This window comes from Astyanax mexicanus, chromosome 11 (assembly GCF_023375975.1).
Source record: "Astyanax mexicanus isolate ESR-SI-001 chromosome 11, AstMex3_surface, whole genome shotgun sequence".
Taxonomy (NCBI): Eukaryota; Metazoa; Chordata; class Actinopteri; order Characiformes; family Acestrorhamphidae; genus Astyanax; species Astyanax mexicanus.
This window is the reverse complement of record NC_064418.1, coordinates 1,943,372-2,065,267: the sequence shown is the minus strand read 5'-3', so window position 1 is coordinate 2,065,267 and position 121,896 is coordinate 1,943,372. Positions and strand designations below refer to the sequence as shown.

The window sequence follows — 121,896 nt, the reverse complement described above, 5'->3', positions numbered from 1 at the left end:
CGTCGATAGGTAGCTTTAAGTTATTACTGATCCTTGTGAAAGAAAGTGGTCTTTAGTGTGCTAAAGCTTCCTCCTGCCCCGCCCCTAAACCCATACATCACCCAGTGCCCCTCCCTAACTACCTCCACTTTTTAAAATGTGAGCCGAGGGTGGAGTCAACTAATTTAACTAGTGAAATCTGGGGTACAGCTTGTATTACTTGTGTGATTTTGAGCTGAACGGTTTGGCAAACTTTTCTTCATATCTACTGGCTGGTCTGAGCTGGGCTCTCGTGTTTCTGAGGAAGAGGAGGAGGAGGAGGGCGGGCTCTGCTGGAGCAGGAATGCGCCCTGGGGTCTCCCTCACTCCGGCAGCTCTGTGTGAGATGGACCGCTGGTTCTGTGTGTGTGTTCTGCTGCTCGGGCTGCAGCTCGGATCTTCTCGCGCTTACGACGGTAAGTCCAGTCCGCCGGTTCCTGCACTTTAATCCGGGTTTAGAACCTTTAGTTTAGACCCGAATCCGGATCAGAGTCTTATAGAGTTCACACACAGACCCATAGAAAGAGAGAAAGAGAGAAGCTCGTTTAAAGAGGTGTTACACTGAGAGATACAGACAGATACAAATGGATACTCTTCTCTGAGCTCAGGGCTTTTATTATATGTATATATTGTTTGAGTGTGTGTACACGTGGCCAGTTTTGGGGGCTGGAGGGGAAGAGGGGGGGTTTACACTGCACCCCTGTTCAACCACAGCTAATATCAGGAAGTGGAAAAAGGTTTTTTATTTTTTTTCTAATTGCTAAATATTTTTTTCACAGTGTTTTACAGCTTTTATTTTATTTTATGTATTAATTCTAACAAATTTTTATTTAGTTTAATTTTATTTTAGCTTGGAAATATTTAATTTACTTGTTTTACAGCTATGCAAAGCCTGCAAAGTAACCAGCCAATACCAAAAAGCAGAGCATGTGTTTTAACAGAGCATAACATAACATCTTGGAATCAAATACATCTTGGAATTTTTGCACAAAAAAAAAACATAAAACATACTTGCTCTTTATACATTAACAAAACAAACAAACTAACAAAAAATTTAAGACACAAACAGGGCTGTATTTGATTAGAAATAAGTATATTTTTATTCATTTCCAAAAACACCATAATGACAGCACATCTCATTCATTAACCAGCTTCTTAATAAATTTAGTAACTCTAGGAAGTGAAAAAAATACACTGTACACATTCATCATTCAGCTGTTCTGTGAATAATTCCCCTGTTCACTGTACTACACTCTAAATACTGCAGGACTAAACCCAGCAGCCAACAGAGCACAGCTATATAGATCCAGAGGTGGGATGTGAAACTGAATATCAACACCTTCCTAAAATAGTCCTAAAATCATTTTTAACTCAAGTTTTTTCTGGTAATACAAAAAAAAAATAAAACTTGAAGTACATTTGAGCAGTACAAACAACCAGAGACGTTAATCCTATTTCATTAAAATTTAAATTAAAAGAAAACAATTATTAAAAACTTAACATTTTACCAGCCACAAATTGTAGTGCATTTCTAGCTTGCGTTTTGACTTTTTCCTGAATAATAAAATCCAACACTAAGGGTGTTTTCACACAAGCACTATTTGAACCGGTTAAAACAGACTCTGGTTCATTTGTACTCTGGTTCATTAGTGTGGTTCGATTAATTAGGTGTGAAAACAGTAATCGCACTTGGTGCAAATCAAAACAACCGGACCAAGATCCAACCCAGTTATCAAATATATTCCTTTTATTTGAGCTAAACTGCTGATAAGGTTCAATCAAGGTTAAATCTGATTTATTAGCCAGATAACACTAATTACCACAGCTATGAACAAATGCTATCTCTGCTGCTCCATGCTGTTTACACATTGAGTACGGTATGTGCAGCGCTCACTGCTCATAGCCATTAAAACACCCTGTGCTTCTGCATTCTGTGTTAAATCAGCTTGTTTTTGATGGTTATGTTGGTCATTCTGGTTGACCGGCTTGGTCTTGTTGGTTATGCTGCTCAGTCAGCATTGGGTACACACATATAATTTCTTTCAAAATGCCAGATTTACTGATGTGGACTTATTACAAACTCTTAAACTAAAGCATATTTGAGTTTTTGTGATTTTTTTGGTGCAGGGACAGAGTTAAATTCTATGATGGTTTCTCTGAGGAACCATTGTTTTCTCAATTGAAGTTGACCATACATATAATTTGCGTTTTTTTACTAAATATTCGTTTGCTTTATGCTTTTGATGTCTGATTTATTTATTCAATTATTTTGTTTGTAAAAATTTTAATCCACAGTTAACAAGGAATTGTATGAGGCTCTAATTTTCAGTAATCTCGATATCAGCTTGCTGATAAATGCTATTTGTTATTTCTGCAGTTATTCCTGCACCTTCAACAGTAGCAGGCTTTTTTTATTTGTTTGAGAACCACACAGATTGGTTCATGTGCTGAAAATGATACTCGTGTTATGCTGTGTGCACAATCACGGTCAACATTTTCTGTTTTTGTTGTTATTGTAGGTTTGCTGTAAATGTACTGCGGTTACTTTGGGTAACCACCAACTTTTAGTCTCTACTTAACATATGTGTACAGTGGTTTTTAGACAAAACCAACACACATATAAAAGCGTTTTAAAATCATTGTAAATTATAATTTTACGGCATGTTGCAGCATGTAGTTTTACAGGCTACTATTATACATGTGAAACCACTCAGGATCTTTTTTTGCAAGCTCCTACAACAGCCATACAGACACAGCTTTGCAGAAAAAGTACTTGTTCTTACATCACGTTCTGTTCTAATTTTTTAACTAAACCCAGAAAATATTACCAGTACATTTGTTAGAGAATATTAGTATTTTTCTTTTTAAAAATATAAAACACAAAAAGTTTCTCACTGTTACCAACAGGCCTCGATTGCTTGCTTGAAATGGCCATGCTCTTTTTTTATAGTAGTGCATTTACATAAGTCTAGTAACATTTACAGTTTAGATGGCTAAAATCCTCTCTTCACACTAATACAAAAGTAATGATAAATGATTTCTCTCCAGAATTTACTTCTATAAATGGTTTCTTACACCTCTTACTCTTAATATTTACACTTACTCAAGATTTACACTTGGACAGGACTTTGGGCCACTCTACTGTCCTCCGATGTTAACAGGCAGATGATGTAAACAGTTGGAAATGGGTGCAGATTTAGTTGGAAGCTCTAATATGAAGGGCTTGAGAGCAGACTGAAAGTTTCTGCATGCTTATGCTTTGGAGTACAAGTGACCTATTTTTATTTCTGAGACGATTGTGAGGTATTAGTGAGCCTAATCTGTTTATACCCTGTTGAAAAATCCAGCTCAAGACCAGCTTTTTCTGCTAGTTGGTTGGTTGATTTGTCTAAAGCTAATCATGCACTAGACGACTTCGAAAAGACTCTTGAATAAAATACTTTTAATAGATAAGTTAGGCTACGTTCACATTACCAGGCTAAAGTGACTTAATCAGATTTTTTGCTTAATGTGGCTCAGATCTGCTTTTTTCATTGCAGTGTGAATGTGCCAAATGCGACGTGAACGGTCAAATCATGCAGAACTCATACATCTTTTTGCTTTTATACGTTAGCATTAGCGCTATGTGCTTCTCTCTCGTACCTACACTCTATCTTTTGTTGCAGCTGTGCAGCTATAGCTGCTAAAAAAAAAACAGCAAAAGCAAACCACCTGGCCTTTTTTCACCTCCTGGAGCTGAGCATGAACTTCAGAGCAGCTGTTTACTCTCCACTCCAGCAAAAGATGCTCCACATATGAGCTGCTAACTCATCCATTTCCCTTTATAAAGCTACGAGTCTCTCCTCTTTCTAATATGAGGGTTTTTGTTGTTGGTGAAGAAGGAGACGTTTATACAGGTATCAATGTGCAGGATTTTAGCAAAGCTCACAGCAATGCTCCAAAATAAAAAAGGTAAAAAAACAGCAAGACCAGGTGTCCCAATATTTTTGTCCAGAGCGTACGTGAACGTACTCGCGTGTGCTGCTATAAGCCAATATGCATATTATGGATCTCATACAGGTTGCAACAAGAACACCACCTGTTTTAAGAGTCAGAGTCAGATTTACACTGACAGCACAAACACAACCTGTTGAGTCCTGGCTTTTAAGTGTGTGTGTGTGTGTGTGTGTGTGTGTGTGTGTGTGTGTGTGTATTTTACTAAAAGCAAAGGAAATGTACATGCAAAGGCCAGCTTGGATCGGTCCTGTTTCTGCTGTCTTCTCCAATAGTTTCCACCATATAAAATGTTTTCACACCAGCACTATTTGGTCTGAATCGGAATCAGTTTCTCTGATTTTGCTATTTATAGGTTTATGTTTGAGTTAAATTAACATTGTTTTTTTAATTCTATAAACTACAGACAACATTTCTCCCAAATTACAAATAAAAATATTGTCATTTAGAGCATTTATTTACAAAACATTAGAAATGTCTGAAATAACAAAAAAAGATGCAGAGCTTTCAGACCTCAAATAATGCAAAGAAAACAAGTTCATATTCATAAAGTTTTAAGAGCTCAGAAATAATCAATATTTGGTGGAATAACCCTGTTTTTTAATCATGTTCTCCTCCACCAGTCTAACACACTGCTTTTGGATAACTTTATGCTGCTTTACTCCTGGTCCAAAAATTCAAGCAGTTCAGTTTGGTGGTTTGATGGTTTGTGATCATCCATCTTCCTCTTGATTATATTCCAGAGGTTTTCAATCTGGTAAAATCAAGAAAAAACATCATCATTAAGTAGGCCTTTCACAATAATTACGTTATCGACTTATCAAATGGACACTACCTCAATAATATTTGATAATCGTGATATCGTCAATTGTGTTTATTTGTATGTTTGTTCAATATATATATATATATATATATATATATATATATATATATATATATATATATATATATATATATATATATATATATATTAGCCAGCCATGCTGTAAAAAAAACTTCAATAACTGCAACTCCATACACACAGTGTTGACTGCAGCAGGTAAAGAAAAGAGTATACATTTCCCAAACTATGATTATTTAAAAATGTGTTGTATTTAAAAAAGGTTAAAAATGCTTTGTTATGCTATACTATTATCATTAAATCAGTGACATTTAAATTTAAATTGTCTTGAAATTACAATAATATCGTATCTCACAATCATTTCTGAGATGATATATCGTCCGGAGAAAAATACTATCGTGACAGGCCTATTATTAAGTGGTCTCTTATTTTTCATTTTGTAATGTATTTCAGTATTGTATGGCTGACAGAAAGCTTTGGGACGTTTCTTGTGAAAAAAGTTAGTCTGGAGCTCGCTCTGATGAAACAGCAAAGCAAGTGTTTTATGCGCTTTATATGTTTGTCTAACAACAAGCTTTAGAAATGTTTGTTAGTGTGATGGACCCAATTCAAATCACAGTGCTTTTTTATGCTAAAATAAATGCAGTAGAAAACACACACACAAACATTTCACTACTGCTGAGTCCAACACAGTCTGCTGTGAGTGGAAAACACATGTATAAAACACAGAGAGAGAGTTTTTCAGTTTTCTGCTGAGCTTGACAAAATGGAACATAGGAAAACTCTTCTGCCAAGAGAACCATGGAACACACTTAAGCATGTACAGTACTGTAAACTATCATTAGGGGATTTGTTTTCACATACCACATGTGGAAATGTGGTAGCAGAAGTAGGGCAAGGAGTAAAATAATAATATTAAAAAATATATATAATAATAATATTACGCAACATAATAATTATGTTGCGTAATATTACAATATTAAACTTTTAGCTATAAGGAACAGCTAAACACCGTAAGCTTTAATGAGGCCACGATTAAATCATTAAATTATAGCCTAGTCTAGCCTGCACTGTGACACAAATACAATAACTATTTTATTTAGATTAGATTGATCCAGATATATAGATTTAGGTTGTTTTCACACCTGTAGCTGTGAAAGTTTATATGGTCCGGATCAGTTGATCAGTTTGTTTATTTAGAGCGTTTCTCCCTCTGTTTGGTTTTGTTCGGTTTCACACAGGTATAAACCTAAATGCTAATGCTGCTCCAGCAGTGCTAGCTGGGGTTAGCAGCAGGCTACAGGCTGATAATACGCATCTCTGAACAGCGAAAGAGCCAATGCTAATACTGCCCCAGCCTTAGTGCTGGGGAAACTTTACTAAATCTCCTGTATAACTCTGTACTTCAGCAGAGTGTCTTTACTGCTCCTTAATACCTGACTAATAGAATTTATACATAAGAAGCACCGGATTATAATGTGCACTGTCAATTTTTGGGAAAATTAAAGGATTTTAAGTGCACCTTATAGTGCAAAAAATACAGTTCCATCCCGTTAACTGTAATCATCCTTTAAAAACACATGCTGAAATGAAAGACTTTCATATATAATCCATAAAATTTGACGAGTGCTTATTTAATCCATGATTAATTACTGGCTCACAGTTCAAGGGAAGGGAAATTTTTGCCCTAAGCGATACAGGTCTGCTCAGAGATTACACTGTGGTGATGCCAATAATGTGCAGATGTTTAAGACAAGAAGCCTCAGGGTCAAACATTTATAAGCTGTGTGTGAGAGAAAGAGAGAAAGAAAGAGGGAGAAAGAGAGAGAGGGGTGGAAAACTGGGACAGACTCAATATATCAACTGCAATGTACAGGTAATGTAAACAGGAAAAGATATATCATATATTGTATTATTTCAGTTTTCTAATGATTATCTTTTCCATAATCCTCCCTTGCTGGTCTTCAAATTAACAAGAAAATTGCATAACTTCCCATGTTCTAGTGATTTCCCTGCAGAAACTAATCTCTTGTGCAGTGTAGGATACGATTTGTTTGAGTTTATAGGGTTTAGTTGGTATACAAGCATGATCTACCTGAGCAGGTAAAATACCTGCATGACCAACATGACCACACTGATCAACTACCATGAGCAGAAATACCAAGCTGGTTGCCCCTTTGTAAAAGAAAAGTGCATTTAAGTATTTTTTTAAGTTTACTTGGGGAAATAAACATGGAAAAGTGCATACGTTTAACATATTTTTTTTTATATGTGCTTAAATACATACTAAATGTACTATTTTGGAACAACTTATGGCAACTTAAGTAGGCTATATTTCAATTGTAATTAAGCTATATTGAAATACAACATAAAAGCACTAGTTTGTACTTTTTAAGTGGATTTTTACTATCTACTCAATGTAGATTTAAATATGTGTGTATTTTTTAAACATAATATTTAATACTCTTAACATATATTATAAATGTACTATTTTGCATATTAATGCACATATTGTATTTGCGTATTGCTTAAAAATACATTTTATGGAAATACATAGAGTATAATGTGTATTTTCATAAACTGTATTAAACTGAAAATGTACTTTTAGTATTTGACTGACATGTAATGTTTTTAAACGTATACTTCCTTTTTTACAAGGGGCAGCCTGACCATTATGACCAAGCATGACCAAAATGTAATTCTTTAATAATTGGTTAATCAGCTAGTTTACCAGCATATTATATGTTTTCTTACATGGACAACCAACCTGGATCCAGATAAACCAGATACCAGCAACAGTTGGTACTGATCTGGATTTTTCAGCAGGGATTAAAATATTATTTTTGGATAATCCGTGTATTTTTTTATGTGCTCCTGCCAGAACCACAACATATCAAAACAAATACTGAAAATAGTATTGAAATACTATGTGGTGCTGTGGTTCCATTGAGCATCATTTCCTGCAGGGGTCATTTTACTGTCCAATGTAAACTTATTTATGTTTAATTTCTTTAGTTTATTGTTGCTTCAAAGCCAACATTAGGAACTGCTGCAACTGAATCATCCTGAACTGATTAACTGATTAAATGCAGTATTTCAATGCTTTTCCCCTGATTATTAATCATTACTACAACTTCAAAACCGATCCTACAGTTGCAGTAATTCCTAATTGAGGCTTTTAAAGAAATTGTCCACACTGCTAGAATCAGAGATCCAGTTTCTGTGCTGATCTTTAGGATCTCTATGATTCTGTGGCAATTTTTACAGCTCCCGGCTCTCTACTGCTCCTCTGTTTTTCCAGGATCAGGATACTGGCCCTATACTGACGATGAGGACATACGATACACAGGTAAACACACAAAAACAACCCTATTCCCTGCTACTGCTTTAACTTGCTTTAATAAAGGAATAGGTTATTGTTGTTTTTTGTTTTTTAAAACATTTGTTTCCCAATTCTGGCCCTGGAATCTATCTCTGGCCTGCACATTTAGTGTTTTTCCTGCCCTAAAGGAGAACTCTGGTGTAAAATGGACTTTTGTTGTAGTAAAACATGATAAAGAGTACTTACCTTTGTTGAATAGCCCACCTCTGCCCTCCCGCAGCTTTCCGAGAGTCAGTAATTTTGTGCTTTTTGCCCAGCACTCTTCAGTGTGTGTTTACAAGCACGTGCCCAACCATGTGGATGAAGGCCATGCTGTTACCTCGTGTTTACTCCTGAAACCCCTCCCCCTCGTGCTTCTCAGGCAGCAGCAGCCTGTCACTCACACAGACACAGAGACAGCGCTGTGTATCTGCTTCTCTTGTCAAGAATCAAAACATTGCAACATGACGTCTTTGATTTAAGTGATTATTGCACATGCACACATCGTGATGATGATGCTTAAACGATATATCGTTAAGTCCTAGTTAATATTTAACGTTTTTTTTTATCACTAATCACTATCTGGCTCAGTTAGAACCGAAAGCAAGTAGCTGCTAAAAAAAGTACCCATTTATACTTTTAGATAAGTAAGAAATGTGTATAATGGAAAAACAACAGAGCAGAATCAGGTAGAGTATTGATCTTGCAGTGGAAAAGAGACATAAGTCACTCATTTGAAGCTTATTTTTCACTTTCAAGCTTTTTCTTCTTCATGCTCTGATTTTGTCCATGGTTTAAGTGTTTATGAATCTATGTTTTCTCGATGCAGACCTTTTGGTTGGTGTTTTTGGTTCTTTTTTCCATTTTAAATGGGTGTCATCTTTAGTGTATGTTTACGTGTATCTTTATTTTGTGCAGGTGTACCGTGGTGTGCTCCGGTTAAGGTAAAGCACGGGCAAGCGAGGTGCCAGACACCACACAGGGAGCGCTATGAGAACGTCCTGGGAACCCGATGCAAGATCCAGTGCAAGAGAGGCTACGAGCTGCAGGGCAGCAGTGAGATTCTGTGTATGGCCACTAAACTGTGGTCGGGAAAATTTACCTGCAGAGGTCAGCCTCGCTCTAAGTGTAACCAATATACAGGGTTATGGAAAAGTATTTTTTTTCTGATTAACACATGCAAAGATAACATGAGATATACATTTAAAAATTAAGGGTAAAAACTATCTAAACCAATCTAGCCCTGTGTAAAATAGTATTTGCCCCTAAATCTAATAACTTGGTTGTTCCACTATTGGCAGCATAAACTGCAATTAAGCTTTGGTTATACCTGGCATTAAGTCTTTCTCATCTCTGTAGAGGAATTTTGGCTTCACTCTTCTTTACAGAATTGTTTTAATTCAGCCTTATTAAAGGGTTTTCAAGCATGAAAGGTCTATTTAAGGTCATGCTTTCACTAGGCCACTCCAAAACAACACACACACCCTATTTTCCCAAAGTCCTGGAGATCATCTGGATGTTTTTTTTTTTTTTGGGAAATGTGAGACAGGCCATTGTGTTTTTATTGGTCAGTAGTGGGTTTTGGAGGCCTTTTTCGCCTCTTCTTCAGTCTCTTTCTTTCTATTATTGAATGATTAACACTGACCTTAACTGAGAAAAGTGAGACTTACAGACTGGCATTTACTTCTTCACATTGGTTGGTTTGGATTGCTTTTGTCCCTTAATAAATAAAATCATCATTTAACATAATTTAAAAACTGCTTTTTTTGAGTATGATAAAAAAAAAAAGCTAAAATCTGTAAGGAGGCAAATACCTTTTACAAAGCACTGTATCATTAAAATGTATATTTATCAATATATATGTAAAAAAATAGTATGAATATACTATTAACATATCTGATTCTTAACATCTTATTACAAAAAAAAAGTAGAAATGGGAAATGAACAAAAGCAAGAAGGAGAAAATGGACTAAAATTTATATATTTTTATTTTTATCCCGTTTTTCCCCCAATTTACAAGGCCAATTACCCATCCCACTCATTAGGATTGTGCTGATTCACATCACTCTAGTGAGGAGTGATGAGGGGAAAGCGCGCCATCAACTGTACCCACCCAGAGAGAGCAAGAACAACTGTGCTCTCTCGGGTCTCCGGCAGCTGATGGCAAGCTGCATGACTGGGATTCGAACCAGCGCTTTCCATAACATAGTGGCAGCGCCTTAGTCTGCTGGACCACTCTGAGCCATAAAATGGATTTTTGACTAAACTACATTTATTGACATCGATGCCACAGATTATATTTATAGTAAATAAATGATGTGAACTTTTTTGGAAATTTCTGAGCTTATATGTTTGCATTTTGTTTGCAGAGATCCGCTGTCCCAAACTGCCGATGCCATCAAACGGTGGATATAAGTGTACAGACGGCTCTTACTACAACTCCCGCTGCCAGTTCTTCTGCTCACCGGGTTACACTCTGCGTGGAGATCGCAGTGCCACTTGTCAATACAGCAAGACTTGGAGCGGCGGGCGGAGTACATGTCTTGGTAAGTGAGACCGTCATTTCACCCAGAGTACGCATTATATTTATTTTACATACACTTTCCTTTAAAGGGGACATGAAACACTTCAAGTATTTCGCTTAATTCACAAGATGTATTTTCACTCTAACAGATTTTATAAGTTTAACAGTTGTCAGTGAAGCGGAATTAAAATAATAAGCAATCTAAATGTCATTTTTTTAAGTAAGGGCAGCGCCATCTTGTCCCAGCGCTGAAAGTGACGTCACGAGGTTGGTTCTCGCACGCCTCACTACTATAATCTATGAGAATACCGTAATTTAGCTCCTCAATAAATAATAAAATCCAAACCAAAACTCAATGCAGAGCGGGGGGGCACTTTTGTATTGCCCCTGTGTGTAGTAATACTGGGAGTAGTGAATTTTAATAGCGTGAGGAATGAGAAATATTCACTTTCACTTTCATACCTTCAGCGGGGCTCAGCGCTGAAGCGTGAGAATCCTCCAGTTAGCTGCAACGCTAGGGGTTAGTGGCGAGCACTTTCTAGACCAGGACTATGTGAAGGAGAGGGGTTTGAGTCAGGAGCATTAGCGCCGGATAAATAAGCTGAAGTCCGAGGCTTTTTTCCTCCGTTTTTTATTTTTCCTCTGATCAGCTGGAATGTACAGACCGTCCGACTGATGGTAACGTTACTATGAGAGCAGCAGCTGTGAGCCGCACCAGCCAAACAACACGCCCACCCAGCAGAGCAGCGAGAGGTACCGTTACCGAAAATCTAGATAAAATGACAATTTAAAGATAACATAGCTAGCGTTAGCTACTTAGCTAGCTATCTTATTCTAGCTAGCCAACGCTAGCTAACTAGCTAACACTAACCAGATGAAGCTAAGTACCCTGTAAGCATTCTAACTTCTAAACTGAACGGTTTATCAACCAAACAGCGCCTGGATGTTTCAATATCCACTTAAATCATGTTCGTTTCATTCAGTCTTAATGAACTCTGGAATTTGCATGTTAAATAGCTAAATGTATATAAAATAGCTGGTTAACTGGATGGTAACTAGTACCTGCTGTGGACGCGCTGCAGGGTTCTGCACGGCTCCACGTAGAGAGAGAATAAACACTCCCAAAACCCCTTGCTCTCAGAAAAGCATCTGAAAAGTTCTGCTCAGGTTTATACAGGAAAGATCTCTGAGCAAATGCTCCATGTTAGCCTAGTTCAGCTTCGTCTTCATCCATAATCTCCACAAACAATACGCTCTTTTCCTCTAGCTATATGCCTGGGATCTTAAACCAACCAACCTCGTGACGTCACCAGTGCTGCACGGGCAACATGGCGGCGCCCTAGCTCAAACGTAACAAACATAAATATATTATAATTTAGTGTGTAAACATTTTATATAAAAAAATCCCCCCCAAATAAATTCCATTATATTTAATACTTTAGAAAACTTGTACAAACTGAAATGTTTCATGTCCCCTTTAAAATGAATGAATTCAAGCTATTTTAGATTTATCTTTTATTTTTAAAAGTTATACCGGGGTGTCTCTCTCTCCAAAACCAAACTAGTTTAAAAATAAAAAATGTAATTATTTAAATTAATTAGCTTTCTTTGCACCCAAAGATCGCATTAATAAGGACATATTTTTGTATTTGTTACAGACGTAGATCCTCCAACTATTAAGTGTCCAAGTGTGAAGGAGAAAACTGCAGAACCTGGAAAACTAACAGCAAAAGTGACCTGGGATACACCAGAGGGCAAAGATACAGCGGATGGCATACTCACCGAGTCAGTATCTCTCTCTCTCACACACACACACACACACACACACACACACACACACACACACACACACACACACACACACACAAAAATAAATGCTAAAGATATAATAGTTTAATCCTAATTACTTAGAAAAACTAGAAACAAAGATTAACCAACACGAAAAACCAACAGATCTGACAAGACCCCAAAGCATACAAAAATACAAAAGACTCATCAAGAAACACTGAAACAAAGGTGCTTATAAACACAATGAGGGTGAGGAACACCTGGGATGGGTAACAAGGGGCGGGGTAACAAACAAGAGAGGTGGGGCCAATATCAGATGTAAAGTAAATTTCCTACTCAAACTACAAACCCAAAGCAACAGCGTCACATGTATCATTGTACAATTACATGTATATTGCTGTGTTTATAAGAGTATTGTATGTATCCTGTGTGCTATTATTGTTTGTGTTTTATTATTATGTTTACAGTGTGGATCTAAAGGGGAAGCCTCCAGGCACACACTTTCCAGAAGGAAACCATAAACAGTCTTACACTGTTTATGACCGGGCCGGAAATAAAGCTTCCTGTAGATTCAACGTCAGAGTGATAGGTAAATACCAAGAAGGGTGAACAAAAAAGTGAACAAAACTGTAATTCTTAAAAAAGTCAAACGAGCGTTGAATGTTAATCTACACAAATTTTTCTCTTGAAAACTGTTTATTTGGATGAGTAAAGTGCTTCAGTGTATTTACTGTAAGTTTAGATTTCCAGATTTCTACTAAGGCTGGGTGCAGCAGCATTAGCATTAGCAGCTAACCCCTAAAAGGACGCTAATGCCACCCGACAGTGCAACACTGAGGAGCCCTGAGTGTTTTGGTAACCCAGGGCAATATTAGCTAGCAGTTTGTGCCATGTAGCTTGTTTTAACACTGTAAACACGCAGACTACAGTCCAATAAACTCACCTCTGAACGGTGAAAGAGCTATTAGTGGCTAATGCTAAAACTGCTCCAGACTTGGTGCTGGAGAAACTTTACTGAAACTCCTGTATAACTCTGTACTACAGTGTAGTGGCTTCACTGCTCCTTAATACCTGACTGGTAGAATTCATACATAAGGAGCACCGGATTATAAGATGCACCGTCGATTGTTGGGAAAATTAAAGGATTTTAAGTGCACCTTACAGTGCCAAAAATACAGCAATTGCACCAAATTATAAAGTGCAGACATGAAAATGTTCTAAATTAAGTTTTAATATATGCATTTGATATCAGGATGAGGGATATTTTTGTCTTCTATTTCGTTTGTATAAGTTGTTAAGATTTGTGGTAGTTAAAATACTGTAAAATATTTATAAACACATTTACATTTATTTAAAATGTTGTATATTTTGATGGATATGTAATAAAAAATTGCACAGTGCATTTCCTCAAACCTCAGGGTGTGTGTGTGTTCCAGTACGCCGCTGCACCCCACTCTCAGTCCCTGAAAACGGCTGGATGAAGTGTGACGCTGCTGGTGATAACTATGGTGCTACGTGTCAGTTCCGCTGTCTGGGAGGTCACGAGCTGAGGGGCAGTGCTGCTCGAGTTTGCCAGTTTAATATGGAATGGTCTGGTATTGAGACGAGCTGTGCACGTACGTACTCATTAACATAAAAACACCGATGTGAAAAATCATTACTCACATAAACCTGTAATCCTTCACACCACATCAGACACCTTCACAACTTTATTATATTAATGCATTAAGTGCTTTACTGAACTTATTAAGATTAAATCAGACTAAAAGCAGTTCTAATCAGCGCATTAGTTCTAATCGAGATCATTAGTAAAATTCCTGTCTTTTCTGTTTCTGTTCTCTACAGCTCTGAATATTAATGTGGGAGTAAGATCTGCAGCTGCATTACTGGATCAGTTTTATGAGAAACGGCGCCTCCTGATAATCTCCGCCCCCACAGCCGCCAATCATTACTACAGATTTCAGATGACTAATTTACAGGTAATTGCACATGAAACATCCATCATTAAATATGTAGGAATTAATAATAATAATAATAATAATAATGATGTGGGATGATATTTCAGAAATTCTCTTTTCTTATACAAAAAGAGATTCTTTGATTAGCTTCATGGATTAATAGGGAATTTCACCCATTCCAGCAAATTGGGTTAAAAATGACTTAAAAATGTAAATTTAACATAAACTGATTGATCATATCAGTGTGTACTAGATAAGAAAATGATACTTAACTCTCTTTTTATCATACTGTAGAGCAGCTGTAAGTGACTGTAAGTGTGTGTTAACTCACAATAATAGAGAGAATCAGCTATATGTATAAAAAATGCAAATTAGGCAAAAAGATGAGCTAAGTGTGTCACATCATGGCCTTGCTAATCACAGATCTTGTACTGCCAGTAAATGTACAGAATATGCTCTTACCTATAGTGGATTTAGTTTACTTTACTCTTTTGTTCTATATCTTTTCTACTTTTCATTATAATTCCACTGTTATATTATACAAGTGCATCTTAAAAAAATTGGTTATTTATTGTATATAAATATATAATTGTATATAATAAATGGAATGGCTTGCGACTGTAAGCATTTCTGACTCTAAGCTTCTCTATAACAGAGCTTTTCATATCAAACCATCATTCTCTTTACCGTGGGCTGTGGGTCAGATCAGTATACGGGGTCAGTTTGCTAAAAAAAAAAATCATTGACTTGAGTCTGAATCATTGACTCGCTACACATCTAAATGGCTTATATGTTAACTGTGTACGTGTGTGTGTGTGTGTGTGTGTGTGTGTGTGTTTCAGCATGCACAGTGTGGTCTGGACCTAAGACACGTGACTGTGATTGAGATCGTGGGGACGTATCCATCTCAGATCGGACGCATCAGACACCGACTCATTCCTCCAGGACTGGCCCTACAACTCAGGTACTCAATGACACACAACGTCTCAACACCGTGTGACCAGCAGATGAAATGTCTCTCTAAACCATCACTGATTGGTGGAAACTTCACACTAGACCTCGAGCAGTTTGGACTGTGTGTCTCTCCACTCTTCCTCCAGACTCTGATCCCTTGATTTACTTTAAATGAAATGTAAAATTTACTGATGATCAGTGATGGTTTGGAGAGACATGTCTGTCATCTGCTGGTGTTGATCCACTGTGTTTTATTATCAAGTCTAAAGTCAGTGCAGTTTTGTTTTCCCACAAAATCTTACAGAACTTCATGCTTCCCTCTGCTACTGACAACTGCTACACTTTTATACAGATACAGATTTCATTTTCCAACAAAAGTACCACTTGGTCTTATATAATATTTAAATTTTCTGAGACACTTATTTTTTTTTTATTGGCTGTAAGCCATAATCATCAATCATCAAAGTTTTTGATTTTACCAAACTGAAAACCTCTGGAATATAATCAAGAGGAAGATGGATGATCACAAACCATCAAACCACCAAACTGAACTGCTTGAATTTTTGCACCAGGAGTAAAGCAGCATAAAGTTATCCAAAAGCAGCGTGTAAGACTGGTGGAGGAGAACATGATGCCAAGATGCATGACAACTGTGATTAAAAAAAGAGGGTTATACCAACAAATATTTATTTCTGAACTCAATATTTTTATTTGAAATTTGGGAGAAATGTTGTCTGTACTTTATAGAATAAAACAACAATGTTTATTTTACTCAAACATAAACCTATAAATAGCAAAATCAGAGAAACTGCCTTAAAAGTCCTGAATGGAGGTGTAGGTTGAGGTATAGTGAGATATAATGCTGTGAGGAGTGTTTGTTGTCACAAATTCTAATGAAACATTGCTTGTTTATGGGAACAATTTACTTTGCTTCTTTTGTCTTCAGTGCCTTTAATAATTCACCATGCCCCAAAGCATTATTTAAGTTATATTAAACTGCTTTCATGAACAGGACAGTAAGCTCAGTGTTCCTCAGAGCTTTTCCAGTTACAGACTGTTCAGTATCTGCTGTAATACTGACTGGTATATTATGTGTGTGTGTGTTTTTAACAGATTGCTGCTGCAGCTGTCCCAGAATTCATTTAACCTGTTGCTGTTGGATAAGCAGGGAGTGGACAAGCATCGTTACACTTATCCAATCACATCAGCCGAAATTTTCAGCCTTATTGATGTGTTTCCCTTACGCACTGAAGAAGCCATCCTTCAGAAAGAAGCAGGACACAGCTGCTAGAGACACACACACACACCAACACACACACCAATATATACACCAACACACTCCAACACACACCTCCATACACCCCCATCCTTCATCTGTTCCTACTTGGATTAAAGCTAACCAAACCATAGAGAGAGAGAGAGACAGGATTCAGCTGCTTCACACACACACACACACACACACACACACACACACACACACACACACACACACACACACACACACACACCAGATTATTTTGTATTTGTCTTTTTTTTTTTTTTTTTTAGTCATATTTAATCTGTCAGAATGGATCGACAATCAAATCTTAATTGGTTTATTTGGGTCTTTATTAAAAAAAAAAATCTCAAATACTATGTGTACTTTATGTGATGTTACTGAACCTTTATATGAATTTTATATTAATGGTTATGGTAAACAAATGTACAGCCAGAATATTTTGAATTAATTATATTGAAAGGCAACACATTTTATTATGAATATGTTTTTTTTAAGTCATCTATAGTCATGTGTATATGCACTAATTTATACTGCTATAAACACACTGACCTGATTTCTTTTATGTCAGTGAAGTACAACCTAATAAAATGCACTTTCAACATTATAATCGTGACATTATGCGTCTATTTATTGCACGTAAAGTTCCCTGGAGTGTGCTGCTGGAATCGTAGGTCTCTCAAGAGGCTTTGATGCTTATATAATTGATCAGTTCACAGAAATACGTACAATAGAACAATAGATAGATGATCATGATGACATCAGGCTTTTAGTGATTTAGCAGAAATGTCTATTTTTCTAGGGCAAAAAAAGGTAAAAATATAAAAAACAACTGACATATTATTCCCATCATATTATCATTAGTGGAAAACAACAAAAATAGATTGTATCTATCAATATATAATATAGAAATATTACGATTTTTGATTGAGAGCTACACCATACAATTAAGTGAATGAATTTTGTGCCAAAATCAAACAAACAAAACAAAAAGGAATTAAAAGGAAAATGTATGTGTTGCAAATTCAAAAGGGAAAAAGAATATAGCAAAAATATATATTTAAAATATAATTGGTTACCTTAAGACTCAAGGGAAACACCTTTTTGAAGCCCCACCCACCTGTAAAATCTGAATTGCCAAAATTTAGAAGCAAAAGAGATTTTTCACTTGTTCCAAGTTTTTATCAGCAAAATCCACAGAAAATCCACAAAAACACACAAATAAAAGCAAAGACTGGCAAAATCCAAACTGAAATAATTTCCAAAATAACTGTAATTAATAATATGGTAATCAAGTATAGAATTTAGTATTCTAGAATTTCCCCTCGGGGATCAATAAAGTATCTATCTATCTATCTACCTATCTATCTACCTATCTATCTATCTATCTATCTATCTATCTATCTATCTATATTTAAACATATTTTTGTCTCTTTTGAATTTGAAACTCACACTTTTTCCTTGTGATTGTTTCAATTTTGATTGCGGATTTTATTTTTGTGCGTAACACTTTTGACACAAAATTCACTCCATAAATATTGCACAAAATTAAAATGTATTTATTTATTAATTTATTCTAGATTCTATTCCAGCTATACACATGACAATTTACATTATTTGGAATCTCTGGCTTCACGAGTCACATAAAGCAGGCCGTGATCCCCGTATGAGTCGTAGCTGCTAAACGCTGTATTCTCGAGCCAGTCAGGCTCGTAGGTGGTGGTACTGTACACAAAAGCCTCGGTAGTGCTTCCCAATTCAGGCCTTTCCTCTCCACCTTCACCACACTGCTGCTCCACCTTCAGCAGGACACGTGTTCTCTGGTACATGTGTGGACAGCTCTCAAACCAGTCCAAGAACTTCAGCATCTTTTCATCCACGCTGTAGATTTCTCCGTGGACATGCTGTCCTTTCCCAGGGATGTTCAGGAGGAAGGGGACGTTGTATTTTCCTGCTATGATCAGAGGGTATTTCTCTACAGTACTCGCACTGCAGAGGAACTCAGATTTACCATTAGAGACGTCCAGCATCCTGTCGTGGTTGGGCTGGCCTTTTTTCAGAGTTCCGTACACAAAAACATGCGTCATCTGAACCACAGAGGGACAGCTAAAAAAATAACACAAGAAAAACACATTATAGATCAGACCAGCAGCAAAAGCAAGATGAATTTGTATTATTATTAAGAAAGATATCAAAGAATATCAAAATAATCTGCTTACCAACGTTTAGCTAATAATCTTCTAATATCAGACTGAAGTCCTGGAATACATAGTGAAAGGTCAGACCATAGACGGCATCTAAGACTCATATATATAGTTGCATATAATATTAACATTTAGTGAATTAACTGAGCTGTACAGCACTTTACTACACATATATAGAGATAACAGAAAGAATAATTATAGAACTATAAAATAAATAAAACGTTTCAGATGCATAGAAATGTGTGCTTAGAATAGCAGACTTTACCTGTACTGCAATCGATACAATCGATACAATGATCACTGACCACTTTTGGCAGTGTGGGCAGTGTGCCTCTGAAAGTCCTGCTGGAAAATGAAATCCTCATCTCCATAAAAGTTGTCAGTAGCAGAGAGAAACTGTAAGATATGAAGTGCTGTAAGATTTTGTGGGAAAACAAAACTGCACTGAATTTAGACTTGATAATAAAACACAGTGGATCAACACCAGCAGATGACAGACATGTCTTTCCAAACCATCACTGATTGGTGGAAACTTCACACTAGACTCTGGTCCCTTGATTTCTAAATGAAATGTAAAATGTACTGATGGTTTTGAAAGACATGTCATCTACTGGTGTTGATCCACTGTGTTTTATCAGGTCCAAAGTCAAAATCTTACAGCACTATATGCTTCCCTCTGCCGACAACTTTTATGGAGACGCGGATTTCATTTTCTAGCAGGACTTGACACACTGCCAGAAGTGCCAATTGGTGTTATATAATATTCTAATTTTCAGAGATACTGATTTTTGGCTTTTCATTAGCTGTAAGCCATAATAAATCATCAACAATAAAAGAAAATAAACGCATTTTCACGTTTTGAACTGAACTACTGAAATAAAGTAACTTTTCAATTATATTTATTTTTTTTAAAATACACTATTATATTAAATAAATGACTATTCAGTTTATTTTAAAAGCTCAACATCTTAAACAATCAATCAGACCACTATATTCTACTAAAATGAGCTATGTATTCTCCATGCACTGACATCTTTTGGCAAAAGCATATATTGAAAGATATATATATATATATATTGAAATCAGTCCATAACAAAGGTAATGTTCTATAAGGTATCAGACTCAGGAGAGGATTGAACTGAAATACGGCTGACTGTAGAACAGCACTGATCACAGAACACCTTCAGCATGGAGCTCAAAACAAACACATACCTCATAATTACTTTACCTGTTCTCCTGTTCACCTGTCCTTTAACTAAAATTTTAAATACACAAAACTTCTCACACTCACCCACTGACTCCCAGCTCAGCTTTCTGATCAATAGAGAAGAGACACTCTTACTCACACAGAAGATTATCATCAAAACTAATCGCCTACAGAACAATAATTTACAATACTTATAATTATGCTATTAAATCAATGGAAAATCTATGCAGGAAGCCTACAAAACCTCCTTTTCCTGAATGCACCTGTAACCCTGTGATGCGCGTCCGCCGGAAAGAGGTGTTGTGCCGAATCCAGCACCTCTGCCAGGAAATGCACCCCCTCTCAGAACACGCTGTGAAGCTGTGTGCTCGCTCCCGAGAGCAGGTTCATTTTCTGGCAGAGATGCTGGATTCGGCACAACACAAAACCGGCATGCCCTGCTCCGCGCATGCGCACACGGTGCACTGCGATTTATACAAGCGATATATTTATATATTAACCACAGTAAATAAATAATTATACAGAGGCCAGTGTTCACCAACAATTATTACTTATTAAATTATAACGTATTAAAAATACGCTGTAAATAATACACTTCTGTGCTAACCTTTAAGCCCTTAAATAATAACTATAACGCTATTTTTTAAGACGCAGCTACGATTATTAAAAAAAAATAGCGCAGCATGTTGGAAAAATGTTTTTTTTTTTTTTTTTTTTTTACCGTCAAAATGTAAAAACACCCAGTTTTAGTTTATTTTACGCCGCGTCATCTGCGATTTAAAGGTGATCAGCTCCACCTGTTGGGCAGTAAACTGGTAGGAAAAAGCAAAAAGAGATATATCAGATCTGTATAGGGAGAACTGCCCTCACTCACCCTTTGTGTTTTTATAAAGAAATTGTCTTTATATGTCCTCTCTTTAAAGAGAATTAAACAGAAAAATGCTGAAAAAGTTTTATTTTGGTTTTAACATTTTTTTTATATACTTGGTTAATAATATTTACTTGTCTGTGCTTGGTGCCACTATTATTATGTCAACATGTGAATTGTGCATATATATAGTTATTTAAAAAAATCAGTTATTTTGAAAATGATTTTAGTTTAGATTTTGCCAGTCTTTGCTTTTCATTTTTTCTTTGCATTTTATTTTTGCTTTCAAAAACGAGCAAAAATCTTTAGTAGCAAAATCCACAAAAACAAAAATAAAAGACTGACAAAATCTAAACTAAAATTATTTTTTAAATAACTACAAAGAACCTTTTTTCCTCCTTACAATTTGCAACATATACTTTTTCTTTTTGATTCTTCAATTTTTGATTGCAGATTTTTTTGGGGGGCTAAAACCTTTAATAATATTTACACTATTAGAACTTATTTTGTAATGCAAGTCATCAGATAGACCTGAGTAAACAGTTTTAGGTGAAGTGTAAATGTTAATCTCTTACAGAAATCCTCACAGGTACAGAAATAAATTCTCCAGAATCGAGTTTATACAGAATTTATTATTTCCAGTCTAGAGCTGAAGATGTTTATGAGTCTCATTGCTTATAGAAAACACATACATACTCTAAAATATACACAAACATACTTTAAACATGCTGTGAGTTTAACTGCTTTACAGTCAGGCAACAAAACACACATTGTTGTTTAACATACATTTAACATACAACAGTTATATTTTCCCTGCAGAAAGCCTTTTATACACAGTCCAGTCAGAACATTATGACCATGTTAAAGTCAGAGACTGAAGATCTGAATCTGTTGATGCACTGTTTTAGTTGGTCATCCTCTAGTTCTTCATCGGTGCCCACAGGACGCTGCCCACAGGACGCTGCCCACAGGACGCTGCACACAGGACGCTGCCCACAGGACGCTGCACACATAATGCTTTTCTACAAGATGCTGCCAACAGGATTCTGCCAACAGGACGCTTTCCAGAGGACGCTACCAAAGGGACGCTGCCCACACTGCCAACAGGATGCTTCCCTACATGACACTGGCAACAGGACACTGCCAACAGGACACTAACCACAGGTTGCTGCCCACAGGTAATTTCCAACATGATGGTGCCAACAGGACACTGCCTACATTACACTTTCCTACATGATGCTGCCCACAGCATGTTTTTCTACATGACCCTACCAACAGGACACTGCCCACAGGACGCTTTCCTGTACGATGCGACCAACAGTATGCTGCCCACAGGACACTTTCCTACATGACACTGCCAAAAGGACACTGCCAACAGAACGCTGCCCACAGGACGCTTCTCTATATGACTGTGCCCAGAGGACGCTGCCTACAGGACGCTTCCCTACATGATGCTGCCCACAGTATGTTTTCCTACAGGATGCTACCAACAGGACACTGCCCACTGGACACTTTTCTATATGACACTGCCAAAAGGACACTGCCAACAGGATGCTTCCCACAAGACGCTTCCCTACATGATGCTGCCCACAGCATGTTTTCCTACAGGACGCTGCTAACAGGTCACTTCCCTACATGACGCTGCCAGCAGGATACCGCCCACAGGATGCTTTCCTACATAATGCTGCCCACAGAAGAACCATTGAAGAACAGGATGAAAGGAAGATAATAAAATATGCAGAGAAACAGATACAGAACTACAGTCTGTAATTATTACAGAACTACAAAGTTCTCCTATATGATCAGTGAAGCTGAAATATGGAAAAGGTGAGCTGAAAAAAAGGGGAGGTGGTTATATACGACTGGACTGCGTAAAAAACTGCACATGTGATCATATCACCTGTTATTCTTTAAAAGTGACACCATGCGCTTTTTTAAGGCTTTCTGTAAGGAACAGGATTATCAGCTATAAAAGAGGAACACTCTAGTTTATGGAATCCTCATTTACCTCACAGTGACGTCATGACCGGAGCTACAGGAATATTCTAGAAAAGGGCTTTTTGAATTGCTTGTGCATTGTGCAAGAATATTCTAATATTATTATTTTTTCACTAAAGTATCCACATAAATGTCTTATTCTATCCTCTCAGAGGCTCAGAGCTCTGTGAAAATGAAACACCCCGGACGAGACTCGTTCCGTCTCACTGCTTCTGAACACGAGAACAGTCTGATCGGCTCATAATCGCTCCCTCAGGCAGACGGGGCTGGGAGTGGAGGAGCTCAGTGAAGTGTGCTTGATTTTAGTCTTATCACATGTAAACAGTACATGAAATAAACTCACTTAATCTGCAGAGATTCCCCTTTAAGATAATAGAGATTTACTCATTAAAGCACAACTGGATTCTTCTGTGTTTTTAGGTAGGGAAGTGGTAGGGATGCACCAAATATTTGGCAACCGAAAAAAAATAAAAAAATAAAAAAATAAAACAATAAAATAAAGCACTTTTAGTGTATGGGTGAATAAATCAATTAATCAATAATCAAAATAATTTTGGACAACACAATCAGAATGCAACCAGCTGGGATGCAAAAAATCTTTAGTCTATAATACATTATTTTAAACTTTTAATTGGAACCATGTAAATATATGTATGCTATGTAATTTAGAAAAAAAGTTTAAAATAAAAACCTGTAAAAAAATAAAAATAAAATCAAATGTGTTCAGTATTTAGCCAAACATTTTGTTTGGTTCTGGTTTCAACACAAAGTTTGCAAAAGTGGTGCATCCCTAGAAAGTAGTAATGAAAGTACATGTGCATTTCAATAAATTAGAATATCTTTGAAAAGGTCATATATATATATATATATATATATATATATATATATATATATATATTAAGTGTTTATTTATTTTATTATTGATGATAATGGCTTACAGCCAATGAAAACCCCCAAATCAGTGTCTCAGAAAATTTGAATATTATATAAGACCAATCGGCACTTTTTGCAATGTGGGCAGTGTACCAAATCCTGCTGGAAAATGAAATCTGCATTTCCATAAAGCTGCTCGTCAGAAGAGGGAAGCAAGAAGTGCTCTAAATTGTCTGGTAGACGCTGTGCTTACAAGCTTTATAGAGATGCAGATTTCATTTTCCAGCAGGATTTGGCACACTGCCCACACAGCCAAAAGTATCAATTGGTCTTATAACATAATATTCTAATTTTCTGTTACTGGTGGTTTTCATGAGCTGTGTGCCATAATCATCAACAATAAAATAAATAAACACTTAAAATACATGTGTGTAATTACTCTATGTAATTTGAGTTCACTGAAATAAATGAACTTTTTATGATATTCTAGTTTATTGATATGCACCTGTACCTTGTTGTGTATACCAGTACTTTACTCAGTAACTCTGTGTGCTTTTAATGGGATTCTTTGTGCATGGTACAGTATTCTTTTTATTATTCTATCAACGTTTATTTTTGGCCTTTAGACTATGTGCTTATTTTTAAGTTTACATTTGTGTTGTCTACAGCCATGGCACTGATGTGTGACATATTTCTATTTTGGCTGCTTGGTGTACATTTTATACCTTAAATCAAGTTGCGCAGTGTTTCTAACATTTACATGAACCTTTATTTGATTGCAGACAGTATAATCCCAAAATAATTCATTTTATCTGGTCAACATTTTTATTTATTTATTAATATACTTGGACTGGCTTGCCTGTAGATCTGAATCTTTTACTTTAGAAAATTTGTGGAGAATTATTAAATAAAAAAGTGACAATGATGACCCTGATGATGTACTGTTGCTTAAGGCGTGTTTGCAAGGAAGAATAGGACAAAATAAAAGCAGGAATTGCTTAATTATATGGTATCCTCAGTGCTAAAACTTGTAGATCTTGTAGTGCAGGCTTTAAATGCAAGCATGGATGTTCATATTAATAAATGATATAAAGTCAAACAGACAAATGAAGAAATATTTTTGGATCATACTGTCTGCAATCAAATCTATAATTATTTTTTAAATAAAATTTAGTAGCATTTTTTATATACGTGTATTTTTCTTACTGTCCCAGTCTGTTCTGTATGGGGTGTATACTGGATGTTGAGTAAAGATGCAGGTCTGTGATTCAGTAGACGATGACAGTGTGTGGTCATGCGTATAAATATCAGTCAGTCTATGCAGTGGTTGGTCTAGAGGACTAATACAGTCTACTGTGTGCTTGTGTGTGTGTATATTTGTGATCATGTTGATTGTGTGTGTGTGTGTGTGTGTGTCCGAGTGTGTGAGTGTGTATGCGAAGGGCACTTTTCTCTTTAAGGTGTTTCAGGGTAGTAAGTTTAACAGGTACTGCAGGATCTCTCCACCCTGATCCGTCTCTACGCCTTTCTCTTGGCCATGCTGGACCTCAGCATCAGCGTGCACTCCTGAGGTACCTCCGGGTTGTCAATCATGCGCTGCCATAATCGCTGCTCCTCCCCGTATGAATCGTTCCAGTCTACCTCCTTCCCGTAGCTCAGACCTGCGGGTCAGAGTCAGTCAACAACGAGCATAAAAAAAAAGTTTTTTTTCAGACTCACAAGCAGTATCATGGACAAGAACACAAGTTTATTTAATAAGCTACTCAGAATTCTATTCCATTTGGAGAAGGGTGTGTTGTACCTGGGGAGGTGGGTAATAAAATTATTACTAGAGTTTCTCTGTGATTTTAGGATTTGATTTTCCATGGAAAGGAAAATATAGTTTACGACTAGCCTTAATCCCGGTCCAGAAAACTGCTTTAGACAAGCTAACGGATTAATCAGCATGACCTTTATGATTATATATTAAAAATATGATTTTTATTATAAGTTAAGTTGTAGTTTGTAATAAATGTAAAAGAGAATTAAAGTAACAACTAGAAAAGTGCATTTCATGAAGAAAACACAGCAGAAACTGCTTCCACCGTTCGCTATGATGGTTTCAATGATGTTGATAAGGTGTTGCTATGATGTCTGTGGTGGTTGTTAAGGTGTTGCTAAGCAGTTGCCAGGTGGTTGCGAAGGTGTTGCTAAGCAGTTTCTTTGGTAGTTGTTAAGGTGTTTTGGTGGTTGCTAAGGTGTTACTATGGTATCTGTGGTGGTTGCTAAGCAGTTGCTAGGTGGTTGCTAAGGTGTTACTATGGTATCCTTGGTTGTTGCTAAGGTGTTGCTAAGCGGTTGCTAAGATGTTGCTATGGTGTCTGTGTTGGTTGCTATGTAGTTTATAAGTGGTTACTAAGGTGTTGCTAAGTGGGTGCTTAGGTTTTGCTAAGCGGTTGCTAGGTGGTTGCTAAGGTGGTGCTACGGTGTACATGGTGGTTGCTACAGTGTTGCTAAGCATTTTCTAGGCAGTTGCTAAGGTGTTGCTATGATATCCGTGGCGGTTGCTAAATTGTTGCTAAGTGGATACTAAGGTGTTGCTAAGTGGTTACTAAGGTGTTGCTAAGGTTTTGCTACGGTATTTGTGGTGTTGCTAGGTGGTTGCCATGGTATCCGTGGTGGTTACTTTGTTGTGAGAGACTCACCAGTTCCAGCTCCTAGACGGACTCCTCCCAGGAAGACGTTGCTGGCGAGCGGCTCCTTGTCCCAGACGGTGAGCTCCAGACAGACGCTGTCCAGGTCGGTGTGCTGGAGGCCGCAGTAGGTAAAGGTGTGATTCCAGCGCGGGTTCACCGAGCGCTTCACTACTGCTGTTTTGTGCTTTGTACTCTTCTTATCATCAGGCAGAAGATACCTAGTCATACATGAGAATATACCTTTACAAACATGATCTGCAGATACAAAAATAAAGAGAGCACTTCAGTTTCTGAATCAGTTTCTCTGATTTTGCTATTTATAGGTTTATGTTTGAGTAAAATGAACATTGTTGTTTTATTCTATAAACTACAGACAACATTTCTCCCAAATTACAAATAAAACTATTCTCATTTAGAGCATTTATTTACAGAAAATGAAAAATAGCTGCAATAAAAAAGATGCACCAAATCAATATTTGGTGGAATAACCCTGGTTTTTAATCACAGTTTTTTTTTTCATGCATCTTGGCATCATGTTCTCCTCCACCAGTCTTACACACTGCTTTTGGATAACTTTATGCTGCTTTACTCCTGGTGCAAAAATTTAAGCAGTTCAGTTTGGTGGTTTGATGGTTTGTGATCATCCATCTTCCTCTTGATTATATTCCAGAGGTTTTCAATTTGGTAAAATTGAAAGAAACTAATCATTTATAAGTGCTCTCTTAAATTTGTCTTTTGACACTGGAAAAGCTTTAAAAAACAGACAGAACTTTAATTAGCTAAATAAGCAAAAATTGGTGTATTTTTCTTTATTGTTTCTTTCAAAAATTAAGGATATTTGTTGGAGTAACTGCTTCATTGTGCCAATAGGTATGAGTTTATCTGCTTAAGAGAGCTGTATTTCTTATGGACTAGACAAGCAGCTTAAAGTAGCCGAATGTAATAATTAGAAGCAGTGTCCAGTGTATAAGATCTAATTAGGGAGTATATTTGTGTGTGTGGGTGGGGGGGGTACATTATAAGTTTGAAAGCTTGTGTGTGTGTGTGTGTCGTGTGCATGTGTGTGTTTGTACTTGACAGGTCTTACCCTTTAACAAAAGGATCAGAGGACCCTGATTTGACAGCTGTCAAGTTCTTGGCTTCTTTAACCAGCAGCTCTACCATCCCTCCTTTTGGCAGAGTGATGCTCTTCTTCCCTTTCAGAAATCCCTTCTTCACTGAGAGAGGACACATCATCATTAGCTCTGACAGCGCTGAAGCACTAAAGCACTTTCACCAACAAAACAACAGATCCAATCTGTATTCACACACACCACAACTATATAAATACATATATAGAATAATTGATTATTATAAACTTGCTGGCAACAAATGTGATTAAACCCCTAAGTGAAAATGGCCCAATTTTTTGGCCATTTTCCCTCCTCAATATCATGTGACATGTTAGTATTAGAAGATCAAAAGTGTAAAAAGTGTGTTAAATTTGATGTTATCTCTCTATCTCTCTCTTTCATACTGGTCACTGGATGTTCAACATGGCAACTCACGGCAAAGAAGTCTCTGAGGATGTGAAAAATAAACGGGCCCATTTAAAGCAACTGAGCAAAATCATGAGTTATATTGAAATATGTACTTATGCCCTATATCAAATGTTTCAGAACTGCAGACATGTTTTTTTTTATCGTTTTGAACTTTAGGCATAAGACTTTTAAACACGCTCTTTCTGTATCTCCAGAATCAGCTCGCCCACCAATCAGCTCAGAGTAGCAGTAATGCTAGTGCTTTACAGGGTAAAACCTGCAAGGCTTATACGCTTTAGTTTCTTTTTTTAGTACATTTCATTATTCTACTTTCTAAACTTTATACACTTAGAACAATTACTAGTAGTTTATTATTACCGTAGTTTATTATATTTTTTAATATTTTACGTTTTTAGCTTTTAGTTCCATTCACCCCCCTATTAATAGAGGACTCACTCACAAGCTCCCTCTAGAGTTTAAAAGTAATTTACTGATATAACAGGGGGGCAGAAGTGGTCAGACTCTATATTAATGACTCTGGTGATGCAGAAGATGTGTTTTGGACCCGTGGTTCTCTCCTCAGTCTGAGATCCCATTGGCAGTATGTACCTACTGCCATTGACTCCCAGTCACTGACTGAGTCAGATATCTAGCATGCCAAATATTTTCCTTTGAGCATTTTGTCGATCAACTCAAAAAGCCCTTGGCGAATGAATAACTGGGCTACAATTGTGTAGTGTGAACCTGAAATTGGGGATAAATTCACTTTTGTTGCCAGTGGTTTTGTGTTATAGAATGTGCTTTTTCAAGTCTTGTCATCTTCTCATCTTCTTGTCATCAGGCAGAAGTTACCTACAGTCATGCATGAGAATACGCCTTCATAATTCATATAATCTGCATATACATCTGTTATTTTATAGCAATTTGTGTGACACTGGAAAAGCTTTAATGAACACAGAGATATTAAAAATAAGCTAAATAAGCATCGATTCAGAAATCAAATTTTACTCCTCTGCTGCAGATCAACAATGAAGCCATTCAGGAACCTCTAATGATCTAATTAGACGTATGTAGCCACTAATCCCGATTCCCAGTCACTGACTGAGTCAGATATCTAGCATACCAAATAATTAAGTTTTCTCCCCTAATTATGAACAATCCTACTGAAGAAAACACTGAGTAAACCAGTAAACAGTTTATGTTCTGTACCTTGTATCTGGTCAAGTGGCAGTGAGAGATTCCTCTCAGCAGGAATGTACTTCAGAACCACGGTCAGCTCTCCTTTATACTGAATCATCGAGTCTACAGAGCCCTCGGCCTGAAGGAGACACGACATCAGAGAACACATCAGATTACTGATGCACCATTAGTCACACACTCGTTTAGTACTGTGTGTGTGTGTGTGTGTGTGTGTATGTGTGTGTGTGTCTCACCCTGGGCTGGAGGGCAAACCACTCCTCTATCTGAGTATCAAACTCCCAGGAGTCAAAGGTCAGCTCGGTCTCCCCGAGGAAGCTGTTGTGTCCGAATCGGTCATGATGCCACACAGACACCTGCAGAGTGCGCGTCTCCAGCTGAGAGTGACTCACTACGTACTACACAACAAAAAGAGTGACACAAAGAGAGAGCTTGTTGGAATAGATTATGATGATATATTTTTATATCCTGATAAAGAAATACAGGAGTTGGACAATGAAACTGAAACACCTGGTTTTAGAGCACAATAATTGATTGTGGTGACGGACAGTTCTGGTGGAAACAGGAGAGTTGAGGTGCACATTGAATTCTGCGTGATTTGATCAGCCGTGGTTTTATGTTTTTTGGATACAATCCGGGTTAGCACCCGAACATCCCTTTCAGACAGCTTCCTCTTACAGCGTCCACAGTTAATCCTGTTGGATGTGGTCTGTTCTTCTTGGTGGTATGCTGACACTACCCTGGATACCGTGGCTCTTGATGCATCACAAAGACTTGCTGTCTTGGTCACAGATGCTCCAGCAAGACGTGCACCAACAATTTGTCCTCTTTTGAACTCTGGTATGTCTCCCATAATGTTGTGTTCATTGTAATATTTAGAGCAGAACTGTGCTCTTACCCTGCTAATTGAACCTTCACACTCTGCTCTTACTGGTGCAATGTGCAATTAATGAAGATTGGCCACCAGGCTGCTCCAATTTAGCCATGAAACCTAAAATCCCACACTAAAATGACGACAGGTGTTTCAGTTTCATTGTTTTATTGTTTATTGTAGGTCTGCAAAAAAAATTCTAATTAACATGATTTATCACTGACCCAGGACTCGTTGGTCAATAAGCCAATCAGATGTATTTGGTGTGTAACAGATGCTTCTTTAGTTTACAGCAGGATGTGCTACAATTATCTCTTATCACTTATTGATTAGGAGACACACTCTACACCTTATGGAGCAAATCTATCACCATCAGTTTGCTCATTAGGAGCCCAGGCCTGGATTCCAATTATTCACAAGAGAACAGCACAATGAACTGATAAACCAATCAATAGAATTGTTTACAACCATCTTACCAATCAAAATTCAATACTTTCAATTAAGCAATAATACACAAAAGGGAGTGCTATAACCTCGAGTGTATTAATGTGATTATGCCACAGTTCCATTATCACAGTTTTTATTGAAAGATTTTAAAGAGTTAAAGAGGAGGAGAAAATAGGTCCTGTTTGGTTATAAACACTCCGCCAGTTAAAATAGTTCTATTGCTGCTCTGTTTGTAGCTATACGCTGTTTGGCTTGTAAGCGCTGCATCTGCTTGCTAGGTTACCTGTATGCGGTGGAGTAATACATGGAGAGCCTTGGTTTCAGTGCATTACCGGCTGATAACGGCACTCATAGAACATAGCCTCTCAGCCAATCACATTGCAGGGTAAGAATTAACTGTGTTTAAATTGCAAATAATCTAAGCTTTTCACACTGTATTGGAAAATAAAATGATTTGTTTGTGCAAATCAAATTAATATCTTTTTGATATTAATTTAAAAAATGCCCAAATTTGAAAAATGCAAAAAATGAGAGGGCTAGTTTGGTAGGGGCACTGGGTGATGTATGGGTTTAGATTGGCTAAGCTGCAGCAACAGCAGTGTGCCTCTGATAGCGGTGAAGATTTTGTAGCAGGTTAAGCTATTATTTCCATATTTATGCATCTAAAACGACAACCCAGTGTTTGTTATCTCACATTTAAAATTAAATAAGCAGATTACATAGCAAACATCTTATGTCTTAAGCTTTGGGTCGACTACATAACTTTAAAAAACATCGCAGATTTTGTACAGACTGGGTATCTTACACTTACTGACTGAGTTTCCTGATTTTGAAGGAAAATATATAAATCGAGTCGCAGAGAATTCTGTGGAGGATACTCAACATGCAGAGGCAGAGGATGGCTTATTATTATTTATGTTCCACCTTAAAAGTGCAACAGTGCAGGAACTGTATAAAAGTGTAGCTGTTGCACTATTTAAAGGTGCATCATCAAATTTTAAATTAAGACATTAAGTATTGCCCCAAATACCATAATACTTTATTCTCTCTCCATCTGAAGAAAAGTCTGCAGACTACAGTCAACCAGCACAGACTTATTTAAACTGTTAAAATTCAGGTTTTGAGCTGACTGACTGCATCAGAAATGAGTGGTAAATCAACTTCTACCTTTAAATAATGTCTCCAATCTTTCTGAACTTAAGCTATTGCTGAATTAACTTTGATAAACCAACTGAATACATCAGATGCTGAATAAGAAACAGAAGAAAAGGTAAGTAAACGCTAAGCAAACCCCTCTATTACCTTGATTAAATCATTACTATTGAAATGTAGTCTGTCCAAAAAAATGGGCACTAGTTGAAAAGCATAGGACAGATTATTCAAAAGTAGAACTTTTTAATACAAATGCAAAAACACGCCAAAACTTCATCCCAACTGGTGATTAATATCGAAAGCACCGGCCGAAATGTCTCAGTACTAATGAGTACCGAAAAGTCAAAAAGATTTGGTGCTCTACTCTGCCTAACCCTGTTTTAAAAAGAAATGTATAAATCAATACGCGTAGTGAAAATATTTGTAGTTTCAGCACAAGCAATGATTTTTGTTCTTAATAAAGTGCTACAAACATGCTTACTGTTGGTTCCAATAAGATCCAGAAAGATGGATTCTCTCATGGTGACAGTATGAGAATAAGATTACTCATGTTGGCTGTTAAATAAATACGTTGTGTGAGAATAACTATCGCTTTTTTGTATTTTTTGGTTACAGTTTAGAAAAAGGTATTAAAAAAAGGACTGTTTGGGTATCGGTACTAAATTCAAGTACCCATTCAAGTATGGTATATGTATCGAAAATTTTACAACAATACCTGGCACTAATCCCAACTGTGAAGCATGGTGAAGGAAGCCTTGTGCAACACAACCTCAAGCTAAAGAGATACTGAGTAATGCAACAAGAAAATGACCTAAAGCAAACAAGTAAATCAGCTGAACTAAAGCATGGTTGAACTTGCCTATTTGAGTCCTGAGCTTAAGAATATCAGGATGTTGTGGCGTGACCAGAAGCTGGTAGCACATCTCACACCTCTTTAAAGTCTCACATGGTGTAAATGATACTTGTGGGCTACAGGAAACGTTTGATGAAGGTGATTGCTTCTAAAAAAAGATTTACAGGAAGTTCGATAGTGATCAGAGAATAGTTTTTACAGCAGCAGGCTGGGTCTCCAGTCCAGGTCTGATGAAAACACACATTGCTTTGCTAGTTAGCAGTGCAGAACCAGGCACTGTAAAAGACTGTAAACTGTAAAATAATAAATAATTAAATAATAATAAAGCTTTTTTTTCTCACCCTTAAGTTGTCATTGAAGACTGGATTGGTCGTGTTGTTTTTAATGCTGGTTTTCCTTTTGCTCTGGCGGGATTTGTCTGGTAAAAGATACGTTTTGACATATCTGCAAAACATAAACACACAGACATACACCAAAATATGAATTATTACACATATAGTGATCTGATTTTAGCACAGGTAAACCTAAAATTCTTTGTTTTAAGAATTTTGTTCGTTTTTTAGACCCAGAACTGTATGCACCAGGTTTGGTTGAGTAAATTTAATAATTAATTAGTAATCATTAATTATTAATTAGTAATGTAATTGAAATGCTTTAGTTACTTTTTGATACTTTATCTATACTATATTTTTAAGTTATATATTGCAATTCAGAAACATATAGAAACATATAGTTAAATTTACATCCCAGTCTACACCACGCAATTTAATTTCTACATGAATCAATTTTGTGTCCTTTCAGAGTTTGATTGACTGTTGCCCTGCCCCAGCTGAAATAAGAGATTCTGATTGGTTATATTTCTGAGTTTGACTCTTTGTTGTTCTGTCTACAGCTCAAACAGAGACTCTGATGCTGATCATTTTAACTTTTAGTTACAGACAGCCTGTAACTGTTTTAGTTTATCCTTTTACCTTTGATCTATTTTGTCTTTTTATTTATTGAATTTTCTGTTTTACTTTTTAGCCTTTTATTTTATTTTATTTATTGTTTTCCTTGTTTACTTTTGGCCTATTTTATCCTTTTATTTATTTTTTATTGTATATATTTATTTATATTTATTATTCTAATTATTTATCTCTTTATTTTATTGCTTTACATTTTATCCTTTTATTCTGAATTATTTATTGATTTCTTCTTAATTAAATCTTACGTTACATTAAATCTTGCTTGTTTTTACAATGCTTTTACTACTATTTAATTTTGATCGTTTTCTTTTATGAAGTTCCTTATTTTAGCTTTTACCTGATTAAATATTTGATTTTAATTTTCATTTTAATTTATTATTTTTTTCAGTTCCTTTAATTTTGTAAATGCTCGGCTGAATTGAAAACGAGGGCTACCCTCAATTTCACAAATTTATTGATTGATTAATTAATGAACTGTGTATACATCACTTGTGTGTTGGTTTATGTACAGTATAGGGACATATATATGGGTGTATATATACGTGTGTGTGTAAGTGGATGGGTGTACACATGCAGGCTCTTACGGGTCAGTGCGCTGCTTCCTCTCATCCCCAGTTGCTAGGCAGCGGCACTCTCGCACCAGAACATTGAGTGCTCCTGTTTTATAGCTGTAGGAGATGTTCAGCAGGATCTCTCCAGAAACACGTGCGTTTCCATAGTCACCTGTCTCACTGTACACACTCATCATACTGTTCAGGCTGCTCTGTAGAGAGAGGACACAACACCTTTAACAGGCTGTGTGTGTGTGTGTGTGTTTGACTATTAACACTGATTAAAAACTGCATTAAATGTGAATATAATGTGATTTCTACCTGATTCAGATACCTATTTACTCTAACAATTCCAGCCAGACGTTGATCATCACGATCATTACCACCCACTGCACTGTCTACTTTGGGTGGTAATGCCCTTTATAATTTATTAATCCCATCAATCTGGTACCTACTATCAGGCCTCATTCAAACTACAGACTAGTAGCTCTCCAGCCCAGAGGGTTGTTGAACCCAATTGCAGAACAGTTGATCTCAAAGCAGGTAAATTCAAGAAGAAATGAAAAAAAAAAAAACTCAGACAGGATCGAACCTGTATCTTTAGGGTTGTGGTACAATACACTACCACTATCCCGGCTAGTGAATTGGGACACAGCCGGGCAAAAATGTCCTCATAAGGAGATAGAGAGCCCAAGAATGGGTGGAAAAACGAGAATGGGTGGCCGAGCGCGACAGAGAGAGAGAAGGGAGGATTGTAAACAAAAGCTCACCAGAGAGTCATTTTATTTATTATTTTTGTAATTATTGTTCATTCAACCTATAGTTCAAACAACCTCATGGGCCAGATGTTTCATGCTTCTTAAATCTTCTTAAATTCAGTTGCTAAATAAGACACAGTGATAACCTCTGTACTATGATTCCAAACTGGAATAATTTAATGATATATTTGTATATTAGCATGAATATGAAGGAGGTACAGCAGGCAGTATTATAGCAGTGTTATAGACAGACACAGAAAAAAAGGACATATATATACAGTACATATATAAAGCAAGCAAACACAGACACACATAAAGAAGGCACTCACAGTCTCTGCATCGGAGTCAGGTACATTAAGGAAGCTCCACTTTCGCTCTGAGCGTGGAGTGGAAGACTGGAAGGGGTTAAGGGGCGAAAGAAATGGAAAAGGGACAGATTGAAAGCAGAAAGAATAAAGGACAGTATAAAAAAGGGCAAGAAAGAGTGAATGTCTAAGACTATAGTGACAGAGAATAGAAGAGTATGTTCCTTTGGCCACTGAATTTTCATTTCGTTTCATTTTTTGGTTTTGTTGGAGTCTGTTAACGGTTTAATTGATGCTTTAAAAGTCTATAAACATAATATAACATAATAGCTGATGCCATACTGAGAGTTAAGAAAAGTCCCAGTCATATTTTAACCACAAATCTAACCTTAAAATATGCATATATATTAATCTGATAAATCAAAAATTTTATATTGATTTTATAAATTATAAAAAAATGTACTTAGCCAGACATAATTTCTACTGAATGAGACAGGGAACGCAAGTTCTGCTTCATAGACCATTACACACTACTGGGATAAAGTGCAATTGGGAGCAGCATTATCTAGGTATTATTTAAGATAGAACTGACACGATAATGTATATTTAAAAAATAAAATAAAATAAAACATAACTGCTACTGATTTGGTTTCAAGGTCATTTTTTTTTATTATTACATAATCAGACTGATACGGAGCCTCTGAAGGGACATGGTGTATTTTTATTTTTTTGTGGTGAGCACCAAAGAGTAAGTGGTGAGCACCACTTACTAAGTAGTGCTCACCACTAAGTATGTATTTTACATAAAAAAATACACCACATTCCTTAAAGGGCTCGGTAGACTGATTCTAATTTTTAGACAAAAAAAAAATGTGAACGAACAGAATCAAAAATCAGAATTGACCCAATTTTCCATTGTGTTCAATCACCATTTTTGAAATGATTAATTTAGATTTTTTTTGTCATTTAGATAATTACAATTTAGATGCCATCAACTCAAAACCTGAACATTGTAATATTGTTGACAGTTTGTTACACTGATTCATCAGCGTTTTTGATCATTTTATCTATTTTTATATATTAATATTTTAATTTCCTGGTCTGTAAAGCACTTTGTGAGTTCTTTTAGGAAAAGTGCTATATAAATAAAGATTAATTACTTCCTTAGTTACTTCCTTACCTACTTAAAAAAGCAAGGGCACTGAAAAAGCAGCATGATACAGGATTTAAGTCAGTGATCCTCATATAATATATAATATTACAGCATCTTAACCCACTAGAGCTCATGTAGACTATACTATCCACTATACACTTTTTAAATAATATAATATAAATCACATTATCAAATGCACATGGACCAATTAGCAAGTCCAATTTTACATATTTCCTTTTTTCTCCTGAATGAGTTTCTCAAACCTTTCCTTATGTAAGAGTGTGACATTTCTCTTCTTACAGTAAAAGCTTTCCTTATAATTCTACCTCTGTCTACTTCATCTCCTCCCATTAGAGTTGAATACGGCTCAGTGCCTGGAGCAAAATGACTCACTTAACATTTACAGACTACAGAGAGCACTACAGATTTCACTTCAGGAGCTCTTTATCAGCTCAGCAGTCTGCAGCAGTATCTTATCCCTCAATTTTAAATAATAATTCATATTTTACGAGTGTGTGAGTGTACGTTAGGATTGTATTTGCAGGGTTGTGTGTGTGTGTGTGTCTCTGTCTGTTAAAGGAAATTGAAGTGCCTGTGCTTGTATCAGGAAGGAGCGAACAAATATACGGGTTAATGTAAACACACACATATATGTTACAGACTACAGACACACCTACACGCTGTAAGCATACAGACAGTACATACAATAGTGCATATAATAGTCTACAAACTGTGTGTGAGTGTGTGTGTGTGTGTGTGTGTGAGGGAGTGAACATATAGTGAGAGTTATATGTGTGTATGTATGTCTAAATGTGTGTATTTTTTTTAAATTGTGGTTGGTGTGTTGCAGTGGATAACACCACCCTCTGCTAGTGAGCTAACTACCACTTAATGCCATAAATGTAAATATACTATATATATATAGTATATATATAGCTCTGGAAAAAATGAAGAGAGCACTTCAGTTTCTGAATCAGTTTTTCTGATTTTGCTATTTATAGGTTTATGTTTGAGTAAAATGAACATTGTTGTTTTATTCTATAAACTACAGACAACATTTCTCCCAAATTCCAAATAAAAATATTCTCATTTAGAGCATTTATTTACAGAAAATGAGAAAAATTACGTAGAGCTTTCAGACCTCAAATAATGCAAGAAAACAAGTTCATATTCATAAAGTTTTAAGAGTTCGGAAATCAATATTTGGTGGAATAACCCTGTTTTTTAATCACAGTTTTTTCTTGGCATCACGTTCTCCTCCACCAGTCTTACACACTGCTTTTGGATTCAAGCAGTTCAGCTTGCTTGGATGGCTTGTGATCATACATCTTCCTCTTGATTATATTCCAGAGATATTAAATTTGGTAAAAACAAAGAAACTCATAAATTTTAAGTGCTCTCTTATTTTTTTCCAGAGCTGTATTTGTATATATATATATATATATTTGTATTTGTATTTGTGTAATAGTTGTAGTACCACAGACTGAGCGCTGCCGACGCTGCGGCTGGTTTTGTAGTGGGCAGACAGCAGGGCATCAATGTCCTCATCTGATTCCTACAACACAAAGATCAGCAAAACACTCTGAGTCAGGGCCTCAGCCAATCACATTAGCCTTTCAAATGTTATTACTCACTGATGTGATTATCATACTCTCTGCAACCAGATCACTTACAAGAAATCAGGCAGGTCTAGTCAGTTAAACACGGTTTAGATTTGTTTTAAGGGTATTTTAGCAAAGATTAGCCTGGAATTATCAGTTTTTGTTTAAGAGGTGTGTGTGTGTGTGTGTGTGTGTGTGTATGAATACATACTGCATCATTGAGTCCAGGAACTGAGTGGCAGCGACTGGGCAGAGAGTCATTAGCAAACCCCTCCCCTGGATTACTGAGGTCAAGCTCAGAGCGACTGCGGTCTACAGCAGATAAAGAGAGAGAGAAAAAAGAGAGAGAGAGAGAGAGAGAAAGAATTTCTTTAATCATCTGTCACTTTTTTTTATATTCATACATTATTTGGCTTAGTTCTGGGTGATTATGGCCTAAAAAAATCTTTGACTTTTTCACAAAAAAATCTGATTTTTGATAATAATCTAAATAATTATCGATTATTTTTAGAAATGTTAGGATTTATTTCTAGCTAAATATATGCTTTATCCCTCCAGGTGTTTGGAATGTTTAGAAAATATGCACGCGTTGGTCTGTGGGAGGCGCTAGTTACCAAGGTAAGATGGATAAACACTTCAGAAATTAGATAAAATGTCTTTGTAAAATCGCAATTACTCTATTTTGAAACTTACATAAAACTGTAATTCTAATTAACCTAATTAATTGAAAAATCGCTCAGCACAAATTTGGCACTAATTTAATAGAACTCTTCAAAATTAACCTTCAAAAAAAAAGATTTTACATTGACTTTCATTGAAGATGTTTTCTCTCTCCTGTAAAGTTGCCGAGTAGCATCACAGCGCTAACGCTCGGAGGAAAGCGCAGCGACTCGGTTCTGATACATCAGCTCACAGATGCAGCCTTGTGCTGATCCACATCACCCTAGGAGTGATGAGGGGAAAGAAAGAGCGACATCTACTGTACCCACCCAGAGAGAGCAAGGGCAATTGTGATCATAGTGGCAGCAATTTAAAGCCTTATTCACTTTAATCTGTTTTAAGTTGATCTGTTCCAGTACTTTTTCTCACAAGGAAATTGGGTGGGCTCCGATAAAATGTGGTATCTTCTGAATTCAGATATGTTAAATCAGTTAAAAAAGTAATATGATTTAATGTTAAAAAAAAACCTTTTCCTTATAGATAAAACTTTAAACTTTCACTTTAGTTATGACTGTTGTCACAGACAGAAATAGAAAGTCTTCTGTCTCAGTCAATAAAAAAGTTCTCTATATAAAAAAAGAAAAGGCTGGATGATGGATTGAGATCTTTCTTAAATCACAACATAGATATGCTGTCATATATTGACAAATATACTGCTGAAAACTGAAAAATAGAGTGGGATGGTGTTGCTATGGTGATACCTGATGAGAGGGAGGCTCTGGATACAGCGATGGAGGGCGTGGCTGAGTCTTTTCGGTTCTGCCCACCGCAGACCTTATCAGCAATACTGTCACTGCTGTGAAAACTGTACACACTCTCAGCCCCATCAGGCTGCACACACACACACACACACACACACACACACAGTAAATGTCTTTTGTGCTGTAGAAACAATGATTAGTTTGTGTGTTAAGCTCTAACAGACACATAATTACCCTTTTCCGTCCCTCGGCCTGAGCTGACAGTCGGTCTGGTTGTGGGCGCATGTTGTTGGGTGTTGTTGGACGTCCTGATGATTCTACAGCTAGTGATTTTATTCTAAGAAACACAGATTAAAATACAATTAATTAAAATTGACACCATTTTAATAGTCAAAAACAGACAAGACATATAGATGTGGTTCCCAGTTCAGGTACTAGCTCAATGTTCAGAGCCATATTGCTTTAAATACAGTTATTATTATCATTAGTAGTAGTTGTTATTGTGTGTGTGTGTGTGTGTGTGTGTGTGTTTTGCTTAATGCTTCAAGTTAATTTTCAAATTTCTTTAGATTTTTATAAAAAAATAAAGTAGTTTATTTTTTTACGTCAAAAGTACAAAATGTGTATTTGATCACTAACTTTATGTTAGATAATGTTTATTGGAAGAAATTAGGGTTATTTCTTTTATGATGTCACTTCCTGTTTTGGGTCACTTCCTGGGGGTTTTGGGAGCTGTTGTTCTGTTTGTCAGGAAGCTAGTCAAGCACATCCACCTCCATCTTTGTCAAACATTGTTAAGGCAATGACGTAGGTTCATCCAACAAAATGGTTTGTTAAGTTGGTTAAAAATGTATTGTGATTGAGTTGCGTAGGAAGCTAACGGCATGCTAACTTTTAGTCTCTGCTAACTGCTAGCTCTGTGTGTGCTAATGTTTCCAACTATGTACAATGTAATGTGTAATTAAGACAGAAAATGTCTTTTTGTGTCTTTTATTTACAGTTTTCACCTCAATGTTAATGAGGAAGAGTGTTAGTAAATGGTCACTCTACTGTTTAACTTGGTGTTTAGTCAGAGTTTCAACACACTGTATGAGAACATTACAGTGTGTGTTCTGTCTCTGACTTTATTTTATCTACGAGGTGGAGCAGCTACGTAGGTAGGAGTGTGTAATAGAGTGAAGGACAGTGAGAGATTAAACACAGTGTTTAAAAACTCCAGCAGCACTGCTGTATCTAATCCACTCACTGTACCAGCTCAACACACACTAACACCTCGTACACCACCACCATGTTAGTGTCACTTATTCACTTATCCTACTCACACAGACAAATCTAGCAATCATTTTCACCCAATGAGCTGTCTACTGTGGGTGGTAATGCCTTTTCAGGTGTATTCTATGTACACAAGTGACACTGTGGATGAAGGAGCATGTTTTGTATGTATTTTATTGTATGCATATTCCAGTATAAAGCCTGGGAAACACTTGAGTGGGCAAGACACCTAAAAAAAAATCATACTTACATTTTTTTCTTGCCTAAGCTCCGCCCCCCCACACTCTTCTCAGACTGGGGAGTGGGTGATCGCTCGGGCTGGGGTGTGCCAGTCTGGTTCGTACGAGACTGGTAAACCTTCCTTTGGGCAGATTCTCCAACAAGAACAGATAAATATAATGCAATTTAAATAGAATTGCCAATTTCTGACAGTTCTGACTATACTGATATTAAATAGACATATTGAATATGCAAAAAAATAAGTTCATACTGTAATAAAACCATTAAATATACACTGCCTGGCCAAAAAAAAAGGTCACACACTCTTATATTTTGTTGGATCGTCTTTAGCTTTGATCAAATTTTATTTACTTTTATTTTGGTCAGGCAGTGTATATGTGCCCTTCCACTCAGCAGAGCTGAGGGAGTGGTTAAATGTGGGGCAGGTGACTCACCTGGTGGACTGTTAAGTATGGACTGTTTGATTACGTCGCTGCTTGGAAGGGTCACGCGGTCAAAACGTTTCGCTCTTTCTTCCAGGAACCACTCCCCTGTGACCACCTTCAGCTCCCTAAAGAAAACACACACAGGTTAAATACCTAATAAAGCAATAAAGTCAGAATTATTATGGACTGTTATGTGTAAAATTCCCTAATTTCTTTCATTTAAAAATCTAAATCACAAAAAAGTTGTCAGCTGACACAGAATTTTAGGTATGTTTTCATACTTACTTCTATAAACCAGGGCAAAATCCCTGCATAGTTTTATTGACCTGTTTTTCATGTTTCAAATAATAAGTTTCCCACCCTCGCTGGAGATGAACCCTCCTATTGAATGAAGTCCTATTGGATGAAGTACTTGATCAAAATTGATCAATTGATTAACCTTTATTTTTACTCAGGAATACATTAAGGATGACCTAAGATGAGATAATAAATTAGAAATAGGGAGGAAAGAAATAATAATAATAAAAAATTAATCACCAAATTTATTTTGAATAAATAAATAAAAAAAAAAATTATAGTAAAAGTAAATTATAACATAAATGTAGCTGAGCCGAGAAAATAAATTAGAAATAGGACAAAAAATAAATAAATAATGAATAAATCAAATAAATCAAAAAATATATATATAAAAAATATAATTTTTATGGTGATTTTATTTAGATTTTCAAAAAAAAAAAAAAGAAAAAATGAAAAGAAAAAAAAAATCTAGATAAAATGACCATAAAACTTTAACACGTAAAGAATTTATAAAATATAAAAAAAAGAATAAAAATGATAAAATAATAATAATAATAATAATAATAATAATAATAATAATAATAATAATAATAAAAAACTAAGATCATAAGAATCAAAATAAAAAAAATATATCAAAATTAAGATTATAATAATAAGAGAAAGGATAAACTCTAAAAGCTAAACCAGTCCCAGGCTTTCTGATAGTGACCTGTATATTATTATAATTTAGTAAATCTATAAAAAAAACGTCTCACCCTTGCTGTTATGTGAGGTATTAAAGTTGCCAGAGACCCGTAGTGATCTATAATTATCCTGAGTTAACTGAGGGTCAGATGTGTGGTGTTATTTGACCGTGCTGTAGGGTGACTCACGCGGTCTTGGCGCAGACGGTGCACTTGCTGTGGCTGCTGTTCGGGGACACGGCGACGCAGAAGCTGCAGACCCGGCGTTTACAGTCGTCACACACACTCCCCCTCTGCAGGATGAGCCCCAGCGCTCTGAGACACACCCCGCACTCGCGCTGCTCTGAGTTACTGCGCCGGCTGCCCCGCTTCAGCTCCAGCAGCTCATTCTTCAATTTCCTGAAGAGACACAATTTTAATAAAACAGACCCACCGGATATCTCTACCATCTGTTCCAGCCATAACCCAGCATCATACATCTCACTGAGAGCAGCAGAGGCAGCTTTACACCACTTTAATAACAAACAAAAAGCACAAAAACTGCAACCTGGGGACTCTAAAACCCATAACTACAAAAAAAAAAACAAACATAACTAAAAAGCATCCTTATACAGCACTGAAAAAGGGTCTTTATATTCTAAAATGTAGTGATCTTTTTTGGTTATATGCACAAACACTTGTTAAATTTAATTAACAATTAAATTCACATTAATTTGAGTAAAATTAACATTATTGTTTTATTCTATAAACTACAGACAACATTTCCCTCAAATTCCCAATAAAATACTGTAATTTAAAGCATTTATTTGCAGAAAATGAGAAATGGCTGAGCTTTCAGATAATCTCAAATAATGCAAAGAAAACAAGTTCATATTCATAACATTTTAAGAGTTCAGAAATATTTTAATATTTGGTGGAATAACCCTGTTTTTTATGCAGTTTTAAACATGCATCTTGGCATCATGTTCTCCTCCTCCACCAGTCTTACACACTGCTTTTGGATAACTTTATGCTGCTTTACTCCTGGTGCACAAATTCAAGCAGTTCAGCTTCAGTTGAGGTTTGATGGCTTGTGATCATCAATCTTCCTCCTGATTATACTCTAAAGCTGTACACTGGCATGCCAAAAGTCATGGGACAGCAGTATATATATTTGGGAATAACAAACCAAAAATTGTTGAGGTGTTATCTTGTGAGTGTGGTGGAACACTGGTGTTATGCAGGTTCCTGTGCAGTTCCTGTTTTATAATGTTTGGGATGTCAGTGTAAGATGAATTTTGTGCTTAATGAGGCAGAACGATTAATTACACAGAGTTGTGACACAGCAGGAACACAGTTTGACAGCTCTGCTTAAAGGACTTTGCACGCGTCAATTCATCAATTGCTATGACGTGCTGTTTTGACACATTAAAGAAGCATTTTTTTTTATCCAGCTACACACTACATTCATTATTCTGCTAAATGTATGTGTACAATATGAACAGTGTGCACTGTTATACTGTTATTTATTTCTATATATGTTATATATGTACGTCACATTTTTATATTGTCATTATGCCATACGATAATAACATTACTGTATTTTTCGCACTATAAGGCACACTTAAAATACTTTAATTTTCCCATAAATCGTAATTTTAACATTTAGCTATTAAGGAGCAGTAAAGCCATTCTGCTGAAGTACAGAGTTATACAGGAGACTCAGTGAAGTTTCTCCAGCACCAAGACTGGAGCAGCATTAGCATTATGCGCGAACCACTATTTCACTGTTTAGAGGTGAGTATTATCTTACTGTAGCCTGCTACTAACCTCAGCTAACACTGCTGGGGCATCATTAGCATTAGCCGCTAACCGTGCTAAGTACTAGCTATTTCGCTTTTCAGAGGTCAGTATATTTTACTTTACTCTGTGTTTAAAACAAACTACGTGTGACGAAGCGCTAGCTAATATCACCCTGGCTTACCAGAACACTCTTACCAGAATTCCTCAGTATAGCATTGTTGAGCAGCTATTTACTGTTAGCCGCTAATGCTAATGCTGCTGCACCCAGCCTTAGTGGAAATCTGGAAATCTGGAAAGCCGAAGCGCTTTACTCATCCAAATAAACTGTTTTCAGGAGAGAAATCTGTGTAGATTAACATCTAGTGCTTGTTTGACTTTTTTAAAAAATGTTGTTTTTTAAGAATTACAGTTTTGTTTACTTAACTTTAGTTAACTACGCCCCACCACCATTCAGCGGCGAGACCTGCTGAATTATAAGAGAAACATGGCGACACCCCTGTTCCTTACTAGTGTTGCATAATACAATTTATAATCCAGTGCGCCTTATAGTCCAAAAAATACAATTTACAGTTTCTAATCATGTTCCAGTCACTTTCTCAAAATTAAATCAGATAGCACTAAACTTAAAATTACCGTATTCTCTTTTCTTCTCGTTTGCGGAGTTTCTCGTCTTTCTGCAGGACGCTGAGGATCATCTCCCGCTCATGCTCCAGGAGGAAGGACAGGTTGAGAGCCTCTTTTTTCTTCGCCATGACAGATCAGATCTTCAGTCACTGTGTTTAAATCTCCCAGATTTGCTGAATCATGTAGCTAATGAGCGCTAATATATATGTCACTTTCCATTGGAGTCTTCAGTGTTCGGTCACTCAAAAGCCAGGCGCTCAGGTCATGTGACTCATCTTGAAGCTTCTGTAAGAGGTTGAGCGTTGCTGGAAAATTCGTCTCTCTTCTTTCCTCTTGTCATCTGTGGCTTTTCCTGTAAGATCAGAAACATCATCAGTTCGTACAGCATCACAGGTTACATTTATTTTTGTCATTTATTAAGTCATAACTAATTAATATTCCATATTCAGTAGTTATAACTTATTAATAATACACAATTCCTGTCCCATGACTTTTGGCGTGTCAGTTTACCAGTGCTCCTGGTAATATAACCAGTCAAGATGTCTTTTTTAGATCTGTAGATCTGATACTGTTACTAGTATAAATTCCTGAAATTAGAGTTTCTAGTAAAAACTGGATTAACAGCTTGTATCACTGGACAATTTAGGCTAAAAATAAAAAAATAAGAATAAGAGAGCACATAAAAATGATGAGTTTCTTTGATTTTATCAAATTGAAAACCTCTGGAATATAATCAAGAGGAAGATGGATGATCACAAGCCATCAAACCACCAAACTGAACTGCTTGAATTTTTGCACCAGGAGTAAAGCAGCATAAAGTTATCCAAAAGCAGTGTGTAAGACTGGTGGAGGAGAACATGATGCCAAGATGCATGAAAAAAAAAACTGTGATTAAAAACCACCAGGGTTATTCCACCAAATATTGATTATTTCTGAACTCTTAAAACTTTATGAATATGAACTTGTTTTCTTTGCATTATTTGAGGTCTGAAAGCTCTGCATCTTTTTTGTTATTTCAGTCATTTCTCATTTCTGTAAATAAATGCTCTAAATGAGAATATTTTTATTTGGAATTTGGGAGAAATGTTGTCTGTATAAACATATAAATAAACCTATAAATAGCAAAATCAGAGAAACTGATTCAGAAACTGAAGGGGTCTCTTAAAATTTTCTAGAATATATATATATATACATATATATATATATGTATATATATATATATATAGGCAGCTTCATTGAGATACCATAATTATACACCAAGTATATAACTTAACCCTACGTAACCTTATTTATCTTAAGAAATCAACCATGTATTATTATTCTAAGACAGATGTAAAAAATACAAGCAAATATAAAGTATTTTTTAAAATCTTTCAGTCTTATGCAATACACTCCTAGCTTGTTAAACTCAGATTTATATCCTGTTTATGAGTTACAGTTTGATTGGTTGTCAATAACAGACTGAGGGAGAACTAGCAGTGTGTGTAAAGTGAAAGAGTGTGGTGTTTATTTGCAAACTGAATATGAGCAGAGAGATTCATCAAGCTGTTTATTTTCCTGTTTTACACACAGAGTCGGGCTGTCTTGCCAAATCAGAGAAGCCTGGCTCATTTGGAGGTCTGTGTGTGTGTGTTGATGTGTGTGTGTTTATGCTTTGTCAAGTGTAGTTTAGTGGTTTTGTGAGTCGTGTTGTTAATACAGGTTGATGCTCTTTCGCAAGAGTCACTTACTATAATCAGGACATTCTAGTTCTGCAGTTCACATCCATTTTCACGCTGTGCAGCACTTGTGCACATGCAATTAGATAAAGTCTCACCCACACACCCTCCCTAACACTCTGACATTAAAGCGAAAGAGCAGCAATGTGAAGGTTAGGTTAGCTGCTTTGTGTCTGTTTTGTTTGTATGCATGACGTGTTTTGCGATGGCTGTGGAAAACGTGAACGCTGTGGTAACCTTTTACTTTTTCTCTGCAGAAATGAATTGTTTGCCATGTTGTCAAATTGAAGTCTTAAATTGTGCAGTTCACAACAGAGGCGGAGCCTAACCGTTACACTGAGGCGGAGCCAGAAAGTAAATACAGGAAGATTCCTGTGTGTGTTTGACTGATGTATATTTCTGTGCAGTTTTATATATGTAGTAACTGGAAACAAACCATGTTAAACGTTCACATTACAAGCCACATTGCTCAAATTGGATTGGTCTATCTTGCCTGTTCACATTCACTGGAAATGTAAGTGATCTGTATCAGTGTGTAATGTGAACAAATCTGTTTCTGAAATGTCTCACATGCTGCACATTGATACCTGTATAATTTCGCATGATTTGACCGTTCACATCCATGCTGCATGTCCATGGATCATATACGTATCTGATTTAGGACCACATATGAAAGAGACTTAAAGCAGCACTAGGTAGGATTTCCTTGATTTTTTCATCTTTTTAAAGAAGTAAAATTACAGCTTGAAACTCACTGCAGCGCTGCATTGAGGTGTAATAGGAGGAATAGCGGTGCTCTCGTGTCTGTGCCGGAGCTCCTCTGAGCTCAAACCAGACTCTGTAAGTTTTCCGAGGCGGCCGCGACCAACGCTCGCGAGAACTGCGACCTGCTTTCCGACCTTTAGTTCTAACAGTTCTACAAGGACTACTGGTTCATTCTTTACAAACTAACATACAGACACTCTGGCAGAAGCTGGAAAGAGACCGAATATGTCTGTGAAAGCCAGAAAACCAGTAAAAGAAACTAATCCGCCTGAAATATTTATACACTCTGCAACTGTAGGGGGAGCCAACGAGCACAAAATCTCAATCCTACCTAGTGTACCTTTAAATCGGATTTCTAAAAACGGATTTGGCACGTTTACACAGTCATGAAAAAATCAGATCTGAGTCACATTGAGTCATTTCAGCCTGGTAATGTGAACACAGAACTTACACTAGAGCATATGAAGTACACTACCAGAGGGTCAACTAAGAGGTACTATAAATGCTGGTAATTGCAACTCAACCTAAATCTAGCAGCCATTCTTTATTTTATTTGTTTATTTATTACTATTATTATTATTTTAAATACATATATGTGTTTTTTTCATTCTCCCTTCAGAAGAAGGAGAAGAAAAGACAGTTTAGATGAGAAAAATGAGCTGAAAATTGTCTGTTTTTATCATTAAAAGTTATGGGAATGAGCAGAGCGCTAGACCAGTGGTGGCTTCACTTTTAAGAGACGTTGCAGTGGCCATGTTTTCCACACAGCTACTGGATTCATGTTGAACATAAGAATACACCCTGATGATGCAGATCTTAAGAGCAGTGTATCTGACTGCACTAATTACAGAATCTCTGTTCCTGTTTCAGTATAATCCACAGTCCAGCCAGCTGTAAAGTGTGCGTGTGTGCGCCTGTGTGTGTGTGTGTGTATGTAGGTGTTCAAGCGACCACTTTATCCAATACAGAGAAATAAACAGTTATTGTCGGTGTGACGTGACTATTGTGCAACAGTAGTGAACAATCTCCACAGTGAAACAAGGTGCGCTCTCTCACCGGATCCCACCTTGTGTACACACACACACACACCTGTAGGTGTACACAGTGCCCTGGGCAAACACACACACTCACATCAGACACACACACACACACACTACCCTCTTTACTCTGAAATGGAAGCTGCCTGGTTTCAGATGATCTAAGCTGGTCTTTGATGGTGAAGCAGCTGAACAGCTGATTATCCTGAGAAAACATACCTGTACCCTCTACATAAAAAACAGAAACTTCCAGAAACCATGTCAAAAAAAAAAAAAAGGAACTGAAAAAAAAAATCATTCAATTAAAATTAAAATCAAGTATTTAGAAAGGTAAGCTAAAAAAATGAACTTTACAAACAATCACTAACAATTAAATAGCAAACGCACTTGAAAAACAAAACAAAAATTATGATTTAAGTAAGAAGAACTAAAATAATTCAGAATAAAAGTGGACAAATGAAGAAATTATAAAATAAAGAGACAAACAATTAGAATAATAAAAAATAACAAACACAAACAATAACAGAAGACAAAAAAATAAGTAGCTACAATTATTTATAAAGAAAGTAAAGTAAATGAATAAAATGACAAAATAGATAAGGGTAAAACAAAAAAAAAGGTAAAAGAAAAAAGAAAAGTTATTATTAAAATATTATTATTAGTCTTATTGTTTCCTGTAGAGAATTTCAGCTTGCTGGTGCACTGTAGCTAATAGCAGATTTTATAAAAATCGTTATTATATTTTAAAAGTTCAAATGTCTAAATATTCTCAGGAATTAAAAGTTTATTACTCTCTAAAACGTATTATATTATTATGCTATTATATTATCATAGCAGCAGCTTAAAATGGGCTTAAAATAACAATATTATTATTTTTATTTTTTTCTGGGACAATATATCGTCTACACAAAAATACTTATCGTGACAAGCCTATAGTCATGATATACATGAAAAGAGAGAAAGCAGAAAAGTGGCTAGCTCTGTAAAGCAGACACACATATATACACACACACACACACAGTACATATTCAAATACAGCTCTGGGAGAAAAATATAAAATCACTTAAAAATGATGAGTTTCTTTGATTTTACCAAATTATTATTTTTTTAATCTCTGGAATAAAATCAAGAGGAAGATGGATGATCACAAGCCATCAAACCACCAAACTGAACTGCTTGAATTTTTGCACCAGGAGTAAAGCAGCATAAAGTTATCCAAAAGCAGTGTGTAAGACTGGTGGAGGAGAACATGATGCCAATAAGCATGTTTAAAACTGTGATTAAAAACCAGGGTTATTCCACCAAATATTAATTTCTGAGCTCTTAATAAATGCTCTAAATGAGAATATTTTTATTTGGAATTTGGGAGAAATGTTGTCTGTAGTTTATAGAATAAAAAAACAATGTTCATTTTACTCAAGAGCTGTATACTTCAGAGCTGTATACACACACACACACACACACACACACACACAGAAAGATGGATGCATCCCCTGTTGCTAATGCACGTAAGTGTCTCTCCTTTCTAATTGCACTCACGTTAATACTTAATGCAAGACTCTGACACACACAGACACAGATCGATAGTAAATGTCAGTAAGAACAGTTTGAGGAGAATGGGTAGGAATGATGCAGAAGCTTAATGTGTCCTCTGGGAGCATGAAAGCCACAGCAGTTTCTCTATTTCCAAGCCGACCACTATCAGGTAAACACACCACAGAGTGAAGCAGAGAGGTAACAAAATGAAAGAGGGTACAGAGCCAGATCTGAGAATTCTTACAGCTCAGATGGGTCAGAACTACTTAAAAATCATATATCTATCCTATTACTAACTTAATTAACAGCATAGACAAACAGTCGAATGGTTATCATCATCCTATAATACTGTATAAGTGGCCACAGGATGCTGTTGAGGCTGTTTTTAGGGGCGACAGCAGTGCATAAATCAAGTAGCTACTCCCATCTAAATCAATTAGTGTTAGTAAGATTTCCTATAATTATTGCGTTCACATTTCTGTAAAGATGTTTTGCAACAACAACGGAATCGTATTGTTGGTATCGGGTACTCGTTTGTGATTACGAGTACGAATAAATTAGCATAGTATCGGGAAGATATCCAATAGAAGTATTGATATTGATGCATCTCTAATAAAATTACATTGATCTACGTCCCAATGTAAAACTAAATTTATCCGAATAGGCTGTTGAAAATGAACTAAAAATATTTTTTTCAAAAACACTACACTTTTCTCGACCTTTTAAATTAAGAACTTTATTTCACCATATTTTATTATTTTCCTTTATTGTGTATTAATTTTCTTAAATCTTTGTTAATTTTAACAGTTTTAAAGCTTTTATTTCTCATGTAAAGTTCTATGTAAATTAACTTGCCTTTCCTTCTCCTGCCTTAAAATGCTTCTTCTTAGGTGGTTGTAAACTAAAATAAAATATTCATCCAGCAATAAAAGGAATTGGGATACTTTTCATGGATTTAGCCAAATCCTGAGTGCTTTTTTGTACCATTTTTAGCTAAATGATAGACCAAAGATTTGGTGCATTAGAGTATTTCTGTAGGAACAGTATAAAAAAGCATTTTTTAATGAATGAATTGGTTTACAAAGTATCTGAAGGTCAAAATTTTAAATTTTTAATTCTTTAAAAGGTAAATGCAAAGCTCTGAATATTCTGAATATATCCTTTCTGTGTTGTTTGGCTGCTGAGTCATACTCATACTCCACACTTCTGAAGTAGCTGTCTCTATTAGCAGCAGATCACAGGTGGATGTGATTTTCAGAGGGAGTATAATTGGCCCTGCTGTCTGTGGGTGATTTGAGTGTGACGTGAACCAGCTGTTAGCACTCAGTTAGCGCTGGGGTTCACGTGACCCTGAAGAAAAGCTTGTGGCACAGTGTGATGGGGTCTTAGCTAGTGTTCGGGAAAAAACATTAAAAAAATGTATTAGTTAAAATTGCCATGTGAATAGAAAAACTTCTAATGTGGCCAAAATAAATCTCCACTCTTCCTCCAGACTCTGCTCCATTGATTTCAAATAAAAATGTAAAATTTACTGATGATCCGTGATGGTTTGGAGAGTTAAGTCATCTGCTGGTGTTGGTCCACTATGTTGCAAATTCAAAAGAGAAAAAAATATAGCAAATATAGCAAATATACATATATATTAAAATATACTTAGTTACTTTATTGTTCTTTACAGTTATTTTAGCTTTTAGTTTTGGCACAGTTTTTCTCTGTTTCTTTTCTCTCTGTCGAATTTGCTAACATACACTTTTTCCTTTTGATGTTTTGATGGAGGATTTTTTTTATTTTTGTGTGAAAAAAATTGGCACAAAATTAACTCCATTACCGTGCAACATCACAGCAACCACCTGGGATATTAAACTCCCCAATCCCCACCTAAGAACAACAAACACCATAGGAACCACCTGAGATTAGTGACCACCTAGGAACACCAAAGCAACATCATAGCAACTACTTGGAGGAAAAAACACCATGTCAACTACCTGGGATACTGATGGACTGTTCTGTGTTTTCCTTCAGAAAATGCAGCTTTCCAGTTTATTTAGGAAGTGTATATTGGTGACCACCTAGGAACACCAAAGCAACAACATAGCAACCACCTGGGATATTAGTGACCACCAAGGAACACCAAAGCAGCATCATAGCAACTACTTGGGGGAAAAACACCATATCAACCACTTGTAATACTGATAGACTGTTCTGTGTTTTCCTTCAGAAAATGCAATTTTCTCTTTTATTTAGGAAGTGTATATTAGTGACCACCTAGGAACACCAAAGCAGCATCATAGCAACCACTGAAGAATTAAAACACCATAACAACCACCTGAGATACCCCAGTAACCAGTGGAAACCTTATTTTTTCTTCTGCAAATGCAGTTTTCTGGTTTATTTAGGATGTGTAAGTAACAGGGGGGTTGTCTGGGATCACTAGTGTCCTCGGTCGGTGTGTCCGCAGTGAGGACAGTGTTAAATAAAAGGGAAAATCAGGGGGAAACAGAGAGGAAGACTGTGAGGTCTGCTGCATTGCACCTGTTTAAACAGCAGCTGGAACAGAGGAAATTGGAGGAAAGAGCCGGAAAACTGTGTGATTTAACCGGATCCGGGAAATAAAAGCTTTATTAATAAGAGGAATGAGAAACACTCCGCGTCGCAGTTTCTCCCTCCTCCAGAAACGAGGACAGCGTCGTGTGGATTTCCAGATCACTACACACACACACACACACACACAGAGAGAAACAGAGAGAGCATTCAGAAGGATAAACCCGAGAAAACACACCGACTCCTACCTCTATGGCGGTCCTGCAGCGCGCGGACACAGCGGCGGAGAGCGGCGGCGGCGCGCGCGCTGAGTCTGCGGAGGGGAAGTCCTGTCGGTGTTTAACAGCAGAAGGATGGTGAAGGTAAACGCGGGGGCGGGGCCTGGGCAGCCCGGGGGGCGTGGTCTGTGTTACGTGATGGCTGTGGTGACAGCTGGAATTCCTCACACATCTGGATTAAAGGGGTAAATCCTATATAGCACTTTTTTAAACAAAGTGCAACCAAACAGACATATATCGTGCAATATAGTAATGCTAATCTTAAATGTGTTATAAAAATATAAAATCAAATTTTATATTTGTAAAAAAAAAAAAATAATAATAATAATATTTAATATTTAATATTTAATATATATATATACACTTTTTGTTCCTACATCAAATGATTATCTAAATGTATGTTTTCATTTTTAATTTTTAATTTTATTTTTATTACAAAAAAGATGCATCAGTTTTTTGTTTTTTTTTTGTTTACCTTGAACTTCTTTTACTCTATGTACATCATTATTGTAAGTCACTTTGGACAAAAGCTCATTTGGTCTGCCAAATGTAATGTAATGTGATATAATGTAATGTAATGTTTCTATGCACCCTGAATTTTGTGTGACCATGTCATGTCAGGAACATATGAAGTTAATTTTGTGGCAAAAGTTTTACGCGAAATAATTAAGCATGCAATCAATATTTTAAGAATCACAAAAAAGTGTATGTTGCAAATTTAAAAAATAATTTCTTGGTTACCTTATTATTCTTCGCAGTTATTTGAAAATATTATATTTCAGTTTGCTCGTTTGCCTCTGTTTCTGAGTTTTTTAGGTCAATTTTAGAAGAGTTTGAGAAACGCAAGGCTCCAGGTGGTCCAGTGCTCTAAAGCTCTGCCACTATGCTCGAGAGATTGCTGGTTCAAATCCCGGTCATGCAGCTTGTCATCAGCTGACAGAGCCCTGAGAGAGCACAGTTGGTCTTGCTCTCTCTGGGTGGGTACAGTACAGTAGATGGCGCTCTCTCTCTTTCCCCTCATCACTCCTAGGGTGATGTGGATCAGCACAAGGCTGCGTCTGTGAGCTGATGTATCAGAACCCAGGCGCTGTGCTTTCCTCCGAGTGCGCTGTGATGCTACTGTGGATATGATATGTGTGTGAGACAATTGGCCAGAAAAAATACAAGATATTTCTAGGACAGCTTTTCCTTATCTTTGAAACACTGCAAAGTTCAGAAATGCCTTAACCCTGTATGAGGCACAAAAATGAGTACATGCCTTTATTACATCAAGGATAGACTATTGAACTGCGCTACTGTCAAAATGTTCCAGCAAAAAAACACCCCTGCACTTTTTCTTTTATTAACTTAGGATTTTATTGGATTTTAAAGACAATATGAACACAAGATATGAATTGTTTTGTTCATGCCTGCAACACATTAAAAAGTAGATGGGATAGGGGAAATTTGGTCTGGTAATGAGGTGCAAAATTATATTAAATGTAATGTAATTTCAAACAAGTCATGTCAACAGGTAATAATAAAATAATTTTATTTGATTGAATGCAAAAGTACCGCCTTTGAGGAGCAGAAGATGTTCAGTTTGTAACAAACGCATTATAAAAGTGTTGTGAATACTTTACTTTACTATCTCAACATTTTTTGTTGATTAAATGTGTTGCAGGCTTGAAATACAGAAATATAATAATGGTATTGTATACAATTTTATTTTAACTGCATTTAAATAGAAGCTATTTGGTTTTGAACATTATGAGAGCTAAAATTAAAAATTAATTACAATATTTATTTATGTTCTATGTGCTGTAATAATTAAATTATCTATTACTATATGTATTATATTTGGTCAAATATAGAGTTGGGGTCAGAAGTTAAGGCTACATGAGCTCCTCATGGACAAGAACATTTTTTAACATTTAGCTTTCAGTAAATTTCTTTACATTTCTGTACTTTTCTGAGGAAAGAAGAATAAACAATACACATGACATTTTAAATTTAAACATTTTATTTTTAGACATTTTCCTGAAATAAACACAGGATAAAAAATATTTATGTTGGGTTTTATACATGTAGTTGTAGGTTTTAGTATAACACCCTTCCATAATATAACAGTCCAACAATAAAAAAAGAGAGTACTGCATTTTTGATTATTAGAATATTCATAAAAAAAAAATAATGTCATCTTTTCTGCTTTAAAAATGAACAAACAAAAAATATGTAATTGAAAAGCCCCCATCCATAACATTAACAGTCATGGAAAAGCTTCTTCACCATTTTCACCAGAACTGTCTGGTGTGTTTGTACTCCCAGATGTAAGATGCACGTTGCTATGGTGGCACGAGGTTCTCTTTCAATTTTAACAAAATAGATGTACTACCAAAGTTCTGGCATGTTACTGATACAGAAGATAACTGTGTAAGATGTGCGGTAAATGGAGAACTTTTGCTTTATTCAGTCTTTTTTGTCCCAGAGTTTGACGAATGCACAACCGGCTCAACTGTGAAAGAGATCGAGTTCCTGCAACACAAAAATCAACAAATGGGTTAAAATGGCTTATAATTTAAAGCTTTGGTTCATTCAGTATTTAGACTACTTCAACAAATATCTCTGGAAAAAATAAGAGACCACTTAAAAATGATGAAAATATGAATATAATCAAGAGGAAGATGGATGATCACAAACCATCAAACCACCAAACTGAACTGCTTGAATTTTTGCACAAGGAGTAAAGCAGCATAAAGTTATCCAAAAGCAGTGTGTAAGACTGGTGGAGGAGAACATGATGCCAAGATGCATGAAAAAAAACTGTGATTAAAAACTGTGATTGGGTTATTCCTACAAATATTGATTTCTGAACTCTTAAAACTTTATGAATATGAACTTGTTTTCTTTGCATTATTTGAGGTCTGAAAGCTCTGCATCTTTTTTTTATTTCAGTCATTTCTCATTTTCTGCAAATAAATGCTCTAAATGACAATATTTTGATTTGGAATTTGGGAGAAATGTTGTCTGTAGTTTATAGAATAAAACAACAATGTTCATTTTACTCAAACATAAACCTATAAATAGCAAAATTAGAGAAACTGAATATCCTCTTACCTGCTGTCTGCAGTAGATGTTTGATATGGTTGTCTGTAGTCAGGTCCAGAGGTGTCCGGCCCTCAGAATTCCTACATTTCCGATCAGCCCCATGCTCCAATAACAGCTCCACCTCTTTAGCTCCGCCCACTCTGACAGCAGCATGCAGAGGTGTGTCACAGCCACGCCCACAATGCACATCAGCGCCTAAACACATATACAACACTAGTTAATACATGCAGAATACATATAGTACACTCTAAACCTATACACATAGTTACATTATTTTACAAGCCATTAGATCACTTTTTACACTATTATTCTTACACTTAAACTCATTCGGGCTGTTTGTTCACATTATCAGGCTGAATTGACTGAAATCAGATTTTTTGCTTAATGTAGCTCAGATCTGATTTTTTTCATAGCTGTGTGAACGTGCCAAATTTTTTCAAATCAGATTTGAGTCACTTTCATATGTAGTCCTAAATTGGATACGTATCCAATCCATTGACATGTGACATGAATGTAAACGAACAAATCAATCAGAATTCATGCGTCTTTATGGTTTTACGCATTAGCATTAGTGCTACGTGCTTCTCTCTCGTACCCACACTGCATCTCTTGGTGCAGCTGTGCAGCTATAGCTGCTAAAGAAACAGCAAAAGCAAACCGCCTGTCCTTTTTTCAGCTCCTGGACCTGAGCATGAACTTCAGAGCAGCTGTTTACTCTCCACTCCAGCAAAAGATGCTCCACATATGAGCTGCTAACTCATCCAGTTCCCTTTATAAAGCTACGAGTCTCTCCTCTCTCTAATATGAGGGTTTTAGTTGTTGGTGAAGAAGGAGGCGTTTACACAGGTATCAATGTGCAGCATGTGAGACGTTTCAGGGACCTGTATATATGTGTGTGTGTGTGTGTGTGTGTGTGTGTACTGACCTAATAGGAGAAGTCTCTGGACAGACTCGGTGCTCCGGGCCTCACAAGCACAGTACAGGGGTGTTCCGTCTCCAGCCACCACCATATTAGCATTCACTCCATGAGACAGCAGCAGCTCCACACACTCTGTGTGATCTGAAATTCACGAGCACACTGTTATATAAGCCTGCAGAACATTTTCACATCATCTGTGTCAGTGATCACTAACTGTGCTTTGATTTTAAACCATATTCACCACTATATTCACTGAGCTAGTGAACATTCACAAGCTGTAAAAACAAAATGAACTGCTTGAATTTTTTTTTGAAGCATAAAGTTTTCCAAAAGCAGTGTGTAAGACTGGTGGAGGAGAACATGATGCCAAGATGCATGAAAAATGTGATTAAAAACAGTGTTATTACACCAAATACTGATTTCTGAACTCTTAAAACTTGTTTGTTTTCTTTGCATTATTTGAGGCCTATTTTCTGCAAATAATAATAAATGCTCTAAATTACCATATTTTTATTTGGAATTTGGAAGAAATGTTGTCTGTAGCTAATTATTGCAGTCAACTCCCAAAATTGAGGAAATTGAGTGTTTTATGTGAATATTTGCATTATATATTTTTAAAGGCATTACAGACCTTTGACTAGTAGCGTGCATGGGGTTAATAAATAAAGAATACCGGTATATAAACCTACTTCTCTTTGCTGCTGCATGGATAGGTGAGTTGAGCAGGTGGGCTGGGTGGTGGGCGGAGCTGTGCTTCAGTAGGACTCTGAGGAGAGCTGGGTTCCCACTGTAGCATGCATTAAGAAGGGGCGTGGCTCCATCAGCTGATACAGCACTGGCCTGAGAAAGTATATACAGTATATATAGACTTAAATAAGAACTGATTCACATATAAATAAAGATGTTACACTATCAGAACATACATTAGCTCCATGATCCAGCAGAAGTTTGGCACAGGCCAGATGTCCACCTAGACACGCCTCATGCAGCGGAGTGACTCCATTCAGTGTGACCATATCTGCATGCAGCCCCTGTATAAACACAATATATAATAAATACACAACTACTCAGATATACACCAAACATGCATATATGTATATATTCCTGACACAACGAGATACGACATGCCCTCCATCACTGTGTGACTGAACTGAATAAGAATAGAATTGAAGATCTGACTGGTTCTACAGAGGGATGCTGCCAGATTTATCATTTAAAATATAAGTTGGATGATTTTGTTGATGTTCTTCACATGCCTGGTCCTTAAAATCAACATGAAATGTAAAAATAATATAGTATAAAAAAAATGAAATAGCTGAAAATGGCAATTCTGGGGTCCTAGCAGTTCAATGGCACAATGGCATCTAATACACATGAATAAATGAATGAATACATGAACGCCTTTATTGTCACACAGTCACACGTACTTGCAAAATTAATATTAATTAAGTAAATACTAATCAAGTGCCCTTTTTTGACACTTTACATGTAGGTTTAAGCTCTGATTTAAGCATTTAAGCTCTGATTTAAAATAATTTTATGTTTTTTAGATTTGATTAATCTATCTTCTGTTGACAAAGTAGTCATTCTCAAAAAGATGAATTATTTAAGCCTCACAGCATGTGTTGGATGTTGGGAGTGTCTTTAGAATGATAATGCTGTTGATACCCTTCATAATTCAGTGTGTATTAAACTTCTGTGGGAATTAGCTAATTATAAGGCTAATCAAAGCTGAATTATGATTGGTTGTTGTATTTTAAAACGTGACATCATCATTAAACCTTACATTTTTTGTGGTGTAAAATATTTAGAATGCTGTAGCACCATCTAGTGGTGCAGTTACACAACAAGCTTAACACCATTGTTAATTTGATCACTTTAAAATTATTAGACTCTTGATTTAAATTTTAGGCAAGATTCTACTGTGTAACCCACATGTTTAAAATGTGTGTAATTTGGAATTTAATTCAACATATAAAGCAGGAATTAGCGGTATAGACCAAAATGTGGATTTTTTTTTTTTTTTGCTGACCTCACTTTCATGGGTATCTTGTATAGTATGAGTTATGGTTTGGGCTTCACAATTAGTTTTAGCAGTGCACATTAATATTCACTTTTTTTTGGAGAATAACCCTTAAAAGTAGTTTAAAGTCTATAAAATAATGTGCCTCTTTTAGTACCTGAGAGAGGAGTCTCCTCAGTGGGAGCAGACGACCTTGCAGAGCTGCATCGTGCAGAGGAGTTCTGTCTGCCCATAGACCTGAAACACACACACACACACACACACACACACACACACACACACACACACACACACACACACACACACACACACACACACACTTTATCACAAACTGAGGCCATGAGCAGCACATCCCCCAGCTCTTATAAATGGTGCCATTATTATTGACCCCTATAAACACTAATTCTAAAATCCTTTAAAAACGTTCAAAGATCCAAAAATGCTAAAATAACTTTTCAGGAACATTAACCAGAGCGACATCATTCATTCAGTGAATTACATAAATAAAATAAGTCATATATTCACAGCAACAAGACCAGGCAATTCAACCAGCATGACACTCTAAATGCTAAAAATGTACTAAAGTATGTTTGAAAAAAATATATATTTTAGAAGTATATTGAATTACATTAAACTAAAAGTGTAGTTTTTTCCCAAATACACTATATTGTACTTAAAAAAAGTATGATCAAAGATTACTTTTAAACATTTGATGAAAGCATAATATTAATGCACTTTTTAATATATTTTAAGTAAGTACATAAATCTCCTAGTATATTTACAGCATACTGAGCTGGATTAACAAAACTCTCTCCTAGATGACCTGAAAGTGTATGTCAGAAGAAATACATTGATATGATTGAGTTAAGTTAGATAAGAATCTATTTACTGCACAATTAATTTAAAATATCCTATTTTTATTGTAAAATCTTCTATATTTTTGCCTCCTTTTTAAAAAAAAAACAAATTTAGGCCTATATTTAGACTAGATTTCTCTATCAATGGAAAATCTATATTAGTAAAAATGTAATATATTGTGTAGTTCAAGACTAGGACTAGGAATATTTCCCTTAGGTTAAGACAGGTAGTAGATAGGTTTAATAAAAGCTGAACTCACCAGCCATGAGTGTGTTGCACACCTGACCTCCATACAGCCGAAGATCTCGCTTCCACATCTGATCCCACACACACACCTCAGCACACACACCGCTCATCCTCCAGCTCCTCAGATTCTCACTCTGATTAAAATAAAGACTGAACTGTGCAGAGCAGCCTGTAGAAAATATATGGCCTTCACACACACACACACACACTCACACCTCAACAGTACACACACAACTGTACCGCCCACTACTTATCATGCAGATACAACCCCCCCCCAACTAGGAGTGAAGATCTTCTGCATGACAATGGGCCATAAGCATGTGTGAGACAGACACACAGTTTCTGCACTTAAACACACCCTTAAAAACTACATGCAACATTCTGTACAACCTTAAAATTAAAATAAAAGTTATTTTAACACACCCTAAAACTACCTAAAACATTCTGTACAATGCTAAAATCTCCTTTAACACACCCTAAACACTATATGAAACATTCTGTTCAATGTTAAAATGTTTAAATTAAAATTATTTAACACACACTAAACACTACCTAAAACATTCTGTACAATGTTAAAATGTTAAAATTAAAATAAAAGTTATTTTAACACACCCTGAACACTATATAAAACATTTAGTACAATGTTAAAGTTAAAAGCTCTTTTAACACACCCTAAACACTACCTAAAACATTCTATACAATGTTAAAATTAAAATAAAAGTTATTTTAACACACCCTAAACACTACCTAAAACATTCTGTACAATGTTAAAATGTTAAAATTAAAATAAAAGTTATTTTAACACACCCTAAACACTACCTAAAACATTCTGTACAATGTTAAAATGTTAAAATTAAAATAAAAGTTATTTTAACACACCCTAAACACTACCTAAAACATTCTGTACAATGTTAAAATGTTAAAATTAAAATAAAAGTTATTTTAACACACCCTAAACACTACCTAAAACATTCTGTACAATGTTAAAATGTTAAAATTCAAATGAAAGTTATTTTAACACACCCTGAACACTATATAAAACATTTAGTACAATGTTAAAGTTAAAAGCTCTTTTAACACACCCTAAACACTACCTAAAACATTCTGTACAATGTTAAAAAGGTAAAATAAAATAATAGTCATTTAACACACCCCAAACACTACATAAAACATTTAGTACAATGTTACAATTAAAATAAAAGTTATTTTAACACACCCTAACTAACTTTTAAGGGTTCTTCAATGTAAAACTGTAAGAAGAACCAGTAACACTTTACAACCCTTACAACAGAATCTCAATGAATTATTTATTAACTCTCAATTCATCATTATTTACATTCCTAAACATGCTATTAAAATGTAGTAATATTTAATAATAAAAATAGTACCTTAATTATTACTATTACTAATTATAATTAAGTACTGTTAATTGTAACCCTTATTGTAAAGTTTTACAGAGGAACCCTTTAAAACCAAAAATTCCAAAGAAAAGGTGGGACGCTGTGCAAAATGTGAATAAATGTGAACAGAAATAGAATTCAATGATTTGCAAACATTAATGGCCCATATTTCATTAAATATACACTGTCTGGCCAAAACAAAGTCGCCACTAATTATTATCACATCAGGGTTCTACTTTTTTACTGTTTTTATTAAAAGAAAAATTCACACTGTTCTCATTTCCCATTAAATACTTACTAGAGACAGATTATATCTGTCCAGTATCATTTATTTTACTTTAATCCTGGATATATGGAGATAAGACATTCTGGATCATTGACTTCTGTTACAAATATGATAAAATACATAAAAAACATATCATATCATATCGTATGCAATAATACATTTTTACATTTAAATTTTCATTTTGTTGCAGTTACAGTGTATTATTGATATATATATATATATATATATATATTTAATTCAGTGTTTTTTTATATTGCCAAGAGTATCACTATCACAACAAAAAAATACCATGAAATATTGTGATATTACTATAGGGCCATATCGCCCACACCTAGTTTTATTTATTACATTTTATATTTATATATAAAAAAAAGAATAATTTGTGGTTGACCACATCAGAGCATTTACATTTTTTTTCTTGCATTTTTAAATATAAATCTAAAAGCAGGAGGGAACAGAAAAGCTTATAGTGATTCAGTGCTGGCAGTATGCAGGAATGGGAAAGGTCCAGTCTTACAGAAAGTGTAAAGCATGTGTGAAAACAGTTGAGTAAACGTGAGAACAGGCCGTTAACAAGAGCTCCTGTGTGTTTAGCCTTGACTGAAGGAATGTCTGTGTTATCTGTGCTGTTTTGGCTCCAGCAGAAACCTCAGATAACAAACATTACATTACACCATAAACAAAGTCCTACTTTAATATAATTCTCTACTGTATAGATGTATATACAGCTCGTTAAAAATCAAAAGATCAATTCAGTTTCTGAATCAGTTTCTCTGATTTTGTTATTTATAGGTTTATGTTTGAGTAAAATGAACATTGTTGTTTTATTCTATAAACTACAGACAACATTTCTCCCAAATTCCAAATAAAAATATTCTCATTTAGAGCATTTATTTACAGAAAATAAGGATAAAAAAACACAAAAAAAGATGCAGAGCTTTCAGACCTCAAATAATGCAAAGAAAACAAGTTCATATTCATAAAGTTTTAAGAGCTCAGAAATAATTTGTAATAACAGTTTTTTCATGCATCTTGGCATCATGTTCTCCTCCACCAGTCTTACACACTGCTTTTGGATAACTTTATGCTGCTTTACTCCTGGTGCAAAAATTCAAGCAGTTCAGTTTGATTTAACACTTGTGTGTTATTTGTAATTATTTAAGCAAAAATATAAAACATTACAAAATTAAACAAAATAAACACGACACTTCAATACAGATAAACATTTTTGCTCAATATCATTTAAATTCCTTTAAGAAAGAATGAGCATGTTTCAGGTATTAAAATATTACAAACTATACAGTTAATAAATGCAAAATAGTACCAGCAGCAATGCAAACGTATAAAAGAGATCCCGGGTACTTTCTATTTAAATAAATAGATTAAAAAAGAAGCCCTTCTCACAAAAAGGTTTTTATCTGATAACAGTGAAAAGCTTAAAAAAATGTAAAAAAAAAAAAAAAAAAACAACAAATACCCAAAAAAAAAATCCAACAGCTTTACAGTGTACAGTGTTTAATTCTCCACCAGCAGAGGGCAGAATTCTCAAGCTCACAGAAGTTTCACAGGAGTTTAATTCACTGGAATGTAAACTTTTATTATATTATTTCTTTAAAATCTGTAAAACAAAAAAAAAAGTTAAAAAAATTATAATAATAACCATATAATAATAATCTCTTTAATATATATTAGCAAATATAAAATAAGCAGCAGTGCCAGAATCTCATAATTAGTCTTAAATTATAGTTATTCTGGCAACTGCATGTTAATCAGGATGTGGATCTTTAGATTTCCCCTTTTTAAAGCTCTTCCTCCAGCAGCTGTCTGGACCCGACGCATCTATCGCAGCGTCCATGAGGTGAACGGGGTGGAGCCACTGCAGAAACAGCAGGAAAAGGAAGTTGATGACGGCCATAAAGGAGAAGATGGACCCGGCAACTGCACCACAGTGGCTGCGCAGCCTCTGCAGACGGGCAGGCAACGTCAAGACGGGCTGCTGGCACGCCTGATCATAAACCTACAGAAACAAACAAAATTCAACTTTAATAACTTTATATAACATTAACATCATTAAAACAACATTAAAATAATTTATAATGACACAGGTGGGCTGTTTCTTCCCCATACTCCCTATACTCCCCATGCAGACATATTCGCTTTCTTACACCCTGCAAACAGTCTATTTTTATTTATTGCACCTGCACACCTTCACATCGTAAATGCACAAGTTAGTTTTCTCTGTTGAGAAGCGCAGAAGCACTGCACCATTAAAATAGCAATCCGCCAAAGTCAGAGCTCACCTGGCTCTTAAAGGGAATAAAGAGCAAGTGATATGCTGATATCTTTATTTAACTTTAACGTAACTTTATTTAAAAAATGATTTTAGTTTGGATTTTGTCAGTCTTTGCTTTTATTTTTGTGTTTTTGTGGATTTTCTGTGGAATTTGCTGATAAATCCTTCTTGAATCTCTCGTTTGCTCCTGCTTCATTTTTTTTGCATTGGGTTTTGGCACAGTTTTTAAAGGTGGGCGGGGCTTAAACGTCTTAAATCTCCATTATTCACCTGAATCCTTGTTTGAGACCAACCAAAAAATAAAAGCAAAGACATGCAAAATCCAAACTGAAATATATATATATTTTTTTATTATAAAGCAACGTAAAATAAAGTAAAAAAATCAATCCCTTTAAGAGGCAGGTGAGCTCTGACTTTGGGGGATTGTTATTTTAATGGTGCAGTGTTTCTGCGCTTCTTAACACAGGAAACTGGCCTGTGCGTTTACAATGTGGTACAAGGTATGCAGGTGCAATTAATGAAAAAAGAATTTGCAACGTATATTCTTTCCTATTGATTCTTAAAAATTTGATTGCAGATTTTATTTTTTTTGCTTTAAACTCTGGCACAAAATTCACTTCACAGAAACGAACATTACTGTAGTGAAATGATCTGCTGATCTTTACGCTCCGCAAAGTTTTTTCAAAACTCTCCCACCTTCTCTGTGCGTTCAGCGATGTTCCTCCAGGTGTAGAGGTTCTGAACTTGGCGGTGGATGGCTGCTGGAGGCGGTACGCTGCCCGAGCGCTGCCTGGAGATTACTGACTCCAGTCCTGCACAGAGAGAGCTCACCGTGGGCTCACACAGAGTCACCAGCTCATCCGGAAGAACCTCAGGTATACCTCCCACACGAGTGCTCACTACCTACACACACACACACACACACACAGATCTACAGGTCTTAGCACCACAAACACACAACGTGTAGTGTTTAAATGTACTATAATATATTTACTACTGTCAACATGATGATGACACTTTATTTTTAACATTTAACAGTAACACAACCCCACACACACACACACAGTCACCAACACACACCTGAAGACCACAGCAGGCTCCCTCCACTATGGCCATGCAGAAAGCTTCAGTCAGTGAAGTGTTGAGGAAGATGTGACCCTGAACGAGAACGTCTCTCACGTCCTTATGATCGAGAGCCCCCAGCAGACGCACCCTACAGACATTTAACATCAGATCCAGAATCAGTAACATCACAGCAGCAGATACTTCTAAACTATTACCTCTTATCTGTCTCAGAAATGAGAATATCAACTTATAACACAACATTTAAAGTTAATCAATAACTTTCATATTGCCTATTATATTTTTCTTAACCTGTATGCTGACTTTGTTTTAAAACACTATAATATATATTTTTTATGTTTTATTTATGTAGAACATAAAATAAAAAATAATTCCAGTTCCAATATCTAAATATTCCTAATATTTGCCAGTTAAAAGGGTCTAGCATACAAAAGTCTTAAAGTAGGCACTGGAATAAGTAAAATATTAGCCCGGAATAAGTGAAAAGAAATTTATACTAAATGATGATTAATTTGTTTTAGGACTTTGTTTCCTCTAACGTTAGGATTTTTTTTTTTAAAGAAGTGGCAGAAATTTACCTTTTCTATTTAAACTCATGAGACTTGAGTAGCACTGCTGAGGTAAATGTATGACTGAAGTTGCTATGCTTAAGTAAATTTATGGGCAAAACTGCACTGCTGAGGTAAATGTATAACTAAAATTGCATTGCCGATAAAAGTTATGACTAAAATTGCAAAAATGTGTTCATTATTGTTTTAAAATTATGTGATTTTTTTTTTAACAAGACAACCTTTTTGGCAGCTTCATTTATTCATTAGTTAATATTGTATCCGAGTTATTTTTGAGATAATTTGAACAAAATGAGTTATCGAAACAGATCTATTCTTACCGGTCATGTAGCTGATACTTCTCTCTAACCTCCTCCAGAACGATTCTCTTCGGACCTTCTCCGCCAATCAGAAAGCAAAGATCCGGATGTTTGGCACACAACTCTGGGATGATTCCACCAAGCAGATCTATTCCTGAAAATAAGAGAAATGCTAATTATTCTAAACAATCTGAATGAATAAACTTAGAGTTCTGATTAAACATTCACACTCCGTCCTACCTTTCCTGTACACCAGGCGGCTCACTACAACGATGGTGATCTTGCTGTCGTCACGGGAACCGGGGTCGGGGGTGAAGTCGGTGGGGTCCACAGCGTTGGGGATCACAGAGACGATGTCGGGGTTTAGAGCAGCTCTCAGAACAGTGTTCTCTTTACTGGTGTACGACACACACACGATGTGATTGGTGTCACACAGCGTTACAGTCAGCAGTTTGTTGGTTAGCACTGAGCTCAGATCAGCGAACCCGAAGAGCGAGTGATCAGTGAACACCGTGTTGAGGCCCATGGTCTTGGCGTGGAACAAAGCATCATGGGCCATGGCCGAGAAGGAGCTGTGGGCGTGTACCACAGTGATGTGCTCGCGTACGAACACACACCTGAGCAGAGGTAAGCTGTGGAAGCAGGAGGTGGCTGTGGACTGGTTATACATCACCTACAGAAAAGAGAGAAACAGAGGACAGTCACTTTCATTTTAGGGTTTTTTTTTATCCTTAAAAGAAAATAAATTCACCTTAACATATTCACACACATTTCTTACACACACTATATATGGCCAAAAGACAAAAAAAAAAAAACAACAACTATGGAGTGAATTTAGTGTCAAACGTTTTACGCAAAAAATTAAATTCGCAATAAAAATTTGAGAATCAAAAGAAAAAAGAAAAAAAAGTGTATGTTGCAAATTCAAAAAATAAAAAAAATTAGCAAATATATATTTTTTTAAATATACTTGGTTACTTAATTATTCTTTGCACTTATTTTCACTTATATTTAAGTTTGGATTTTGCCAGTCTTTGCTCTTATTTTTTATGTTTTTGTGGATTTTCTGCGGATTTTACCCTTGAATCTCCATTGGTTGGTCTCAGACTAGGGTATAGAGTCCAAAATCAGATGACCAATGGAGATTCAAGGGTAACGCCTTCTTCTAAGCCCCGCCCACCCGTGAAAACTGTGCCTAATCTAAAAAAAAGAAATGCAGAAAATGAAGCAGAAGCAAAAGAGAGATTCCAGGATAAAAAGTCTTTAGCAGCAGTATATTTTAGCAGCAACTATATTTAAAAATATATATTTGCTATATTCTTTTTTTTTGCATTAAACTTTTGGCACAAAATTCACTTCATTAAATACCTGCTTATTCATTTCTCCTTTCAAAAAATCAAATTAATATGGGAGGTTTTATACCCCTCTACCCCTTACCTGAAATAAGGAATAGTGATAATAGCATTATATTTGTCTAGAAGAGTCGTATTTAATTGGCAATGCTTCACTACTAAAGGGATTAGATAAACTGTGAGTTTGTACATCTCTGTCAAAAATAGGTGCAATTTAAAGTATCAGGATGCATTCTTTAGAGTGGGTGACATATATTATATATATATATTGTACAATATAAATACTAATATGTCCTCAGCTTCACTGAAGCTCAGCCACACACCTGCAGTGGGAGGTAATAGACCTTCAGGCCGTTGGTGAGGTAGCGAACTCCACGCCGGTCTCCGTACGCATGCGTAGCGATCACCACCTTGTGCCCCCTCTCTAAGAGACACTGTGAGAGCTGGTAGATGTGGCTCTCGACTCCGCCCATGTTGGGGTAGAAGAAGTCAGACACCATACAGATACTGTGCTTCTTCTGGGAGGAACGTCTGGCCGTGCCGGAGGGCAGCAGACTGGCAGGACTGTGTGGGGCGGGAGGATGAGCGTCAGGCTGGCAGGAAGCAGCCGCCTGTTTATCTCCTCTTCTTCTTCTTGACTTCATGTTCACATCCAGTTTAGACCTACAAAAAAAAAAAAATGGCGATAATTTAAGCAAGGCGATACACTGTGATTGATTAAATACATTTATTTAATGCATCGTAGTTCAAAAAACGACCTATTATATTTATAAAATCTAAAAAAAAAAAAAAGTTTATTTTTTTAGTCCAATAAAAACAGTGGGATCTAATGAGTAAAAAAAATCTCAATATTTCAATATATCAATTGTTTTATACACCTCTAATAATTAAATATTAAAATATGTACTGTCATTTACTCATTTAATTTTCTCTACTCAATCTGTAGTTCAGAACACTGGATATTAATTGGATAGTAATTGAGAGTAATTGATACTCATGATATCCTTTGCAAAAATATATACATAGTAAATCTGACTTTAATCCGGTAGCAATGTCAAACGTGGCTTTTGTGTGACAGTGAAAAATATAGTATTACAAATTGCAATACTTTGAAAAATTGGAAATATTTGCATTTAAGAATACATAACTATATACTTTAACATGCTTAAATGTCATTTAAAAAAGCACAGTTGTGTTGACTACATTTCTTGAATGTTTTAAAAATATATACTAATTGCATCCTGTTACTACACTACTAAACTAGATACACCGATCAAATATAACATTATGGCCATCTCTTTGTTTCTACACCTATGATATTTATATTTTTTTTTATATATTATTCACCAATACCAGAATGATAAGATTTTTTAACATAATATAAAAGTTTACTTAAAAAACGCTATAGGCTGTAAATATTGCATAGTCGTTTAGACTTATTCATTTAACTTTAGCTTTTTAGCATATTCTCCTCCACCAGTCTTACACACTGCTTTTGGAGAACTTTATGTCACTTGTGCAAAAAATCAGTTTGTAATATATTATATCATTTATATAACAGTAATTTTGAATCAGAAGATGAAATACCTGTTTATTGTAAATCCATATAGAGTTAATCCTGTCAGTCAGATTTCCTGTTTCTGTAATATAGCTTTACTTAACCCCCCAAATCAAACAGGAATAACTATTATATTCATATTCATACAACTGAACTCCGGGTGAAAAGAATATTATAAATTAAAATGTATGTAAAGAGTGAGTTTTATAGTTTAATCAATAGGTTAATATTAAGATTTACAGAGTAAGTTAGAGTTAGCTGTGTTGAGCTAACAGCTCGATGGCTATGATATGTATAATATAAATACCTGCAGTCAGACTCCGGCAGCTAAACAGTTGATATCACAGCCTCTGTGTGAAAGTTTAATAAAGTACAGCTTCATATCTACCTGTTTTATTAAGAGACAGACTGAAATAACTACATATTTCTGTTATAAATCACAGAACTCTTGAGTTAGCACATCTGCTACTGAGCCAGTACACAGTCTTCTTCGACTGCTGCCGGTCTCCAGCAGCACAAAACTGCACACCGCCACCTACCGACCGCACTGAGCTACCACTGCCCATAGACATCATATACAAAGACCACGCGTTGATTGGCCGCCATATTGGATGGGTCATTCATGCGCCCCAGAAAAATAATTTTCTCACTAAGGAAAGTGTTTTTCCCGATTTCCACACGGTTTGATTTGTTACAAACAGCAGAGATGTAGCAATGATACAGGACGCTGTATAAACGAATTCATTTAATATTTTAATGAAGAAACACGTTTTATATAGTTAATGTGTGTATATACGTATATATAAATATAAAATTAATTATTTATACACTTGTTAATATGCCATATCACATGTATACAGAGTTGCGATTATTATAGTTGTATTAAACACCTTCCTCAGTGTAAATTAATGCACTGGGTCGCGTGGTTGACTCCTCCAATATGGCGGCCACGCTACACGCCAGGAGGAGGGTACGGCGCGAGACCGGGCTCCAGCTCTCGTATGTCATAATAAAGGTCCTCCGTAATTAAAAGGCTCGTGGATGTCATAAAATTTAAATTATAATAAAATGTCATCTTAAAAATGAAGAAAGTTACCTACCGACTTGTTTAGTATATTCCTTTAATAGAATATATGAGGTATTTCCCTAAAAACGCAAAGAAAACTTACCTGTATGTCTTCAGTAAATGAGTTAGCTAGGTAGTAAAATAAAATCTAAAATTTAAAAAAAGTAGGAGACATTTGAGAGTTCAGCATTGGTAAACATTTTATTGCACAAAGTTTACAATTCCCCTTTACAGTATATTTAAACTCTGTAAACAGTGTTGAGCAGTGTCTCGCCAGCATATAAAGGGTGAAAACAAGCCTCGATTAAAACCTGTACGCCTTTAAACAGAATATCAGATGAGTTTCTACTTCAGCAGTTTGTGCACGGTTAGTGTTCATATAAAACTACATCTATACACTGTAATTCGTTCTTCAAAGCACAGAGCAGCATTAAATACAGTGGATCAGCCAGGAACTGTGAGAACATATCAAAAATACATTTTAAATACAGCGTGTTCAATCTCCAGACTCATCGTTTTATCCGTGAATTCAGGTGCATCCATTACCAGGGTTAAAATATTTATAAATACTGTTCTCATCATGATCATGATGAATGCCATAACTCTTTTACTTTACATCAAACATTCTTTCCAGATAAACTGTAACAAATATGTTTACATTAGAAGTTGTTCTTTCATATGTTTGCCTTTGGAGTCTCCTGATAAAAAATTATTTGTGCTAACAAGATCATGTGTTTTTAATGACATTGTGGATTGTGCTGGTCATTTATCATTAAAAGTTACTCATAAATCCAGACATCTGCACTGTGAAAAAATGTACCCTACATTTAAGGACATTGTCTAATTTAACAGTAGAGAACTAACTTTAGTAGTGTCCAGATTGCCTGCACTGAAGGCACAGGTCTCTTAAACAAAGACCACATGCATTCAGGGGCATTTAATATATGTATATGTTTATATAGCTACATATATAAACTAGTGTGGTAGAGTGGTACAGTATTTGGCAAACACACAAGGAAGCTCAGAAGATTAAAGCTTTAGCTTCAGTACTTTAGCGTCAGTTCTATCAGGGAGAATCACACTGGAAGTGGAGATCTGTGCAAGCGCAGCAGCCAGAACAAGCTTAAAAAATGAAGAAATGATCACTGCCTTTTCCTGTTCTTGCTGCAAATGAAAATGTTAAAATTACGCAAATTATCAACAGAGGTTCCACCATGTAAGACGACCCAATACCACGTCCTTAACCACACCTTTACCCACTCTCTCTTTACTCAATACAGTTAAATTCAAGTTTTTATCCAATAAAAATAACACTTTCTAAACATTTTGAGCTACAGGTGCAAAAAAAGGATGCACACTCAAGTCCGACGTAAACAACTTTCATCCTTAAATCTCCATTTCAATGCAAAGATGAACACAGAAAAATAAAGAAAACACATGGTACAGTTCAGTTTTTCAGTATGTCTGTGCTTCATGTTGATATTGCTGTATTGTGTAATAGAACTTGGGGAAATAGTGAAACGTCAGGTGTTTTTACAGGCTCATTTCCCCTCATTTCACCTTCATCTTCTCCAGTCGTTTGGTTAAGTGGCTGTTACTCGACTTCAACTCCTCAATCTTATCCAGAGCAGACCGGAGCTGTCGTTTACAAAAAAAGGTACAGCAACATATTAGTGTCTTTTAGAAATTAGAATTTATTTCAGCAGTACTGATCTAGTCACACATACCTCAACAGTGCAATTTTAGGAATAGATTTACCTCAGTAGTGCTATTCTAATCATACATTTAGTGCTACTCATGGGAGTGAAATTTATTCAGAGAAAGGCAGCCAGACTTTTTTTCTTTTGCCATTTTCAGCTTTTTCTTTTATTATGTATTTGGTGCATGCACAGCCATTATGGTAACATTAGGGTACTTGTGTTTTCAGTTTCTGAGTTTTGGCACAGTTTTCACAGGTGGGCAGAGTTTAAAAGAAAGCGTTCCCCTTGAATCTTCATTGGTAGGTCTCAGACAAGGGTTCAGGTACCAGTCAGTCCAAAATCAGGTAACCAATGAAAATTCAAGGGAAACGCCTTCTTCTAAGCCCCACCCACCCGTAAAAACTGTGCCAAAACTCAAGAATAAAAAAATGAAGCAGAAGCAAACGAGATTACAGAAGTAAAAGTCTTTATCAGCAAAATCAACAGAAAATCCACAAAAATTAGGTACAGACTGTCAAAATTCAAACTGAAATAATTTATAAAATAACTGCAAGAGAGAACTTTTGATTTTACCAAATTAAAAACCTCTGGAATATAATCAAAAGGAAGATGGATGATCACAAGCCATCAAACCACCAAACTGAACTGCTTGAATTTTTTGCACCAGGAGTAAAGCAGCATAAAGTTATCCAAAAGCAGTGTGTAAGACTGGTGGAGGAGAACATGATGCCAAGATGCATGAAAAAAAAAACTGTGATTAAAAACCAGGGTTATTCCAGCAAATATTGATTTCTGAACTCTTAAAACTTTATGAATATGAACTTGTTGTTTTCTTTGCATTATTTGAGGTCTGAAAGCTCTGCATCTTTTTCATTATTTCTTTGTTATTTCAGCCATTTCTCATTTTCTACAGATAATACAATATTTGTATTTGGAATTTCCATCATGACAAATAAACATACTCAAGTAAAAAAAAAAATCCTCCATCATACCTCTCTCTGCAGTTTGCGTTTCTCAGCTTTAAGCTCGTCCTCCACTTTCTCTGCGTTCTCTGCTGCAGATTTGTATCGAGAGACCTGTCCTTCCAGTCTTGTGGCCTGATATTAGAGATTTTAGAGAGATTTTAACATTTAACTCTATTTAAGCGCTTTAGCACAAATAAACATTGAGAAAATTGAGAGGAAGTTCTTACATTCTGTTCCAGAGCTGTGACTTCCTGTTCAGACTTCACTAGCTTAAATTTCAGATCAGTGATCTGCCTGTTGGCTTCTCCTGCAAAAGAACACAATTCATTAATGATAACTTATCAATGATCAATGTATAGATAACAAAAAGCCTTTACAGTGTTAATTTACAAGTTTAAATACTTTGTAAATCCATGACGTTATTGTCTGTGCCGTTTTCCATCGTCTCTCCCTCGAGCCTGGAGACATCCTCTGTGTCCAGCACCATTTTTTTCTGTTCAAGTTGTCCTTTAAGTCTCTTCACCTGAACAAAAAGACATTTTTACCACTATTAATATTATTTTTATTATTACTACTTGTTCTTTAATTCATTGTTATGCTATAAACTACATATCGTCGCTGTCCAATAATAAGAATAATCTTCATTTTTGTCCATTTTTTTAGTTTACTACATAATTTGAACAGAGAAACAGCCCTTTACACTGTGCCAAAATTTCTTGATGAACGGACCAATAGAAATACTTCAAAATTACCAGAAATAAACTCTTTTTACATTGTAATGATATTTGGATAATCAACTCAGTAACAGAAACACAATCCCAAACCATCTGAGATCCACCCCATAATTCAGTCTGCAAGGTCTTTCAATTAAACAAAGTTATATATTTTTGTGGACAAATAGTTATATTATGATAATAAATACATACAGAGGTGTGAAAAGTATATCTCCATACGTTACTCTGTAGATAGAAGTATAAATACTGGGGTTTAATAAAATACTTATGTAGAAGTATTAAAAATGTTGTTTTCTTACTTGTTCTATTAAACTCTCGCGTTCATCCACCAGTTTCCGCAGCCGGATCTCTGAAAAATAAAGAGAAAAGTCAGACTGTAATCTTTTAATACTGTATGTATGTATATATATATATATATATATATATATAAATCACTGTTAAAACCAAATGACAAAAAATACATTACTAACATTTTTATTTCAGCTGTGCTGTCTATAATCTAAACGTTTCTGTTTTTTATTGGAATCATTTCATTCTAATGTTTAATAAAAATGAGAATTTTAAGACAAACAAAAATGATCTACATGATTAAATAAGGCACTAACACTAGGCCATACTTTATGGACATTTTATTAAATAGTAATTCATTATTATAAAATATAAAACATTCTGGTTTGTTTTCATATGTTTGTCTTCATAGTTTGAAGGACTTTAGTATTAATCTACAATGCAGATTTTGAAATAATGAAAAACCATTGAAGTTAAGGTGTATCCACAATTTTCACAGGTACTGTACATATATAAAAATGGTATTTTATCATTATAACAGAAGCATAAAATGTAAAACAATAAATCATTGTTACTGTACCAAACCTAGTAATTAATATAAATGCTTTGTTTTAGAGCAATGAAATATATATATATATATATTTGACTACCTCATAGTTAATAAAGAGAAAACAGACTTACAGGGGTGGAGGGAACCAGGGTTATGTGAGGGAGTGATCAGTACATGCAAACTGGAAGCTACTGGGATGAGGATGAAGGGTGAGCACAGATAATGTGGAAACTCTGGGAGTGAAGATGAAGCATCAAAAAATGCAAATTTCATGCAGCAGCAACGTCCTACTCACAACAATCATCACAACATGCAATATATATATAAATACAGCTCAGGAAAAAAACAAGAAACCACTTAAAAATGATGATTTTCTTTGATTTTACCTAATTAAAAACCTCTGGAATATAATCAAGAGGAAGATGGATGATCACAAGCCATCAAACCACCAAACTGAACTGCTTGAATTTTTGCACCAGGAGTAAAGCAGCATAAAGTTATCCAAAAGCAGTGTGTAAGACTGGTGGAGGAGAACATGATGCCAAGATGCAGAAAAAGATTAAAACCAGGGTTATTCCACCATTGATTTCTAAGCTCTTAAAACTTTATGAATATGAACTTGTTTTCTTTCTAAATGAGAATATTGTTATTTGGAATTTGGGAGAAATGTTGTCTGTAGTTTATAGAATAAAACAACAATGTTCATTTTACTCAAACATAAACCTATAAATAGCAAAATCAGAGAAACTGATTCAGAAACTGAAGTGATCTCTTTATTTGTCCAGAGCTGTTTATGTATAGGAAATATAGATAAATTAGGTACACTGGAACATTAAATAATTATGATAAAAACAAAGACAAAGACAAACTACAATCAACCGTTAAATATGATTGTTTATTGAAGTGTGGTCTCGACGTTTAAAGAATTTGTCTCAAGTTACAATAAAGTGTGTTTTCCACAGATTTCAAAAGTAACCAGTCATAAACAAATTCATACTGAAGAACAATGGCTTAATTTAAGATTTAAGAAAAATCTGGAAATATTTCTTAGTTTTATATGTGTGTATATATATATATATTTTTATGAGACTCTTAATGTTTTAATAAAGCACACAACCTAACAGAGATGAACACGGCTATAACATAACATATTACATCGAAATTCTGATATATAAATTGGAATGGTCATAAACTGTAGTAGTAGTACATCTTGCTGTTGCTTTAAAGCCATGCTTAAAAAAAAAAAGACAGAAGTGCAAAAAATAGGAATATCAAGACACACCAGTGCAAAAAAAAAAAAAATAGACAGGCAAACTCCTTTTAAAGTGCCATAACATTATATTAATTTTATTTATATATCATTTTTTTACTAGATAAAGATTCCAATGTGTTCTCCAAAAGAAAGCAGTCTCCCAATTACATTATAAATACATACATTAACATAAGCTTCAACATAAGGTTTAGATTTGAAGGCAGTTCTACAGCATGGGGTTTAATATGATAAAGTTTATTCAGACATATTATTGTAAATAATTGTAAATAATGTGTACTGTAAACATTTCAAGCTAATTCCTTTAGGAGTGAGGCGTGAAAATAAGAAAACAGCACCACACTGATGACTGCAGCACTTATTGCAGTTTTTCTTCTTTACTATTTCCCATTTTCTTTTCTTGTTTTCTTTTTTGGATGGACTTCTACCAATATATGTATTGAATTTTTAGTGGCAAAAGTTTTATGCAAAAAAATTAAAACCACAATCAAAATTTTAAGAATCAAAAGAAAAAAGTGTATGTTGTAAATTCAAAAGAGAGAAAAAATAGCAAATACATATTTTTAAATATACTTGATTACTTTATTATTTTTTACAGTTATTTTGAAAATGATTTTAGTTTGGACTTTGTCAGTCTTTGCTTTTATTTTTGTGTTTTTGTGGATTTTCAGTGGATTTTGCTAATAAAGAATTTTGCTTCTGGAATCTCTCGTTTGCTTCTGAGTTTTTGCACAGTTTTAATGAGTGGGCGGGGCTTAGAAGAAGGCCTTCCCCCTTGAATCTCCATTGGTCACCTGATTTTAGATTGATGGGTATTCTGAACTAGGGGTGTGCTATATCGTATCGTATATTATATATCTACTAGAGACAGATTATATCTGTCCAGTATCATTTATTTAACTTTAATCCTGGATATATGGAGATATTTGGAGTGCATTATTATTATCAGTATCATGACATTCTGGATCATTGACTTCTGTTACAAATCAGATAAAATTCTTGTATTTTTAATATCTCAGAGTTGTGCCATATCATATTTTATGCAATAATAAAATTTTATTTTCATTTTGTTGCGGTAGTGTTTTCTTAAAGAGTATCGTTATCGTGAAAATACCATAAAATATTGTGATATTATTTTAGGGCCACCTATATCGCCCACCCCTATTCTAAGACCTACCAATGGAGATTCAAGGGGAATGCCTTCTTCTAAGCCCCGCCCACCAAAAAATTAAACAGAAGCAAATGAGAAATTCTAGAAGTAAAAATCTTCCAAAAATCCATAAAAACACAAAAATAAAAGTAAAAACTGGCAAAATCCAAACTAAAGTAATTTTCAAAATAACTGCAAAGAATAATAAAGCAGTATATTTACAAATATATATTTGCTATATTTCTTTTCTCTTTTGAATTTGCAACATACACTTTTTTCCTTTTGATTCTTAAAATTTTGATTGCAGATTTTACTTTTTTTTTTGCATAAAACTATTCTTCTTCTCTGAATCATGATCTAATCATTAATTATCCTTAATTATCCATAATTTCTTGATGGTTTTGAGTGTCTTGGTCCTCATTTTCGGCTGGATCTACGTCTTGTTGTTGATGTTCGCCGTGTTCTGCTTCTGTTAGGATCGGCTGATCCCTATCTAATGAGGCTTGTTCTTGTTCCTCTACAGAACTTTCAGGGTCCTGCTTATCTGTCTGTAGTTGTTGTTGGTCTGTATCTGCGTCTTGAGGATCTGTGAGATCCTGTAGCTGACTAACATCACAGGTAACATCACTTGAGTTGTCCTGCTGACTTTTAATTGAGTGAAACTCATTGAGTGAAGATTTCCCACAATCTATTTCATCTTCTTCTACTCTGGATTCTGGAGCATCATCTATGGGCTCCTGATGCTCTTCCTTCATATCTGCAGCCTGTTTCTCTATTAAAAGTTTATCTGCAGGTATTTCTGTACTATTTTCTGGGTTTTTAGTATCTGTAACTGTTGCATCGTCTTCACGTTGGTCATCTTCTGGTGCATTGGACACATTTTGTCCTTCTTGAGCTTTTATTTTGTTGACTTCTTTGACTGTTTCCGTTTCGTTTGTTTCCTCTTTGTCTGGTTGGCTGTTTTTTTGTTCATCTGTTTTAGGTGTTTCTGTGTTTTTAGGTTCTGGAGGCATTTCTTTATCATTTGTTGCATCTAAAGAACTTTCCATAGTATTTTCACAACTGCCATCCACCACAGGTTGTGCATCACATTCCTTATCATCCGTTTCATTCGTTTTCTTCTGTTTCTGCTTGTTCTTCTTTTTCTTCTTCTTCTTTTTGCTGGGCGTACTGGCACTTTGGGGCTGTTCTGAGATCTTATCCTTTTTTGTAGGTGGCTCTACAGCCTTTTTGTCTTGAACCACCTGCTGTTGAACTACCTGATCTGTTTTTTTATTGGTGGTACCTGTACTTTTCTCATTTTTAATTTTTAAATTTTCACTGTTTTCTGTGGAAATTTGACTCTCAGGCTGATCATCATTGGTTTTCGCTGGTTCCTCAGTAATGGGAACAGGTTCTAGACCCTCAGTTTTGCCTATTTCAGCCTCAGAAACAACAATCTGAGTTCGTTCAACATGATTTAGAACCAGATTAGAGTCCTCATTAAAACCATTATCCGTACAATCGGAGTTCTTTTGCTTTCCATGATCCAGATCCTCTGGCTGCTGATTTCGGTCTCCTCTGCTGCCCTCAACACTTTCATCATCTCTATTCAGCTGCATCTCCTGAGAGCCTGGGAGGTTATTGGAGAATCAGTGCTAGAGACCATAGGAAATGTGTAGGCTGCCAAATATTTGCAATAATTGGACATTTTAGGAGGTAAAAGCAAAGTAAGGAAGGAAGGAAGACAGAGAGGAAGGAGGTAGGTAGCACCAATGCAGAGGCTGCACTGAAGTATCTACTCTGGTGTCAAACTATTGTTAATAAATAACATGACATTTATATGAACTCAATACTTGAATAGTATTGAAAAGTACTAGGAGTCTCATATATTTCTCATATATCTCATATCTCAAATATTATATAGATGTATTACACACAGAGTGATTTTTTAGTGTTTATTTATTTTATTGTTGATTATTATGACTTACAGCCTCCCTCTGCTGGTAACAACTTTTATGGAGATGCGGATTTCATTTTCCAGCAGGATTTGGCACACTGCCCACACTGCGTTTCAAAAGTACCAGTTAGCCTTATATAATATTCTTATTTTCTGAGACCCTGATTTTTGGGTTTGTCATTGGCTGTAAGCCATAGTCAATAATCAACAATAAAAGGAAATAAACGCTTAAAATAGATCACTCTGTGTTTAATACATCTATATAATATATGAGTTTCACACTTTGAAATGGATTCTATTCTATTCTAATTTATTGAGATGCACTAGTATGTCACTGCTACTTCTCCTGATGCCATACATTTTAATTTATATATTTTTTTATATTTTTTCCAGATGTAAGTAAGTCCATTGAAACCACACTCAAGTATATACTGTGGATATTAGAGTATACCGGTGATCAAATTTGGCACTTTTACCAACACTACATACTCAAACACTAGTTAGTACACTAGTTAGTATTAGTAATTAGCACACAATTAAAACACAACCTAGATTTTGAGAGTACACAGTTAAGACAAAAAATAATAAAAAAGATAATAATACAAAATAAAACACCAGAATAAACACTTCTGAGCACAAAGCTAATGTAACGCCAAAGCTCTAAAAATATCATGCAAAATCTAAAAGTTTTTTATTGCTCTCGCACTTAACTAGCAGCAAAAATTTTAATTTTAAAGCTTAAAGTGGAGCCAAAATATGTTAATAACACAGATAAAGCAGATTTTAAGTTGGAAACAGAACAGACTGTGAAAAAGCAGTGCACTGGAATTTTCAGAAGAAAACCCACACAACTTAATCCCCAAGAATCATTTAACACTTAGCTCAGGTTTGCACACACACATTACAAAGATGCATTTTTGGCATTTAGTAGTAGTCATTTTTAATATATAAAATCTTACCCAGCATGCTGCTCTTCTCTTGCACTTCAGTGCTGGCTGGTTCATCAGTAACATCCCCTCCCACTTCTTTATTAGTGCTTAGGTCAGGTCCAAGGACGATGCCATGTTTCTAAATACATTTATTCAAATCGAGGTCAGAGTTCAGCTTCACAAAATTAGCTTAGCATTTATCATAAATGTGCTACTGCCTTATCGACTTTAAATGGACGTGGTAACGAACACCTTTCATTAATATTTTTCTGGAAATTATTTCTGACAATAATCATCTGCACTGTTGTCATTTCCTTTTAAAAGAAAACTGTATTTTTTAAAAGTATACTTAAAATGGAAAAGTACATACTTTTAACTTTAAAATTAATATGTACTAAACTACATTCTAAATGTACTTTTTTCAAACAACTTATGGCAACTTAAGTAGGCTGTATTTCAATTGTAATCAAGCAATATTTAAATACAACATAAAAGCATTAGATTGTGCTTTTGCTTTTGAGCGATTTTTTCATGCAACTTCTGCGAACTTAAAGTACATTTAAGGATGTATATATTTTCCTTAAAGAATATTGCAAATATGCTTCTTTGCATATTGATGAAAATACTGTGTTAAAGCTAAAATGCACTTTAAGCTGTATTTAATGCCAAGACATTCATTTAATTTTTTTTTATCAACACAACATTTTATTTAAAGCAGAGAAACTATATTTAATGTATTTTTTATAAAGTATATTAAATAGAAAATGTACTTTTAGTATTCTTTAACTAATTTGACAGACTTTTTTTAATGCTCTTAAATATACTTCCATTTCACTAGGGTTAACAAGACATGAACTTCAATATTAATACACCATGATTAATATTTAAAGTTATATATTTTTAAGGATTCAAGGAGACTTTAGTGCAGGGATGGGCAACTTCCATGATGGAGAGGGCCACATTTTTTTCAGCATGACCATTGGAGGGCCACATGACCTCGCACTTCAAATAATTGAATATGAAAAACGCTACAAATGATTTTCAATAAGAACAAATTTTATATGAATTTATATCTGTATGTTTACAGCACCAACATTTATCAACAACTATTTTCTGCATATTAATGCATTTTAATACGGCAAAAGACAAACCGTTTGCTTAAAAAAAGTGCAAAAAGGAAGTCCTTCATATCAAAGAACAAAAAGTTTGCTTAAAAAACTGATTGCAAATACAGTAGTTCCTCTGTGTAAAATAAGTTCATTATAACAAGTCCTTCATAAGCAACAAGGACAAAACATTTGCTTATAAAAGTGCAAAAGGCATTTGAACTCATTTATAACAAAGAACAAAAAAAGATTTAAAAACTGATTGCAAATAGCTCATTCAATAATAGCAGAAAACTAGACCACAGAGGCCCAACATTTATTGAAGCTAATGAGAGAGCTGTGGTTTGGCCTGCTGGCTCACAATGGACTGGATGTCAATGTCAATTTTCGTGGTTGTTTGGCAGCGGTCAAAAGTAGAATTACGTTTTTTTTGTTTGTTTTTTTTTATTATGAAATTATGAAATTATTTTTGATCTATTCGCGGGCCGCACTGAGTGATGACGAGGGCCGTGTGCGGCCCCCGGGCCGCCAGTTGCCCATCCCTGCTTTAGTGTCATTCACATCACGTTTGGTACATGAGGTGGAATGAAGTATTATCACTGTCCAGTTTACACCCAAATCAATTGTTAAAAAAGATAGATATAAAGATAGAAAATAAAATGAAATAGAATAAAATAAAATAGGATAAAACATAAATCAAGCTAAATACACAAAATAAAAGGGGGAGTAGAAAAGGATCACCACAATTCTCAAGTCACTCATATTAGATTATCTACATTCTTGGCTAAAACTTGTTGAATCTACAAGTTACAAGTTATTTGCACTATCAAAACCAACTGCAGGACCAGTGAAGGCATGCTTGTTTTGTGAAGATTAGAATCACAGATAACAGCATTTCTCGCTGCAGCATGTTAATGTCAACTGACATTATTTGGATCAGAAAAATCAGCCATATTTGACTTTTTTCTCCAGGTTTTCATGAGCAGTGATGCATAGTGTTATTATAACACCCTTAACTAACTCTCTACAGCAGGGTGTAAAGATTAAATAGACTCAGAAATACCAGGCTGTGGCTGCCTCCAGCCTGATTACATCACCAGTACTGATAAATAAAACTGATTGATTAAAAAATAAAACAAAAACGACTACACAGTGTCTCCCACTCAGAATTACCTTCAGAATGTCTCTGAGCTGAACCACCTCATCCCGGAGCTCATCTCGCTCATTCCGGATGGCATCAGAATACTCCTTCTGCTTTTCTAAGGCCTGAGCAGCATCCAGAGGAGTGAAGAAATAAAGAGAAAGAGGAAAAAAGACTTTAATATGGGCAATATGCTCTGTTAGAATTAACAAGTAAATAAGAACCTAATGCAATTAGTAAATGACTGATAAGTCAACTTAGAATCAACTCAAGCCTTAAATAAAGTAAATATTGGTGATAAAAGTAGTAAACTAAGGTGTTTTTTAATCTAATTAGCATATTTTACAGACTATAAAGGCACACTGTATTAAGCTTAGATTTCCAATATTTTTGCGTGGTTAGCAGCAGCGCTTAGCGCTAGTAAATGCTGCCCAATAGCACTACACTATAGCGATTCATCCCACATAGCTTGTTTTAACACGATAAACACACAGACTACAGTCTGATATAATTGCCTCTAACGTGGCAAAGGATCTAGCACTTAGCGTGGTTAGCGGCTAATGCTAATACTGCTCCAGCCTTGGTGCTGGAGAAACTTCACCGGAAGTCCTGTTTAATTCTGTACTTCAGCAGAGTGGCTTTACTGCTTCCTAATACCTGACTATTAAGTGCACCTTTTAGTCCGAAAAATACTGTAAATCTACATGAATTGAACAGGTTTAAATAACATACCCCAATTTTTTTATTCTTCCATTCAATGGTTTCCTGCAGGTCAGAAATGTCCCTGACGTGGCCGTCTTGCGCGAGCCGCAGCTGACGGATCTCCTGATACCAGAAAGGGACAAAGAAGGGAAGCAGAAGATTAAAAAATGTAAGAAAAAACAACAAAAAAAAATCACTTTAAATGGAAAAAATACACTGATTATAACAGCACTCACAGTCAGTAGCTCTTCACCTTGCTTCAGTGTTTCTTTCAGTTCATTGAACTGAAACTGCAGTACACTGTGGGAATACTTCTCTCTCTCCAGGTCCTGGAAATATATCGATTTTAAGCTAAAAATCTGAACATTGTGAATTTCAAAATGTTAATGTTACACTAATTGCGTTGATTTAACACTAGGAAATTTACATTTTGCATTTGTAGTTTTTTTGTTTCATTTTAAATAAAAAAGACATTTGCAAAAAAATATTCTATGTAGTTTTCTTTAAAAAAAAAAAACAAACAAAAAAAACATGCTCTCTACATCCTACCTTACACCTCTCCTCATACTCTCGACGAGACTCTGAAAGCAGCTCCTCCAGTTCACTCAGAGAGTCTTTCAGAGTGTCCACCTGATACATCAGATTAGACTTCTCATTATCAAACTGAGCATTGGACACCATGGCCTTACGATACTTCTCCTCCATTTCAGCCAGAGAATCCTAAAAAAGGACAAAATCATCAAATAAACATGAGTTCTGACTGCTAAAATATTAATCTCAGTGATCCACACAAACATCTTAAAGAATCTTTGGACAGCATTTAATGCATACAGTTTAAATACACATTTGCATTTCATCAATGCAAAATAAATACATAAATAAATACATATATATATACATATATATATATATGGTTTTTGCATCTCTCAAACTCTGCCGTGTACCTTAAGGTCTTTGATGGTTTGTGCGTACTTGGACTCAACATCTTGTATCTGATCCTTAAGTTCATGAATCTCCTACAAAAAAAAGAACAAGAAGAACAAATTGAAGGAAAAGCATAAAGATAACAGAAAGCAGCAGACGTCTCAGAGAAAAAAATATAGCAAATACACATTTTTAAATATACTTAGTTACTTTGCAGTACAGGTTCCACAGAAACTCGAAAAAACCCCACAAAAATAAAAGCAAAAACTGACAAAATCTAAACTGAAATTATTTTCTAATTATCTGCAAAGAATAATAAAGTAACCAAGTACATTTAAAAATATATATTTCCTATTGTTTTCCTCTTTAAAATTTGCAACATACACTTTTTTCCTTTTGATTCTTAAAACAAAACTTAAAACTTTATTTTCTGCATTAAAAAATCTTGGCACAAAATTTACTCTATCTATTATCTATTATTTACTGCTATTTGCTTCCAAAAAAGCAAAACAAAAAGTTTTAAGCCTAAACAAAGGAACATGGTCACAGTATGAGAATGTCAAAGATTTTTAGCATTAAAATGTTTCAGAAACAGTAAAAACACATCAGGATTTATGAATACCTTCATCTCTCGCAGAGAAAGTTCTGTATCTGCAGTGACTGAAGACTCTCCACTTCCTGTGCGTGAAGTTTCTCCCAGTGATGTGAGAGTGGCAGTGCTTAATGCTGACGCTCGAGAAGAGGCCTGAAATACAACCAATGAGTGAATGATTGGCTGGAAGTTTATGTACATTTATAATGGGCAGAATATTGAGCTTTTAGAGTTCTATAAAATGATTTATTACTGTATGTGGGGCAAAATGAACATGTATGGCATTACACACAATATTTACAGCAGTATAACGACAGCAGATTCTGCTATTTAAATACTCTCATGTACTTTTATTCTAAATTTGCTGCACATTAAACATGACTTAACTCTGATGAAATCAGCTGTTCATCAGCTGTGTATTCAGTTTTTATGCACTGGCTATATCCAGAATATACTCAAAAAAAGTATATAATACAATTGAGACCTACTACAACATGCACATCAACCAATCAATCGATGGTTGTTCAATCGTATTGATGTACAGGTGAATCTCAAAGAAATCCTGCTGGAAAATGAAATCTGCATCTCCATAAAAGTAGGCAGCAAAGGACATTGGAATATCTTACAGCATGCTTTCTTTCATGCTTCCCTCTGCTGACAACTTTTATGGAGATGTGGATTTCATTTTCCAGCAGGACTTCCAGAGGCACACTGCCCACACTGCCAAAAATACCAATTGGTCTATCAAATGGTGCTATTTAGAACAACTTTTCTTTTTTTTTTTTTATTAAAGCTGGATGTTGTATAAAAGCCCAAATATGGTAGTGACATTTAAAACTATTATGATTGTTTGTAAACTTCCACTTCAAGTATTAACTGGAGTTTAATATTCATGCTAACCTTTTCCACGTAGCTTGCTTCTAACCGGTCGTCCAACTGTAGACAGAAAAATGGTAAAGAGTTACTACACTAAAAACCTCAAACCCTGTGTTAACAGCATTTTTTCATATGGCCAAAAAACTGACACACATCCAGCCTTCGACTGAATGCTTTTTAGCGACTAACACTGCAGTGAAACGCAACCACCACTACAAAAGTAGTACAAATACTAAATAAATCAAATTGTCTGATTAATTTTGTCTGATTAATAATCAATTAACCGAGCAAAAGAACACCAGATTAATCGATTATCAAAATATTCGTTAGTTGCAGCCCTAATTATTTTGTTGTTAAAAGCTATTTTTAAGTCTGTATACATCCAGCTACTCTAACCACACTCTCTGCCTGGTGTAGAGCGCTCACCACTGGACTCTGACATCTGGAGCTCACTCTGGAAGATGTTCTCGAACTTGAACCAAAATAACCACTGTACTCAGAGAGCTAAGAACCAGAAAAGCCAGGAAAGAGAAAGAGAAAGAAAGAGAGTGTGTTAAAAGCAAGCCAGAAAACAACAGACAAGAAAGGTGAAGTGAAAAGAACAGGAAATAGAATTAAAATAGTAGAATAAAAGATGTGAAATAAGATTAGCCCAACACCACACCGCAACTGCACTATATGCTTATCTTTTTTTTCAGTGGGATATTTTTCTGCACTTGTCTCTAAATAAGGCTCTAAATCTGAAAGACAGACAGCATTTTAAAGAAGCAACACACACACCTCTCAAAACCAGTAATGCTGGACTAACTTTAGGGGTGTGACGAGATTCCTTGCCATCAGGCTTATACACAGGTATTCAAAACAAATGTTTGATCATCTTGGGTGGCAAACAGCAGCCCAAAACATACACACAATAGCTAGCAGATGACATGTCTCTCTAAACCATCTCTGATTGGTGGAAACTTCACACTAGACCTCGAGCAGTTTGGACTGTGTGTCTCTCCACTCTTCCTCCAGACTCTGATCCCTTCATTTTCTTTAAATGAAATGTAAAATTGACTGATGATCAGTGATGGTTTAATGGAGAGACATGTCTGTCATCTGCTGGTGTTGATCCACTGTGTTTTATTATCAAGTCTAAAGTCAGTGCAGTTTTGTTTTCCAGCTAAATTTTACAGCACTTCATATCTTACAGCTTCCCTCTGCTGATAACAACTTTTATAGAGATGTGGATTTCATTTTCCAGCAGGACTTGGCTGCACACTGCCCATACTGTTAAACAAAAGTACCAATTGGTCTTATATAATATTGGAGTTTTCTAAAACACTGATTTTGGGGGTTTCATTGGCTGTAATCCATAATCATTAAATCAAAATAAAAGAAATAAACGCTTAAAATAGATCACTCTGTTTATAATACATCTATATAATATATGAGTTTTACATTTTGAACTGAATTCCTCTGAATTACTGAAACAAAGTAACTTTTCTATGGTATTCTATTTTTTAGAATAAATAATACTCATGTTAAATATTAAAACAGCTCATATTAATTTGTATTGTTTTATAGCAAGTTATTGTACACTTCAAGTCATGTTACACAGGTCCATTATGGGAATATATTAATAGGGACATATATACGATATTTAAACCTAGATGTATAAGCACAGCTTATGATGCATTATAATCACGATAAATAAAGCACAATAATGCATTATGAATGCATCATAATGTTACATTAACGAATGAATCTGTTCAAATAGACCTGACATTCATGGAAAATATTTACACACAGATAAGACGGCCACCAACCTGCTGGTTGCTCCTGCTCACCACTGATGTCTGATCTTCATCATCTGACAGCTGCAGAAAGAGATAAATACAGAGAAATCATATACTGATCACAATCAGCACAGACATCAGATTTGCTCTGCCCATAAAAAAAAAAAACGTCACCTGTGTAAACTTCTGCTTTTACCGGCACTACATGCTTAAGGAGCACAAATAACTTAATTTCTGTTACAGAGTTTATTTATAGCTTTTTTATATTATAATTGAAAAATCACAGACATTGCAAAACAAGCTAGCAGTAGTGTCCTTGACATTATACAGTATATGATGGTTCAAGCCTGAACACGGACACTTTAAAACATTTTTAGTTCGTATGTTGCAAGTCAAGAGCCTTTATGATTCCTTTATAATTGGTTAATCCCCTTTATACATCAGAAATTGTTTGTTCATATCAGCGCACTGGATCGAAGAATAGATCGATAAAGCAATTAAATAAAGCAAGAGGAAAAAAAGATTCAGGTTAAAGGAAGAAGAGGAAATATACAAACCGAGCTGTGTCTGTGTGAGTGACGTGTATAGCGCTCACTGTCCTCCTATAAAACCAGGAGTTAAAAATAAAAATATAAAAAAAGATAAGGGAAAAAAAGGCAGAGAGTGTTGGAAATAAGCAAGGAATAAGCAAATAGCAATACTGTGTATTGTGGGCACAGAACAACATGCGTACTGACAGACCTGACAGATCCTATAATGTTTTAAATCATGCTTTAGATCTTAGTTTTGCAGGGCTGTGTATTGGCAAGAACTTACAATAAGTTTTGAGACTGTAATACTCTAAGCAAAGCTATATATTAAATTAAATATTGAATAAATCACATAAAACAACAAGAAAACAACATTTCTATAATTATTTACATTTATTTAAATTATGTGGAGTTTGTATCAGAAACTACTGGGAATGTGAAAAAGGGAAATTTAATAATGTGCCAAAAACAAGTATAAAAGTATAAAAAGTTGGCTCTGCTGGTACCCTTTCCTTCAGTAATATAAAACTAATCCTTCAGAGATAGAGTTTTAAATACTACTGGTTAGAATTTAGCTTTAAAAAAAGCAAAGTAAGATTATTTTTATACTGGCATCAGATCTGTTATACCCATATATTAAAGAATAACAAGAGGCATGTGAGATTCAAAATGAGATCAATGTTCTTATCTAATTCAAATTATATGTCTGTATACTTATATTATCAGTCCTTAAAGTACACAGACATACCTGTACATTTCATTACAAAGAGTGTAATTAGTCCTCTTTAACTGGATTATGTGCAGCTTAAAACTGAATGAACATTACTGTGCCATGCATAAGAGTAAAAAAAAATCTACCACTGTTGATCCATTTTGTCTGTTAAAAACGATTTTATAAATATTTTGTATAATGAAAATGTCTATGTATGAATTTTTCATCTCTTCATGCACTCCTACCTTAAACGCATGCTTTGTTAGAATTATTACCACAAAAGTATTTAAAATGTACATCACCAATCAAAACACAAACAAAACTATTTTAAAGTGTTTTAGATTCATGCTTTGAAATATAAACATAATCTCAACTCAAGCTGAAAATACCATCCACTGCTCTATATCCCCCCATCTGCTCTCCGTGTTATTCAATCCATAGTACTTCTGAGAACAGGATTCACCAGAGAGAGAAGTGTGAGAAACAGGAGAAGAGAAGAGAAAAGAAGAGTCAAGGGAAGCAAAAAAATCATCTCATCAAAGTAAAAAAAAAAGGTTTCAGCAGTAAAACACTGAATAAATTAGTTTAAAAACATTTAGATTCTATTTATTGAATTACTATAACACATTATGAAACCTATTTTATAGATGAAATTTAAAACGCACAAAAGCATGGACTAATTCACTTTATTAACCAATCAGTGCGTCACTTGCAATTCCCTTTAAGAGCCAGATGAGCTCTGACTTGGCACTTTCTTATCTTAACAGCGTGGTGTTTTTGCACATCTCAGCAGAGGAAACTGTCATGTTATTTTATTTTGTCTTCTGTTTATTGGTGATGTGTATGTGTGACGAGTTTGTGTATGTGTAGTATAAGTAGATAGCTATGGACGGCTGACTGTTGACGGTTGTTAGGGTTTAAATCGGTCAGTGGCGCACCTGTGTTTTCCACAGCCATTATAGCAACATGCCAGATATTTACCTGAACACACCTCACTTCCAGACCACCAAGCCAATCAGTGTAGATATATTCCTAAACTCCAACACTATTTTAAATGTGTGAAAATAGACTGCTGACAGGGTGTAAGATAGGAATGAGCATTGTGACAAGCCTTGTCCATTTAAAAACTTTCCTATTTCTAAATGGGAAAGTCATTATTTTTACATTATTTGAAATTGAAATTACAAGATATACATCTATCACTTTCTGAAAGTGATAATTTCAATTTGAAATGTAAATTCTTTTCATTGTAAAGGGTTGATACAAGTTGAAGGGTAATGTCTATTTAGACTCTACAGATTAAACAAGAAATAAACACACAAATGATGCTCCAGAATCAGACAAACAAAGCATCCTACCTTCTGAACCTGATAGATCTGCAGGAAGGATGGACAGCAGAAAAGCAGAAAGGCAGAAAGGTTGGAGGTGCAGGAGTCAAGCCAAGAAGATAACAGACAGAGCAGAAAAAGAAAATAAGAGACAGATCAAAAGTGAGCCAGAAAGTTAAAAAAAAAGTAAAACAATTCATGTTTTACAAACAAAAACTAGATCAACCCTCTATCTTACTGAGCGTATAACTATTAGTTGATGTTGAACATGTTGGTTTTAACTTATCTGCCATGTTAAAATGGTTAAACATCAAAATGTAGATACAGTACTGTAGGGCTGCAATTATGTATTGTTTTGTATATTCTATAATTAAACACTTAATAAAAAGACAATGAGATAATGCTTTAATTTGAATCACTTTAAGCATGTTATTACTGCAATACATTTTATTTTCTATAACAATAAAGTACACTAAATTTAGCATTATCATGCTCAGAAATGTTTTTCTTTAATAATTTAAAGTATTTACAAAAAAAAAAACAGTCCAACAGCAACAAAAACAGTTTTCCCTTAGTTAACAGTGAGTAGAATTTCTGTAAAGTAAAGATGGGCGATATGGCCCTAAAATAATATCACGATATTTCACGGTATTTTCGCGATAATGATACTCTTGGTGATATGACAAAATACTAAATATAAAAAACATATTTCAAGAATACACTACTGTAACAAAATGAAAATAAATTTTATTGTATATATGATATGATATGGCACACCCCTTACTAAGAAAAATAAATTATACAAGAATTTTATCAGATTTGAAACAGATATGTCATGCTACTAATAATAATGCACTCCAAATATCTCCATGTATCCAGGATTAAAGTAAAATAAATGATACTGGACAGATATAATCTGTCTCTAGTAGATATATAATGGGAAATTATGAGAACAGTGTGAATTTTTCTTTTCTGATCTCACCTCTTTCTGTTGTCTCTCCAGCTCCCTCATCCGGATCTCACGAGCTTCTGCTCTGGCTGCTCTTTTAGCTGCCAATCGACTCTCAGCCTGAAAGAGGAATTATGGGTGTTAAATCTTTTAATAGCTTAAAAACTCTTCAAACACGTTTTTTATTGTTTTTAACATCGTTTTGCATTATTAGAAATAATAAAACCACAAACACAGACAACAGCAGAATTAAGACTCATTTAAATACTGCTGCATTGTTTTTTTCTCTTAAATACATGTATAATTAATGCTAATATTACCCAACAGTAGAATGATTCAATAATTCTTACATTTGACTTATACGGACGGGTTAGTTTCTCAGGAGGGCATCTGTGGAAAATATTTCACACTTCTACTCTTTAGTGATAAAACTCTGTATCTGGACTGTGATTGTAAAAACAGGAAGACCAGTGAGTTTTTTGGGCTTTCTCGATCCACTCCCTGTTGTGGATCTCTGTGGAAACCGTGGCGCGCCCAAAGTGTGACTACGGTGCGCGGCAGTGGACAAATAGGTATTTTATTTAACGCGAGGAGACGAAACTCAGAGATGTGCGTCCGGACAGGACTAAAATTACCGGAGGAGCACGGAGTTCAGAGAAAAACAGTAGATAATTCAGCCTGTCATTTTCTCAGAGGACGTCTGAGAAAAACAGGAACATGACCGTTCTGGACAGGAATAAAATCACAGAGGATAAAAATCCCCTGTAAAAAAGGGAGAAAATTACCCCAGAACCCCCTGAGAAACTAATCCCATCCAGATAAGGATTTAGTGGTATTTAGTGAAGCTACAAGGCAGTAGGTGGGTGGTAAAATGCCTCTCTCTCATAAAGGGTCTATGGTCTTTAGCATGTCAGCAAAAGGCAGTTTATGATAAGCATACCTATAGGACAAATTACATATTGCACCTTTAACATTCGTTATAAATTAGTTATATAATCTGGTGTATTTAAATGTGAAAAATGCACAAATAAAATAAACTGCAAAGGTTCACAAGCAAGAATACTGGAGTGATGCTCATTTTGATGAATCCAAATTATCCTCCATTTGTCCAAATACAGTAATCATACAGTTCAGATCTCCATTCTTCAAATTAGGTAAGGTTGTGTTGTACATAGTGTGTGTGTGACTGCACTTTTCTGAAATTATTAGAGACAGCATTTGTTCATAGCTTTAGCGATTATACGGCTGAAATGAGTGCAAAACAAAATTAAGTTTAAGAAACTGGCTGAATGATTCTGACAATATAACACATACAGTAGAGTTTAATGACGAGCACTATCTGCTGAGTGTGCATCATTAACACTACTACAGAAGAATGTGCTGGACCAACAACTGCTGCCACAGATGAAAGCTGAGCCTAAACCACAAGGTGCAGTGGGACCAGCTAACACTGGTAGGAATTCTAACCAGGAGCAGGGGATCTTTAAAGGTCTCATTCTATGTTTTTTTTTATTCATTTTAAAATGTCTAGTTCTGGTCAGACAACAGTTAGAAAAATGTTAAAATAAAGATTTTCTTACACTAATAACAGTCTTTGCAATGTCATCATATGTTACTTTACAACATAATAATAATAATAATAATGTGCAATAATGCCCTGCTAAGTGCAGTTCAGCCAATGACCTAGTCTTAGAATCTCTGTAAAACACCAAATCCACTGGAGATCCTATTTAAACCTATAGTTACTCACACACAGAGGTGGTTAGTCCAGGTCCAGAAAGTAAAAATTTACATTGGGGAACTGTTCTAATCATACACCTAACTCAATTGTACTTTGATTGTCATTCGCACAAATAACACAGGAATGAACTGCATGCTGCTGCTAGCGCTGTTAGTTATCTCCTATCTGATAAGACGGTGTTGCTGCCCGGATTCAGCTCTGCCTGTGGGCGGTCCCAAGCCGAAGTGGGCGGGGCCATGAATACTAATTCACAGGTTGTCCTAGACATGGTGCTTTTCCTGATCGACTCGTTTTTCTAAATATTTTCTTTTACTAGCTGCTGCAGACAATGAGGAAGAGGTTGAGAAAGAGTTTCATTATGTGCAGCATCATAAACAACTCAGAACTTAGAGAGACCGGCTGTATTTTACAAACAACACAAAAAAGAGGATTTTACCAGAAGGAGAACTTTAAAAGGAGTGTCTAACACTGGAGAATCCTTCAATGGAACAGTGCAGTAGAGTTAACTGTGCTACTACTGCAGCATGAGTAACTGCACACACACCAGTCTGTATTTACACCCATTTTAAGAGTGTGATCTCACCAGCCAGACACAGCTCCCACAGCACCCCCACCCTTTAAATTCTCATGGGAAACGAGCTTACCAGTATTTGGCAGTGTGTTTGGTAGACACAGATGAGAAATAAGGCGCTCAGTAGTGTGAGAAAATAAGGAAACCCTGTGAAAAACTTTGTCTTTTTTTAAACAGATTTGATCACATGGGTAGTTATGCATTTATGATTTGTATTTACAGCAGTGGTTGCAAAGTAAAAGGCAAATACTAATACTAATTCTCCAATTCCAGTCATAAAACAAAATGCTTTTATATGCTTTTTTTGTATTCTTTTACTATTGCATTAATGTGCTTCCCCAATTTTGTCTTTCTCAAGCCGTCACTTCTCTTTTTCTGTGGGCACCGGGACAGGAAATGCTGTGTTCACAAAACTGGGTTTACGTAACAATCCATGTTCTCATAACCAGTAAAGAATTGTGGTGACGTGCTGCTCTCCAGAATTAACAGCACACAAGTCATTTTAATCAAATCAATGATAGATCATTTTAATCCAAAATAGCTAGAGAAATTAAAAATGCACACCAAGCAAAAGCCCAGATCTCAGGAGGTCAACCCCTTAACAGGCCAGTATTTGTCAATTTTCTGTCTGATTTATACAGATTTATATCGTCGCTGTCTAATGAAAAACAAGCATCTCGAAAACAGCGACTTTACAGGAGAGAGAAAAAAACCTTCTAAACATTCAATGGAAGTAAATGTAAAAAAAAGTTTTTAAGTATTTCTATTGGTCCATTCATCGAGAAATGTTGGCAATTATAAAAAATGTACAAAAATTGAGATTTTTATTGGACAGTGATGATATTCAAGCATTACATTAAAAGGTTTCATGTTTGATAATAAACATTACTAGAAATTATAATCGTAATTGTAAAAGGAATTATTAAAAAAAAAGTAAATACGTAACTTTAAAAATATAATGAACGATCATAAATTTGCCACTTTCCTAAACTTAATGTTAAAATCAGTATTTTCCTCCAAACCTTTTGTTTTCTTATGTTTGTCTAGTTTTTATGTCAATTATCAAACCTGCAGACTTAAGGTTGATTCCTGTTACTGATCTGGAATTATTAAGTGGAGTAGAGAGAGTGTAAATAAGTTATTTTACTGCAGAGAAAAAGGGTTTTGTACCTGTAGCCTGTATTGTGATATTATTTTTTGTATCATATCGCCAAGCATTACTTATAGGGTTTAAAATTGGCTTGTTTCCAGTTCTGTTCTGTATAGATTAACCAGTTAAGTTATCATTAACTGCAGTCCTGTACTTTTCACTGAATAATATAGAAGGTCCTGTAAATCTGCACAGTGGATTTGGCCCAAAAATAGCCTGAGATTTATCACATAAACAAACATTTACATTTTAATGAGCTGCCGTCATGCCAGTGTTGAGTATCACAATTGGATTGCAAATAAGTCCTTTTAAGGGAACGCGTCTCTCTCTGTAGCGGGAGAGGTGGAGATAAGTGAGTCAACAACGAGAGAGAGAGAGAGAGAGAGAGAGAGAGAGGGAGAGAGAGAATTAGCAAGAATGGAGAGAGAGAGAGAGAACTTCCTTCCCGTCAGTGACCGCAGCAAACTGTTGCAACACATGAACAACCCACTAGCAGAGTGACAACATCGCCATCAGAGACACAATCTACCCCTTTTCCAGCTATTGTGCTCAAATTCAATTCACTATTCACTACAGTAATTTAAAATAACCTCTTTCTTCTTTTATTTTTTACATTTTTATCCCATTTTCCCCCGAATTTACAAGGCCAACTACCCAACCCACTCATTAGGACCCACTTCCTCCATCACTACTGATGCTCCAACACCACGAGGGTTAAGAAGACTAGCACACGCCTCCTCCGACACATGTGAAGCCAGACTCCGCCTCCTTTGGTTTATGTTTTTTTTGCCGAGTATCATCCCAATGCGCTGGGAGGAAAGCGCAGTGACTCGGTTCTGATACATCAGCTCACAGACGCAGCCTTGTGCTGATCCACATCACCCTAGGAGTGATGAGGGGAAAGAGTGCCATCTACTGTACTGTACCCACACAGAGAAAGAGCAAGGCCAATTGTGTGTGTACTCTCTCAGGGCTCCAGCAGCTGATGGCAAGCTGCATGACCAGGATTCAAACCAGCAATCTCCTGACCATAGGGGCACAGCATGCCAACATGCACATCTAAGCCATCAGCAACATGAAGTATAATAAAATAAATTTTAAACAAAAAATATATAGGATATTCCAATGTGTTCCTCATATAATTAATGTTTTATTGAATTTAGCTGAATTCTATTCAGTGATCTGCTCACCCACAGTGTTTTATGCAGTGTTTGTCATCTTCAAATAAATCTCTGTGTGTTGAATATTCTGTAATTTTATGGGATAACATGAGCAGTGACAGCATGTGATTAACATCACATGATATCACATGGTCATCAAATGAACTACTCGCTGATCAAAACAAAGTTATATAATATAATCATTTCTGCTGACTGTGATCTTACTCATTATGTTTTTCTTAGCGGGGAGAGCCCATTCAAACGATTTAGTTAGTATGTGTACTTTCTTTGAAAAAAAAAAAAATTTTTTATTTATGATTCGTTTTTTTTTTTCTTTAAAAACATGTAATTGCGCTATGCATTTATGCTATTGTAATATTATGTATAAGAAATACACTTTACATGCATAACATACAGTTGTGGTCAAAAGTTTACATACACTTGTAAAAAAACATAATGTTATGGCTGTCTTGAGTTTTCAATAAGTTCTACAACTCTTATTTTTCTGTGATAGAGTGATCGGAACACATACATGTTTGTCACAAAAAACAGTCATAAAATTTGGTTCTTTCATAAATTTATTATGGGTCTGCTGAAAATGTCACCAAATCTGCTGGGTCAAAAATATACATACAGCAACAAAATTTGTCAATTTTGGTGATGTAGCGAGTTGTGTCAATCAAATTAGCTTCATGTCATGGCCTCTTCACTTCTTGTAAGTGATTCTGATTGACTACAGCTGTTGACTTCTCATGAGCCCATTTAAATAGGGCTCATTTGACCCAGTGATTAGACTCAGCTACAAAAGCTACAATGGGAAAGTCAAAGGAACTCAGTGTGGATCTGAAAAAGCGAATTATTGACTTGAACAAGTCAGGGAAGTCACTTGGAGCCATTTCAAAGCAGCTACAGGTCCCAAGAGCAACTGTGCAGACAATTATACGCAAGTATAAAGTGCATGGAACAGTTGTGTCACTGCCACGATCAGGAAGAAAACGCAAGCTATCACATGCTGCCGAGAGGAGATTGGTCAGGATGGTCAAGAGTCAACCAAGAATCACCAAGAAGCAGGTCTGCAAGGATTTGGAAGCTGATGGAACACAGGTGTCAGTCTCCACAGTCAAGCGTGTTTTGCATCGCCATGGACTGAGAGGCTGCCGTGCAAGAAAGAAGCCCTTGCTCCAGAAAAGGCACCTTAAGACTCGGCTGAAGTTTGCTGCTGATCACATGGACAAAGATAAAACCTTCTGGAGGAAAGTTCTCTGGTCAGACGAAACAAAAATTGAGCTGTTTGGCCACAACACCCAGCAATATGTTTGGAGGAGAAAAGGTGAGGCCTTTAATCCCAGGAACACCATGCCTACTGTCAAGCATGGTGGTGGTAGTATTATGCTCTGGGGATGTTTTGCTGCCAGTGGAACTGGTTCTTTGCAGAAAGTAAATGGGATAATGAAGAAGGAGGATTACCTCCAAATTCTGCAGGAAAACTTAAAACCATCAGCCCGAAGGTTGGGTCTTGGGCGCAGTTGGGTGTTCCAACAAGACAATGACCCAAAACACACATCAAAAGTGGTAAAGGAATGGCTAAACCAGGCTAGAATTAAGGTTTTAGAATGGCCTTCCCAAAGTCCTGACTTAAACCCCATTGAGAACATGTGGACAGTGCTAAAGAAATGGGTTCATGCAAGAAAACCATCACATTTAGCTGAACTGCACCAATTCTGTCAAGAAGAGTGGTCAAACATTCGACCTGAAGCTTGCCAGGAGCTTGTGGATGGCTACCAAAAGCGCCTAGTTGCCGTGAAAATGGCCAAGGGACATGTAACCAAATACTAATGTTGCTGTATGTATATTTTTGACCCAGCAGATTTGGTGACATTTTCAGCAGACCCATAATAAATTTATGAAAGAACCAAATTTTATGACTGTTTTTTGTGACAAACATGTATGTGTTCCGATCACTCTATCACAGAAAAATAAGAGTTGTAGAACTTATTGAAAACTCAAGACAGCCATAACATTATGTTTTTTTACAAGTGTATGTAAACTTTTGACCACAACTGTATTTATTAAAAACACACACACACAAACCTTTATATCTTACATAAACACACTAATTGAAGCTGTACTTAGTACATTTTACCACAGCAGGAAATTAGGAAGCCGAGTCACTTCTCTACAGCCTCGCGTCACACCCTTCCTGTACTACTCAACTGAAACCATTCACTGTACCAAGACCCTTACACACTCTCGCACACATAAAAAAACAGACACATTCAATCCATAATGCTAAATAACTAGATATAAGTCTGTTTTTTCACCTCTAATCCAAACCAGGATCCACCTGTTTTAAAATTTTAACAGTCTCTGTAAAACGCCAAATCTACTGGAGATCCTATTTAAACCTATAGTTATGAATGAATGAATGAAGTTCAACTTATATAGCGCCTTTCTAGAAACCCAAGGACGCTTTACAATTTCCATGTTTTTTTTTTTTTTGTTTGTTTTTTTTTACACACAAGCACATTACATCCACACACCGGTGAGAAGCGGCAGCCAATAGCGCACAGCATACTCTCAATCGGAAACGACCGTCCACCTGGAGGACTGCATCGAGCACTACAGCATTTACCCAGGACAGAGTGCCAATCCATATCTGGGCACAATCATATTGTCATCAATCATATTTACACCCACACAACTTACATACATACCACACATTTGTCACACATACACACCAGATCAATTTAGAGTATTCAATTTTTTGGGGCAATTTATAGTATCCAATTTACCTGATCTCCATGTTTTTGGACTGTGGGAGGAAACCGGAGTCCCCGGAGGAAACCCACGCTGACACGGGGAGAACATGGAAACTCCACCCAGATAGGGACTTGAACCCAAGACCCCAGGGCTGGGTGGCGAACGTGCTAACCACTAAGCCACCGTGCCGCCGAAGTTACACACAAAGTTGAGTAGTACAGGTCCAGGATCGGATCGACTCGTTTTTCGGAATATTTTCTTTTACTATCTACTGCAGACAATAGACATTGAGGAAGAATTTCATGTGCAGCATCATATACAACTTAGGGAAATGTACTGTATTTCACAAAGATCAAGAAAAAGTGGAGTTTAGCGCAACCACACCTTTAAGAAAATACTGATATATTGTATAATTGATTATTATCAAACATGTAGTGATTCAGAGTCTGACAGTGTTTTATTTAGTGTTGTGTTTTAACACTGGCTGCTAGATAAAAATGTTGTACTTCATTGTGAGAAACCCACTGTAAACATTTATTTTATTTAGATTTTATAAATAAGATACTATGCTGCTTACAGTATCTCAATATATTGAGATATAATGAGCTGTAAACCCCTAGATCCTCATGCATACCCTATTGCCAAGGTCCTGGCAATACGCAGCCTTACACTTCCATGAAAATTTTGATAAATGTGATAATAGAAACCCTTCTGCTCTTTAAATAGAAAACATCTATGATACATCTATGATACAGTGTCCCACAGTATGTGATGAATTAATCAATTAGGTGCCCCTCTAATGAAGATATGAAGATGTGCCCACCAGTGAATTAAATACGGTGTGATTCTTGGTAGGTGATATGATATGCATTTAATGGAATACAACAAAGGAAACTGAAAAATGTCAGTAATGACACAAACTAAAACAAAAAATAAAAATAAACTATTTTCCATTATTAAACTCACATCTATTCCATATACTTTCCATACTTTTTCAGTTATAGCCACATCAGCTCTAGAATGCGCATGCCCTATTTTTATTTTTTTCACAACTGTTTAGGAATATGTCCTCAGATGCAGATGCATTTTTCAAGGCTTTCAATAAAAAAGCAACCTATTTCAGCTCTAATATCAGTGAATTATTTTCTCATTTAGGTTGTGACTCAGAAAGTCCATGTTCTTCTCTATAATGCCTTTTTAAGGCACAAAGTCAAGACCAGTGGTTTATTTCTAAGTTCTTTGGCAGACCTGGATTCCAGAAGTAGAGTTCTTAGCTGTTATCAAAATGCCACATACCAGTACGCCAAATCACGCCGAGCTCTTATTCTCCCATGCTGCCCGTGCATGTGAATCATTTACCCCAAAGTAATAATAGAAATCATAAGACAGAGTCTCTGAGCAACAAGTAGCCAAAGATAGGTATGGAAAAATATGGAAACAGTAGGGCTGCAACAAACGACTATTTTGATAATCAAATAATCTGATTAAACTTAGTCTAATAAAAAAAAATAAGAGACCGATTAAAAATGAAGACTTTTTTATTTTACCAAATTGAAACTCTCTGGAATATTTTTGCACCAGGAGTAAAGCAGCATAAAGTTATCCAAAAGCAGTGTGTAAGACTGGTGGAGGAGAACATGATGCCAGGATGCATAAAAACTGTGATTAAAAACCAACCAGGGTTATTCTAACAAATATTGATTATTTCTGAACTCTTAAACCTTTATAAATATGAACTTGTTTTCTTTGCATTATTTGAGGTCTGAAAGCTCTGAATCTTCGTTTTTGTTATTTCAGCCATTTTGCATTTCTGCTAATAAATGCTCTAAATATGGGAGAAAATTTGGGAGAAATGTTGTCTGTAGTTTATAGAATAAAACACCAATGTTCATTTTACTCAAACATAAACCTATAAATAGCAAAATCAGAGAAACTGATTCAAAAACTGAAGTGCTCTGTTCATTTTTTACAGAGCTGTACATATGGATTGATGGCTTGTGATCATCCAGTTTCACTAATAAAATAAAACTAATAAAAACTAATAAAAAACATTAAATGAAGAGAAAACAATCTATAAAATCCAGCAGCTTATCCTAAAGAAAAGCCTTTAGCCTGGCCTCTCACAGCTGGCAGTGCTAACAGCTGATCTTTAGGGCTCTTCTATTTTTAAAGTCCTTGTCAGCTCAGAGCTCACCAGAGCCAACATACCAGCCGGTCAGTGAACAGCCCGTGTGAAACTCTACATTCCCCACACTTAAAAGCACAGACTTCCCTAAATTGTTGAAATTACAATACAGTACTGATGACCTTTTATATCTGACTGTAGCAGACACTTTTATACAGAGTGACTTACAATTTAATAATGTTACAGAGACAGACGAACATAGCATTAGTTGACTATTTTTACATAAGCACTATCTGGTCCAATTAAACTCTGGTTTTCAGGTGTGAAAAGAGAAAAGCGAAATCCAGAGAGGTTTGATTGTGGTGAAAACAGGATCCAACCGAACTATCAAATACAATCAAATATCCCTCATATGTGAGCTAAATGGCTGTTCAGGTGCAGTTTAATCTGATTTACTACTTTAGACTATTACTACGGCTATTAACTTATGCAATCTCTTCTGCTGCTTGATAAAAAAAAAAAAATGTTTTTTTTTTTTTTTTTTTACACTGAATGTGGTTAACGCATTGAATACTGTAAATACAGGAAGAGGGTCTTGAGTTCCAGACCAGTGCATATATTTTTAAAATGTATATCTGCTAACTTTTAAATAACTTTCTACTTTTACCACTCACATCCAAGCAAAGTTAGAAAGTTAGTTAAAAAAGCAGATACACGCTTCAAAAATATACACACTGATCTGGAACTCAGGACCGTCTTCCTGTATTTACTTTTTGCTCCTGCATCTGACAAACCAGAAGAGAAAGCACACTGTTTTTTAGGCTGTTTTCAGATTAGCGCTAGTAAAGGCCATCCAACAGCACCACACTGAGTATTCTGGTAAGCCAGGGCGCTATTAGCAAGCGCTTCATCCCACGTAGCTTGTTTTTCACCTTTGAATGCCGAAAGAGCTAGGGCTGGGGTTAGCAGCTAATGCTAATACTGCTCCAGCAGTGCTAGCTGGGGTTAATGGCATGCTACAGGCCGATAATATTCACCTCTGATCGGCAAAAGAGCAAACGCTTAGCGAAACTAACGGCTAATACTAATACTGCTCCAGCCTTAGTGCTGGAGAAACTTCACTAAAAAAAAACTCTCCTTACTGCTACTTTTACTCCTACTGCTCCTTAATACCTGACTGGTAGAATTCATACATGATGTGCACCGGATTAAAAAGAAGCACTGAATATTTTTGGGTAAAAATTAAAGGATTTTATTTGCACCTTAAGCACCCTTAGTAGTAGAGAATGATGTGCTTTCCTGGGTATGGACTTATACTCAGTGTGCAAGTTAAGAGTAGAACTGTAAGATCTTGAACTTTTCTTGGACTGTTGCTCTTAAATAACAGCAACATACCAAAAAAGATTTTAGGAAGTATTCACTGCAGCTTTACAGTGTGCACTGCAGCTTCCTGCTTAGCCCTCAGACTCCATAGTGCTAGTGTTCTCAAGTTCTCCTTTAACCAAACAAAACAAAGCACTGCCTGTTACAGTAGAACAGTAAGTGGACACACAAGGTCATTTAGAGGTTGGTCACTCAAGATTGTAAAATGTTGACTGAGAATTCATTTATTTATTTATTTATTTGGCACTAAAATATTTAAAACTAGATACTTTAACCTTCACTACTAATCTTTCTGCCATCTTTCTTTTGTTGCAATACATAAATTACAACAAATCAAAACATGCTGTTCTTGTCTAGTTCTGCACTTAAATGAAAAGTATAACACACTACAGTACAATTGAGAAAACAGTAAAACAAACTCCTATCTAAATTGCACACAGTTGAGAAAATCCCAACTTTTTAAACTATTCTCCTTGCTGGTTCTACTTGGAAAACACTTCCACAATCTTCAAAATGAGAAATATATATAACTGTAAATGTATACCTACACCAATGGTCTTAAAAAGGTACATTTGGTACATGGTCTTGTGATCAGGTACATTTCTGGTGTATTGCTATCTTGGCAACAGAAAACACAGGTGCGCCACTGACTGATTACAACCTACGCAGAAGTCAACAGTCAGACGTTTATTGCTATCTTGGCATAGAATTGTCCACACAGGCGCATCCTCAATACTTGTACACTCTCATTTGTTGCACACACATGGACATGCAGCTAGCAGCTATACAAATTTTCAACAATAGAATTCAGAATAAAATAATGTTATTCTACATCAATTTTGTACAGAAACCTGAACAAAATTATGTGTATAGTTATATGAAGTTTTCTGAAATTTCTCAATGTATTCTTTACTTGCTTGTCAAAACAAAACCTCAATGTTTGACATAATTAAAACTGACCAATTTAAACTAATTTTCTTTCCAATTTGGATAGGAAACAGGAAAGCGCCCATCCCCAGCTTCGACACATCAGCCAACAGACGCCTGTATTTTTTCCAGTATTAGAACTAGGAAAATGTTTATTGTTGCCAATTTTGGCCAAATAAGTTTATACCAATACATATTTGGTATAGTAGCCATCTGCTGCAGCACCCACCCTAAATTTGAAGAAAAAGAAATGATCAAAGATATGATTCCTTTCTATTTAGGTTAAACTTATTCATACACGTATACTTTAATAGCTTAGTCCTCACAGAAGAGAAGAAAAGAAATGTAACAGTGTTGATATTTGTGGTAACAGCACAGCCTTTTCACACTAAGTGCTCTATCTTACACCCTGCTCAAAGCGCTGCACAATGCTCACTGCTATCTTACACCCTGCTAACAATCTATTTTTTTCACGTCTTTCGCTTGCAATGTTTAAATAGAAACAGTGCTTGTGAATATATTTACACTGATCGGCGTGGAGGTCTGGAAGTGAGGTGTGTTCAGGTACATTTCTGGAACACTGATCTTGGTAACAGAAACCACAGTTGCACCACTGACTGAATACAACCTAGACAGACGCCAACAGTCAGACGTTCATTGCTACCTCACACTCTCACTTGTTGCACACACATGGACATGCAGCAGTGCATCAATCAATTGCATGTCAGCTTTGCAAACTTTCAGCAATAAACAGAATGCAAAATAAAATAACATTATTCTACAAAATAACATAAAATAGAATTCAAATTGTCATATTACTTGAATAGCCAGTTTATTCTGCTGAGAATAATTGGACACTGCGCCATTAAGATAGCAATCTGCCAAAGTCAGAGCACACCTGGCTCTTCTTAATAATTTTTTTTTAGTTTTTATCCCATTTTCTCCCCAATGTACATGGGCCAATTACCCAACCTACTCATTAAGACTCCCCCTATCATTAGTGATGCCACAACACCAGGAGGGTGAAGAGACTGGCACATGCCTCCTTCGATACATGTGAAGTCAGACTCCGCCTCTTTTCCAACTCTGTTTGCTGAATAACCCTCGGAGGAAAGCACAGCGACTCGGTTCAGATACATCAGCTCACAGATGCAGCCTTTTGCTGTTCCGCATCACCCTACAGGAGTGATGAGGGGAAAGAGAGAGCACCATCTACTGTACCCACCCAGAGAAAGAAAGCAAGACCAATTGTGCTCTCTTAGGGCTCCGGCTGCTGATGGCAAGCTGCATGACTGGGATTCAAACCAGCAATCTCCCGATCATAGCACCACCGCTTTAACTGTTAAAGGGAATGGTAAGTAATAGACTGATTGGTTTATTTCATGATAACACCATTTCAAAACTCACCTAAGACTAATTAAGAGAATTATAGCCGAGCAAGGCTTGCTTTTCCCGTCGTTACAATAGCAAAGACATACTGACATGCCCTAAATCAAGTTGCATGGTTGACAGCTCACCTATTAATTGTTAAAATAGGGAATTACGACTTTGAGCTGTTGGCAATGCCAACCTTAACTGAAAAGGCTGAGCTGAACTTGATACTTGGACATTTCCACAGCTCTGTCAGTAAGTAGAGGAGGTGGCTTTATAGTATAAACAGTTATCTTGGACGGAGTACAGAGCTCAACAGGCACCCTAACAAACCTGTAAACAGTGTCTTCCTCTGAACTTCTAAAACAATGAGACGTGAAGAGAGAAACAAAACATCCAGTCATCCATTAATCAATTTATCCCACAGACGAGAAAAACATTAGTGAACCTAATGCATGTGATACAAACCATACGCCCTTTGTTGCTTACTGTGTTATGACAGGATAGGGAAATGTTAGTGTGGTACAGCAATAAATCACTTATTGTGGAACTACTTCTTGTTGGAAGGTTTTGTACAGTAGAGTATTAATTCTGTAAACACAGCAGGGGTGCACTGAAATGTACTATTTCAGCATCTTCACCACAGTGTGTGCACACAATATTCACACTGCAGAATTTCGCATGTCAGGTACAGGCAAAAAAAAACAATACATAGGCCTGTCACAATAATTGCAATATCGATTTATCGCGCAATAAATGAATTGTGATATCGTCTATTGTGCTTATTTCTATGTTTGTTCAAATACATAACAGTGAACAGTATTTTAGCCAGTTATGCTTCAGTAACTGCGACTCCACACACAAAGTGTGGATTAAATAAGTATATAATTCTCAAACTAATTATAATAAATGATTACTTTAAATTTAGTTGTCTTTAAAAAGTGTATAAATAAAATTGCTTTTTTATGTTATTCGGTTATCATTATGTCAGTGGCATTTTAATAGTCTTAAAATTACAAAAATATTGTATATCGCAATAATTTCTGGAACAATATATCGTCCACAAAAAAAATCATATCGAGACAGGCCTAACAAAACATTATCATTTTACAGTTTCATCCATGTTTTTTTTTTATAATATTACAACATTACAACACAGTCCACTCTGAATAATATGACCAACTCCTTGCTACTGCAGTTCTATGATTACAGACTAGGGCTGCAACTAATGACTAACTATTTTAGTAGTTGATTAATCTGTCGATTATTTGTTTGATTAGTTGATTAGTCGCGATTATTTTTTGTCATGCCCTCCATTTGAGAACAGCTAAACATTTTGGCCTCAAGACCAATTCTGCAGTACATTTTGATCATTTGAATGACCTATATTAAACTAAAACTAAAAATAAGAATATAAACTATAATGCTGTATCGGATCCATATGCTTACCAGAAGTATAACATAGTATCTAGTATAGTATAATAAAGTATGCAATGAAACAAAAAAGACGATAGTATGTAATGAAAGAAATACTAAGTGATCCTATATGGCTAGATACGTAGATTTTTTTTTCTAATACCCTGCAGCCCTAAACCACACACACTCCACACAAAATACAATATGATCTGTGTGTCTTTGTTGCTTTCATTATATCATTGTTTTCATTATTTTCTATATTTAGCAGTGCAAGTTGCCACAAGTGCCAGTGTAACTTTCTCTGCAATGCCTTTTTGTGAAGCTAGCGTTATACATTTCAGCTGTGTGTTTCTGCATGACACCAGTCAGTACATATACAAGTCACACAAACGTGGGCAGGCTGTGAGGTAGGCCAAAAAAAAAGCTTTTTTTCCAAGATTTGTCATGCTTCTTTGATCCATTCATCTTGACATTTTGCCACAATTTAGGAACAACTAACAGATTGGAAGAAAATGTGTTTTACATTAGCTAACATTCACAATAATAAATCAATAAACCACAGGACAATACTCAATCCTGTTACTGGCACGCACTCCTGTTACTTTTCATGTTAAAGGACTAAAAGCAACAGGACTAAGTTTTTTTGCACAGAAAAAAAGCAAAAAATATAGCACAAGCAAACAAGAGATTTCAGAAGCAAAAGTGTTTAACAGCAAAATCCACAGAAAATCCACAAAAACACCAAAATAAAAGCCAAGAAAAGCAAAGCCAGGAAACATCCAAACTGAAATAATTCTCAAAATATCTGCAAACAATAATAAAGTAATCAAGCATAATGTAATAAATAAATTTGCTATATATATTGTTTCTCTTTTGAATTTGCTACATACTCTTTTTCCTTTTGATTCTTAAAAATGTAAATGCAGATTTTATTTTATTTTTTATTTTTTGCTTGTGCAATGTGCTTTTGGCAAAAAATTTAGTAATCCATAGTTTACTGATTGCTATCGAAAATATAATAGGTAATAAAACAAATAAATGTTCCTTAAATAATTTACTAAACACTTTAAAATGTTAATTTTAAACACTACTGAACACAACTCAAACCCAACATACACAAACATTTAGAAAGTAAAAAGATCAGCAGGTTTTCGGTCTCTGGTGGATTTTTAAAAGTTGAGATCAGTAGGTTATTTGTTTTCTGACCAAACTACAGCAGGAACACATGGTCACAACATGGCGCGCGAGCGCACCTGTCACTTGACACCTGTGAGTTTGTGTCAGCAGAGTGCTGAACTGTGGCTGGAGCATTAGCATTAGCATTAGCACTGCTGGTAACTCACTCATTTATTTTACAGATTAAAAGCTTAATGCCATGATTTAACACAAGATCTATCAGCTAATAATGAGATAAAGCTCTGCGATAATCTTTAGAACAAACTTTAACATTCAACTTCAAAAAACGAACTTACAAATTAAATAGAACAGTCACAGGATAGGTTACTTGACCTATAGATATATTAATATAGCATACCCTTGTAAAAGAAACATATATATTTTTAATATACTATATTTTATTATGAAAACGTACATACTTTATCAAATTAAAATATGTACTTAAATACATGCTAAATGTACTATTTTGGTACAACTAATGGCAACTTAAGTATATTACAATTATAATTAAGCTATATTTAAGCACCAAAAATCATAAAAAAGCATTAGAATATGATTTCATGAAACTTCTCCAAACTTGTACATTTAGTACAAAAATGTACATTTAGTACTCTTTACCTAATTTAAACACACTTTTAGTGCTCTTAAGTAGGCCTATACTTCCTTTTCACATGGGTAGTTATACAGTGAGTGGCTAAATATGAGAATATGAGAAAGAGAAAGAGAGAAGGGAAGAGAGAGAGAGAGAGAACCACGTGGAAAAGGACTGACTGACCCAGTAACAACCTAACCTAGCTAACAGCCAGTTGTTTAGCTAGTAATGTAATTGGGTTTAATTATTATTATATATATATATATATATAAAACATATAATAAATACATTAAATGTTGTTAAGTTTTAGTGTAGTTAGCCTGGTAACTAACTGCTGCTAATAATAGCAGTTTAGAGGTTTACAAACAAACAGGATAAAACAAGAAGTATCCTACAGATCAAATGCAAATAAACACAACCTGAATAAATATATATAAAATATATAATATATATAAAAAATGAATACCTCTCTTGCAATTAAATTCAGAGCATCTCCCTCAGCGGTCAGCCCATTTCTGCTGGTGGTTCTTTTTCGTCCTGGTCCTTGAGAACCCATTATATTATCAGCAGTATTGTTGTTGTTGGTTTAAAGGTGAAGAGATGTAGAGTAGAATCCACCTTTAAAACACCTTCCTCTGTGATTTCTTTTCTCTAGAAACTTCTCTCCATGAACTCTCCAGGTTTCAGAGCTGAGCTGAAGTGCTGTGGTGGTGGTGCAGCTGGTGGAGGTGGTGGTTTCCCAGCTTGTAGACTTCAGTCGACTGCATACATCCGTCTGAGCTTCACTTCCTGAGCTGTAAACTTCACAAACTCCAGTAGAAAAGCGCGAATATCAGTCGTGTAAAGCCATTCACACGAGTTTCACTACTGCACACACACTGCTCCACGCTTTATAGGAGGCAATAAAACTCCCTGTAAAAAAAAAAAAGTTTCTCTGCTCTTTTTTCTTGTGATTTTTCTCTCAGGAGATACTTTGTTTCTACTCGAACTTCCTCTTTACTTTCAGCTGCTACAATGTCGCGCCGTTTAAACACTTCAGAGAGAGAATAAAGGAAATCCGTCAGGCCTGAAATCAGTCAGGTCTGAATCGCGTCAGTGTATTAAACTGAAATAAATGTGTGTGTGTGTGTGTCTCAGTTTCTCAGTGTGTTCTCAGTTCAGTCAGAAGTGGGCTGTCCTGCTCTATCCACGCCCTCCTCACTATTTTTGTCTGATGCTAAAAACAGATCCCTTATGTTGCACTTCACTTACAGTTTATTTTCCAATTGCTAAAACACGATTTTGTTTAAAAAAGAAAAAATAGGCTGTTTTTATCAAAATACATAAGGACCAGAATGGCACAGAATGGATGTTTGTTGTAACTCTTTAAAACTAAACTTAATTTTTAAAATCTTTTTTTTTTTTTAAACTATTATTAACTATTATGTATTCCTTTGATTTTCTCTCAAGAATAAAGTGTTTATTTTAAAGAAATGGTTATAGACTGCATGTTAAAATAATCTTTTCAAAAAGACCCAAACCTGAAATTGATCAAATTTATTATTATGCAATTTATTAACAAATAGATAAATGATGAACCAAACAGAATTGTTGGAGAAAAAAAAGTGGTTTACATTAACTAATATTCACATTAATAAATCAGTAAACCAGGGGACATCACTCACTCCTGTTACTGGCACTCAGTTCTGTTAATGGATTAATTTAAGCAACTTGACAGAGTGTTGAAATTGACCTTCTCAGTCATAGTTAACTCACTCCTGTTACTGGCATTCACTCCTGTTACTGATACTCACTCCTGTTACTGGCACTCAGTCCTGTTACTGGCACTCAGTCCTGTTACTGGCACTCAGTCCTGTTAATGGATTAATTTAGGTAACAGGACAGAGTGTTGAGATGGACCTCCTCAGACATAGTTAAAATAAGCTCAAATATACAGAAAATCAAATGAGGGAACTTAATTTGGGTCTTCCCACGGTCTTCAGAAGAACCAAATATGTTTTAAGTATACTTTTAAACAATATACTTAAATGCATTTTTATTTTACACAGGCAGGTTAGTAGATTAATATTTTGTACACAGTAAATGGAGTGCAGTCAAAACAACAGTCAATTTCTGCTTGCGGGCCTGCCCTCCTTAGATTTTTATAGTTATGCGACAATGTAAGTAAATTTAATAATAATAATAATAATATTAACACAGATAACAGTATAGTTGTGCATATAGCACTATCTCTCTCTCTCTCTATATATATATATATATATTCATACTGTATATTTTGTTTGATTGTTTGTTAATGTCAAGACTGTATGCAGCAGCATACAAAGGAAGCCATATAAAGATATTACCCTCGCTGTGTACAATAAACAGTGCAAATCATTTGACTCATCTCTCTCTCTACCTCTCTCTCTCTCTCTCATTCTTCAGTTCCCTTTGATGTAGCATTATCATGATTTCTAGCATTCTTATATTAAAAAGGAAAGACCAGCTGACAGGAACTGACAGAGCACTCAATGATGCAATGTTGGTATGTTGATAAGAAATTGGCACCTTCATTAATTCCACAAAAACGCTCTCCAGGAATGTTCCCAACCCATTTGCTTTATTGCAGTACAGTGACACATTTTTAGGCCATTTAAATGTATTGCTTTTATATAAGTGAAAGACGATTTTTAATAGATAGAGTGTATATTAGCTATAGGCTGAGGTTGGCCATGTTTATAAAAATAATCAGTAACAGATCATCCGGAATTAAAGGTTCTCTTAAATGTGTTAAATTTGTATTTGGATTTATTACAGCTCTGGAAAAAAATAAAAAATAATAAGAGAGCACTTCAGTTTCTGAATCAGTTTCTCTGATTTTGCTATTTATAGGTTTATGTTTGAGTAAAATGAACATTGTTGTTTTATTCTATAAACTACAGACAACATTTCTCCCAAATTCCTAATAAAAATATTCAATATTTGGAGAAAATGAGAAATGGCTGAAATAACAAAAAAAAGATGCAGAGCTTTCAGACCTCAAATAATGCAAAGAAAACAAGATCATATTCATAAAGTTTTAAGAGTTCAGAAATCAATATTTGGTGGAAAAACCCTGGTTTGATTTTAATCACAGTTTTTTTCATGCATCTTGGCATCATGTTCTCCTCCACCAGTCTTACACACTGCTGTTAGATCACTGCTTTTAGTCACTGCAAAGACCACCAAACCTTATGATGATGAAACTGGCTCTCATCAGGACCGTCCTAGGAAAGGAAGAGAAAAAGTTTCCTCTGTTGTACAGGATAAGTTTATCAGAGTTACCAACCTCAGAACCAGCAAGTTAATAGTGGACCATGAGGGATTAAACACAGTGTTTAAAAACCCCAATAAACACTGCTGCAGCTCTGTTCGGGCCCTGTATGTTGATTTGAAGATTTATTTCGTAGGTGTTTTCTTGGTAGATGAAAGAAAAGAAAGAAAAAAAGAAGATTATTCATAAACAGCTACACAAAACAATGAAATAAATCACAATTGTTTTAATCTGACAATTTGGACACACACAAAGCATTACTCATTAGGAAATTAGTATATGATTTTATGAATTTGAATATGCAACTTTAGACACTCAATGCACAGAAGAAGGTTTTACATCTTACATGTTTAACTGTTTTATTTTTTTATTATTCACGGCTCAGTTATAATCAGGATGCAAAATGCTTGATTCTGAGGGGTAGGTAGGTGTGTGTTGTATTAGCCCTGCCCCTGTCTGCATATAAACGGATGGCTAGAAGAAGCTCTGAGCTCAGAGAGAAAGAAATAACGAGAAAGGAAACCCCTCATCTTTCTGCAACTTTTGGAGAAAAAGCAACCTGATTCTGCAATCTTCACTTTCTCTTACAGATCTGGAAGAGTGCACCTTTAATACTCTAATAATTTAGATCATCTTTATCTCTGTATTTGTGCATCATTTCTTCATCTAGGCACAGGAGAACAAACACCAAAAAACATCAAGACGAGCATCTACTGACTACTGTAAGTATTATTTATTATAACAAATATTTGGTCATTTTTCAAACAATGTTTCAAATATTAAACTGGTGTTTATGGTTAACTAGTTAAAATTGATACTAAAAATGCATTTAATTATTATAGATAGTTGGGTTTTTAGATTTTCTGACAGGGATTAAGCCTTGTCGTAGACAGTTTTCATGTCAATGGAAGATCTCTATTCAAAATGCTCTGTAGTTCAAGATTTCAGTAAGTCAGAAAATAATGATTTTTCTTTTATTAACACCCACTGTAATGGATGTTTAAAAACTCCTATGCATGAAATCAACCCTGGAGTAATTTTCTCTTTTATTGGGGTCCTCTGTGATTTTATTTTATATTATATTGTCCGGAACGTGTTCGTGTTTTTCTCAGACGTCCCCTGAGAAAATTACAGGCTGAATTATCTACTGTTTTTCTCTGAATTCCGTGGTCCTCCGGTAATTTTAGTCCCGTCCGGACTCACATCTCTGTGTTTCGTCTCCTTGCGTTTAATAAAATAGCTATTTGTCCACTGCTGCGCACCGTAATTACACTTTGGGCACCACATTTTTCTACGGAAATCCACATTAAAAACACAACAGCGAGTGGAAATGGAGGAGCTACTGAACATGATGTATGTCATGTGACCGAGAAAAGCTAAAAACTCTCTGGTTCTCTTGTTTTTTTCAGTTTCAGTTCTGATGCAGGAGTTTTGTCACTGAGCATTAGTGAGAAATACTGTATCCATCCATGAATGGTTTGATGCTATTATGCACTATAGAGTGAGAAACATTCCTTCCTTTCCATCATTTGTGGAGCACGTGGAGTTTCTAAATTCTAAACATTTCAATAATTGTTTCTGTAAAAAATTTTTTGGACTTTGAATTTGTCCTGGACACTGTTTTCTTCTAAATTATGATTGAAACCACATCTTTATTTATTACTTCATTTTTATTTTTTATTTTCCCCATTCAGAATAACCCTGTCCCAACTTTATTTGGAATGAGTTACAGGCCAGAAATGAAGAAACGCAGGAATGTCTTTAAAGAATATTAACAAATAAAATGAAACAGATCAGAAAAAAAAAAAACGATAAAAGTATCTTGGGCTCAACTGTAACTGATCTAAGAATTAAAATCAGGATATCTTTCTGTTTTCCTGAACTGTAGGTTGTATTTACTCTGTGTCGGGAGCTCAGCTATGACAGTGAAGTCCTTTATCATGCTGCTCTCCTTCCTGCTGCTGTTCAGCCTGGTCCAGCCTAAACTACTCACCAACCTACAGCGTTCATCTGAGATACGAGGTACAGTATCAAAGCATAGTAATGGATTTTATTTTACATAACCATTATGAATATATAAATGTATTGTATTTATATGTATTGTGTGATGAATTAAAATTAATTGACCAAAAAGAAATTTTGGTAACACTTTACATTAAGTGTTGACTGACTAACATAAATTAATGCATTAGTTACCATGAATAAGACATGAGATAATACATTAACAAAGCTTAGATAACGTTAATTAAACACAGAACTACAGCATTAATTAATGTTATTTTCACATTATATATCATTATATATTATATATCATACACTTCATTAATAACGTTAACTTTTGTTAGAAAAACACGTAACAACTGCTCTTCTTGTCATTTGCTTATATGCTGCAGCTATGCATAAAGTCATTGTTAAATATATTTTTTATTAAATATTAGTTATAAATACATTTGGCTTATGCAGTGATAACCAGTTACTTTTTTTAACTGATGCCAGTTAACCAATATAATATTATATATTTAACATTTTTACTTCTATTGGAAATACAGTACATCTGTACATGGATTACACTTATTTTAATTTCACTTTACATCAGGTATATATTTAATTTACTGAACAGAACTGTCTGTATAAGTGTTTAGTAATGTTTAACAGATGTTAATAATGCTTTAAAAGGGCTTTATTGGTTAATGGTGGTTTATATTTATAATTTCTACATTTAAGTTGAATTCCAACAAACACTCACACATATATGTAAGATGAAATGAAGCATCATAAGCACCATCCAGACTAATATATTTGCTTAAATATAAATATTTAACGATAACCGTAAACATAACTGCAGTACACAAGCAAATGACAAGAAGATTAACTAATGCAGTTGTTACTTGTTTACTGAACATTAGGAAAGTATATGATAATAAAGTATATTATATAAAGTATATATATATATATATTTGTTCATCTTAACAAATGTTTAACTGAAACAGACATTTAAAAACAATTAATGCTGTAGTTCCATGTTTATTTAACATTATCTAAGCTTTGTTAATGTATTACCTCATGTCTTATTAATAGTAACTAATGCATTAATTCATGTTAGTTAATGTAAAGTGTTACTGAAACTTCTTACTTTTTCAGATCGTAAAATTGATGCGTTGTGGTATAAAGGCAGAGGAATTCGGCCAGTTGGACGATTTGGTCGATGGATTGTGAAAACCACGAGGGGGGTGTATTACGGACAACAAAGTATTTGCTCTTCATGTCGAGATCCAGACGCAACCAGAGACTGACGGCCTTTATTACATAAAAGTGATGATTTTACACTTTGTGCCCTTTAAAAACCTTAAATCAACTGCAGACCATGTTTTACACAGTGTGTATGTGTGTTTATGTATGATATATGTGATTTTGAAATAAAGTAATGGGTGTTGATATAAATGATTGATTCCCAAATCCATTTCCTAAACATATTCTCTAGAAAGCAACACAAAAAAAATTATAAACGTGCCAATGTTTTAAACATTAAATGGAATGAAACGTATAAGCTGATTAAGCTCAAGACTCAATTCGTATAAACTAAAGTCTTCTTTAATCACATACCTGAAAGTGTATTTAGGCACCTGAAAATGAGAATCAAGTCCCACAATGCTGTTTTCTCCAGAAGAGCAGAATGAATGGAGACGGCCACCATAATCTTCTGTCCACAGGGCATAACTGATATGATCTACAGTACATCTGTTCAAGGCTTCAATTATCTGTAACTTGTACATTTAAAAAAGGGAGGAGAAGAAGAAGAAGAGAGAGAGAGGAAAAATGGGAACAGCAGCTAACGGTCCAGAAATCGTTTTTGGATGGCTTCAAGAACTACGTCTTTGAGGAGAGCAATCACAGCACGAGGATCATCGCTGCTCACTACAGCACTGCCCGATACGATCATGTTAGCCCCTGCCTGAAAAACACATATCAGAGAAAAACGTTAGTACATGACAGTTAAATTGCATTTTGCACAATAAAATTAATTTAAAATACTCACAAAAGCAGACAACTACATAATATGCAGTTCTGTTAAAGATAAAAACCTGATAGAGGCTTATATAAAGTCTCTACCTAAATTATATTACAGTATATATTATATTTCAAGAAAAAAGTAAACTAGTGGTTTTAGTTGTGAGTTATACTCATGTACATACAGTAGGATGGTTGCAGGTCACAGTTAAGGTTATATCGTTAAAATTATAGAAATGCTTCTAGCATATAACTACAACTACAAATATGTATGTGATGTTTATGGTAAAACTATTGATCAGTTATACCTCGGCACATCTGTGAATAGTGTCCGGTCCAACTCCTCCATCTACTTCAATGTCTAACGAAGGGAACTGACTCCTTAACCAGCTGACCTGTGTGGAATTAAAAGTGTTTAGCACATTTAATATAACAAAAAAAAAAAACAAGGTTCATAACACAATCACAGGTTCACAGGTAAACATACTGAATTACCTTTGGCATCATGTCCGCCATAAACTTCTGACCCCCAAACCCCGGCTCCACCGTCATAACCAGAGCCATATCTATCTGTCCGGCCCACGGCGCCAACTCCTCTACTGTGGTGTTCGGCTTAATAGCCAGACCAACCTGCACACAACCGTTTAACACATTAAAAAAACAGACTTATTGTATTATAATATTTCAGGGCAGAAAGCAAGTGAGAGAGAAAGAAAAAAAAAAGAGAGAGAGAGAGAGAGAGAGAGAGAGAGAAAATGCATGAGTGTGCAAAAGACAGGGCGAGACAGCACACAAGAGAAGGAGAGACAGCGGAAGAGAGGGAGAGACAGCTACAGACAGAGAGAGACAGGGAGACACAGCTACAGACAGAGAGAGACAGCTACAGACAGAGAGAGACAGCCACAGACAGGGAGAGACAGCTACAGACAGAGAGAGACAGCTACAGACAGAGAGAGACAGGGAGAGACAGCTACAGACAGAGAGAGACAGGGAGAGACAGCTACAGACAGAGAGAGACAGGGAGAGACAGCTACAGACAGGGAGAGACAGCCATAGACAGGGAGAGACAGCCACAGACAGGGAGAGACAGCAACATACAGGGAGAGACAGCTACAGACAGAGAGAGACAGGGAGAGACAGCTACAGACAGGGAGAGACAGCTACAGACAGAGAGAGACAGCTACAGACAGGGAGAGACCTTCATCCCGCTCTCCCGGATTTCCTTGATTAGGTTTCCAGGATTGGTTGTGGCTTCTAAATGGAATGTGTACTGATTGGCTCCTGCTGCCGCCATGGGTTTTACCCACTGCTCCGGTCTGGAAACCATCATGTGCATGTCTGAAACACACATCACAGTTACAGAGTACAGAGATTAAAGTAGATTTATCATATACTGTTAAATTACATTCACCCTCACGGAGCACTGCATCAGCAACACTTACACACCTATTTACTAATGCAGTTATCTTATCAGCCAATCGCATGGCAGCTGTGCAATGCAAACAAGCAACAAAAAAATTACACGTTTCTGGGACATCATGCTAGAACCTCTGATTGTTGCTGTTCTTGTTTTTTCTATAGATGTAAAAATATGTAAAACATTCATGCTCATACATTTACTGTAATTATTATCAACTTACCAAAGAAAGGATCTGGACCCACAGCACTACGTAAACATTCCACCATGGGATGACCAAATGTGAGGTTTGGAACAAAATGTCTTGAAATAAACACAGAAAACCAGTTAAAGTATGTTTAAAGTGGTGAAATGCTTACAGCCATTTACTGTTATTAAAACAGCACTTTATATATAATTGCTTTCCAATAAAAAATACTGTGTTAACATTTCTTGATGAATGGAGCAATATACTTTTTCCAAACCTACTCAAACTTCCACTGAAAGTTAAGGTTTTAGTAGTTCAGAAATCAATTTTTGGTGGAATAACCCTGGTTGGTTTTTAATCACAGTTTTTTATTCATGCATCTTGGCATCATGTTCTCCTCCACCAGTCTTACACACTGCTTTTGGATAACTTTATGCTGCTTTACTCCTGGTGTAAAAATTCAAGCAGTTCAGTTTGGTGGTTTGATGGCTTGTGATCATCCATCTTCCTCTTGATTATATTCCAGAAGTTGTTTTTAATTTGGTAAAATAAAAGAAACTCATCATTTTTAAGTGCTCTCTTATTTTTTTTTTTTTTGCCAGAGCTGTATTTGAGTATGTAAACATCTGAGCAGAAAAATGAGATTATCTGGTCAGTACTGAGTAAAGACAACACGTGCGGTTCTACACGGGAGGCAAAGGTTAAAATTATTGATCCTTAACCCCAAACAGAGCTTCAAATAAACAGTTAAACAGAGTTAAACCCTCTGATTAACTCTATAAAAACTGCTGATTCTGGTAGTTTTTTTAACTGGCTCACTTTGGACCCTGCTGGGTTCATTGTAATGGACATTATGTATGTATTATTGCACTTAACACAGACTGAGACCTGTTGACCCTCAGAATGGACATTTATTAGCTAATCAAACTGCAGTAGGTTGGAACAATTATGTATATTTTTACTTTAAAGATTGTATGAGATTTAGGAATTTAGGAAACAGTTTAGGAATAATTTACTTAATAAAAAAAAATAAGTTACAGGGTTCATACAGTTTTTAACCAACTAATTTCCATGACTTATTCATACCTTCAAGGCAAGTTTTCATGACAATATGATTGTTCAAATATCAGTGCAGACATGGACAATAAAACCAAAAATCAACTTAAACTATGAACAAAATTGATTACAATAGGCTTAAAATTAAAAGTATAATAAAAAAAAAACATTCTTAAAGCAATGTTAACACACAATCTTCAATAATAGAATGTGTCAAATTTTAAGAGCTTCATCGTGCAGGGCTAAATTACTGAACAAACTCAGATCTGATGTATTTGGTAGCTTAAAACTTTTTTTTCCCAAAACTTTTTGGGTGTTTTGTTTTTTCCAAAATTTATCCAGGCCTGAAAAAAAAATAGCCATTTTGTAATTCCATGACTTTTCCAGGTTTTTTTTATTACCGTATGAAACCTGAAGTTATAGAAAAAGTTAAATATATAGAATAAAGATAATATTAAATAAATAATTTCTCTGCAATAAAAATATAAAAGTTGAATAATACATAATATTATTTTTTCTCACTGGAGCAGAATTTAAGTATTTAAAGGGTTAAGTAAAGTAAGGTTAAGTTAGTTAGTTAGTTAGGTTAAGTTAACTGAGACAGACTGAAGAACTGAAGTATCAGCAGCAGCTTCAGGTTGAGGTTGAGGTTCAGGTGAGCGGGAGCTCCAGAACTCACCCGTCCATCACATCCAGGTGCAGGTAATCAGCTCCACACTCCATCATCCTCCTGCACTCCGCCCCGAGCTGAGACAGATCACTGCTGAGGATCGAGGGCCCGATTTTAGCGGAGTAAGCCATGTTTACTCTCCACCAACAACAACACCAGCAGCAACAGCAACAACGTGATACTTCTCCTTCTTCTTCTTCTTCTTCTTCTTCTACGGATTTATTCAGTTTAACTAACCGGAGCTTCAGCTCCCCCTTCTGGTCAATCCATGAACTTCTGTAGTCAGCAACAGTTTATACAGACCTGTATACTAATTATATTCACTTATTAACAATTTTTTGACAATTTAAAAATAAAAACATGTCATAAATGCATCGATATTTTGAAGCTTTTCAATTGTATGTTTTTTTTTATTTCTTCTATGTTTGTTTGTTTGTGTTTTTTTATTTTTTATGTATTTATGGTGTTGCTTGTGTATGCTGTAAATTTTATCTATTATTGTGTCTATTTCGTGCTGTTGGATTGTTTTGTATACAAATATATACTATGTAATGCTGCAGACCGGAGACCTAAATGGGCGGAGACACGGGACATTAAATTCTTGCTCTTAGCCGTCAATCACATTTTGCATTGACCAATTGCAGAGTAGAATAACCCTTCCATTCATAAAAAGAGCTTTTAAAACAACAAAACAACAGTTTGAGAGAATGAGACAATTAAAAAAAATAAATTACAAGTAATTTTACCTTAATAACATGATCGTCACAAAATCATTATAATGTGCATTATTTTTTTTTTTATTTAGTTAAAAAAAAACTAAATTCATTTTGTTTTATTTGTGCACTAGGAAGCACTTCTAAAATTGTCTGGTTAACAAATTGTTGAGGTGAATGGAAATTCTACAGTTTATCTTCTCTTATGTCTTAACTTTCCTGCTTAACATTTATTTACATTCTCTGTTTTTATTTGTTTTATTTAATTTGACTTTAACTGAGTTAATTCTCAGCTTTGATAGAACACAGTGAGGCTAACAGGAGTGCTGCTCCTAATATTTCTGTGCACAAAAACAACGAAAAACAGTTTAATGACCCAGTGATGCTGTGTAACACACACTCCACTAGAGGACGCTCTTTGTTCAGTAATGGGTGTTGGGTTTTATTTTACGTAAACCTCTCCAGAGTAAGAGAAATAAACGACAGTAGATTAATCCAGGAGTTTAACCAACACAAAAGTCCAAAATAAATAAAAGTAATTAAAACATTTTTTTTGTTAATTGCAAAATGAACCCAAGATATTTTATAATATTTAGTTTTGGCCAACTTCATTTCTTGTAGTCTGTATCTCAGATAATTTGAATATTATATGAGACCAATTGGTACTTTTGGCAGTGTGGGCAGTGTGCCAAGTCCTGCTGGAAAATGAAATCCGCATTTTTTTTATCGGCTGTAAGCCATAATCATCAACAATAAAATAAGTAAATGCTTAAAACAGATTACTCTGTGTGTAATACTTTTACAGGGGTTGGACAATGAAACTGAAACACCTGGTTTTAGAGCACAATAATTGATTGTGGTGACGGACAGTTCTGGTAGAAACAGGAGAGTTGAGGTGCACATTGAATTCTGCGTGATTTGATCAGCCGTGGTTTTATGTTTTTTGGAAACAATCCGGGTTAGCACCCGAACATCCCTTTCAGACAGCTTCCTCTTACAGCGTCCACAGTTAATCCTGTTGGATGTGGTTGGTTCTTCTTGGTGGTGTGCTGACATTACCCTGGATACCGTGGCTCTTGATGCATCACAAAGACTTGCTGTCTTGGTCACAGATGCACCAGCAAGACGTGCACCAACAATTTGTCCTCTTTTGAACTCTGGTATGTCTCCCATAATGTTGTGTGCATTGTAATATTTAGAGCAGAACTGTGCTCTTACCCTGCTAATTGAACCTTCACACTCTGCTCTTACTGGTGCAATGTGCAATTAATGAAGATTGGCCACCAGGCTGCTTCAATTTAGCCATGAAACCTAAAATCCTGCACTAAAATGATGACAGGTGTTTCAGTTTCATTGTCCAACCCCTGTATATTTAGTATATGAGTTTCACATTTTCAGCTGAATTACTTGAGATAAAAAGAGAAAAAAACATGAAAAAATGTTCATCAATCCTGTTTTTACTTTAAACTGAACTAACTAAGCTACTCCTGATCCAGTTCTGCAGGTAACCACTCTGTAGGTAACCAGTGTACCACTTCACCCCTCTGCTCAGGGCTGAGTGTGTGTGTCGGTGTGTATCCTTGTGTCTGATTGCTTTTGTGAGTGACAGAAAGCTTCTGAACAGCAGCATCTGAGTTTCTGGACGCAGCAGCTGGACCCTGACCTGTGCTTTGCTGTTTACGCAGGTGAACCTAAAGCCATTGTGCCCCCCAAATCCCCAGCGCACAGTTCAGCACAGACCCCCCGGCTCGGGCTGGAGGCCAGGGACTCTTCAAGGCCCACAGGCCGCGCTGTGTGCCGGGCCTCAGCTGCGAGTCCAGATAGGAGCTGCTTCTGTTGTTTCCTCAACAGTTGGATTTGTTCACAATGCTCGTCACCTTGAAGACTCACCTTTCCGGCTCCATTCTTCTTTCTCTCGCCCAGAAAATTCAGTCTGTTGTGGGGAAAAAAGGGTTTTAGAAACTGTTTAACAGCCAAGGACGCTGGGAGAGATTAGAAGTGTGTGTGTGAGTGTCTTGGACATAAGAAATAATAAGTGCTATAAAACTTTAAAATAAGGGTTTAAAACTCAATAAGTTGCACATAAAGCTGTGAACTGAGTTGATGAGGTTCCTGTTGTACATTTATAAACATTTCTGTAATAGTAGTTTTCATTTTTAGCCATTTGGGTTCATTTGCAATTTAATTTGATTAGTTTACTTTAGTAAAAAAGGAAGTATACGTAAGAGCATTAAAAGTCTAATAAATTAAGTACAGTTTAAAACAGTTTATTAGATTTTCTTTGATTTTACCAAATTAAAAACATCTGGAATATAATCAAGAGGAAGATGGATGATCACAAACCATCAAACCACCAAACTGAACTGCTTGAATTTTTGCACCAGGAGTAAAGCAGCATAAAGTTATCCAAAAGCAGTGTGTAAGACTGGTGGAGGAAGAGAACATGATGCCAAGATGCATGAAAAAAAAACTGTGATTAAAAACCAGGATTATTCCACCAAATATTGATTTCTGAACTCTTAAAACTTTATGAATATGAACTCGTTTTCAGCCATTTCCTTTTTTGCTGCAAACAAATGCTTTAAATTATAATATTTGTATTTGTGTTTTTTTCCCAGTAGCATTAAGGTGTACACAATATGTGCTGCATCAATAAGCAAAGTAGTACATTTACAATATACTTCAAGTGTATTAAACATTATATTAAAAAAGACACGTTTTTTGAGAAGTAATATGAAAAAAGCAGCACTCAAAAACACAATCTAATGTTGTATATGTTGTATTTAAATATAGCTTACTTTTGTCGTAAGTTGTTCCAAAATAGTACATTTAGTGTGTATTTTAGTACGTATTAATTTTAATGTTGAAAGTATGCACTTATTCATGTTAAATATACTTTTAACTTAAACTTTTTTTTTTTACAAGGGTAGTAAAAAAGTTTTTAATGTTCAGTTCGACACAAATCAGCTCACACAAATATACTTAAAGTGTATTAAACCATGACAAAAATAAGATATGATTAGTATACTCAGTATAAATTAAGTGCAAAATCATATCATTTTATTTACAAACAGGTAGTAATTAATTACAAATTAAGTACAGACCAATTTCAACATAATTTAGGTATACTTTTTTCACAAGACATACTCAACGGTGCAAGGTTGGGTGTGTACATTAGAAGCATTTAAAAGTGATTAAAAGGGAATTTAACAATCTTAAATTGTGTAGCATAGTTTTTTTTTTGCATCTACAAATGTTTGCTTTTTTTTGCATAATGACTGTATTTAACTGTATTTAACTGTATTTAACTGTATTTTCTTAAATAGTCTTCAGATGAGCTGGTAATCTGTATCTGGAGTTTGGAGAAGTTTTGCTTCTCATCACTAGAGGGCAGAATGCTCTTAAGGCATGAATATACAGCATAAGGCTTTTTTTAATACAGCCACGAATATGAGCCACGTTCAGATTATTGTGTATTTTTTTTTTTCAATGATTATTATTATTATAATATAAACACATACACAAACAAACACAAACAAACAGAATCTTATTGTTACTGATTTAAAGTTAATAAACAGTTTTTTGTACAGTTTAAACTGTAATTTTCACATGATGGCAACTCTATTTAATATTATTATTTTTTTTTAATTTTTCTTGGTAAATAGGATTATTCTATTTAACACATATATTCACATATATTCGCATATATTTTGTAGTGTCAGTTTGCAGTTGCAGTTTGTGCTATCGAGGGTCATCTGAAGCTAGAATGAGAAATAAGGTATAATGAGAAATATAATAAAATGTTTTTTTTTTTTTTGGAGAATGATGCTTCTTTAACAAAGGGTTAAATCTGAATAAAATGAATAAATACAGTAGCTGCAACCTCAGATTGACTTCTGCAGTAAATGCGCTGATATACATGTGTGCATAACGCAGATAAGCCCACAATAAGAGCTATTCAGAGCGGCCCGCTGTTCAGCGCCGCGGTCCGAGCGCCCGAGCTCCAGAGCTCTGCACTGCAAAGGTGCGACTGTTTATTAGCCGTGAGTTTTCACAATGGAGCCCGAGACGAGCCTGAGATATCTGGGCTCAGTGTTTGTATTTCAGCCGTGCAAACAGAGGTTCATGTGCAATTGTGCGCAATATCAGCGCCCCCCCGATTGTTTCATTAGCTGTTTAATGCCGCCGGCGTTTGGAGTGGCTGATTGACATGATCCTTTACTGAATAAACACTGATCTGAGAGCTTGAAGGAGACGCTGAGAGAGCTTATCTCTCTAAACAAGGCTGTTTTACAGGAGCCTTGTCAAACACGGCCCGGTCCAATATGTACATTCTGCTCTTTCGTCGGGGGAATTAACGCAGCGGCCTGAACATATTGACCCAGATTACGATACACGTACGATAGTTGAGGTTGGGCGATTTGTCAGGTCCCAAAAAAAGCCATA

General features: G+C 35.5%; 7 protein-coding genes across 15 annotated transcripts; 1 reads left to right on the top strand and 6 right to left on the bottom strand.

Moving 5' to 3' along the window:
- Positions 1 to 209: 209 nt before the first annotated feature.
- On the top strand, positions 210 to 17,323 carry srpx (sushi-repeat containing protein X-linked). Of its 2 annotated transcripts, XM_007227720.4 has the most exons (10): positions 212 to 434; positions 8,154 to 8,201; positions 9,132 to 9,323; positions 10,583 to 10,759; positions 12,396 to 12,522; positions 12,993 to 13,114; positions 13,962 to 14,141; positions 14,371 to 14,504; positions 15,326 to 15,447; positions 16,551 to 17,323. In XM_007227720.4, exons 1-10 carry the CDS (start codon positions 323 to 325, stop codon positions 16,726 to 16,728), a joined length of 1,392 nt encoding a protein of 463 aa, XP_007227782.1. In that variant the 5' UTR covers positions 212 to 322; the 3' UTR covers positions 16,729 to 17,323. The 2 variants fall into 2 exon arrangements, with proteins under 2 accessions (XP_007227783.2, XP_007227782.1); XM_007227721.4 differs by lacking the exon at positions 8,154 to 8,201 and having other exon boundaries at positions 210 to 434.
- Positions 17,324 to 18,249: 926 nt separating this feature from the next.
- On the bottom strand, positions 18,250 to 20,432 carry LOC103030343 (gamma-glutamylaminecyclotransferase C). Its single transcript, XM_007227722.4, has 3 exons — positions 20,209 to 20,432; positions 18,933 to 18,972; positions 18,250 to 18,819 (listed from the first exon to the last, which is right to left on the bottom strand). Exons 1-3 carry the CDS (start codon positions 20,276 to 20,278, stop codon positions 18,327 to 18,329), a joined length of 603 nt encoding a protein of 200 aa, XP_007227784.3. The 5' UTR covers positions 20,279 to 20,432; the 3' UTR covers positions 18,250 to 18,326.
- Positions 20,433 to 21,604: 1,172 nt separating this feature from the next.
- Positions 21,605 to 52,600, bottom strand: sytl5 (synaptotagmin-like 5). 2 transcript variants are annotated; one of them, XM_022665662.2, is made up of 17 exons: positions 52,501 to 52,600; positions 44,665 to 45,007; positions 42,439 to 42,648; positions 41,279 to 41,394; positions 40,855 to 40,978; positions 39,567 to 39,669; positions 39,333 to 39,462; positions 38,123 to 38,223; positions 37,788 to 37,865; positions 35,182 to 35,247; positions 34,128 to 34,306; positions 32,920 to 33,022; positions 29,492 to 29,653; positions 29,268 to 29,376; positions 27,626 to 27,755; positions 26,548 to 26,756; positions 21,605 to 25,524 (listed from the first exon to the last, which is right to left on the bottom strand). In XM_022665662.2, the coding sequence occupies exons 2-17, from the start codon at positions 44,781 to 44,783 to the stop codon at positions 25,382 to 25,384; spliced, it is 2,082 nt and encodes a 693-aa protein (XP_022521383.2). In that variant the 5' UTR covers positions 44,784 to 45,007; positions 52,501 to 52,600; the 3' UTR covers positions 21,605 to 25,381. The 2 variants fall into 2 exon arrangements, with proteins under 2 accessions (XP_022521383.2, XP_022521384.2); XM_022665663.2 differs by lacking the exon at positions 35,182 to 35,247.
- A 1,917-nt stretch (positions 52,601 to 54,517) lies between these two features.
- asb11 (ankyrin repeat and SOCS box containing 11) lies at positions 54,518 to 60,106 on the bottom strand. Its single transcript, XM_022665675.2, has 7 exons — positions 59,677 to 60,106; positions 58,717 to 58,796; positions 57,460 to 57,567; positions 57,226 to 57,376; positions 56,543 to 56,677; positions 55,627 to 55,812; positions 54,518 to 55,044 (listed from the first exon to the last, which is right to left on the bottom strand). The coding sequence occupies exons 1-7, from the start codon at positions 59,771 to 59,773 to the stop codon at positions 54,920 to 54,922; spliced, it is 882 nt and encodes a 293-aa protein (XP_022521396.2). The 5' UTR covers positions 59,774 to 60,106; the 3' UTR covers positions 54,518 to 54,919.
- A 2,213-nt stretch (positions 60,107 to 62,319) lies between these two features.
- On the bottom strand, positions 62,320 to 69,011 carry piga (phosphatidylinositol glycan anchor biosynthesis, class A). Its single transcript, XM_007227718.4, has 7 exons — positions 68,811 to 69,011; positions 67,269 to 67,608; positions 65,834 to 66,266; positions 65,615 to 65,747; positions 64,723 to 64,855; positions 64,339 to 64,545; positions 62,320 to 63,366 (listed from the first exon to the last, which is right to left on the bottom strand). Exons 2-7 carry the CDS (start codon positions 67,587 to 67,589, stop codon positions 63,115 to 63,117), a joined length of 1,479 nt encoding a protein of 492 aa, XP_007227780.3. The 5' UTR covers positions 67,590 to 67,608; positions 68,811 to 69,011; the 3' UTR covers positions 62,320 to 63,114.
- Positions 69,012 to 69,751: 740 nt separating this feature from the next.
- LOC103029480 (leucine-rich repeat flightless-interacting protein 2) lies at positions 69,752 to 107,239 on the bottom strand. Of its 7 annotated transcripts, XM_022665682.2 has the most exons (20): positions 106,574 to 107,238; positions 89,769 to 89,855; positions 88,817 to 88,834; positions 87,848 to 87,904; positions 86,774 to 86,818; positions 86,247 to 86,297; positions 84,862 to 84,939; positions 84,460 to 84,495; positions 83,590 to 83,712; positions 82,988 to 83,059; positions 82,593 to 82,763; positions 82,280 to 82,372; positions 82,074 to 82,166; positions 81,374 to 81,466; positions 79,125 to 79,233; positions 73,268 to 73,317; positions 72,637 to 72,757; positions 72,462 to 72,541; positions 72,262 to 72,366; positions 69,752 to 71,207 (listed from the first exon to the last, which is right to left on the bottom strand). In XM_022665682.2, the coding sequence occupies exons 1-20, from the start codon at positions 106,661 to 106,663 to the stop codon at positions 71,121 to 71,123; spliced, it is 1,659 nt and encodes a 552-aa protein (XP_022521403.1). In that variant the 5' UTR covers positions 106,664 to 107,238; the 3' UTR covers positions 69,752 to 71,120. The 7 variants fall into 7 exon arrangements, with proteins under 7 accessions (XP_022521403.1, XP_022521397.2, XP_022521399.2 ...); XM_022665676.2 differs by lacking the exons at positions 69,752 to 71,207; positions 72,262 to 72,366; positions 72,462 to 72,541; positions 72,637 to 72,757; positions 73,268 to 73,317 and adding an exon at positions 76,542 to 77,838 and having other exon boundaries at positions 106,574 to 107,239; XM_022665678.2 differs by lacking the exons at positions 69,752 to 71,207; positions 72,262 to 72,366; positions 72,462 to 72,541; ... (1 more) ...; positions 73,268 to 73,317; positions 84,862 to 84,939 and adding an exon at positions 76,542 to 77,838 and having other exon boundaries at positions 106,574 to 107,239.
- A 5,443-nt stretch (positions 107,240 to 112,682) lies between these two features.
- rpe (ribulose-5-phosphate-3-epimerase) lies at positions 112,683 to 116,948 on the bottom strand. The gene is made up of 6 exons (XM_022665652.2): positions 116,747 to 116,948; positions 115,048 to 115,127; positions 114,606 to 114,745; positions 113,903 to 114,037; positions 113,716 to 113,802; positions 112,683 to 113,351 (listed from the first exon to the last, which is right to left on the bottom strand). The coding sequence occupies exons 1-6, from the start codon at positions 116,866 to 116,868 to the stop codon at positions 113,229 to 113,231; spliced, it is 687 nt and encodes a 228-aa protein (XP_022521373.2). The 5' UTR covers positions 116,869 to 116,948; the 3' UTR covers positions 112,683 to 113,228.
- Positions 116,949 to 121,896: the final 4,948 nt, after the last annotated feature.

What these genes read in the sequence shown, in the direction of transcription:
- srpx (XM_007227720.4), top strand. Translation starts at nt 323, where the DNA reads ATGCGCCCTGGGGTCTCCCTCACTCCGGCAGCTCTGTGTGAGATGGAC. An exon ending in GCGGATGGCATACTCACCGA is followed by an intron (nt 12,523 to 12,992) that starts GTCAGTATCTCT and finishes TTATGTTTACAG; the next exon opens with TGTGGATCTAAAGGGGAAGC. An exon ending in GGACTGGCCCTACAACTCAG is followed by an intron (nt 15,448 to 16,550) that starts GTACTCAATGAC and finishes TGTTTTTAACAG; the next exon opens with ATTGCTGCTGCAGCTGTCCC.
- LOC103030343 (XM_007227722.4), bottom strand. Translation starts at nt 20,278, where the DNA reads ATGATAATCTTCTGTGTGAGTAAGAGTGTCTCTTCTCTATTGATCAGA. An exon ending in GCTGAGCTGGGAGTCAGTGG is followed by an intron (nt 18,973 to 20,208) that starts GTGAGTGTGAGA and finishes TATGTATTCCAG; the next exon opens with GACTTCAGTCTGATATTAGA. An exon ending in AGATTATTAGCTAAACGTTG is followed by an intron (nt 18,820 to 18,932) that starts GTAAGCAGATTA and finishes TTATTTTTTTAG; the next exon opens with CTGTCCCTCTGTGGTTCAGA.
- sytl5 (XM_022665662.2), bottom strand. Translation starts at nt 44,783, where the DNA reads ATGGCGAAGAAAAAAGAGGCTCTCAACCTGTCCTTCCTCCTGGAGCAT. An exon ending in TCGGCAGCGCTCAGTCTGTG is followed by an intron (nt 35,248 to 37,787) that starts GTACTACAACTA and finishes AACCCCTTCCAG; the next exon opens with TCTTCCACTCCACGCTCAGA. An exon ending in GGTTTGCCCTCCAGCCCAGG is followed by an intron (nt 29,377 to 29,491) that starts GTGAGACACACA and finishes TGTCTCCTTCAG; the next exon opens with GCCGAGGGCTCTGTAGACTC.
- asb11 (XM_022665675.2), bottom strand. Translation starts at nt 59,773, where the DNA reads ATGAGCGGTGTGTGTGCTGAGGTGTGTGTGTGGGATCAGATGTGGAAG. An exon ending in TGAGGAGACTCCTCTCTCAG is followed by an intron (nt 57,568 to 58,716) that starts GTACTAAAAGAG and finishes GTGTTTATACAG; the next exon opens with GGGCTGCATGCAGATATGGT. An exon ending in CCAGAGACTTCTCCTATTAG is followed by an intron (nt 55,813 to 56,542) that starts GTCAGTACACAC and finishes ATATGTGTTTAG; the next exon opens with GCGCTGATGTGCATTGTGGG.
- piga (XM_007227718.4), bottom strand. Translation starts at nt 67,589, where the DNA reads ATGAAGTCAAGAAGAAGAAGAGGAGATAAACAGGCGGCTGCTTCCTGC. An exon ending in TCTATTACCTCCCACTGCAG is followed by an intron (nt 66,267 to 67,268) that starts GTGTGTGGCTGA and finishes TCTTTTCTGTAG; the next exon opens with GTGATGTATAACCAGTCCAC. An exon ending in CCGCCTGGTGTACAGGAAAG is followed by an intron (nt 65,748 to 65,833) that starts GTAGGACGGAGT and finishes TCTTATTTTCAG; the next exon opens with GAATAGATCTGCTTGGTGGA.
- LOC103029480 (XM_022665676.2), bottom strand. Translation starts at nt 106,663, where the DNA reads ATGGGTTCTCAAGGACCAGGACGAAAAAGAACCACCAGCAGAAATGGG. An exon ending in AAGGTGAAGAGCTACTGACT is followed by an intron (nt 82,167 to 82,279) that starts GTGAGTGCTGTT and finishes TTCTGGTATCAG; the next exon opens with GAGATCCGTCAGCTGCGGCT. An exon ending in AGAGAAGAGCAGCATGCTGG is followed by an intron (nt 77,839 to 79,124) that starts GTAAGATTTTAT and finishes ATAACCTCCCAG; the next exon opens with GCTCTCAGGAGATGCAGCTG.
- rpe (XM_022665652.2), bottom strand. Translation starts at nt 116,868, where the DNA reads ATGGCTTACTCCGCTAAAATCGGGCCCTCGATCCTCAGCAGTGATCTG. An exon ending in CACCTGGATGTGATGGACGG is followed by an intron (nt 115,128 to 116,746) that starts GTGAGTTCTGGA and finishes GTTTATTTCAAG; the next exon opens with ACATTTTGTTCCAAACCTCA. An exon ending in GGGTCCAGATCCTTTCTTTG is followed by an intron (nt 114,746 to 115,047) that starts GTAAGTTGATAA and finishes TGTGTGTTTCAG; the next exon opens with ACATGCACATGATGGTTTCC.